Source organism: Durio zibethinus, chromosome 22 (assembly GCF_047325235.1).
Source record: "Durio zibethinus cultivar Kanyao isolate XHJ-2024 chromosome 22, ASM4732523v1, whole genome shotgun sequence".
Classification (NCBI taxonomy): domain Eukaryota; kingdom Viridiplantae; phylum Streptophyta; class Magnoliopsida; order Malvales; family Malvaceae; genus Durio; species Durio zibethinus.
Window position 1 is genome coordinate 4,835,449 of NC_143183.1, and position 144,179 is coordinate 4,979,627.

The 144,179-nt window shown below is 31.9% G+C and overlaps 7 protein-coding genes, 1 long non-coding RNA gene and 5 pseudogenes across 26 annotated transcripts in view; 5 read left to right on the forward strand and 8 right to left on the reverse strand.

Moving 5' to 3' along the window:
* The window catches only part of LOC111307810 (15-cis-phytoene desaturase, chloroplastic/chromoplastic), an 11,580-nt gene extending 4,086 nt beyond the window's left edge, over nucleotides 1–7,494 (reverse strand). The window contains exons 1-9 of one of the 7 annotated variants that reach the window (XR_016332139.1): nucleotides 6,167–6,393; nucleotides 5,753–5,914; nucleotides 5,531–5,663; nucleotides 4,705–4,793; nucleotides 4,149–4,206; nucleotides 3,679–3,834; nucleotides 2,064–2,212; nucleotides 1,185–1,304; nucleotides 24–237 (exon numbers count right to left, since the gene is read on the reverse strand). Coding sequence is in view for 5 of the 7 variants with exons in the window: in XM_089751995.1 (XP_089608121.1) it covers nucleotides 538–915; nucleotides 1,185–1,304; nucleotides 2,064–2,212; nucleotides 3,679–3,834; nucleotides 4,149–4,206; nucleotides 4,705–4,793; nucleotides 5,531–5,663; nucleotides 5,753–5,914; nucleotides 6,167–6,382 (1,461 nt within the window). In the remaining 2 variants the exon portion in view is untranslated. Of the gene's footprint in view, nucleotides 1–23; nucleotides 238–411; nucleotides 916–1,184; nucleotides 1,305–2,063; nucleotides 2,213–3,678; nucleotides 3,835–4,148; nucleotides 4,207–4,704; nucleotides 4,794–5,530; nucleotides 5,664–5,752; nucleotides 5,968–6,127; nucleotides 6,470–7,266 lie in introns of those variants that run through there. The other 6 variants (XR_016332140.1, XM_089751993.1, XM_089751992.1 and 3 more) reach the window with 6 other exon arrangements.
* A 1,384-nt stretch (nucleotides 7,495–8,878) lies between these two features.
* Nucleotides 8,879–13,462, forward strand: LOC111307811 (protein BCCIP homolog). 2 transcript variants are annotated; one of them, XM_022906067.2, is made up of 9 exons: nucleotides 8,880–9,083; nucleotides 9,542–9,693; nucleotides 9,825–9,895; nucleotides 9,984–10,208; nucleotides 11,003–11,212; nucleotides 11,322–11,387; nucleotides 11,473–11,562; nucleotides 11,663–11,719; nucleotides 12,933–13,462. In XM_022906067.2, exons 2-9 carry the CDS (start codon nucleotides 9,552–9,554, stop codon nucleotides 13,029–13,031), a joined length of 960 nt encoding a protein of 319 aa, XP_022761802.2. In that variant the 5' UTR covers nucleotides 8,880–9,083; nucleotides 9,542–9,551; the 3' UTR covers nucleotides 13,032–13,462. The 2 variants fall into 2 exon arrangements, with proteins under 2 accessions (XP_022761804.1, XP_022761802.2); XM_022906069.2 differs by lacking the exon at nucleotides 11,322–11,387 and having other exon boundaries at nucleotides 8,879–9,083.
* A 17,876-nt stretch (nucleotides 13,463–31,338) lies between these two features.
* LOC111307812 (transcription factor bHLH62-like) lies at nucleotides 31,339–34,548 on the forward strand. 2 transcript variants are annotated; one of them, XM_022906070.2, is made up of 8 exons: nucleotides 31,339–32,659; nucleotides 32,757–32,981; nucleotides 33,079–33,144; nucleotides 33,373–33,441; nucleotides 33,537–33,608; nucleotides 33,697–33,921; nucleotides 34,013–34,091; nucleotides 34,190–34,548. In XM_022906070.2, the coding sequence occupies exons 1-8, from the start codon at nucleotides 31,703–31,705 to the stop codon at nucleotides 34,225–34,227; spliced, it is 1,731 nt and encodes a 576-aa protein (XP_022761805.2). In that variant the 5' UTR covers nucleotides 31,339–31,702; the 3' UTR covers nucleotides 34,228–34,548. The 2 variants fall into 2 exon arrangements, with proteins under 2 accessions (XP_022761805.2, XP_089607491.1); XM_089751365.1 differs by lacking the exon at nucleotides 34,190–34,548 and having other exon boundaries at nucleotides 31,515–32,659; nucleotides 34,013–34,105.
* A 967-nt stretch (nucleotides 34,549–35,515) lies between these two features.
* Nucleotides 35,516–47,333, reverse strand: LOC111307813 (kinesin-like protein KIN-12B). Of its 5 annotated transcripts, XM_089751357.1 has the most exons (18): nucleotides 46,911–47,333; nucleotides 46,706–46,843; nucleotides 46,537–46,620; nucleotides 46,311–46,436; nucleotides 46,151–46,210; nucleotides 45,983–46,036; nucleotides 45,813–45,905; nucleotides 45,448–45,543; nucleotides 44,997–45,142; nucleotides 44,085–44,234; nucleotides 43,854–43,983; nucleotides 42,775–43,770; nucleotides 42,599–42,697; nucleotides 42,366–42,509; nucleotides 41,500–42,300; nucleotides 39,777–40,026; nucleotides 35,616–35,718; nucleotides 35,516–35,540 (listed from the first exon to the last, which is right to left on the reverse strand). In XM_089751357.1, the coding sequence occupies exons 1-18, from the start codon at nucleotides 47,211–47,213 to the stop codon at nucleotides 35,531–35,533; spliced, it is 3,783 nt and encodes a 1,260-aa protein (XP_089607483.1). In that variant the 5' UTR covers nucleotides 47,214–47,333; the 3' UTR covers nucleotides 35,516–35,530. The 5 variants fall into 5 exon arrangements, with proteins under 5 accessions (XP_089607483.1, XP_089607484.1, XP_089607486.1 ...); XM_089751358.1 differs by lacking the exon at nucleotides 46,151–46,210; XM_089751360.1 differs by lacking the exons at nucleotides 35,516–35,540; nucleotides 35,616–35,718 and adding an exon at nucleotides 39,024–39,159 and having other exon boundaries at nucleotides 46,911–47,332.
* A 1,964-nt stretch (nucleotides 47,334–49,297) lies between these two features.
* On the forward strand, nucleotides 49,298–49,678 carry LOC111307815 (cysteine proteinase inhibitor B pseudogene; annotated as a pseudogene).
* A 524-nt stretch (nucleotides 49,679–50,202) lies between these two features.
* LOC111307814 (putative UDP-N-acetylglucosamine--peptide N-acetylglucosaminyltransferase SEC) lies at nucleotides 50,203–64,132 on the reverse strand. Of its 3 annotated transcripts, XM_089751363.1 has the most exons (30): nucleotides 63,738–64,132; nucleotides 61,422–61,567; nucleotides 60,992–61,090; nucleotides 60,852–60,902; nucleotides 59,036–59,152; nucleotides 58,885–58,941; nucleotides 58,754–58,779; nucleotides 58,480–58,644; nucleotides 58,070–58,189; nucleotides 56,905–56,967; nucleotides 56,736–56,814; nucleotides 55,576–55,685; nucleotides 55,426–55,479; nucleotides 55,245–55,312; nucleotides 55,045–55,147; nucleotides 54,761–54,963; nucleotides 54,582–54,678; nucleotides 53,596–53,667; nucleotides 53,409–53,485; nucleotides 53,208–53,324; nucleotides 53,059–53,143; nucleotides 52,788–52,955; nucleotides 52,435–52,545; nucleotides 52,255–52,341; nucleotides 52,032–52,159; nucleotides 51,871–51,953; nucleotides 51,641–51,746; nucleotides 51,335–51,481; nucleotides 50,698–50,818; nucleotides 50,203–50,540 (listed from the first exon to the last, which is right to left on the reverse strand). In XM_089751363.1, the coding sequence occupies exons 8-30, from the start codon at nucleotides 58,480–58,482 to the stop codon at nucleotides 50,427–50,429; spliced, it is 2,316 nt and encodes a 771-aa protein (XP_089607489.1). In that variant the 5' UTR covers nucleotides 58,483–58,644; nucleotides 58,754–58,779; nucleotides 58,885–58,941; nucleotides 59,036–59,152; nucleotides 60,852–60,902; nucleotides 60,992–61,090; nucleotides 61,422–61,567; nucleotides 63,738–64,132; the 3' UTR covers nucleotides 50,203–50,426. The 3 variants fall into 3 exon arrangements, with proteins under 3 accessions (XP_089607489.1, XP_022761808.2, XP_089607488.1); XM_022906073.2 differs by lacking the exons at nucleotides 58,480–58,644; nucleotides 58,754–58,779; XM_089751362.1 differs by lacking the exons at nucleotides 58,480–58,644; nucleotides 58,754–58,779 and having other exon boundaries at nucleotides 60,992–61,167.
* A 1,044-nt stretch (nucleotides 64,133–65,176) lies between these two features.
* LOC111307817 (peptidyl-prolyl cis-trans isomerase FKBP62-like) lies at nucleotides 65,177–69,280 on the reverse strand. Of its 3 annotated transcripts, none has more exons than XM_022906082.2 (13): nucleotides 68,853–69,280; nucleotides 68,663–68,749; nucleotides 67,936–68,196; nucleotides 67,767–67,841; nucleotides 67,596–67,676; nucleotides 67,326–67,520; nucleotides 67,144–67,230; nucleotides 66,818–66,993; nucleotides 66,596–66,718; nucleotides 66,357–66,503; nucleotides 66,138–66,265; nucleotides 65,652–65,808; nucleotides 65,177–65,421 (listed from the first exon to the last, which is right to left on the reverse strand). In XM_022906082.2, exons 1-13 carry the CDS (start codon nucleotides 69,043–69,045, stop codon nucleotides 65,311–65,313), a joined length of 1,821 nt encoding a protein of 606 aa, XP_022761817.2. In that variant the 5' UTR covers nucleotides 69,046–69,280; the 3' UTR covers nucleotides 65,177–65,310. The 3 variants fall into 3 exon arrangements, 2 of the variants coding, with proteins under 2 accessions (XP_022761817.2, XP_089607490.1); XM_089751364.1 differs by lacking the exon at nucleotides 65,177–65,421 and adding an exon at nucleotides 65,953–66,041 and having other exon boundaries at nucleotides 65,671–65,808; XR_016331873.1 differs by lacking the exon at nucleotides 65,177–65,421 and adding an exon at nucleotides 65,953–66,015 and having other exon boundaries at nucleotides 65,760–65,808.
* A 1,413-nt stretch (nucleotides 69,281–70,693) lies between these two features.
* LOC111307818 (protein transport protein SEC23 E-like) lies at nucleotides 70,694–79,315 on the forward strand. Its single transcript, XM_022906083.2, has 12 exons — nucleotides 70,694–71,677; nucleotides 71,762–71,935; nucleotides 72,730–72,891; nucleotides 73,321–73,463; nucleotides 74,221–74,296; nucleotides 74,421–74,593; nucleotides 74,737–74,818; nucleotides 75,159–75,236; nucleotides 75,620–75,781; nucleotides 75,878–76,141; nucleotides 77,264–77,368; nucleotides 78,581–79,315. The coding sequence occupies exons 1-12, from the start codon at nucleotides 70,925–70,927 to the stop codon at nucleotides 78,725–78,727; spliced, it is 2,319 nt and encodes a 772-aa protein (XP_022761818.2). The 5' UTR covers nucleotides 70,694–70,924; the 3' UTR covers nucleotides 78,728–79,315.
* A 906-nt stretch (nucleotides 79,316–80,221) lies between these two features.
* Nucleotides 80,222–81,014, forward strand: LOC111307045 (uncharacterized). Its single transcript, XR_016332198.1, has 2 exons — nucleotides 80,222–80,501; nucleotides 80,568–81,014. It is a non-coding gene; the product is annotated as an uncharacterized LOC111307045 (long non-coding RNA).
* A 3,674-nt stretch (nucleotides 81,015–84,688) lies between these two features.
* LOC111307046 (pentatricopeptide repeat-containing protein At4g14190, chloroplastic-like) lies at nucleotides 84,689–85,893 on the reverse strand (annotated as a pseudogene).
* A 1,816-nt stretch (nucleotides 85,894–87,709) lies between these two features.
* LOC111307047 (tetrahydroberberine oxidase-like) lies at nucleotides 87,710–107,724 on the reverse strand (annotated as a pseudogene).
* Nucleotides 107,725–114,269: 6,545 nt separating this feature from the next.
* LOC111307267 (berberine bridge enzyme-like 8 pseudogene) lies at nucleotides 114,270–116,148 on the reverse strand (annotated as a pseudogene). The gene has a single exon (XR_016332122.1). The product of XR_016332122.1 is annotated as a berberine bridge enzyme-like 8 pseudogene (transcript).
* Nucleotides 116,149–118,856: 2,708 nt separating this feature from the next.
* LOC111307819 (tetrahydroberberine oxidase pseudogene) lies at nucleotides 118,857–120,688 on the reverse strand (annotated as a pseudogene). The gene has a single exon (XR_016332027.1). The product of XR_016332027.1 is annotated as a tetrahydroberberine oxidase pseudogene (transcript).
* Between the last annotated feature and the right edge of the window lie 23,491 nt (nucleotides 120,689–144,179).

The window sequence follows — 144,179 nt, forward strand, 5'->3', positions numbered from 1 at the left end:
ATTCAATAGGAAATAAAGTATACCTGGAGTTGCAATTACATAAGCATCTCCTTCAATTGTATTGTCATCAGTTAGAAGAAAACTCTTCACGGTCCCATCATCATTAAGCTCTATTTTCTTTATTCGTGAGTTCAGCCGGACCTCACCACCCAGTGATTCAATATGATTAACAATAGGCATGCAAAGCCTCTCTGGAGGGTTGCCATCCAAGAATGCCATCTTGGATCCATTTTTCTCCTGTGGATGGATTTCCATACTCTTAGAAAGCTAGTGTAATGTTGTAATACCCTGTTTTCCTTCCATTTTGTATGACCTTGACTCTAAGTAAATTGAGGTTAATATACCAATGAAACCTTATTTGAAATACAAATTACAAAAGCATCACTAGCTGAAGATGCTTCTAGCATATCAGAATTACAAGAAAAGATGTGATCTCAAACTAACTGTAGAACATCCAATATGTCAAAATAAAAATTACATATCTGTTACTCAATCTATATTAACCTAATTCACCAAAAGGACCTAACAGATTACCCTTTATATATCAATCTGAAGCAGAAATAAAAAGGAGAAAGGAAGATAAGGAAGGAATTTGCATTTTTTTTTTTTAATTCCTGTTTTCATTTTACTTATCAAAGGATTTAGTTCAGATTCAAATTGATAACTTATACAACAAAAGTCATTTGAAAATACATACAAATATGATGGCTGTTCACATAAATGATTTACTAATTGACGATCACTTTGAAGCCAGTAAAGGTATATATTGCCAGCAACAGTATTAAAGTCGGGAATTGAGTGTACTCCATCCCTCTGTTGCCAAGAGAGGGAGACAGAGAGGGAGAAATAAATGATCACAAATTGCCAAGGAGATAGCTCAGCCATGTACATTGCTAGTGTCCTCCAAATTTCTGGCTAAAAACCATTGGAACACCAAAAACTAGAACGTCATACTACTTTGAGAGAAAATATGGCCACAACAAAGAAGACCAAATTATGCGTTAATTGAGGTGTCCATGTTTCATATCTATAAATTCCTTTGTAATGCAAATAATGTCATTACTACTGGCATACAGCACAGGGTTTCTGTTAAGAGCTAACAGTCAAGAAAAATTCAAACACAGATCATTTTAATGATTTTGTTGCTGACCTTGTATCCAATATAATCAAGTTGGGAACCATACCTGAAGAAATCTGTTTAAAGCAATCAGTATACATTGCATTGAAAGTTCATCTGGGTTAATGAAGTTCAGTGCCTTTGACATGGCAATAAACACCTCGTTAGTCACACGATCAGGTACACCCTGAAAACAAAAATGGCAAAACCATTAGTCTTCTTTATTTTTAATTCATTTAGCAGGTATTTGCTACTTACTGCAATTAATACCAGATTCATTAATAATGACGTATGGGCAGTATATAATGAATGCAGAGGGTATTGCATTCATTAACTGATAGAGTTTGCATCACTTATAAAAGTTCACTATAATAACATAACTCTGCGCATGGCAACTTGGTTTCTAATTTTTCTTTTAGTTACACAATTCCACGAATTCAACCTCTCCCCCCTCCCTCTTCTTTTTCCATTTTCCTAGAAGCATTGGACAATACTTTTCCCAAACTAAAAATTTGCCATCTTGATGTTTCATGTTTTACTCAAAATAATTATGAAGAATCAGCACTAAAATCGACTGACAGAGTCATGCACACATATAATATTAGGGACATAGCACAAAAATAGACACCTTAGAGGCTCATAGTGACTTAAAAGTTCAAAGAAATCCAGGTGCAAGGTTTGTTGCTTATTATACTTGAGCTCTTATGCACCTTTCTTAAGCAAAGAAAGTGTCATGTATTTGCTAATGGCATAAAACTCTGTATCGGTCCCCATACATGCATGTAACCACAGGAAAGCAAATTAATTGTCATTATATGAGCAGAACTTCAAGTGGACAAGGCTCTTTTTGGAAAGTTTTTCATCAGGATGAACTAAGCTCAGCCTTTCCATTTATGTACATGCTATTAGCATCAAAAGGAGAATTTTATCAAAACTAACAGCATACCTGCTTTTTCATCCACTCTTTAACACTTAAACCATCTTGGGCCTCAACATAAGGTTGTCCACCAAGCATTGCTGGTAGGAGTCCTATTGCAAACTTCACTTTCTCTGGCCAAGTCAGCATTTCATTGTTCTTCAAAATGGCCCATATCCCTGTCAGTTTCAATTGACAAGAAACGTAAGCCAAGTGGATGCATTGAATTTTTACTTTTGTAGGCGTTAGTGCTGGCATTCAACATCTGTGGAGAAAATTCCACATAAATTTAAATGATAAGGGAAAAACGAAAGTTTCCCTTCACCCCAATGGGTCCAACAATATGAATCAGACACATCCTATTAGAGTAACGCAATTCATCACCCAATAAGACATACCTTCCTGCATACAGGCACACTAGAAGAAAAAAAATGATAACAAATTTTGTAATTTGGTCCTACATCAAAACCTTATAGAAGGAAAATCCAAGCAAACAATCTAGTGATTTGAATCAATCCAAGCAAACAATCTAGTGATTTGAATCAATCACACAAAAAAGATTAAAGAGTTGAAACAGGGAACAAGCCAACATACAAAGATATAAAGTGGTTTGGCACAATTTCTATCATGGCCACAACAAGAAGAAATTCTACCATTCAAAGATCAAGAAATTACAAGTGGTCACTCTCCCAAAACCATACATGCAACCGTCATGTGTTTTTCTTACTCACATGCTCATTGGCAGACTTAGAAACACTACCTTTCCTCAATGAAGAGCCTGGAAAGTTTATACACAAAGAGTAGTACACATGCACTAGAATCCCTCTTGACTTGAATATGCTGAAACAGATTCAATGTGTTATATGAAACTTGGACAATCAAACCACACTTATATTTTTATCATTTTAAAGAAGCTCAACACTTCATGAACAGAAGTCAATATTATGCCACAAGCTAGTGTAAAACAAAACTTAAAAGTGAAGTTCGAAAAGTAGCCCAACTCTCAAAGCTCAAAATTTCAAGAAAGCAAAAAACTAATCTTCAATTAAATGACATCTAACTTAAAACCAATTAACAATACGTGGAAAAACCAGTTTTGAATATAGGATTGGTCCTAAGAAGCCCCATCTTAAGTGATCTGGGATTACCACGAGCCAATGAGGACAACTAATGCTACAGTCTTATCGTTTCTATAAGTGAAAACAATTAAAGGGAATTGAAGGAAGGGGGGTGAGCAATTTGGGTGACTGGAATCATACCATATTTGTTAGAAAACGTAATGCCCAAAGTGTAAATTCTATAATATATTTTTATAGAGTAGATATAATGAAACTTAATTGGTAATTCACAATAAATACACAGAAATGGCAAGAACAAACACCAAAAGCAAACTGGAATACATTGACTAACTTATAAGCTAGAGTAGTGACAAAAGCGAACAAACTTATTGCAAATATTAATTAACCAGTAGAACAAAGTCTTGTTTATATCCAACCAATTAAATGGACACACACAAACAAGCAGGCGGCTTTATTTTTTATTTCAAACTTTGTTGCCTTGAACTGTTGGTAAAAGCAAAAACATATTTTCATAGATTTGTACAAACAGACAGAAATTTTAGTTACATTGTATTTAAGTTGTTTACCATTTAAAGGTGCAGGTAGAACTTCTGGAAAATCAAATCGGCTGAACTCTCCAGGTTTATTTGGCATTGCAAATATCATAGAATGCTCCTTCCATTGCAACCGATCATTGATGCCAAGTTCTCCAAACAGGTTTTGCACATTTGGGTAAGCCCCAACTTGCCAAAAAGAAAGGAAATAATAAGAATATTTTGAGCAAAGGAAAAAAAAATGTTTCAATCTATTAAGATAGTTTGGTACAATACAACAGTCAGGAGATGAAAAAGAAAACTACAGGTGGATAATATTGCCCGAAATCTCCACAAGCCTATGTATTTACAACTTTCAAGTACTAAAAGGGAGGACGATAAAATAAAAAATCAAATCAATTCACTGAATGAAATTAACAAATACAAGGCTACAACCTTCAAACATCTAAAGACGAAAACCAGGTAGGGAAGGCCTAGAAAACAAAAAATGTATCCATACTTACAGAATATATGTAGGCCTGTCTCATACCAATCTCCATCCTCATCTCTCCATGCAGCCACCTGTTAAAAATAAGACTAAACTCTAATCTCTCAAAAAAGACAAGGAAAAGGGAAAAGAACATCTTAAACCACATAGGTAAGCATGTCCTCATAAAAGCTTAAAATATTTACAAGTTGAAAGAAATTTTAATTGCTAAAAGATCAACAATTTAATTCAAACCAAAAGTTTTTTCCCTTTTTTTTTTTTTGCATGTGATTGGAGGCTCAAGAAACGCAAGTTCAAAGACATTATCTACAGAAACTCAAGTTAGTTATTAATGCAGTTGAGTTTCTCATGGTAGAGACTATTTAATTGATGTTGCATGCCATAAATTTAAAAAATAAATAAATAAATAATAACCTAAAGCTTCCTTAAACAAATCTTGCAATTAAAATTGTGTTTTCTTCATTAAAGATGAACCGAGAGATAACTCCTCATCTTCTGCACAATAAGATTTTAGAAATGATTCAATAATATAAATAAGTATAAATTTCTATGCAACAGAGTAGTGCAAAAACCTTTCCACCTAGAACATCTCTTGCTTCTAGCAACAGAGGTTTGTGACCTGCATCTGCTAAATATTTTGCAGTTGACAAACCAGCCAAACCTGCAAAAATTCAAAAGTGGCTAGTCTAGTCTAGTAGCAAAAACAAACTCAACTGATGGATCATGCATTATATCTAGAACCCTGTAATGACCTAAGGTATCATTCACAAGACTAATTCCTGAAACAAATACATTGCAAAGGCATGCAGAAAACACAGAAGGAACAAAAATTTAGTTATTACACCAATATCAACCAAAGGCCAAAAAAGGGCTACATATAAATACTAGTAATAGCTTTCAAGCATGCAGATTCTCCCTTATCCATAATACAAAAACATATTCACCCTTGAAAGCTATCGCAAATGCGATCGGTACAATGAAACGAACAAGTTGTTCACATTCAAAGAGTCTGGACTCTTATGACATAATCATTACCTATTTTACTAGCATGCAAACCATCTAATTTTCAAAAAGCACAGGGCCCTTAATTGGCACAGCCTTCTAAACAATAATAGAAAATGTCACATCAACAAAAAAACTTGAACACAAAATCACAACCCAATGACAGAGTATGGAATTCTCAACAGGAAAACGTCTTCATAAATTTAGCTAAAAACCAAGGCAGAATGAAGCCTAGGCAAAATTCAGTTTACCGGTATGAAAATTATATAAATTTAAAAAAAAAAAATTAGCTACTACAAATGGCACAAAGAAGCCACAAAAAATTCGAAAGGGATAGAAAATGGATTTTCCAATAGACAAAGAAAACACACACTAGAATTAAGAAAAAAATCACACCTGCACCAGCAATTATGACTTTCAATGGCTTAGTTGGACGGGGAGCAGAACGAAAAGAAGCAGATAAAGACGCAGCCTCCAAAAAGTTAACAGTATTCTCAAGCTCAGGTCTTGGATAATCTATACAAAGCACCTGGTCATAATAATAGAAATAGCAAAAATTATTCTTTCCACTATCACAAAAGGGTAAGATTATCCAAATATTCATCAACACCAACCAACCTGCAAAGGGCAAGCACCCTTACTTGACCCCTTTTTAAAGGGAATTCTCAAGGTATGTCCCATGGATTCACCACTTCTAAAAGCTAAGACGCTTCCCATGCTTATTGTGTTGCTTTGGCAGTTCAAATGCACAGCAGAAACACTCCCACAGAGACTCATTTTCTTCAAAACCAAAATACTACAGGTCAGATTTTTATGACCCAATTCAACTGCAGCTGTTGCAAAAAAAAAAAGCAAAAATAAGAAATGGGCAATTGTAGTTTATCAACATAAAGAAGAAAACATCAAATTATTCATAAACAAAAAGGCAAAATAAACCCCTTTGTCCCTCAACAAAGCCAAAAATAATAATAATAATAATAATAACAACAATACTTCTTTGAATAGAGAAAAAAGGGTAATGGAGAAGCTAACCGAACACCAACAAATCAACGCCAAAGAAGGGGTAGATTGAATTATTTCAAAAAAAATTGTTAAAAAAACTTGATTTGCCTTAATAATAGAAAGTGGGATATGGAAAGTGGTTTGGGACACAGGCAGAGGAAGTTGTGGAGGTGATAAGTTAACGTGTACGTATTTTTTTTTAGAGTGGATTTGGCCGAAATAGAGGGAAACACGACATAAAATCATATAAATGGACTTTTGGCAGATTGCTAGGTCAGTGGGTTGATCACTGTTAAAAGAATATTCTTTCAATGGCAATGCCTCAACTCACTCAACCAACAAACTACCAGACCAGAGCTATTGCCTCTAAGCTCTAAGCTATTGGTAATTTAGTATCTCCAAACTCTTCGCTTTAACCTTCTTTTCAATTTGCTAATTATTTTGTTTTGTACAATGCAATTTGTACCATAAATCAGTTTTATTAAATTTTTATAGGACTCAAACATGGCATGTGCTGTGGGTGACAGTATTTCATAGATTAAGGGTTAGCATAAATCGATAAAGGATGGAAATAGATCGAATTGGGTTAAACCCTACAGACCAAATTAACGGACATTTTTAATAAATTTTTAAAAATATTATAATTGCTTAATTTCAGATTCATATATTTTTAATTGCTGGTGCACTTGGAATTAAAAATGTCAGTTAATTGGGCATGTTAGGTTATTAATGTCAGATTAATAAATTTTTAGTAGAAACCATTGAAAGTCATTGAAAGTATTAATTTAGAGCATGTTTGGATAATTTTGACAAGCTTAATTTCATTACAACTGTAGCATAGAAAATTAATGTTCATCAGGGATTTCTTGTGATGAACTGATGACTTACATCAGCTAGAACAGGTATCCATTTCTGCATAAGAAAAACTAAAGTAAAGGATGAAAAATTAACCATCTTTACCAAGAGAAAAAAAATTCAGCAATAGCTCTAATCATATAGATCATATCGTCAGCTAAAAACAAAGGGAACTGAGAGGAAAAGTACATAGAAAATATAGTTTAAAAAATCTCGGAAATTCATTCTAGGGTCCCCTCTTTTTCCAGCTGTAAGTCCTCTTACCCTATACCCACCTCTACTTGATCCTCTTCCTCTTGCACCGGAGCCTCTGTTAATTGATTTGCCATCCTTCACTTCCACAAGAGAATGAAGCAACTCATCGCAAAGAATGCAACCGGTATGCAACGTAGCTCCATCTACCAAAGGAGTTGTTTTCTGGGAGTAGGACAAGGTAATTGCATTTGCTGCAGTAAAGTCTCCACTTCGGAGCACTTACCGGGTCTTAAAACAAGTGTTCCGCTGCATTCAGGACAAGCACAGACTCATTACATCACTTTTATACTGGGCACGAAAGCCAAGAAACGTCCCGTTGAACTCATGGACCTGTGTGCTACCCTTACTTGTCACATCTAGAAAACGGCATTCACGAGAACACATCAATGGAAAAATTTTACTTAGATTTTATAAGTGAATTTCGTAAAATGTTTTTATTAAAAATAAATAAATAAAAAAAATTTATAAAAAATTTAAATTAATAAATTAATAATATATAAAAAATTATTAAAAAAATTATTTATAATTTAAATTTGATTAATATTTATTTAACAATAAAATTATATTAATATTTTTTATTAAAAATATATATTTAATAAATATATTAAAAAATTTTTAAAATTTATATAATTAATTTATGTGATGAAATTTTTTAATTTTAATATTAATTTTTAATTTTTATTTCTAATATAAAATTTCATAAATTTCATCTGTATTTTTTTCCGCGAAAATATCCAAACCCAAAACATGAAAATGCTACGCGGTAAATACTAAAACGAAATTGATATAATAAAAAAGAAAGAGAAGAGAGATTCAGCATTCTTTCAAACACGTAAACGTGCTACGCATACAATTTAGAGTAATTTAGTGACTACAGAAGTTGTTGCTTCAAAAAATGTTATGCTGCACTAAATTCGACACCAACTAAGAGGTACAAAATTTTCCAAAAGGATTACTGTTTATCCAATACAGAAGCCATTACAAAAGGCATTTTAAGAAAAAAGAAAAAAAAAAAAAAAACTTACACAAAAAATTAAGCATTGAAATTTTGAATTGGTGTAATTCAAAATCAAGCCAATGCCAACATTTTCCTCATGGGTTTTCTAATTTATTTATAATTTGATTGAAAGGGTTAATAAAGTACAAAACTTTGCATTAACTTGGGCAAAGTTCAATTTTGCAATGCCAATAAAACTACAAGGACTTCTGAAAATAAGAGAGAGTTTAAGCATATTTGGCCATGAGAGAGTACGGAAGCAATGGAGAGAGCTATGCTAGGCTTCTCCGCCATCTCCAAAAACAGTAACAAAATCAACTTAAAAATAAAGACAAATTTTTTAAATCAATTTTATGTTTTTAGCAAAAAAAAAAAAAAGAAATTGAAAATTTTAAAGGCATTGTTTTTTTGTTTGTTTACCATGAGAATTTTAGGAGGAGACATTTGGGTTTTATAATTTCGAGTTCTTCCTTCTTTCTTGAATTTTTTACTCTGGCAATAAAACGACATAGTTTTCAGTTTAAAGACGGTCTCCCTTTCTCCATTTCCACCTCTTCCTAGAATGCCCAGGATCAAGCTGATAAAAGGACTAAAATACCCTCAAATCGATTAAAATTCCAACTTTTTAATTAAAGCAAGCACTCGCATAGCGGGTCGTGGCGTTCCTCATGTCTGTCGAGAGTCTCCCCATTCTATTGCTTTTGCCACGGCGCCGCTAGTTGTACAATCTGCACGAACAAAACACAAGGACGGCGACGACGACGAAGAAGAAACAAGCTACAGCCCTTTTTCCTTTTAAAACTGCTCTAAAAAACCAAACTTCGCTCTCATTTACCAAAGGTATGTATAAATACCAACCCCTTTTTTGTTTTCTTTCTTCGTTTTGATTTCATTATGGCCTTTTCCATTTTATTCATGTTTTATTTTTTATATTTGAATTTATTTTTATTCATCTGACTTTAAGTTTAATTTCAATGCTGAAAGTAAAGAACTTAGCTTGGCACTGTTTCTATATTTTATTTGTCTTTGAATATTAGTATTTTCTATTTAAAATTATATTTGTAGAATGTTTATGCTTGGTTTAAGCTTTAAAGTAAGTAAAGTAGATAGATTTTTAATTCTGTGTTTAATCCAATGTCAATGCATTTTTATAATCTGGGGAAAAAAAAGATTTAAAAAAAATATACGTTGTAAAAATGGAATAAAATGATTTTACTTGGTTAGGAATTAGGGCCTTTGGTCCTGCAGATTTTTGTGAAACTTTACTAACCCTTGATCTGCTGCCAATGTTATGCTAGATTAAACAAGATGCCACGGAAACCAACCAGGCATCATAGACTGTTGCCAGTTCAGCCTTTGACTTTCTCGCCATTTGCTCGTTCTGTTGCTCGAGTTGCCACTGCTTACCTGGTTAAGCATTACTTGCGTGATGCCCCACTGAAATCGGCAGGTTTTTTTAGCTGAATTGATTTTTTCTATCATGTTTAAAGAGAAAACCATTCTCTTTTTTATGCTTGTTATCTGCTTGACTTGTCTTGGTATTTTGGAGTTTACCTTATTGTTTTCTGACCTGAATTGTAGGTGATGAATTTAAGGAGAAGTTAGAAAAGGTAGACAGACAATCTGAGTCATCTGAGGATGAAGAATTTGATGTAAGAACTTAATTGTGGTAACATTGATTATACAGTGAAATATTTATAAAAAAAAGGGGTCTTAGTTAATTGTCCCTTTTCCTTGAAGGGAGTTGTCCAAGCAGATTTTGCCTTCTTTGATCCAAAACCTGATGACTTCCATGGTGTGAAGACCTTGCTACAATCCTACCTTGATAACAAGCAATGGGATTTGAGTGGTTTTGTAGACTTGATATTGGGACAAACCACTGTTGGAACTGTAGTTAAATTAGAAGATGATGAAGACAATGCTGTTTTTTCTGTAATTACTGCCCTTAACTTGGGGAGATATAAGGTAAGAAAGTTATTCTTTTGATGTGAATGATTTTCTTCCTACATGATTGCAGTGGCTAGCTTGCTTGTTATTAGATTAGGCCCCAAAATTTTAGGATGTAGACTTTCAGCTTTTGATTAAAATATGAATGGCAGTTAACTGTTCTCTGTTGAACTGTTTCCTATTGGCTGGATTATCTACTGACCTAACTTGAAATTGATTTACTAAAAGGTAATCCTTACTATTGATCTGCTAAATTGTACCATTCTGGTTTTGCCATACTTGGAATAGATTAATTGATTCAATAGTCTCCCTATACCTGATTGTATAGAATTTGAGCTCAAATCCCTTTTAGAGAATGCTAGGCCAAGTTAAATGACAACTACTGTACAATGCGATAGATTAGATGAGAAACAAACTTTTTGGGTACAGGGGAGGCCACAACTTAGGGATAGAAAAAGGAGTTGCAAGTACTGGGATTTGAACCCCAAACCTGCTAGAAGCCATCTCTTAAGGGTGATTGCATGAACCAACTAGCCTAAGTCCAGGGTTAAATAAACAACAAAAATCTTTTCATATGAGTCTTTCTTGTTACGGAACAATTTATATGAATAAAGTTCCCCAAACCTGAAGCCAACTTGGTCATGACATTAAGTTTTATCTCTGGTTAATAGTTGCCTCAATACCTTTTAAATATTTTGAACCATGGGTGCTTTTGATAATTGTATCTATTGAGGTGTTATTTCTTGTGTGAACATGTGAAATTCTTGTATATCAAATAGGGTGGCTAAAATGTTGTGAATGTTGTTATCTAGGATCACAAGTGTATTGCAGAGCTCAAGGAGTTCCTTCTTAACATAAGCCATGAGAAAGATAAAATAGGAAACTTGAGATCACTTTTGGGAGATAAAGCACAGAATGTGGGTCTCCTGGTTTCCCAACGTGTGGTGAATCTTCCTCCTGAACTCTTGCCACATCTTTATGATGCACTGTTTGATGAAGTCTCATGGGCTACAGAAGATGAGGTTAGATGTTTAGTAATATGTTTTACTTAATAAAAATACATCTTCTTCAGTTAATAAAAACACCTATCATTGGAATTAAACTTACACATTCTTGTTTCACTTTTTGAAGCCCGCAGAGGATATGCGTAAGTCCTTCCACTTCAAGTTTTACATAGTAGTAAGCAAAATTTACAAGGTATAAGATCTTCCATGTGCTGATTTTACTTTTTATATCAGCATTCTGATGAATTTTTTCCCTGACTTTGGATGCAAATCTACAGCGCAAGAATGCAAATCAGAAAAGGCCTTCAACCACTGACAAAGATGAGGCTCTAATATATATTAAGCCCGAAGAGGAGATTTTACATAAGGTATTGATGCCTTGATGCATGTAATGTGCAATATTTTATGTGTCTATTGGTATGGTTTTGTTTTTACAAATTCATGATTTCCTTTTAAAACATGTTTCAGCTGAGCATGTGGTCCTTCCTTTTTCCTTTGCAAACTCAGCAGGTTGCAACTCATGAGGTTAGTAGGACTCAAATTCAAACTTACTATCATTGATCCATTTTAGTTCATTCCCAAAAATGTTTCGCGGGTAAAATCCTTTTGGGAAATTACCTTGTGGTTTTTGAGATTTTAACACCCTTGTGGCCCACCCACTTTCTGAGATTTCAAAAGTGAGCCTTGAATATCTTGAGGTACTCTCCTCAAGTAATAAGGGGTTATATTGTTAAACTTTTAATGAAGAGAACAAATTTTCTCGATTTCTTTAGAGTTCTAAGTCTCAGTTTAAAACCTTATGGCTGTACTTGAAAAAGTTGAAACCAGAAGAGTATCACCATAATTTGCTCTTAATGGATGTAAAATACCTTTTTTTTTTAATTGTAACTCCCTTTGATTACCTATGGATGTCTTAAGTAACTATTACTTCAAAAACCTCATGGTAATCTATTCAAAAATCCGAAAAAGTTAAATTAGGTTCCATTTGGTCTTATTTTTGCTACTTGCATCTTTCTTTTTGCTTTCAGAAGCCAAAGATAAAATGCTTTTTTGGATATCAAAGCACCACAACATTTTTAGAGAACTAAAAGTAAAAAATATATAACTTTTGATTTTTTAACTCCATGGATAACCAAAGGCATGATTTTCACTTGATGGAAACTTTATTTTTGAGTAGGCATTTCTTTTCAGCTATTTACTAATTTAAATCAAGGATGATTTTGCTTTTTACTGGTTGCTTTTATAATATAACTAATTTTGAGGAAGCAAAACAGCAACAGAATACAAACAGCCAAGCAATGTTAAGACGGGGACTTAATTTGTGCTTTACCTTTTTCTCTTTCTTTAAGTGTTTGACGGTTATGATTTTGTTGCAAGACATGCATTTGAATATGACACATTGTTTCCTGAAATTCTAATTTGGAAAATCAAACTGTTAGTAACATATTATTGTTGTTCTTGCAGTCATTTTTTTCTTTTCAATGATAAAGTTCCCTGCGCAATGATTAAGGAACATTCTGGCATACATAGATTACAATTATGAATTATCTTACATTAATGTGTCTCAATTCTTTTTTTTTTTCTTCTTTTTGATTATTGAATTAAAATTGACAATCTTATTAGATAGTTCATATGAAATTGTCCTTTATCTTTCTTCTTCAAACTAATGGATATAATTAACTGTTCTTTTTTTTTTTTTTGCAAATGCTATAATTATCTTCTGACAATCTTTTTGCAGCTAAAAAATTACCAGTTAACGGGGATAGTCATGGCTGTCAAAGCGGAAAACATTTCCTCATTCCAACAGCAATTGCATACTTTAATAAATGAATCTTGAGTCTAATCGAAAGAATGCAAAAGTTTTGATACTGTAACGACTGTGTTTTTAACTTGAAAGATTTTGTCCAAAGGTTGTTGTTCTGGTAAATGTTCAAGATGCAACCTGATAATGGCTGGCCAGTTGGGGGAAGGTAGGAATCATCTGTTTCAAGAGTCCACAATTTTGTCAGGATAGCAGACATTTGAAACTGATTTAGGTTACATTTTTGTTAGAATGAAATTTTGTCCAGTCTCTTTGGCCTCATGGCAAAAGAGTTCTTAAGAGGACTAACGGTCTTGGTTTCGACTTTCAAACCAAGACTTCCTACCCTTTCCCATGGGCTATGCCTCTCATCCTATGTAATATAAAGCCGGGATAGCCTTTTCTTTTGATTCCATCTTATGGTGGTGTTATTTGATTTCATGAAAGGTGCCACTTGATATTTTTCACCTTTGTTGCTTTCTCTCATAGGGTGATGCTGCACTCAGGTTATATAGGTAGCTCGATTGTGGGAGTGGATTACTAACTTGTCAACCATGAATCATGAACATGAGTGTGATCATAATTAACAATTCGGGTATTCGTGTCTATCTTTTTTATTTTCAATATATATAAAATATTAAAATTGTTATATCATAATTTATCACACTTCAATTTTTTTTTGGTTGTGAAATTTATATATAGTTTTAGTTAAATTTAATTTTTTTTTTTTTATGTCTATTTCATATCCTCTCATCGTAGTATCAGGTTTAAAATTACCAAGTTTAATCTTAATCATAATGAACCAGTTGTTAATTGTAACCAAGCTTTCTTGTCTAGGAATACGTGACAATACCTACGCTCAGCTCTACACAAGCAATGGCTCCTCCCCTCAACCATGGCTCCATGATCTTATGATTGCTAGACCCATTTAATCTTTATTTTTTCCTTTATTAACTTACTAAATTATTGCTCTTTCGGCCTCGATGGGCAAAAAATCCATAAGAGGTTGAAGAAATTGGATGTTTGATGGAGCATGTATTTTAACACCCTTTTCATAACAGGGTGGACACTGGTTTCTTAAATACAAGAGGAAAAGCCCATGGTTTCAACCCAAGCTATCGTCACTCTCAGCTGACTCGTCATACTTTCAATTACATACTTTCTTCTTGCTTGTGAATTAGGTTACCTTGCTCCTATTAGATCCTTATGCCCACAGAAAAACACAAACATTTCTTTTTAGGTTGAAGGGTAAAAAATGTCTTTAAATTATAATTAAAAATTTTATTTAAATTTTTAAAATTTTATTATAATCAATCGAGTTTTTAATATTTTATTTTAATTTAATTGAATTTTTAATTAAACGAAATTCAATTACATGTCAAAATTGAATCTATTAATCTTAAATGTATAGTTAATTAAATCTTAAAGGGATTTCAGAGAGAGAACAAAATAGAGAAAAAAATTATTTAATTTAATTTTCGTGTATATTAATTGCATCATATGATGGATTTTTATTTGTTTTATTAATATCACATAAAATTTTATTTTAATTGATAAAAAATTAACAGTGTTAATTTTTTCATCCAAAGAAAATTTTAATTAAATGTAGATAAATATTGAAAGAATTGATTGTAATAAAAAAAAATAAAAATTTAATTAATTTTTTAATTATAAATCAAAGATTTTTATACCCTTTAATTTTTTATTTTTTTTTAACTCTATGTCAGCCCATTGTTTTCACTCTAATTATGCTCACACGCATGGGAATTCAAACACAACACCTCAATTTTTTTCTCTTTTTCAATTTACAACGTATCTTGTACTAAAAAAATAGTATTAACATACTTACCCCCAACCTGAAAATCATTTTTGCAATGCACCAAAAATGGAAAAAAAAATAATAATTTGGTGTCCCTTATCTTTGATTAGAATTAAATCACATTTCAATTTGAGTCTTTAACCAAATTTATCATCAGAACAAACTACAACTCACACAACAATTAGCATAATTCATAACTAATTTTGGTTCATTTTAAATTTTTTTTAACAATAGTAAACTACGTTAATTAACATGAAAAACTATAAGTTCTATAAGGATTGAAACTCCCTTTCTTTATTTTTTTATGTCCAATTATTTTGTTTACTTACCATAATTTCAAAATTTTCTATTTATAGAAGAGAATCAAGAGTATGCCAAGCGATAGTGAGAATATTACTTTTTTAAGATTATGAAAACTTCAATTATGTTATGCTTATTTATTGGTTAATAAAGTCAATTTTTTTAGTTGCTTAGTTAGTGTAGACACCTTAATTTGTCCGGACCCAGGCTCATTGGCCCTAGTTCAATAGGGTTTAGGCCTAAGCCCATTAAGCTTAGCTTAGATCTGGTCTAAAGGGGTCAAATTGGCCCAGTTTCCTTATTTTTATTTTTTATTAGTTTATTATTCTTAATTTTATTTTTTATTTATTTATTTTATTTTTAGGAGATAATATTTATAAAAAAAAAAAGAAGGACAAAAAATTGTAAATTCTACCATGCATAGGCACCAGTAGAATTGCAATTGGTTTCAATTTCTCTAGGATCATAGGTTTTCTGATAATGTAGGAACTCAATCAAATGAGGATTCGAAACTGATCAGAAACTCTTTTGATCTAATCCTATAAATATAGACCCTAGCTAAGTTTGAGAACACACAGGAATCAGAGAGAAAAAAAAGAAAACAAAAAGGTGAAACAAAAGCAAAAAGTATTTAGAGGTAGTATAGGATTTTTAGAAGTTTTTTTTTTTGAATTTTTGGAGTTCTTTTTCTGAAAGAATCTGGTTAAAATTTTTGGTGAATTTTAAATTTTTCGACTAGTTTTTCGGCCAAATTTAAAGTTTTTGATGATTTTTTTCAGATTCCGGTAAGAATTCAACCAAAATTTAAAATTGTTTAGAGAGAAGGAAGAGAAAAAAAAGGGAAATGAGAGAAGAAGAGAAAGGAATTCTGAAAAAAAATCGATCTTCAGCCTTATATACCTTTTCAAAACGACGTCGTTTTTGCGTTAGTAATCCCACAAGATCCATGTGTTTTGCCAAAATCCGACCCGACCTATAGCGCACTCGAACCAGCGACTTGTTTCTCCACTTAGGTTTCAGTCGAGCTGAGATCCCGAGCCACGCATCTGAGCCGTGATTTTTGGTCTTGAGCCGAGCCGTATCCCAAGCCTGAGCCGAGCCGTTTTTAGATTTTTGATTTTTTTTCTTTATTTTATTTTATTTATTTGTTTTACTTGGTTTTTTTATTTTATCAAAATAAAATAAAATAATAAAAATAAAAATTTTGAGAATAAATATTAATTATCTAATGATAAAATTTCTAAAAATTTCGAATGAAAATTTTTATAAAATTCCTAGGTAAAAAATTTTGTCTAGATTTGTCCCAAATGATAGAATAATATAGATAAAATTTTAATAACAATAATTAATATATGTTTTAAACAAAAAAAATAAAAAACATAAAAAGCATAAAAATATAAAAAATTTTTAGAATTCAATACAAATTATCCAAAGATGAAATTTTTAGAAATTTCAAATGATAAATTTTTAAGGAATCTCTAGGTGAGAAATTTTCTCTATGTGAGAAATTTTCTCTATGTGAGAAATTTTCTCTAAATTTGACCAAAATTGTGAAATAATTTAGATGAAATTTCAATAAAAATAATTATCATATTATTTTTTTCCAAGGAAAAAAGAGAAAAAAGAAATTTCTAAATAAACCCAAATTGTGAAAATTTTAGAAATTCAAAAGAAAATATATTTTTAATTTGGCCCAAATGGTGGAATAATTAGATTTATTTCTAAAATAAAAATAAAAAATAAATCATTTTTCGATGACAGAGCCTCTTCAAAAAATCAAATGGGATTCTTGAATACTCTTGAGGTGATGAAATATTTTTTAAGAGTTTTACCAGATTGATGGAGAATCTTAAAAATTATTTTCAATATTTGAAACCATTAGACTTTGAACCTTAAGATAAATTTGAAATAATATAGTACCATCCCTTGGATGGGCATGTGGGGGTGCTATAACCTTCCCCATATGTAATCGAACTACCGAATCATGTTTTAGTTAATAGACCCGAACCTATTCTTTTAGGGACCCTTAGTCAAGTTTAGGAGTTCTTTAAAAGGATAGATTCTCTAGGTGACCAATCGCACCTAGATAAAAAAGATTGGTGACGACTCCTTAAGTCAATGTCTAGCAATAGATCCTTGGATCTAGACATTATGATAATTTGGTGACTCTATTGGGGATATTAGAGAGTCAAGCCATAATTTTTAAATTTATCCTATCCTTTAAACCAATGGCTTTAAGTTATTTGTTTACTAACATTTTTCCTTTTTTGGTTTCTTATTTGATTTATAGGATTGATAATTTTGTGTTCCTTCACACACACTATCACATGCATTTGCATTACATGAGCTCTATACCCAAGCTCAATCCTTCTTAGAAGAAAGTAAAGTACCAACGCTCTCGTGAGATGATAATCTCCGTAATGGCTAGCGAAATATTCCTACTCAAATTGAATCATTTTCGTTGGTAGCCTGTAATGGGTGAGGATTAGACTGCCTTACTAGTCTGTGATGGACAATAATGTAAGGAACAATTTGAGAACCTTTTAGTGGTTAAAATTTTCTAACCTTGCATATAGTTCACCCCTAAGAAACCAACTTAAGCCCTTCCTATCAATCAATAGATACAAACCAACAGTAAGACACAAGAAGGAACAATTCGTTATCCAACCATTTTGCATGCTTGATTTTGTGTATCTATATGTCATTTCATTCTCATGTTCTAGCATTTCATTCTATGCATCATCTCTATTATCATGTTCTAGCATTATCATATCATGATCATATTTAACACTATCGTTTGCATCATTTTCATATAAGAAATATTTATCGCATATCAGTTATTGATAAATTAGATCTCACACTTACATCCATGAAAAATCAAATGCAACCAAAGTCTACATCAATCCACTATGAGTCTGCTCATCAATTGAAAATTAAGTCAGAAGAGGGTCAAAAAAATAAGAAAATTGCTTGCCTAAGGATTTTATTTCATCATTATCCGAAAGAGTTAATCTAAAGCTACATCAAAATGATCTATTCGACTTAAGCAGTATATGAGGATGCATGAATAGAATAAGACAGGAGGAATTTGAGAATAGATATGGAGACATAGCTTCACTGTTATAGGTGCAAGTGGATAATAATTTGATTAGGGCTATCATTCAGTTTTAGGATCCTTCATATAGATGTTTTGTTTTCAATGAAGCAGACATGGTGCCCACAATTAAAGAGTATATGGTCCTACTTCATTTTAATCTAGTAAACCCAGACAAGATTTACTGGGCCAACAATATGGGCTATCGTAAAAAACTAGTGCAAATCTTAGACTTAGTTTGCCTCAAGTCGATTCATATATCAAGATAAAGGGTGAAAGTAAGGCTATTCCATGAAGTTTTTTATGAGATTTCATCCAAGGGCACATAGATAATGATAAGAGATTAGCTATGGCTATAGCTTTATATGATTGGTGGTCTTTTCGAAAGTCATCAGATATGTTGATGTTGCAGTGGTTGATTTTATTGATCAGTTATCATATCAGGTCAATGCAACACCAACCATTTTGGCAGAAACCATTCGATCTTTAAATTTTTATCACAGAAACGATAAAGGTCGATTTAATGAATGTTTACAGTTGCTTTATGTATGGATCAAGAGTCACATGAAATGTAAAAAAAAAAGTTAATTTCATAAGCCATACTTTTGTTTCAGTATCCCCATCAAAAAATTTTGTTACAACACATGGGCTCAAGCAAAGTCAAAAGAAGAATGGGTTTTCTATTTTCGAGCCCTTGATAGTCAAGGGATAGTTTGGAGAGCACCTTGGATGCGTCATGATACGGTGTTATACAGTTGTGGAAATCAGCAATGGGTGTTTTTATTAGGCCTATGGGGTGCTGTTACTTATGCTCCAACTTTAGTAAGAAGATTATTCGAGTGTGAGCAATTCATTCCATAAACCTATGGACTTAACCAAGGGGAATTCTTATTCACTAATAAAGGGGCATATGGAATGGTTGAAAAGATCAAGAAAGTATGAAAGCAAACCACCAGGGTTAACCAAGGGAGGTTTACTTATGACATCACTTCAGAAAATAGTGTATGGCATGCGAGTAGGGGAAAAGACAATGTGATTCCCAGTAAACAGTTAGGGCATTCCCCAAAATGCATTCTTCAATATCCTTTGCTTAAAATGGAAATAGCTAAGAGAAAACTCCAGTTTGAGAAAGATGAGTTAGAACAAGAAAACAAAATGATTGAAGATAGAAATGGAAGAGTGTTCACGACTTTAAGAATTGAAAATCCAGAGCCTTATAAAGCAAAAAAATCAATGGAGTGCCTTATTTAATGATTTAGATATGACACATTCGTCAGTTACACCCGAGCTGCCCGATTTTTAAAAGAAAATGAATTGTTAAAAGTGATGGTTGAAGAAAAACAAAAAGTAACTACTAAGGCACATAGACATAGCCCAAATGCTACAAGAGATAGTGGATCAGCGCACAGCATAAGTAAAAGCTTTATCTGATGAATACAGGAAACAAGCTTTTTGGTCATAACATTCATTCATGCAAATTTTTGAGTCACTTGAAAAATAAATTGTGAATATTTTGATGAGAATTTTTTAGAACTCAAATGAGAATCTTTGAGTTTCAAAATAAGAATCTTTGAGGAGTGAAACCCTAAAGTTCATCGAATGTGAATCTTTGAACAAATGAAAAGTTTTGAACTTTTGGATGTGAATCTCCAAAATACAAAGCTTCAACTTTTTGGATATGAATTTCTAATGTTTTAAATGAGAACCTTTGAACTTAGATGTGAAACTCTAAGTTTTATTGCATGTGAGCCTTTGAACTCAAATGAGAAGTTTTGAAATTTTGGATGTGAATCTCCAAAATTCAAATGAAAAGCTTTAGATTTTTGGATATGAATTCTAAGTTTGCCAAATGAGAAACTTTGAAAAGGCTTGAACTTTTGGATGTGAATCTCTAAAATTCAAATAAGGATCTTTAAATATTGGATACGAGTCTTGCAAGTTGCAAATGCAAATCTCGATATATTACAAATTTGAATAAAACTGAAATTTTGAGAATCAAACAGTAAATTCTTATGAAGTTGAAAAATTCTTGCGAATCTGAACCTCTAAATGTTGAACTCAAATTGTGAATCCTTAAGTTCTCACTACAAAATCCCTTCATTCACGATCTATAACTCTTTTAGACATGATTGTTAAGGAGCAATTTATTTTTTTTTCAAAGTTTTGTTGCCTCAATTTAGAAGAACAATTTACTTTTCAAAGTCGCGGTGCGTCTGTTTAGAAAAGTAATTTACTTTTCAAAATTGTAGTGCCTCTGTTTATAGGAGCATTTATTTTTGAAGTCATGGTGCTTCTGCGTAAAGAATTTATTTATTTTTTAAAATTATTGAGCCTCTGATTAGAGAAGCCATTTATTTTTCAAAGCCATTGAACCTCTGATTAGAGGAGCCATTTATTTTCTAAAGTTTTGTTGCCTCTATTCAGAGGAGCCATTTGATTTTTAAAAGTTCATTGCCTCTATTTAAAGGAACAATTTATTTTCTCAAAGTTCGTTGCCTCTATTCAAAGAAGCCATTTATTTTTTAAAGTTTTGATTGCCTCTATTCAGGGGAGCTATTTTATTTTTCAAAGTTTTGTTGCCTTTGTTTAGAGGAGTTTTGTTTACTTTCTTTTCAAAAAAAAAAAAAGGGGCATGAATTTGTTGGGATGATTATGAGCAAGGTGTCTACGTATTTGCATAATTTCTATTTCACAAAAAATATGCAAAGAGGGATAGCTGTAGACATCCTAATTTATTCGGACCCAGGCCCATTAGACTTAGTTCAATAGTGGTTGGGCCTAAGCCCATTAGGCTTAGCTTAGATCTGGTCTAAAAGGGTCAGACTGGCCTAGTTTTCTTATTTTTATTTTTTATTGGTTTATTATTCTGAATTCTATTTTTTATTTATTTTATTTTTAAGAGATAATATTTTAAAAAAAAGGAAAAAAATTGTAAATTCTACCGTGCATAGGCACTGGTAGAATTGCAATTGGTTTCAATTTCTCTAAGATCCTAAGTTTTTTATAATGTGGGAACCCAATCAAAGGAGGATTCAAAATTGATCAGAAACTCTTTTGATCTGATCCTATAAATATAAACCCTAGTTAAGCTTGAGAACACACAGGAATCAGAGAGAAAAAAAAAACAAAGAGGAGAAACAGAAGCAAAAAATGTTTAGAGGTAGTATAGGATTTTTAAAAGTTTTTTTTTTAATTTTTGAAGTTCTTTTTCTAGAAAATTTTTGAAAATTTTCTAGAATCCGATGAAATTTTTTGACGAATTTTAAATTTTTCGACGAGTTTTTGAATTTTGAATTTTGAATTTTGAATTTTGAATTTTTTGGTGAAATTTGAAGTTTTCGACAGCTTTTTTTAGATTCTGGTAGGAATTCAACCGAAATCTAGAATTGTTTAGAGAGAATGAGGAGAAAAGAAGGGAAAAGAGAGAAGAGGAGAAAGAAATTCTGAAAAAAAAAATCAATCTTCAACCTTATATACCCTCCCCAAAACGACGTCATTTTTTACGTTAGTAAACCCACAATATCTACGCGTTTTACCAAGATCCGACCCGACCTGTAGCTCACCCGAACTAGCGACCCATTTTTTCACTTAGGTTCCAGTCGAGTCAAGTCGAGTCGAGATCCTGAGCTGCAAATCTAAGCCGTGATTTTTGGTTTTGAGTCGAGCCATATCCTAAGCCTGAGCCGAGCCATTTTCAAATTTTTGGTATTTTTTTCTTTATTTTATTTTATTTATTTGTTTTACTTGTTTTTTTTTAATTTTATCAAAATAAAATAAAATAATAAAAACAAAAATTTTGAGAATAAATATTAATTATCTAATGATAGAATTTATAAAAATTTCAAATGAAAATTTTTATAAAATTCCTATGTGAGAAATTTTGTCTAGATTTGTCCCAAATTGTGAAATAATATAGATAAAATTTCAATAACAATAATTAATATATTTTTTCAAACAAAAAAAATAAAAAACATAAAAAGCATAAAAATATAAAATTTTTTTGGAATTCAATACAAATTACCCAAAGATGAGATTTTTAAAAATTTCAAATGGTAAATTCTTAAGAAATCTCTAGGTTAGAAATTTCTTCTAAATTTGGCTCAAATTATGAAATAATTTAGATGAAATTTCAATACAAGTAATTGTATTCTTTTCCACATAAAAATTTGGATTGAAAATATTTGATAATTATCTAAGGATGAGATTCTTAGAAATTTCAAATGGTAAATTTTTAAGAAATCTCTAGGTGAGAAATTTTCTCTAAATTTGACTCAAATGGTGGAATAATTTAAATGAAATTTCAATAAAAATAATTATCATATTATTTTCTTTCCAAGGAAAAAAGAGAAAAATGAAATTTCTAAATAGACTCAAATGGTGAAAATTTTAGAAATTCAAAAGAAAAAATATTTCTAATTTGGCCCAAATTGTGGAATAATTAGATTTATTTCCAAAATAAAAATAAAAAATAAATCCTTTTTTGACGACAAAGCCTATTCAAGAAATCAAATGGCATTCTTGAATACTCTTGAGGTGAGGAAGTATTTTTAAAGAGTTCTACCAGATTGATGAAAAATCTTAAAAATTGTTTCTAATATTTGAAACCATTAGACTTCGAACCTTAGGATAAATTTGAAATAATATGGTACCATCCCTTGGATGGGCATGTGGGGGTGCTATAACCTTCTCCATATGTAACTGAATTTTCGAACCCTGTTTTGGTTAATAGACCCGAACTTATTCTTTTAGGGACCCTTAGTCAAGCTTAGGAGTTCTTTAAAAGGATAGATTCCCTAGGTGACCAATTACACCTAGATAAAAAAGATTGGTAGCGACTCATTAAGTCCATGTCTAGCAATAGATCCCTAGATCTAGATGTTATGACAGTTAGCACACATTCAACTATCATATCACTTCATCTTAAAACTGGCTCACTCTTTGTCAAAGAAAGATTCGTCCAATACCTTCAATGACATCCCATTAAGGTATATCATTTTAGAACTGAACATTTGATTTTCAACTTATCTAAAATTATTAAATGCAGCTTATATTTACTTGAAATCATTAAATATGATTCGCAGTCACTCACATGAGCTTTACTTGATCCCCCCACATAAATTTACCAGCAACTGTCAACTATTTTAATTAAGTCTTTATATTTTATTTCATATATAAAGTAAAGAAGAGGCTTAAGTATATAAGACTTAAACATTTTTCTTTTCATTATAGCTTCCTACACACGCTTTACCTTTTCTCTTTTCAAACCCTAAACACTTCACTCATTTAAGTATTAAAATGTACATATCTTAGAGAATTAACTCCAACACCCCTTGGCATGCTTTCTAGCTACAAGTTCAAATCATCTTGCCTTCAACCTTCAACCAATTTTCCTCTGGTTGAATCATCCAAAAATACCGTCTACAAATTATAACGTAAATATATAAATTTTCACTCAGTTTTCCAAAAATTATATTCTAAATAATGTAAACAAGAAATTAGCATATTCACGTATGCTACTCAAACTCAAAATTATAATTAATTTTCCTTCATTTTTAACTTTTTTTAAGGCAATAGTAAACTACGTTAATGAACATGCAAAACTATAGGTTCTATAATAAGGATTGAAACTCATTGTCTTTATTCTTTCATGCCTAATAAATTTGGTTACTTACCATAATATCAATTTTTTTTTATTTATGTAAGAGAATCAAGAGCATGCCAAACAATAGTGAGAATATTATTTACTACATTAAGATTATGAAAACTTAGAATTATTTTATATCTATTTACTTTATTAACAAAGTCAACTTTCTTGATCGCTTAATCAGTATACGTCCAACTGTCATATCACGTTACCTTAGAATTAGCTCGCTCCTCATCAAAGAAGGGCTCGCCCAACACCACCATTGACATTGCATCAAGCTATCACTTCAAAACTAAACACTTAACCTCCAGTGTGCCTGAAATCATTAAATACAATCCAAGCTTGTTAAGATCATTAAATAAGGTTCGCAATCACCCATATAAACTTTTCTTGAGCTTCATGTATACTCATCATCAAATATCAACTGTCTCAGTTAAGTTATTATTTTTCGTCTTATAAATAAGGTAAAGAAGAAGTCCATAAACATAAGACTAAAAACATTTTTCTCTTAATTGTAGCTTCTTACACATATTTTACATTTTTTCTCTTCAAATCCTAAACATTTATGTGACTTGAGTGTTGGAATGCATCCTAGAGAACCCACTCTAACACTTCTTAACCATGCTTTCTAACTACAAATCCAAATCACCTTACCTTCAACTTCAATTTGTTTTCTTCCAACTCGATCACGCAAAAATACTATCTAAAAATTATAATGTAAATATATAATTTTTCACTCATTTTTTTAAAATTATTCTAAATAATGTAAATGAAAAATTCACATATTCACCTATGCTGCTCAAACTCGAAATCTCTTCTTATTGTCCAAATAAATTAACTTATTGAACCAACTTCAAATTGGTCTATTCATAATTTTTCTTCTTATCTCAACTTTTTCTAAAGAGGCATGGAAGGGATGGGTGACTTTGGCTTTGGGATTATAATATTGAATAATTAATTAAAGTAACTACTAAAACTTAGATTATTACGCGTAAAAGAAGGGAAGCGTGCCGGTTATATGCTTCCGTGTAACTATCAGCTTTGTCTGGTCCCAATCGAATATTCTCACGCAAAGCAACTTCTTTTTACTTTAATCATCAATAAATTAATCGAATATTTTTTTAATTTAATTTATTATTATTTTCATAATAAATATAATATTAAAATTTAAATCACAATTTTACTAAATACTATTTCATAAAAATAATTAAATAAAACAAAAGAACGAAATCCTAAATTTTAATTTATTAAAACTTTCACATTTCCTCAATCCATGTCTCCATTTTATTTGAAAAATTTTTTACTACTGGAAATTTAGACAAGGAAAAGTTGTTAGCATTCCAAGGCCGAAGGTGCCAACGAATCTACAAACAAAAGGGGTTAAAGTCAAGCCCACAATCAAAATAAAAATAAAGAAAAAAACCCATAGTTATGGGGTTAATTATAGCTGCAAAAACCACGAGCAAAGTCGGTGGACGTTCAACGAGGAATGGATCAATTACAACAAGGACAGGTTCTTTTAGGTTTTTTTCTTTGTCTTGATGTTTATGGGGTATGTTCCAGCTGTTTTATATTTAGAATATCTTAACTGGATTGAAGATAGAAATAAAAAGTAACAATTATTTGTTAGTGTTTAATGACAGTGATGGTGAAGAACCAGGTTCATTGTTACAAAATGGTATGGCGTTTTGCTTTAAAAATCGAAACTCCATGTACAATAGTAGAGTTTGTGTTGAACCAACTTCTGACCTAGTTGTTGAATAACTTGCTAGAGGTTGAGAAGGATGACGCACTTGACCTACAGCACAGAAAATAAGGAAACGTAGGAGATATTATTTCAAGATACGTTTTGACGTTCAAATCAATAAAACACACGAGAGAGAAGTGAAGGAAAGCTATAGATAAGGCGTAGAGAGTAGTGCGGTGAATCCGTTATCTACTTATTCTGACTCTAATTTTTTTTATTTGAGATTTTTCAATGTCCGTAATCATCATGAGCTTCGAATATTTCAGAATTGAGTAAGTTCATATTTTGAAAGAAAGATAAATTTTTTTAATATTTATTTATTTTTTATTAATAAGATTTGAAATCGAAATTTTTTTTTAAAAAAATTTAATTTTTTATTACTCATATCAACAAACGTTGATAATTTGATTCTAATTTTTATACTATATATAATGATGTAATTAATTAAATTATCAAATGTTAAACTTATAACTAACTATGATGATTATGACTTTTAAATTTAAGATTATGATGATAATCTATAATTAATTTGTTACATGAAACAAATTACTTGATTAAGATTGAAACTTATAATTTTATAAAAAAAAAATTTGTTAATATAATTTTTAAACCTGAAATTATTAAAAAAAAAAAACCTAATATTTCTCCCAACACGCAAGTTACATAAGAATTAATTTAAGGGATAATTTAATATATAAAATATTAAATCGATGATTTCTCAATCTAAAATAGATTATAAACTTTTTTTTAGGACACTTATATAAGAATAAGAGATACTTAATAAGAGTATCAAATTTTAAGCTTTCATTTTGTACCAAAAGGAGATAGTAACAATTAGCTAAACCTAAATAATATTATTAATATCAATAATCATGTAATTTATTGGTAAAACATTAAAATTTTAAATTTAATAATCAAAATAAATTAATATTATTAATTTATTAACCACTTGCAAAGACAATTGTACATTTTGTACATATTTTTACACTGTATGCAATCAAACCACCTTATATTGCGTGATTCGATTACCTCTCTTTAATCATCTTCATGCCAAAAATAAGTAAGTAAAGATTCATGAATGTTTGGGAGCTATAAAATTTTAATTTTTGACCAAACTCCCTAGCTTTGACCTATAATTAAATACAATAAAATAACCTATTGATGTGTTTGAGCCACAATTTAAACAAGAAAAAAAATTCTAAAGGTAGGGGCCGAGCTATTATGTAGTTTCCAATTAGATATAGGCTTTTGCAAATTGCAATTTGCTCAATTCAACTTGCACATTGATGATCATGGTTAGTCAAATTAGGCACAAAGTTCCTCTTACAATGAGTGAAAACATGTTTTATAGAACATATGATGAAAGCATTTGACTCTTAATTCAAACAATGATGATTCAATTAATCTTGGTAGTCTCATTTGTTAAAACATATTGGCTCTAATTTTATTATTCATAAATTTTTTTGTAGGTAACTTTTTTTTCTTTTATAAATCTTATCTTTCTCTTCTTTAATTTCCAAACATGAAATCAACGTATTAAAATTTTAAGTTTTAACACTTACTATGAGGGTTCCTCTTCTAAAACAATATATTGTTCAAATTTATTCATGATCATTCCAAAATAATTCTTTTATCATCAATTAAATTTTATTGTTATAAAAATTTTAAAAATGATTGTCAAAATCGTATTTAATAATTATAATATTCACATTAAATCATTCTTGATATATATATATGTATAACATATTTATCACATTATAAATCCATTTTACAAAACAGAATAAACTAACAAATAAACATATAGTTGAAGAAATTACAAAACAAACACTAATGGGAATTGAAACACACCATCAACTTCCAAATCACTTTTTAAAAAAGAAAAAGAAATGAATAGGGTAAGAAGAAGCCGATTTTAATTAATTTGATCGATCAAAATCAATTGAATTTCATCAAATTGATTCAATCTGTTAAGTTTGGATGATAGTCAATTAAGCAAAGCAAGTCAATAAGCTAATTTGATTGATTTTTAATGTTTAAAATTAATAATTGAACTAATTAAATTAATTCATTCTTTTATTGAATTCATCAAATTAGCAATAGATTGTTTTAAATATAGCAATCAATTGTCCAAAGGAAATTTAGACAACAATAGACTTCTCTCACAAAAAATATTTATTTATAAATCAAATTGACGAATCTAATTGATTCGATTATTTATTATTAAAACTAAATTAATTAATTTTAATTTGTTTTAAAATTAAATAATTCAATTTTTAAGTTTTTAAGATCAAAACAAATGAACTTACCAACTGCTATAAAACAAATAATACAAGTAATCACCGTATCAACTTGCAAAAGAAGAAAACCAAGCAAGTAAAATATTTTGAATACAAAATAATCTGGCAGAGAAAATCTGACAACAAGTGTTCCAAATGGTAAATTAAAAAAAGGAAAATTTTGGGCTAAACTTAATCATTAACCCTGCCATTTATATGATTCTTTCCAAGCTTTGTTCGGTCGAGACACTTAAATAATATAAATATAAATAAATAAACAATAAAAACCTGCAACCGTTAGTTAAGCTAGTATTTTATTTTTTTTATGATAATATATTATAATTTTTAATTTTTAAGTGTCAATAAACAAAGAATTTACCTCGGGCTTCGTTCCTTTGAATTATTACGGAACAAACACGTGTTTCAAAGATAAATAAATTTTGGTCAAATAGAGGAAGGTTCATGTGAATGTGTGCATCAATGATTGAAGCTCTCGTTGGCTTAATCGATTTGCAATTTGCCAACATCCAAAGTTGAATGAGAAGAAGCTCAATTCGGAGCAAAATATTTTTGGTGTAGTCCAATTCTCCAATTTTAGGAAAAAGAAAAAACAAAACACATTTTAGTTCATATAGATAGTCAAAGTTTCTAATAATGTGATGTTAGAGTGTAATTTAATTAATTAATTAATTAGTTTATATAATTATTTTTAAAATATAATATTTAATAAATTTAAAATTAAAATTTAATATTTTTAATTTATTTTTTAATTTTCAAACTACATTCATTTTTATAAAAAAATCTAATTACATGAGACATTAAATTATTTAAGCTATAATTATGATAATTTTTTATCATATCAAGTTATATTTAGATGAATGGTGCGATATATTAAAAATATTTTTTTTAACAGTGCACTTTCATGAGCTTCATTTTTTTACTTTACATAATCTAAATTTAACTTTTGCATTTCAAAATTAGAATTTTAAATTCTAATAGATTTATGAGACATTTTACAAAGCCTTAAGTTTTTTTTTTTTTGTTTTGTTATCAGTAAGATAAGATAATATAATAAGTTAACAAATGGATGAATGTTAAAAGATAGATCTTATAATAAGATTTAAATTTTACCTAGCTAGGTTTTATGTGGTTTTAGGTTCATATAGTTATTAATAATTTTCATGCATTCATTATTAGCTTTGACCATAGTTATAAGAAAGATTAAGAAAAATTATGAGCACCCAATAGGAAATTATAGGGTAAAAATGTATTGCATTAATGTGTTTTTGTCATGTTGTTTAGATTCCTTTTATTTTGTCTGCTAATTTGGGGTTTTAAAAATGGTGTTTGGTGTTAAAAGTGGTGGTATCTCACATATAATAAATATATAATTTTTTATAATTTTATATTTAGGTTTGACCTATAGTTAATTAATTTTAAGTTAAATATGTAATATTTGAAAGAGAAGAGATTGCCTTACCAATATTAGTTAGCATATAACAAAGAAATTAAGTATGCTTTATACAAATTTCACCATAATAATGATTTATTTTGTGGGAATGGTTGGAATAAGCTAACTTTTTATATTTGTAATTAGACAGATTTGGTGAAAAATAACATAAAATTTTGATGTGATTTAATTGTAATTTTAAAATTTTAATTAGAATTAAATTTACTAATAAACATATATTTATTTAATTAAAAATTTAAAACAAAATTTATATAAACATAATCCAGTTATCAAACTTAAAAGGAAGAAAAAAAATTAATAATGGTTCATAAATAAATATATTATTTAACCTAAGTTGTAATTTGAATTTAATTCAAATCATACGATTGAGAATAAAAGATTAAGAAGATTAATAAATATATGTTGCTCATGTCATCAATTATCTATTTACCAAACTTTGGGTTTTTTTTTTTTTTTTTTAAATGACCCAACTTTGGGTCTTAAAACATTAGAATGGAGAGAATGGGTCTGGGCTTAATACAACAAAAAAATTGTAATGCTTTGTTTGATCCATTTCAGCACCTAAAATTTTAAAAATAAATATTAAATAAGTATTAAATGATAACGGATCATGGATTTCTAATTTTCTATGGTTCATAAAAAATTTTCAAAGAAAAACTGAAAAAAAAAAAAAAAAAAAAACCAAAGGAACAATTCTGGATCTGTCATAGGCTAAGTGTCCAAACCCTTTCCACATTAGACCAAATTTGAGATCCTTAACATCTCAAACTATTTATTTAAAGCAAAAATAGAAAAATAAAAAAATAAATTGTTTTTCTCTCTCTTTCTGACATTGTAATTAAATGAATCTTACCAATCTTTTTTCCTCTGTGCATTAATCATTGATCATTACCACAAACAGTTTGTACCGTTTTGTGTCCAACAAAAGATAAAAAATCCCACCTTCCTTTCTTTTTCTCGACAATTAAAGAGAAAATAAAAAAAATAATATTTGCTTTTTTTTATTACTTCTGTCTTAAATTATTTAAACGATATTAACTTTTACAGAGGTTAAAATTTTTTTTTATTTTAATATATTTAATATTAAAAATAATTTTTTTATAAAATTAAAGTTTCATGATTTTTAATATAAAAAGAAAAAATCATAAAAAATAACTTTAAAATATAAAAAAATAAAGATTTTAGATATTCAAAAAAAATAATTTTGAGATATTTCAAAAAAAAAAAAAGATAAAGAAAATGAGATAGAGAAAGTATAATTGAGAATGTTATAGTTTAAACTCTGATGGTTACAAATTTAAAACTAAAAATCAAATATCCTATCAACATATATTATAATGATGATGAAAAAATAGTGACATTTCCTTACATTAGATATATATATATATATATATATAGATATATATTTTTAATGATAAAACATTAGATAGTCTTTAATATATACAAAATAATAAGTAATCTTAAGTTTCAAGCTTACAAATAATTTTTGCAGATGATGAGGTCAAATGTATGATTTTTTCTTAATTTGAAATGGAGAGATCCAGAATTTACTTTGATGTTAAATTAAAAAATGATGTTTAGTTATAATTTTTTATATAAAAACACCTTAATTTAAAAATAAATTAAAAATAATAAATTTTTTAAATATTAACTTTTAAAAATAATTACATAAACTAAATATATTAAATTTGATGATCAAAATGCAGCATTATCTTTTAAAAACCTTTTTACATAAAATAATTACAATGTAAAAATAAAAAAAATTACAATTATTAGGATTTAATCACAGAGCTGTTGATACATTTTCTTTCAAAAGCTTTGGCACATTGAAATAAAAAATTGGATGGTTTTTTCGTTTTTTTTTTTTTTTGGCCACTCATGGTTTGACGTTGAGCGTCTGGCATTTTTATCCCTTCCTTGCACCGTCTGTTAGGCACTTTTAGGCTTAGATTTTCGTAATATTAACTTTTAAAAAAAATAATTATTTTTTTTATAAAAAGCTCAAGCAGACATTTCCTCTCTTTATCCATCTTTGCTTGCTCTTCACTCTCTCATTTCATCTCCCACTCTTTTCTTTCTTTCTTTCTTTGTTTCTTTTTGCTTTGCTTTTCTGAACTCCAACACACTCTTTCTCTTTGCTTTCATATTCCTTAATTGAGTGACATAGCATCATCATTGTTTGAGAACAACTTCTCTTTTCACTCAATTCTACTTTTAACCTTTGCTTCTTTCTAAAAGAACTTTTTTTTTTTTTGGTTTTTCCTTGGAAAAAACTTCTGGGTTTTGTTTCTTGATTCTTGATTTTCACTGTTATTATTTATCTGGGTCTTCAAAATTTTCCTATAATTTTTTTCTCATGGAAAAGGACAATGTTTTTATGGCTGAGGGACTAAACAGAACGGCAGCACAACAACCGACTTGGAATGCTTGCGGTTTTGGGATAGAAATGCAAACAAATGAGCTGAATTGTGGAACAGAGCAGGTGGGAAGTTGTTTTTTCAATCCCTGTTGGGATAATTCAATGGATCAGAGCGATCTCTTTGAATCAGCTTTGAGCTCCATAGTGTCTTCTCCAGCAGCATCCAATGCTGGAACTACTCTCCCTGGTTCCGGCGATAATGTAATGATCAGAGAATTGATTGGAAGATTAGGAAACATATGTAATTCTGGTGATATTTCACCTCAGTCTTTCATTCAACCAAATAACAACACCAACAGTGCCAACACTTCCTGTTATAATACTCCATTGAATTCACCTCCAAAGCTCAATCTTTCAATGATGGATTCACAGATCAGAGGAAATTTGAATTTACTGGGTCTTGGAAACCAGTTATCAAATCATCCAAGCCTGGCACCATTTTATGCTGACCCTGGATTTGCTGAGAGGGCTGCTAGATTTTCCTGTTTTAATAGTAGCATAAATTTTGGTGGCCTAAATGGTCAGCTTGGATTGACGGAGGCTGAATTGTCTCAAAGATTGCTTCCTACAATGGATTCTGTTAAGCTTTTGAGAGTTTCAAGTAACCAATCCATTAAGGTTACTGGATCTCCAGTAAATGTTCCAGAAAGCAACAAAAACTCATCACAGGAAGGGAATTCAGGTTCTGATAAGAAAAACAGTAGGCTGTCAGGGTCTTCCTGGCCAGATAATGCGGAATTTGGTGATTCCAAGGAAGAATCTTCAGTTTCTGAACAGATCCCAGGCGGGGATTCAAGCATGAAAGGCCAAAATGAGGCCAATGCCAGGAAAAGGAAATCAATTCCGCGGGGAAAAGCAAAAGAAATCTCAACTTCAGCGGCTGCTGATGACAAGGTAATGTAATTCTGTTTAGAAAATTATTAGAATTTACTTGAGTTGTCAAATTCTGTTGAGAAATCTATGGGAAACTAACGTTCGATATCCATTTCAGGTTGCAGCAGGGAATGATGAATCCACCGCCAAAAGAAGCAAGCAAGATGGAGCCGCTGGGAATGCAAAGGAGAAGACAGAACAAAATGGCAATGCTAAAGCAGCAAATGATGGGAATCAGAAGCAAAGTAAGGAGAGTTCCAAGCCACCAGAGCCTCCAAAGGACTATATCCATGTCAGAGCCAGAAGGGGTCAAGCAACTGATAGTCATAGTCTTGCAGAAAGAGTACGAACCTTCAAAGCAATGATCTGTAGTTATTCATTGCACGGTAATTAAGATTTGTATTCACCTGGATATCTTTTGTCATTTTGTATTGGTCCAGGTTCGAAGAGAGAAAATAAGTGAAAGGATGAAGTTTCTCCAGGATCTTGTTCCAGGTTGCAATAAGGTGAGCAAAACACTCTAAACTTTGCAGTTTGTACCGTCTAGAAAATTGTGAGAACTGAAAAAAATCAATTAGAACTCAGAGTTTAGCTCATTTGGTTCATGCAATAGATTCAAATCCCAACATCTGCAATCCTTTCTCCTATCTCTAGGCTGCGGCCTCCTTTGTACTAAAAAAATACCAATTACAATGAGCGTAGAATTATTGAATTGAGAATAATATTTGTTGCAGGTGACTGGTAAAGCAGTTATGCTTGATGAAATTATTAACTATGTGCAGTCCTTACAGCGTCAGGTCGAGGTAAACTGAAAATTTCCAATATTTCCTTTGTTCATTTAATGTTGATTTCAGTTAGAGTGCATAAGTAATTCCCTATTAAACAATATTTTCTGCAGTTTCTATCTATGAAGTTGGCTACTGTGAACCCAAGGATGGATATAAACATGGAAGCCCTTCTGTCAAAAGATGTAAGTTTATCTCCATGATATTGTTCTCTATTTATGGTAAACCATCTGAATTTTCAAGTGACAATCTTGAATCCATTGCGTGCTGCAGATGTTTCAATCTCGTGGATCTTTGCCACATGCCTTTTATTCAATGAATTCTTCTGCACCGACATTCCCTCTTGGATACCAGCCCCAGCAAGGACTCCATCTGAACAATGGCATATCCAATAATAAAGAGACTCAATTCTCAAACAATCCACTGAATGCTGTATTGCGTAAAACACGAGCCTTGCAGCTACCTCCTAATGATGGTTTTACTGATGCTAATCCTCAGGTAATCAATAAAATCACTTTTCTAGTTCGTAGTTAATTCCCATTTAATACTGTTAAAAATCTCGATTGGAAGCTGAACAAATTGTCTTCAGGTTGCGTCAATTTGGGAGGATGATCTCCAGAGCATTGTTCAAATGGGATTTGGCCAGAATCAGGCACAAAGCTATCAAGGTAACCATAATTGAACAAGACTCAGACATTACATTACTTGTTGAATTGGATCATTCCAAAAAAAATCAAATGTTTGACCCAATTTTTGTCTGGTGCAGGCTCATTAGCTGCAGGGCAAGTGAAAATTGAGCTGTAATTACAATTACACAACACTTTCTGATTCCCTTCAGGCCCTCCGGGAGAGCAAGAGAGGCCCATGTACATAGAGAGAAATTACAGCTTGTGAAATCTTTAGCCCTGAAAAGGGAGAGAACTTATCTTAGTTTAATCTCATTTCCCAAATTGTTTCCGCAACTCATTCTTTAGAGAATTCTTACTAGAATTCCTGATATGTAATATGGTAGAACTAATTGCAAAGAAGTGGTGCATAAACCACAATTTAAGATTTAGCTTCAGTGAAAGGAGTGTTGGCGAGGTTGAAAGAAGACAGGAATTTTTATTTATACTTCTGTTTCAACCGTGTCTATTGGCCTTACAAATTGAGAAAAGAAAGTTATCTTTCAATTCATTCAGAAACTTTTGGATATATATATATATATATATATATATATATTTCTTTTTCTTGTATGTGAAGTTGTCCAAATTTGAATCTTGATTACCGGAATCCAACATTCTACCAATAGCTCAGGTGACTCCTACTGTTAGGCAAATTTTTTTTTTCTTTTCCATTTGATTGCTGCCTATAACTTTGGCTAAGATCCTTCCGCTGATTTTGGTTGGTTAGAAGAATATTGATGAAAACTGAAAAGTACAGATAAATCAACAGCAAAACCAGTTGTGAGATCCCATGGATTTATCCATTTTCCTCTTCACTTCTTGGCAACCAAACAAATGCAACAGTCAAATGAAAATGATAGCATTTCCATTGCTTTCATATTTTGCTGGAAATTTTGAAGTGGGGCTGGGGGACCCCGGGATTAGAATGCAATTATGCTATGTTAAATCGCGTAAATAGTGGGAAAATAGATTCTTACTTGTAAACAGCTGTTAAAGTGGGGACAAATGGTCTCTTAAGTCCAACTGATGATTAAGAATGATTTGTGTTTTGAGCTGGAATCCAAAGTCATTTGTTGACATGCAATGTTTTTTTTTTTTTTTTTTTTTTTTTTATGAAGTTTAGAGACGACGGATGATTTATTGACTAGGTTAGTCTTAAATACATATAAAATTTTATTCTTGAAAACTTTTTAAAAATATTTTTACAAAAATATAGTTGTAAAACGAATAAAAAAACTCAACTTTCAACAACTTCTTAACTGGATTAATGAATGGAATAATTGACAGCAAATAACTACTATTACTTTTTTCTCCTTTGGTTTTTGCCTTTTTTTTTTTTTTTCAAGTGGGGAAATGAGAAGAGAATCAAAAGCCCAGGTTGGCATTGGTGAACTTCTGACTTGGCTGAGGAATCAAAAAAGTCTTTTACAATCCCATCTGCTTTAGAAAATTCTGAAAAGAAAAGGAAAATCTGTTAGGGGGATATGTGGAAGAATAAAGTAATGGAGTTCAGATGTAGAAAGATACCCTTTTGAAGACACAAAACTTTTCCATGAAAGGCTGTCCTCAAAATTCCAATCCAGAAAAGAAATCTGCTCTGCTGCCTTTTGGCCATGGTGGATTGATCTAACTGAAATTGATCAATGATTTATGTACAAATATTGGATAATATTCAATGAAAGTTAAGGATAATAAAAGAAGGCAACCAAGTACAATACACAATGATGTGTATTTATTTATCTGGTCTGAAATGGCACTTGTTTTTTAAGCCACTAATATTGAAAATATGGAAAGGACAACTAAAAGCAGACTGCCCTAGTGCATAATATTTTTGGGCAGTCAGACTATGGTACATTTATAAATTTCAAAGCTGTTCTTTTTCATGTTTTTGCTTTTTTTTTTTTTTGGATATTTCTGAAAAAAATAAGCATAATTTGGCTTGAATATAAGATTTCTATTCTCCATCTAAATTATTTCTTTTATATTTGAGATTATTTGAATTTAAATTTAATCATTAAAATTAAAAATTTAACATTCTATTAACAAATTACTATAATTGTTAGATATTTTTTACCCAAACCCTTGTAATTTAACACTAGAGTGAAAAACCAAAGTGACATTTTACTGGATAGATCTACAGATTTACTTCACATTTGCTACACGTTGCTGGTTTCAAATAGAAAACCGTTGCTCAAATTTATTATTCTGATAGGATGCATTCAGTTCATTTTGACATACAGCAAATTCGGAGGTCATTTGAAACATGTCAACGTCCTTATTAATCTCTCATGTCATGAAAAAATAAGGCATGGTTGATAGAGACGGTTCAAAAAACATCAAAAGACAGTTGGCCATCAGCCAGAAAAGCTTATTCTTACACGTTTTACATGGATCGGTTCTTTTTATCAAGTCTTTCCATAATTCCTTAACTGTCGGGTGATTTTTTTTGGTATTGGAAAATATTGTCAAGGATTGAACCCCATGCTTGATTTGATTACATGAAATCGGAGTAATTTTGAAGGCTAATGGTTTGTAAAGTCTTGTGCTCCAAGAGTTTTCAGATTATGTTCAATTTATTTTGATTGTATGACTGACATACACTCTGATCAATGGTTGAATTATTCTGTCACAGACAATTTCAAATCTATTATGATGGTCAGCTTTAACAACAAGATCTAAACAAATTTGGTGCATCTGTTTCAAGTTTTTGTTGTATTTTTACTTAATAATGGATATGGTTGATAGTTATGCTGAATTAAGGACAACTCAGTTTGATAATTGCCCTGCTTCAAAGGGATATTGCTTTGATAATTAGTCAACAAAAAAGATTTAGCACCCAGGGAAATGTTAATTATTAGATATAGTTATGCAACAACCAATGAGATTGGATACTTAGAATCAGGAAAAGCAGTTGATACCAGCCTTAATCATCAATGTCACATTGACAATGATGCCAAAGCAAATTATGTAACTAAAAAGTCCATTCGGCAGTCCCATCCAGTCATAAAACGCAGCTGTGGCGCAATCAGAATCTTCCCACCACCACGCTAACAAAGGGATTCTAAATCAATCTATCAGGAAAAGATTATTGCAGCAAATTGAATCCTGTCTTTTGAAGCAAAACTCTTCAGCAGGCAGTGAATTATGAATTCCAACTTATATTTGAAAGTAAAAAATGTGTGAAAAACATTAATGCAGACAATCACTATCTGACTTCAAATAGTTAGGTAAAATTAGTTGCATCGTTGTATTCTTTCTCTTTCTGTTTTATGCTTATTGTCCCACTGTTACAACTGCATTAAGTAACAGAACCAGATTGATAGAAACTTTAGTTTGGTTTTTGTTAATGTCATCCACTTCACTTAAAATGTGACTCAATTTGGTTCATACCCAGTTGACAGCACAAAAAAATAAATAACATCTCAATATTAACCTCTTCATTCAAATAAAATATCTACACAATTAAAATTTTATCAAAAATTAAAACGAAATGTTACCCGGACGAACTTTTAAGATTGAGCCAAATGAAATAAATATCTTTCAAAAATATAATTATATCATAGAGTCGAATAATTTAAACTTTATTTTTTTAACATAAAATCATACATTAATCATTGAATTAATTACTGAAGTGTTAAATATTAAATATTTTATCCACAAAATTATTTTAGAAAGTTCCCACCAATTAACTGAAGTAATGAGGAAGGATGAATGATTAAGGGGAGAGATTGATGGAATATGTTTATGTGGGTTTTATAATTAATGATGATTTAGAAAGGGGTGTCTATTTACCAGGCTGTCACTTATTCTTCAGTCATACTTTATCTGTTAATATTCTACACCTTCCCACTTTTCTTTTATGTCTCTTTCTTTAACCTCAGCAATTGCAATTTGCTGCTTTAACTTCGGTTGGTATATATCAAACTTTGATTGGATTGTTCATAAAAAATCAACTATATAATAAATATTTTAAAATATATGTTATTTAATTATAAAGTATTAAACTCTTAATTTCACTTATCAAAATTTAATCTCTAATCGACTCAAAGAAAAGAAAAACCTATCATTTTGCTTCACCAAACATAAAAAAACTGTTATTAACATGCAGAAACATAACTTTGGAAAGTATACTCGAGGAAGAAAACAAGCACAGAGTTAGAATCAAGATTTCAAAATCATGTGATAAACATTGATAGAAACAAGAATTCTAATTTATATTTGATCGTTTTCTTTTCTACTTCATACTGCTTTATTCTTTCTTGTGCTCAACTCACCATTTTGATTTTTTTATTTATTTTATCCATACATTTCAAGAGTTAAACTCGACACTTTTATCATAAAATCTCTAATTTTAACTGTTCAGAATATCCTTTAGTGACTCGGTTTTGATTTCCTCTGACAATAATAATAATAATATCTTTTTATACTTATCTTTTGTTCAAAGAGAACTACTGGTAGGAAATACCTGGATGTCATTTTCAAGCCTATTTATTTCTTTCAAACTTGTAGCTTTGTCCTTTCTAATTTTATAGGAAAATACTGATGATGTATGGCTAGGGTTTAGAAGTTTAGCGAGTGCGGTGTGTAAGATTATGATAAAATGAAATAAAATATTATTATAAATAAAATAAAATAAAATAAAATAAAATAATTTTATCTTATATTTGATATATACAAATATTAAAATAAAATAATTTTATTTATTAATCAAAATTATCTTTTTTTAAAATTCAATCTTATGAATTAAAATAATTATATTCACTTGCAATCTTATCATTTTTAGATACAAATCAAATATGATATAAGATATCAATTATCCTATAAATCAAACATGGTCCTACTGACCTATTTCATTACAAGTCAGAGCCAGCCCCAAGGCTTTAAAAATTGGGTCTCAAAGTGTGAGAAATGGTCCAGAGGTAGGGATAGACTGATGTCAATGGGAAGACAAGGCCACAAGCTTCCTGTTTTATGGTCTCCAGGAAATGATAGACTCCTATTGTCAGGAAGCTCTCAATGTGAACTGTCTTGTTTTTGCCTTCCAAAAATGAAAAGAAATTGCCCCCCTATCCTATTGACAACAAAACCAAACAAATAAATGATCTTAAGAGTTCAAAAACATCTGTATTCAGCTTTTCAGATCTTCCTACATGTCCATTGTATGATTAACTTTGGGGGTCCAGAACACCTACAAATGAGAGAAACTACAAGTTCAAATACAAGTTTAATAACTCTTTCTTTCTCTATCTCTGTAATGCCATGTTTTGGAATGTGGAAACGATATGGATAGCAAACATATGTGCCATGATGTTTGTTTATGTGCTTGAATGTGTACACATTGCTTGCAATCGTGTTTCAATTTTTTGCCAAGAGATATGAGAAATCCAGAATCAAAGAGGAAAATATGAGAAATCCTTGTTCTCAGAAAAAGAATATAAATCAACTCTTATGAAAAGAAAGAATCTGAATTTGATTACAAATAACATTAAGGGAACCAAGATAATGGTGCCCCAATATTGGCAACAACTGGTATACAGATGAACATAAAAACAGCTACAAACATTGGAGCTATATGACAGGAACTGTTAGTAATACATACACTATTCTGCGGTTAAACGTGATACTATATATTGCATCGATCATATCCAGAGAACCATGATGAGTTTTCTGTAAGTTTAGATAACTCACCATCCTCACCATTATAGAATGGTTCAAATTCTTTTCGCCATCGCTGAGATTCACTGGCATCATGGATCTCACCTGCATCATACTTCACAATATCAAAATTATCATAAGCAGGTCGTATTGCTTCTTTAGGTAGATGCGATTCTGCAAGCAGCTCATTAAGAGTGCCAATCTCGTGTTCATGTTTTCTTTTTAATTTATCAATCTGTTTGTGAACCCTCTCAGTTTCTTGTTCTGCTTCCATTGCTCGCTTCTGCAATTATTTGAAAACAGAAGGAAATGAGAACAATGCTAAAAGTTTCAACTCCTGTTGAAGACCACATTCACTTCGCTATTCTATAGATTCCAAGCTCATGAAAGAAGAAAATGGTAATGGAGCTTTGCTTAGTAAGACCAGCAAATGTGAACCATTCCCTACCCCATGCAAAACCAAGGGAACAATTTAATTAGAAGCCTTAAAAAGAGGTAATATGTTGATCCAACAGCCTATAATTTTGAAGCACAGAATATATTTTAAGAATTTGGCCATCTAAAGTACACACTCTTGTAAAGCATGCTAGAAAAGGATTATTTATGAGAATGGAAAACTACGAGATATCGAGGAAGAGTACTACTCCAAGAGCATTGTGTTATTTATGTATTCTCTGATTTTGAAGTAAATGTGTTTCATCTGGAAATTCCTATGTCTAACTTTAGAACCCTACCTTCACCAAGAAGAAAAAAGTTTAATTTTATGACTCAGCAGGACATGTGCTATAGTGCTCTTACCGTACAATTTGTCATAAAACCTCCATGATTTACCTACAGATGTAATAGAGCAATTGGAATGTTTGAGTCCTCTATTTTAGTGCTTTTACTGTACAATATGTGTCATAAACTTTCTATTTACCTTTTTATATATGACACTTTAATTTGTTTACCGTTCCAATAAAAGAAGCAACCAGTAACTAGATGATGACTCAAGAAGCTTCAAAAATAAGTTCTCAGAGCATTGTATATGTCGTAAATGTTAGGACACAAATCCATCTCGACTTTAAAAGCAAACTTCTTGTCATATTCGCTTTGCATTCTAAACTTAAGGTTATAGATTTGATACGAAATTCACGTCCAAAAGTTAATTGAGACTTCATGACTGGTGCTTTGTGACAAACAGCATGGTTCAAGGGCCTTTGCATAGGCAAATACTAACACTAGTATATGTTTTTATAGTTGACTAGCAGGGTTTAGAACAGAATTTTATGCATGACAAGGCAATGTATAGAGAACATATATAAATACATACATACATAATGTATAGAGAACATATATAAATACATACATACATACATACATACATACATATATACATACATACATATATATATATATATATATGTGAGACGATAGTAAGAGTGCTTATAGAAAAATGAAGGAAAACAAATAATTTTCACATAGAAACTAATCTATACACTCATCTTGTCACTTTTAACTTCTGATATTGCCCGATCAAAATTCTACTTAGAAAATCAATAAATTGAATGACAATGTTACCTACTTTACTCTTCCATCTTAAGCATTCAAAAGTAATACAACAGACTCAACAGACACTTTAACATCTAAAATTCCAATCTGATGGCTACCCCAGTTTTGGCTCAAGCTGAAAATTGAAAACTTTATATGTAATGACAATCTTAATATCAAGCAGTGAAGCTAAAGTGCATGAAAACATATCAATATGTTTGCTTACCTGTGCAGCAGCCACAGCTTCCTCTGCTTCTTTTAGCCTTACAAGCAATTCGCCCGCAGCCTGGACTGCTTCAGCAGTATCCCTCAATTGAGCTTGGAGTCCTTTATTCTCATCCCTAAGATACCGCCTCTCCTTTTCCCTCTGCACTTTCAACGCAGAAATTTCAGCAGCAAGGGCATTTATGAACTTAGATTCAGCACCCCTAACCCCTGCCTTAGCAGCTGCCTTTTTAACATCTTCTATTCCCTCTTGAATCTTCCTATGCCTTGTAAGCAATTGAATATGTTTTTCTTCAAGATCTGCATACTGTTCAAGCATTCTTGCATTTCCCTGCATAGCCATCTGCAATGCTTCCTTCAATTCTTCTGCGCATTTCTTCTCCATTATTAGTTCCTGTTTCCTTTTTTCAGCTAGTAACCTGCTAGCATCAAGTTCAGTCCTCAATTCCTCTGCAAGAAAAATCCATTTGCTTTCTGCCTCAGTCCACCGAATTCTCTCTTGTTCAAATTTCTCTTCAGCACTCTCCTCACTTGTCTCTGGTATTGCACCAAGAGGTGGAGGCACATTGGGCTCACATGAATTTGTCAACTGCAGTAGAGAATTTTGTCTTCGAGCTAATGTGGAAGAACAGTCTATATAGTACTGTAACTGGTTTCTTAAATCCTGAATTTCTTCTATCAACACTTCCCTCTCACCCAAATCATGAAAATTTCGAAAGCACTCCAGCTCATCCTGAACTTTTTTCAACTCAATCTTCGTTCTTAAAACCTCAGGATGATTCTCATATTTGTCCTTCAGAAGCTGTAGGCCATCCGTAAGATATAGAGGCATAAAAATGTTAAAAAACTTAAAGACCATGTATATACCTTGTGTTCATGTGTGAGGGAAGCTAGCTCTTCTACCATGAATTCCTCAGTAGGTAAAACACCATCCACAAGGCGAAGAATTTTATCCTCCCTTGTCTGCCTTATAATTTCATTGCATTCTCTCTCATGTTTATACTGTTGCACCTGTAAATAATAGCCAATAAATATAACATCAACAATTCACAATGGCGATGCCCACAGTTAGCTGCTGGTAAAATTACTAAGAAACCTACCAAACGGTTTAACTGCATTATCTCAGAAGCTTGCTTGGCACAGAACTCTTCAAGAGCCATTTCTCTCCTGATAGATCCAGCCAAAACCTTCTTCACTGCCTGTGCAATTCAAAGGTAAAAAAAAAGTCAACTGTGGCAGATATAAATCTGAAAAGCCAGGACTTGAGACTTCTTACCTTCGGAACTTGCTTCTTGGTTTTATCAGCAGACTCTGGCTCATCAACAGGGACCAACTGCAAGTTTGAGCTTTCCTTGTCCTCTTTGCCCTCCAGGTTTGTTCTCTGTTTACAATTACTACATAGAAACACTACAGCCTCTTCTCCTTGAATCTCATAATCTTGAGGAAAAGTTTGGACTCCAACATCAGCTTTATGAGCTGCAAGGATTGGCTTAGAATCAGCAGGTTTTAATGAAAAACGAAATGATGATCTCCTTAATGCCAAACTCTGATCAATACTCTCAAGACCACGATGGAGGCTATCTGCCAAATGTTCAGTTGATGTGAAAGATACACGCATGCCCTCTGGGCCATCATCCTTAAGATGTTTCTGCGAAGCAGCAAACATTGATGATGTCCTAAGACTCTTCCTACTCCAGTTGACTTCAGGTGAGACACTTGGTATTGGGGATTTAAGAATCACAGGGGAATCCCCATCAGTTGTTTCAACAGTTACATGGCCTGGATTCTCTTTGACACTTTCATGAGCACTAAAAATGTTTCGGGTGTTTGTATCAGGTTCAACACAATCAGCAATCATATTTTCAGAGGTTTTAGGAACTTCGGTTATTTCTTCCTCCATGTTCACATCAGTATCCTGAGCATTATGTGCTTTGGCACATTCAGATGCCTTAGGCCATGGATCACTAGCACATCCATTTTCAGAGGTGGTATTTCCTGAATCTGATCCAATTATCTCTAGGTTAGTCACTTCATTTGAACAATGATATATATCTGCTGCTTGCAGACCTACTTGAGCAGAAAAATTCGCAACAGCTTCCTCATCAATTTCCATCTCTTCGTCACCATCTTCATCAACATGAGGTAATGTCCTTGGATGATTAAGGCTAAATTTTAACAAATTCAAGCTCCTACGGGCATTCCATCCGGTTGAGTAACTTCCATTTGGATCAGTTTGGTTGTTGCCATTAGCTTTCATTCGATGGAGTTCATCCTGCATGATTCCATCCACATTTGTCATATTCACACACTTGATCGCATAACTGATGGGGGGATAAACTGATTATGAGAATATACCTTCAACTGCTGAATCACTTCACGCAGAAAATTTACATCATCCTTCATTACTTCATTAAGAACCGCCTTGTTCTTGATTGCTTTTGCACGCTGAGCAAACCGTACTGTACTGAATGTTTCACTCTTACAGCTGCATTATTGACTCATGTAAACTTCCCTTGCAAAGGAGGGGAGGAAGAGGAGGGGGAGGGAAGAAAATCTTAAATAAAATAAGGGCAGTTGTCTTGTTACCTTTGTGCTGGAGAAATTGCACAGACAATTGCTAATTTTGCATTACCACCAAGAGATTCCTGCAATAGAAATGTCAACTTGGAGTCTCTGTAGGGAATATGCCTTTGCTTTCCGGTTTGAGAAACTTCAGCAAGAATCTTTATTAAGTTCCTGAACTCCAAATATTAAATAAAATTAGCAAAACGCTAGCAGTGTGTGCCTCTCGATGCATCCATGAAAACATGATAATGCAACAAAGAAGCAAGAAAAATAATAGAATTGAATCTGAATTGGGCAACTGTCTTCTTAAATTTTGCGTATCACTTGGCCTTTTATCTTCTGTAGCTTCTTTTTCTGAAACTGTAATTTGCTAAATTATTTTCTTTTTTCAACTAAGTAGACAATCACCATTTAGACAAATTTGCTACAAGTAGTTTTCTTTAAAAGTTTGGACAAGCATTTGCTCTATTACATTAGTTCATTTTTATTGGATTTTAAAACTCCATCAAGCATCCCTTTGCCTTTCCATGTAATATTTGACACATACAGTTCCCCATATTCTGACCTAAATAGTAAAGAGGAATTCTGAATTGTGAGATTCAGAGCAACATGCTATAAGTATCCAACAATAAACGGTGATATGGTATAAAAAAAATTCAAAAACTATTGCTGATTTGTGCAATGTGCAACTGAAAACCTGCATAAGTCGAGATGACATGACATTAGGAGCTCAAAAATATTCCTTACAATATTTTGCCAACTATTTGAAATCTCAATGATTCCAAATTGCTGATGTATCACACTGTCATCAAAGTAGGAAGATCTAGCCTTTTGTACAAAAAAGCAACAACTAGAAGTTGAACCTAGAGTTTCAAATAAAAGATGCACCTAAAATAAGACATGCATATGAAAGAATAGATACAAAAAGCATACCCAAGCTGTGAGAGTGAACGATTAATATTCCCTGCCTCCTTTAAGCGCTCCCCTGCGGCACCAGTTAATTTTTGTCGCTCTGAGCCTGCTAGATCAACTAGATTTAATCGGCTTGTTTTAAAGCTACATACACCATCAGCCACACTCTGTAAGAATATAGAGTACTTCAGAATCCCTCGAGCATAATTGTGACAGAAAAACCCATCAAAATAGGAGATTTTTGCCAACTGTGGTGCAGATCATTGGATCCTTGCAACTTTATTATTTACAAAAATTAACAAATTAATAATGAAATGTGATTTAAGACAATTCCCGTTTGCATAGCTGCACAAATTAGTGATTTGAGGCCATCACTTGGTTTTGGCAAACCTGTAATTGGGATAAAAGTATACTTTGCTCAAACCTAAATGTCAGAAACAAATAAAGCACATGAAATTCAAAGCATGATTACCTTACATCGGGATTCAACAACACAAGTAAAAACACTATGTGAACGGGAACTTTCGGCATTGATACTAGTCGCACCTGTCCTTCTATTTGATAATCCCTGCATTATTTGTAAGGCTGCTTGTAAATATAATACCTTAAAAATTAGTTGATTCAACCTTAACAGTCAAGTTTCAACCACTTCTATCAAACTGGAGTAAAAGGATCAAGCTAATAGGAAATCATACAAACAAGTATTCCATTTCTAACGAGAAAACCTTGAAAATTAGCTTTCTAAACATAAAAATTGAAGATTTTTCTTCAAGACAAAGTCTACAAAGCGAGAAAACAATGAGCAGTCAAAGCATCGGCAAAGTAAAAAATACAAACCTTTATTAACAGCTGAGTCACATCGTTCATCGAACTTACATACTCCTCTGTCAAATTCTCAACATAGACCCCAGATTTTACATCTTCTCTTAGCTGGATGAAAATCATAAAATCATATAAAACTTAAAATTTTCATCCAAAAAAAGGGAGTTGATAATTATCAACTCTACCTGCAGGTTTCCTTGATTTGGATCCAACAAATCTGTGATTTGTTCATTATAGATCTGCAAAATGAAATTGAAAAGCAAGTGGGAAGGAATAAGAATAATACAACTTACAAAAGCTAAACAGTCCAATTACATCAAAGTTTAGAATCACAACAAGTCAATTAATTCTACCTCGAGAAAAGAACAGCGACATTGATAGTAGAGTTGTTTATCAGCATGCTTAATTTGTTCCTATAAAATAAAAGGTCATAGAACAAACTATTGAAAATGGTCCATTCATAATATAAACATTTTGCATATTCATTGATGAACAATAAATTGAAACTTTTACCTCATTTATACGAGCAAAGAGTTGCTCAAACACACGGGGAGTTAAGCCTTGTTGATCACTGGATAAATCTTCTTCCAACAAGGCATTGGCTGGACCCCAAATCGTATAAGTCTTTCCACTTCCAGTCTAGTGAAAATCATTTTATTCATACCCACAAATTGAAAAGTTATAAATCAATACAAAAGTAATTCAAAGAAAAAATGAAGGAAAATGAAGAAGCAAGTACCTGGCCATAAGCAAACACCGAGCTGTTAAACCCAGCAAGACAATTTTCGACAAGAGGTGCTCCTACTAGCTGGAAGATATCTAGCTGCAGTTAAGAAAGAAACAAAATTTAGGGTGTTTCAGAAAAAAATTAAACAAAGGGAAATTAATAAAAATAAGCCTATCAGTACCTGAGTTGCATCCGCGTTGGCGACTGAGTCAAACGTGAAGGTTTGCCCATTGATAGTCAAAGAATCACTTGTAATTTTCTGAACAATCGTTTCCTCCTCTTCCTCTTCTTTAATTGGTGGCCGCATCCGTACAATAACCTAAAAAAATAGAAGTTAAAAATTCAAATATAAGAAATTAAATAATTAAGAAGAAAAAAGGAAATACCTTGACACCGGAATCGGGAATTCCTGAGACAGAGCTTTCGGGGAGGGTTTCGGTATAAAGTTTGCGTTTGAGAGGGTTGGAGGAAGGCGGGCGAGGTGGCAACGGACTCTTGATCTTGGCCATTATGGCGGGGGAACGATGGGAGTTGGGATCGAGAGGCGGTGCGTTTTCTTTGGAAGATTTTGGATGTTTCCGTTTGGACTTAGAAGAGGTAGGGTTTGGGGTAGAAGGATTCTCCATCGGCTCTCTGTAGACCGTGTTTCGTGGTAACATGAAATGCTTCATGTTTTCTTTTCTGTTCATGTTTCTTTTCCTGTTTGTTGGAACAGAAAAGAAAACAGAGGGAAAAAAGAGAGAAAGTGGAGATCAGGGCAAGGAAACGAGAGAAATGGATAGAAAGAAAGAAAGAGTGAAAGCGAGAGAAATGTAGCCGTTAGAGGGAAATAAACAGAGTTTGAATTTGGGGTTTAATTATTCCATATGTCTGTCTGTTACTACTGTTTTTATTTATTTATTTTATTTGGGGGGGTTTTTAAGGAAAACAATGGATTTGAAATTATTTTTGGATCTGGATTTTTTTTTTACTGGAATAAATCTAGGTGAACCCATTGATGGGCCCACTTTTTCATTGTTCATTGGACGGTCCAGATTTTATTGGGCTCCTTTTTGTGCTTTCTTTTCCTTTAATCTAATTAGCCACTTTACTGCTTTTAAATTTGAGATTCTACCTTTTGGCCAAAAAAAAAGTTCAGATTATACCATAGTAATTTTATTCCTTTCAATTAAGCCATCATCTTATTGTTTGTTGGTTTTGGATAATTAAGGGTTTATTTAAATAACGAGTGAAATTGATTTCAATAAAATTAAAATTAAAAATAATAATAAAATTAATTACTATAATAATGAGATTGAATATTATAACGATGAAATTAAAATAAATGATAAAGTATGAATTTAAATATTAATATTATGATAACAATAAATTTAAATATATCAGTCAACTATCTAATGAATCACCGGACCTTCCCCTCTTCAACTGGAAAATGAAGGGATAGTGCAATTGGAGTTAAAACCCCTCTTAGATTCAATGGGATCTAAATGAGGCTTAAGTCAACTAATTAATGTGTCTGTTAAATTATCGTTTTGCATTAATAAATAGATAAAGAAAAAAAGTAGATGTTAATACAATTCAAATGGCAAGAAAAGGGGAAAAAAAAAGAAAACAGACAAGTTAACTTATATATGCTTATGATATTAAATTACAAAATAATAAGTGGCTCTTTGTCATCTCAAGAATTGAACATCCCACCCATCTTAGGTTTATTCTAACTCAAAACCTCATAGATAGAATCTTAAGTTAACAAGTGTTAAGGTGTTCATTGCGGACAATTCAATACAACTATATTGACACATCTCAATGTGGAGTATTGAGGTGGGAGCATACAATGGAAGTTCTCAGTGATGCATAGCCAATTGGGCTGCAAAGCCTTCTGCTGTCTGGTTATCCTACCACTAGATTGGTAATAGGAACAACCTCAACCTTTATCCAATGCCTAAGGCATAATAAAACTATTAAAACAACACGAAAAAATCATGCGACCATTCCTGCTTCCATACCATCTATTGCTTCATAGATTTTCAGACACATTTCCAACATCAAATCTTTCTCTCTGCCTATGGCTCTAATCCAGGATTTAAATTGTTGCAATAGCTTTCAAGAAATGAATGTCGTGGCTGGTCTTTGATTTCATATAAAGAATATACGCGCACATGCTTAACATTTTGAACAGGTCATGACGTGAATTCGATGCACATGCTTTAACGCTTTTAAGTTTGAACCAAAAAAACATGATCTATCGTCAAGTTAAATGCTCATCCCAAGTTCCCAAGAAAGCAGATTGACATATAAGAACATTAGTGCCAGCAAGCAGAGATGGGGAATGGAAAAGGGCACTTGTCCATCTATTCATACAGGTGTCCTTCTCCCGCTATCACAAATATCCGTAATACCATTGCAACCCAAGAAATCCTCGACAGCAATGTTACAATGGCCGAGACGATAAGAATCAACGCCACCCCCTCCCAGTCATTTCATGTCCTTTTCGAAAAACCAGAAGATGAAAAGGTACACAACAAATACCATTTAAGACGATTAGACAAAAAAAAAAGCAGAAGAATTCTGTGAAAAACGCTCAGGTATTGTTCCATAAATGGCCTCGCATGTCTTTTTCCCTTTCACAACCTTAATTTGCGCGTCGAAACACTCTCCATTCATTACCCACCACTCTTTTTTCTTTTTTCAGTTTTATTCTCTATTATATATAAAACCAAAACAACCCTTCCCCTTCTAATCATATCATTACCATCAACATAGAAGCTGCATAGAAATGACGAGAATTGAGATGATAATTCTGTCTTTGTTGTTCGTGATAACAGTGTCATTCGGGTTGGTTAATGGGTATGGAACGATTGTGGGAGGGAAAACGCAGGTAAACGACGTGAAGAATAACCAGGAGGTGCAAGAGCTTGGGAAGTTCTCGGTGGAAGAATATAACAGGAGCCAAGGGGATTTCAGAAGTAATGGAGGGACGGAGTTGGTTTTTTCTCAGGTGGTGGAGGCGCAGAAGCAGGTGGTTTCTGGGTTCAAGTACTATCTCAAGATTGAGGCCATGCAGAATGGGGCTAACAAGACGTTTGAATCGGTGGTTGTGGTGAAACCTTGGGTTCAATCCAAGGAGTTGATTAACTTTTCCCCTCCTACTCAATAAAGATAGTGGTTTTGGTTGTGTTAAATCTGTAACAATGCAGCGGTCATTCCCCAAGATTGTTTTTGTGTTTTAGGGCATTTTTGTTTTGGTTCTTATGTTTGTGGATGGGGATAAGGTCTGTTTCTTTGTTTTGACCTATGATTTTCATATATTATTGGTCTTCGAATATCTAATCTTAATTAGAATTAGAAAATTAGTCTATTTATTTAATATTATTTCATGTCATGTCAAATGCCTGTAATCTTATTTCTTTTTTGACTTTCTCTCTTCGTTCTTACCAAACGCAGTATTAAGCCAAGCCCCGAGGATTTGATATACATGAATGCTACATTTAACTCATTCATCATCTATTTCTTCATCTAATAGCAGCATTCGGACATTAGCTGTAAAATCTGAAACTTCTTGGCATGTTCATATATCTGACAATGGATTAATAATTGGCATGCAACTGAATGAAATTACAATTTGCAAAAATTAAGATGCGGGTTCTTCAAGTTAAAAGAACTTGGAATGAAAACACTAGGTAGAAGACAAGTAGCATAACCACATTCATATTTTAACATATGAACAATAAACTAGGTATCTTAATCACTGAAAAGTTAGGAGTATCCACAGCGAGTAACTGTCTGGATGAACAATATAAGTCCTAACATCTGGAGAACGTACCTTTTTAGCCTATCATAATATCAATTTACCCAAATGCTCTTAGCATTTTTATCTACAAAGCCGTCTTTAGCTGCATTGATGCCTATCTATCATAGGGAAATTCTTGGTTATTCTCTGTTACTCTAAAGGGTTGAGGTTGCTGACCTGAGCAGTACAGATTCCACATCTTAAAATACGCCCGTTCAAGGTTCCTCACCTGAATTTATGAAATAAAAGTTAAATCTTGTTAGCACTGATGAATTAACTGTTACATGATAAGTAGGAATACAGATCCAAAGTTTGTTGAGGCAAGCTTTAGATGGCATGAAAAATAGAAAGATCTTTGTAGCAAATAAGCAAAAACAAATACTCACCCAGCGTGCCGTGTCAAAAAGAGGGCAAGCCATTCGGGCTGCTTTGAGTTTATCAGAAAGATCTTGGAGCTTCGTACGATTTAGAGCAAGTGACACAGCCTTCTCTTCATATTCTTTCAGACTTTGAATATTTTGGTAAAATTTGAAACAGAAAAAGAACCATCATCAGCAAGAAAAAGAAGAAAGGAAAAGGCAATAGCGTGAAATGCTTCTCAACTCAGACAAACAAGCATATGGACTAGAGAATGCTGTTGGTGCAAAGCCAAAAAAATGCTTCCTTGCTTTCGATCCACTTTATTTTTATTTTTATCGGCATCCCATTCATTTAATGACCATAAAATGACAGTGTGCTAAGATTCATGCTACTGGTCAACCATGTTGTATTCTAGCCTGAAAAGAAGAAATTATTGGCAAGGCAGGTAAACCATGCACTCCCGTCAGCTTTTATCAATATTGAAAGACTTTCCATTATTGTAGGCGTGTTTGCTGGGGGGGGGGGGGGGTGTTGGCTATGAAGATAAAGTAAGAAACCCTCCACTATCTTCCACAAAGAAAGCGAGGGAGATAAATCAATAATAACAAAGTAAAACCTTTTCAGTTAGCCCTACTGTTTCCTCAATTAGATCATCAGTCATACCTGCTGACAATCATCTCCTCCCCAACACCAGTAGCCAGACACAATGAACCAGCAACTCTAGTTGCCATCTTTTCAAGTGGAAGGGTCACCATTGGAAGACCAGCCCATAGAACATCGGTCCCTGTTGTGTGTGCATTGCATAATGGTCTATTCAAAAACAAATAAAAGAGTATCAGTACAATGAAATGTAAGCAATAAATTTTACTGTGCCTAACCAAATCAAAGTTTAAGAGGAAATCTGAATCTACTGATCTCTCAAGTTTGAGGGAAAAAGAACGAGGTTCTAGTATTTATTTAAATATTTACGTATCCAGGAAGAGATCAGCCAAGGCACTGCGTCTTATATGTTCACTTTTCATGGCAACATCTGTAAAAATAATCTGATCCGACAGCACTCCCTGCTGAGTTGCATCTGAATCACACCAAAACCAGTTATTTTTTTAATACTAATGGTCAATAATAATTCGAGGCATATTTCACGGTTCAAAAGAGATAAAATGCACAGAATATAGATACTGCGATGCTAGAACACTTACATGTTCGGAGCCTCATCTCGCCTGCAGCTGGGAATCTAAGCAGCCAAAGGGCACTATTTGGAACACGCTTAAGAATATTGCACCTGAGTTTGATTGCAAGTAGATTTAAGTACATAGATAAAACAAGTAGTAAAACAGGATACAAATTCACGCAAATATACCATGTGGTGAAAATATCGGGATCCATCTTGTACAGCTGATTGAAACATGCCAAGATAAATTTGTCCTCAGGTAGTCCATAATCAGATCTCTTTGGCAGGCAGTTTGGATCCAAGACATCAAGATTTTTCTAGTGATAAATGCAAATGCAAAGAAGAAAATTTAGAGAATCCAGACAAAAACATTATACTAAGAACATCACAGAGACCAGGAACCAATTCTAACCTGCTTATAATCATTTACAAAGTAACAATGAGGCAGGTGTACAAGCTTCTCAGAGTAGATATGAGAAAAACGAAGAGGTGAAACGAACTGCAATACGAAGAGCAAATGACGTATAAAACACAATAGGATAAACTTGGAAGTAAAATCCAATGAATGACCTATGGACTATGGTTCTCTAACCTCATCGGTGACCAAATAGTGTATATACGATGCACCAGTAGTCCCAGGAAATCCCATGTAAGAAATCTGAATAGGAGCAGGTTGCATTGCAAATATCTCATTCCTTGCCCCCTGCAATATCAGATTTGAAATTAAACAAATAAAAAAAAAATCCTAATAAAACCAGAACAAAAATGACAAGAAGCATTTACAAGAGGTAGAACAGTATCTTCATATAAATTTGATTCACATAGGCATTCATCCACCACATCAAGTGGAACCAAATAAGAGCAAAGAAATATTAGAGATTTTATTTCTTCTCTCCATATTTTTCACTAGTTTCAATTGAATTACCATATAGCAAAAGTTGATACCTTAGTATACCCATTAAGATTGACAAGGATTTGTATTTTATCCTCATTTATCATCTTTACAATCGTGTCAGATGACATGGATGATACATCTATGAAGTGCTCTGCTTCAGACTGGATACGCAACCTCCATTCTGTCCCATCATTTGGACTCAATGCATAGCAAAATACCTGCAAACACTTAGTTCCAGCATGTAATGACAAAAAGATAGAAAATATTTGAAAAGGCAAATCAAATAATTAGGGTCATATGTGAGGAGATCATTTTTCAAACCTCAACATTTTCTCTGTTATGCATGCCAAACACTGAGCCCATGAGATGAGATAGGGGATGGTTGCCAAAATCACTACTCACATATCTGAAAAGACATAATGCCTGTTAAAGGAAATGAAAAAAAGGGAGAGAGAGAGCTCAAAACATACCCCACCCTAAGGCGTCCATTCCCTATCTCACCCTTCACAGGGAAGGGTGCAGGATAATTTAAAGGAGGAAGGGAATAACGGGATGCAATAACGGAGCAGTGTGCCGCATATTTACAGCTGTCAACAAAGATAGAAATCAATCAGAAACCAAATTTGCAAGTTTAATATTGCAATTACATCCAAAAACATCATCCAACTTGCCTGATTTCTAGTGCAAGCATTGGATCAATAGGATAGGCTATTGCATGGAAAGGCTGTACACTAGGAATAACTGACATCTGAAGGGTAAAAGAAAACTGTCAATACTACTCAACTAGGAAGGGAATTCAAAGTAAGACATCAAAGCCAAAGAAAAAGGAGTAGAGCTTATAGCAGATCATGTATGAACCTTAATCTGTCTCCTGAGTATGCCTTCAACTTCAATAAATTTATTCTCCCGATCCTCCCAGTAACAAACACACTGCCCAAGGGAATATCATATTTATTAATTGCAAACAAACAAAAAAAATAGCAACTGAGTTGGCCAAGGCAACTAATATGATATAAATCTACAGTGAAAAATACGGACTGTCAAACCTTTAATCTATTTTGTATATAACCAAGAAACAGATAAAAGTGCACATCACTGTTTTCTTTTTGTCATTTCACAGTATCCAGGTATCATTTAACCAAATACCAACAGACAAAAGAAAGCAACACAATAGAAAGAAAGTATTTTGATCATGAACTAGGATTTATTACCCACCATTTTCCACAGCAATTTTAAAACAAGACTAAATTATTACTTAAAGACTTGGGAGAGAAAAACTTGGGCGGCAGAAGGAAATACTTGCTAATCAACAAAACATATAGCTAAGCATGCTCAATAGATTATCTGCTGATTCCCAAACAAGGGCCTAGTAGATCTTCCCAATTTGTTAAAACATGCACTTAAGTTATCACTATCACTGATACATGAGATCATATAGAAGACGACCATCTGCAAAACTTGTCAATTCTTCTTAGCATATAATTTCTTTGATTCAGATGCTTCATGAAAGGCAAGGAAAAGTTTCAGCCAAGAGGCAAGATTTTTTGAAGAAAAAAGAACATTGACTCAAACCTAAGATCCCTACTTAATCTAAAGATCTTTTGAAGAAAAAATCAAGTAAATTAGTTGTACCTACATTTCAGTGACTACATTAGGTAAGCTAGATTTGAAAGATTAATCTAGGCAGGATCATGCCATTAGGGAATAAGGCATTAGTATCAATCTCTAACTTCTGGACAAGTGACTGAAGGTCTGGATCTTATCTACCTTTAAGAAGCCAAAAATCAACCTACACTTAAACTGCCGTTGCAGTCCTAATTTCATTCCATGTTGGTGGTCTATACCTGTAATGTGTGCAGAAGGTTACAGGTTGCTTCTGGAAAATCAGGGCGAAGAACCAGTGCTTGCTTGTAGCTTTTTATTGCAGCCTCAACATGTCCACTGCAAAATGTTGAAAGCACAGCACATTGACACAAGTTGAATCCCATAGAGGAGAAAATAGCTCCATCTATGTATCACATACCTGTCCTTGTAAGCAGAAGCCAAATTTGCATGAGCTTCTGCCATAGCAGGTCTAATGTTAATGGCTCGTATGTAGTCTTGAATGGCTTCATTTACTCTTCCACTCTCTTTATATGTATTCCCCCGGTTAACAAGTGCATCAGCAGCCATAGGATCAATTCTGAGAACTTCATTGTAACAAGATATAGCGTCTGAAAGATTACCCTGTAAAAGAAGAGTTAAAAAAATAACCCTGCATCAGTATTGTATATAAAAATGAGTGTGAGAAAGAGAAGATACACCTACCTGCTGTTTGTAAATGATAGCTAAATTGTTGAAAGGAGCAGAAAGTCCTGTTGTTACAGATAAAGTTGCCTTGTAGCATGAAGCAGCAGAACTCAACATATTCCTACAAAAAAGAATTATTAGCTCATGATGGAATACTACCAACACTCCTCCAATCAACCAGAATGGTTCAACAAACGCATAATCAGTGCAGTACAAACCATTCCATATATATATTCCCAAGGTTTGTAAGTGCCTGAGGATGGCTAGGTTGCAGGGCAAGACATTGCTTCATAATACAACAGAGAAACAATCAGAATGAAATGTGGAAAGGCATGATGAAGAAAACAAAAAAAAAAAGAAAACAAGGATAGCAGAACAGGATAGATAAAACAAGCCTACCCTATAGCATTGAATTGCTTCATCAACTCTTCCAGCATCTTTCAAAGCATTGCCCTGATGTTAACATGTAAAGAAAGAGTGACATCAGGAATCAGAAAGAATTAGTAAGTACTAAATGAGCAACCAATTGAAAGATATAATTGAACCAACCAAATTGTTATATGCCTCCAAGAATCCCGAGTCAAAAGCAATTGCTCTCCTGTAATTGAGAATTGCCATATCCAGGTTCCGTTGTTCATAATAAATACTAGCCAAATTGCCTGCAGAATGGTATGATTGCAAAACATCATTAGTGATAAGTCAGAGCACATTGCGTAATGACACACACTACAGCAACTTCTCAAGTCTTTATTTAGAAGACATGCCAAAGCCAGTTTTAATATGCAGGACTTAATTTGCAACTACTCAATTATGAGTAAGAGACATGTTAGCCAAAAGAAAAATTACAATAAACATAGTAAGGAGCTTGAATTGGCACTTTATCGATGAAAATTGTTAATTTAATAATTGAAAGGAGAGGTTCAATTTTACTTATATATTAGTCAGGTTTTAGGAGTTAACACTCCTTTGGTAGTTTCCATTTTGACAAAGATTAACTGTAGTCAACAAATTTTTGGTATTAAATGTCCCAAGTGCCACAATTTCCTTATTCGAGCACCCTAATCCTTCAACCAATTAAAGGGCATTTTTATAGTTAGCTTTCCAAAATATTAGGTGCCAGAGATTTGTGTCATGCAATCAACCATACACATGATCTATATGGAAAATCTAAGTCTCTTTTACAATTCCCTAAGTTTTAGCACTATTTTAATCTGTAAACAAAGCCAATTGTTCCCCTATAACAGACCTAAATAAAGCAAATTCCAACATTAACCAGTTGCTAGATATAACTCCCAAGACAGACTCATGATTTGATTTTCTACATTCAGTTCAGCCCAAACCTTGATCTTTCATTATGCTAATTCAAACATTAAACTCCAACCACTGACAAACTCTAAATAACAAATTGGCCATCTCTAAAGCCTTAAAGAAAACCTCTACAGAGCTGTCCAACATAATGCTCGCTTTAAGATGTTAACTTCAATCAGATGAATTTACTTGCCACAAAGACTTTTTACAGTGCCTAGAATTTTTAGTAATTTCATACTTTCATTTAAATTCAATGAAAGAATGGCCACCAATTAAGCACTAAAATCTCATCACCAAAAGTTAAAAAACCAATGTGTTTAGAGCGCCAGCAAAATATACAAGTGTAAACTTAACATCCAATAGTGAAGGACAGTCATTGATAAATACAAATTACAACTCACCATAGGCCATAGCATAATCCGGTCGCACCTGAAGAGCACGCTGATAGCATACAATAGCCTCTTGAGGCATTCCCAAAGCCTGGAAAAGGCAAAAGAATATGTTTTCTACAGATACCTGTCCTGGCATTGCAGCTACCCTACCTTACATGCATAATAGATTATAGCTTACCTTATAAACATTTCCAAGGTTTAGGTAGGCATCAAAAAATGTTGGTTTAAGTCTCACTGCTTCCTGGAAATTAAAAAGATTACAAAAACAATCAGTTAATAGAGCAAATAGCAAATAGAGGGATTAGATCCAACATAGAAACCAAAAAAAAAAAAAAAAAATCTACAGCTTTCAATCCAAATTGCATTTATACATGCACATCCAAAAAACTTTTTAGTAGTCGACCTATGACTCAATGTTCCATTTGGCACTTGAACAAAAAATTGAGCAATGTGGTACCTAATTCATGTTGTTTTTATTCAGTTATTTATCTGACATTTATAGACCAACCATTTGGCAACTTGCTGGTTTTTTGGAAAAACATCGGACGGTTAACTCTGGAGTCATTTTCTATTCTTTCTATTATATATATATATATATATATATATATATATATATAAAATCTCTTATGCTTATAAATAGATAACTCTATAATTTTTGGAGAATAACCAATCTCCAACGTTCAAAAAATTAGAACTGTAGCCCTCAGTTTGAACTAACAAGTTACATTACTATCTAGCTAGTAAAGTTGTGTGATTAATACCATTAACACATAGATGCAATTTGAATACAACCAAAAAAATTTTAAAAAAAGAAGAGGAAGAAAGAAGAAAACTTGATTTCCTCCTCTGTATTTATTTTATCTCTTTTTACTCACAAGTTTGTTAAGTCTATCTCTGCTGTCTTTTGTTGCAATCCTGATTATTCCATCTCTTAATTGTTCTTAAAAAACAATTTGCTTTCTTTTTTATACCCTATCTGAGCTCTTAGTTTTTTGAACCTGGATTCAGTTCCAACCTTCAAGACAGCTGGAAAAATGCTAGATCCTAGTCAAAAGGCCAATGATAACAACTCTTATTTCCAGATTTGACCTTGGTTCTGTAACTTAAAGTTGATTCTGGAAAAAAAAAAGGGCTGATATTTTTGTTTCTGGTACAAAATCTATTCTAAAGCCCAGAATATGAAGTTATGGTTCCAATCATTATCCTAAAGATATTTTTTCCCCGCATAGACACTATAACATATCAAGCCAACATGGTGAAAGTATAAAAGCTCTATTAGAATGGTTTGCGGGCTTGAAGATTGAGCCCACAGTTCATTAAAATATGAAAATTGAAAAACAAACCTTATAGTATTGAAGTGCCCTGTTAAGTTCACCAGCCTCCATGAAAAGCCCGGCAAGATTGGACCATGCAATTGCAAAATTGGGTTGTATACGGAGCGCCTCAAGATAGCAATTGTAAGCCTATAAGTAGAATTAATTAAACAATTTAAAAAAAAAAGGAACAAAAAAGTACGAACCAAACAAACATATATCATGCAGGGCACTACCCTAGCTTGTTAACATCAACACAACAAAAGTACAGTGTATGCACAAAGTATGATAAACAGATTAACACAAATAAACACGAAAGGGTGGAAATCAAAAGGACTTTAAAGTCTCCTTCATGTCAGCTAGGGTTCCAAACACCTCAATATTTCACAGGCAGACCTAAGTCACCATGATCAACAAAAAAACAGTATATGGCATCATACCATGATCTAAATCTGTCCCAAGAAAGGAAAAGAGACCAATTTCATGTAGCAAGAACTTGCATCCAAATCAGTGCAGGAGTTCGATGAGAATTACTTAGTTGGAAAAAGATGCAAATGGCACAACACTGCATTCCAATCAACATGAACAGGCATCTACAAAAAATTCTGTAGAAGACATGACTTCACTCTCCTCGGGTCAATAAGGACATCTAAATAAAATTAACAGAAGAGTTTAACAACCATGATTAAGTCAGAAGATAATTTAGTTTATTACCCAGATAGCCAACACTGAACATCAACCTACATTTGCAGTAGAGGCCAGGCAATAAACAGCTTGATCACCATAAAACAAACAGCATCAAACAAACAATAACAGGGAAAAAGATGATATGAGCTTTGCCTTACCTCTTGCACAAAACCTTGAATTTTCATTAAATTGCCAAGGTTACTGTGAGCATCAACCTGCATAAACAAGCAAAATTCCATAGCAATCTCAAAGAATCTTTCCAACCATAAATGTGGAAAGAGAAAAATGAAAAAACAAATAAGGATTTACCAAACGGGGATTTAATGCAAGCGCCTGGCGGCAACATTGGGCTGCCTCATTAAGCCTTCCTTTCCGCATGTACGCACTAGCTAAATTTGACCATGCATCAGCAAAATTTGGTCGAAGCTTCAAAATCAAAATTCAAACCGAAAGTGAATAACCCACTGAAGCTAATGAATAGCAAAAATTATCATTATGCAGTCAGGATTAACAGACAAAAAAAAAACATAACAATGGATCATTTGGCCCATGAGATTGCTGATCTTTAGTTATTCTAAAGATATTTTTAGGGCTAGAAACAAAAGGATAAGTTCAGAAACATTTGATGCATTAAGTTTGCCATGACCTGACAACTAAAATTACAGCATGCTTTCAACCAATAACAAAATTTAATCAAAAATATATGTGTAAAAGCTTACAAATCATACACAATTTTACCAGTTCAAATAAGAAAAATCAAAACACAAAGTGCCTATTCTATCAACCAGACCAACAATGAAAAGAGAAGAACAGTGCACCAATAGCTCATTACAGTAATTTTAAAATCTTATCCTCTTTGGAAGTTAAAGGTGCTCTTTCATCATATGAAGTAGTTGTTTTTTGGTCCCAGTGAAAGTGACCTTCATATTAGTAGGTCATTAGTTTAACAAATTTATCAATTTTATTAAGCAACCTAAATAGCATTTAGTATTAAATAGACCGAAAAGAAATCTTGTACATGATTGAAAGTAAAAAGGATAAAGCTAAACTCCATCATGCACCACATAGTCAATCATAGACTTATAGCCACAAATACAAAAATAAGCAAGCACAATTCGGAAGTAAATGCACATATTTAATCTGTTGCTCCGCGCCCCCCCTCCAAAAAAAAAAAAAAAAAAAAAACCCAGGGTAAATGACATGCATTTCAAATTACAATCATAAATTTATATGTAAACAAATAATGACAATCCAAAATCAAACATCTGCTTGTCCCATTGTTCAACCACAAATTGTTCCTCAAAAATCTAAAGAAAATATAAGTGCTTGCATGTATGTTTTATAGATACCACAACCAAATTTGAGTTCTGATTTGATAGTTTTAATGATATTACTTCTTAGAAACATAACTCTATCTTAATAACAATTCTTCTAAAAGTTATATCCACATCCAAAAATTTGAAATGAACTTTCATATATGTATGCAAACTTAAGATGAGATTGTCCTGGTTCCCCAAACCAAAAGATCATTGCCTAAAAATTTTTTAAAACACTGACCAAAATTGAACTTGGACACAAGAAAGGCTACCCAAGTTGGTCTCATTTTATGCCCAGCATGAAAAAGGCAGTCAGATGAATTGCCTCCCAAGCCAGCTAGCATCACAAGCTAAAGAATGGTATTTTGCAACTCTGGGCCACATAATAAATCAATAAAAGTATCTATTCACCCGCTTCCCCCAGGGATCTCCAAAATGTATGCATAAATGCAAATAAATACATGAACTGGTATATAGATTGTTTTGCCATGATGAAATCCCCAAAGAAAGTTTAAAATATTCTCTTGCTCCTGGTATAATAATATTAAGGTTCTAAAGCATACTAGTTTCTCTTACCACGATATGGTAAATTCCAGTTACCACACTATTTTGTTATCAAAGCTCAGGAAAGGATAAATCCAAAGTGCAACTAACAAAAGACAGCACCAACATTAAAATAAAAATAAATAAGAAAAAGAAATAAGATTTTTAATATTAAATTATTATTTCATGAATGCTTCAGATAAGAAAAAGAAAATGAATGCATGATGGGAGGACCAAAACAAACACATTAACCACTGTATACTAACCTCAATAGCAAACAAATAATACCGGATTGCAGTATCAATATTGCCTTTCTCCTGCAGCAGAAAACATTATTAATGCATATACCACCTGCAAAGGACAACAAATCGAAAAGCAGCTACAACCAAAGGCACTCGAACGGTACCTTCCAAGCATTGGCCATATTTCCATAGCACTCTGCAAAGTGTGGATCAATTCTAAGAGCTTCTTCGTTCTTCGCAATGCATTGATCATAATTATGCAACTGAGGTCAAACAAAGTGTCCACTGTCAGAGGCATTTAAAGCTCCTCCATAACCACATGAAGCATTTACAATTTCATCTAGAAATTAAAAAGGAAACCGTTTGTGATAAAGAAATAACATCAGAAAATTTCAGAACAAGGGTGCAGAGTTCTTTTTTTTTTTTTTTCTTTTGAAAGGACAAGGGCATAGAGTTAATAGTTACATAAATTACCAGCAAAATACAATTTAATGAATCAACCAGTAATGACAATAAATCTTATGAAGTAGTAAACTTTGTGATGATAAAAACAAACGGTATATGACAATAATCAAGCAAAACATATGAAACAACCTGATAATGAATTGCACCCAGCAGAAGAAGATTATCAGTACGATGTGGATTCCTCTCATAGACAGCACTGCTGTGTTCTAATGCATGTTTGTAGTTTCCAGCCTTGTACTTTTGATGAGCAAGTGCCATGAGCGTGTCATCATCAACTAAAACACACAAAAGTAGATGCCTTCAGCATTTATCAAAATAAAGACCTCTATGTCAATTACACTTCACCCAAAAATGGGCGGTAAAGAAAAATGAAAAGACAAACAAGTATGAAATATTAACAAGGTCTTCAGGTAGACATGAAGATCACAGTTGCGACATACTCAAGCATAATCCAATTTTGTCAAAGGGCAAGGTGCACTCCCTGCACTAGAACCCTTCCATCGCTTAAGGCACAAAGTACAAATAAAATACACTTTCCCAAGTGAAGTACAGCACTTATTTTGGAAAGATACTAATTAATAATGAAAGTGAAGGCAAAGAAGCTTCTATGTATTGTATTTAATAAGCTTAAAATTTATGAGTTCGTTAATTAAACGTTAAAGAATTCACTTTATTCCATTTCTTAATGTGTTCCAAAGATCAATATCATAAATAAACTAGAAGTCATCAACAACCAAAGATCAATGCATCCTTCACTTCAATCTCCAAGAAAAAATTGTGTATGGACTATATTACCCGATGTCATATTCTTGTAAAGAGATATACTATTATCCTTGTTTGACAATTAAAATAAATGCTGATAAGAGAAATTTAAGCCTAAAGAAACCAAAAGTAAATTTAAGCCAGGCACGCTTTCTGTCGGCATTACCTTAAAAAAAGTGCATCTATCCACAAATGGTGTGTGCCTGACAAAAAGTGCCTCATCTGAAGGGGTCAACGCACTACATGATTTGCACTGTGCCTTAGTCATAGTTGTTGATTTTGTTCCGGTACCGGTCATACCAGTCAGTACGTTCCAACTATACCAAAACACGATACACTTAAAGATAATTTTTCATACCGGATTTGATACTAGGCAATACCGATTGTTTTCATTGGTTTCAATGAATTGGCGTATTTCAACTGATACGTGAATGTAAAACATGTTTTGTAATTTTTAATTTGTCTTTTGTTGTTTGATTATTTTTAACCTAATAAAAATAAAATTAATTGATAAAATAACTCTTAAAAGTTGAGTTTCTCTATTTTTTATCATAACTAGTTTTCTTTAATGCTTTACTTTTTCAAACAAACATTCATAAGAATTTCAATTTCTTTCAAGAAAGCAATTATGCTCTCTTTCTAAAGTTTAACAATCATGAAACTAAAGTTAATTTTTTTCATCTCTTTATTTTTATCTTAATATTACATAAAAAATACTTATTTAAACATCATATGATCAGATTGAATGTTTAAAAATATAATGAAAATTTTATAATATTATTTCTTATACTTTTAAACTTATTTATTTGATTTTTGATGATATCGCATATTTATTTTGTAAATTATTAATAGGATTATAATATACAAGTTCATGTATATTTATAAATATATTTATACTAAACTGAAAAATCCAAAATAATATGTCAAAATAACTGGTACTGGCATATATCACATTTTTAAAGAAAACCGAAACATTGCCCAGGACAGTATTAACGACCTTGGCCTTAGCACCTAAGCACAATCCTTGACAACAATAGCTGAATATATATGCAACCCATTTAAATTGACATTTTTTCAGCAGTAGTAGACTGCATGTTTAACTCAGGAGGTAATTTCAAGATTAGGTCTTACAAATTTCTAATTTCAAAAGACCATACCAGCCGTAAGTGGATTCTTCAACAATTGCTATAACAGAACTTAAACAAAGTTAAATATCTACGTACATATATCTGAATGATAGATGACTGTTCACCAATCATAGAATTAAATAATTTTCAAGGAAAAGCAGACTAATTAAGACCCATAACATCTAAAATTTTAATTTTCCGATTCTCAAATTTTAAAGTTACAAGTTACAACAATTATTACTACTATTATTTTTTTATCTCCAAATACATGTTTTCCTTTCAAAAGTCAAAAGACTTAAAATTAGGTAAAAATAAAACGCCTAAAACCGGAGAATACACTCGAAATCCCTAAGCTTAACACTCTGGCTTGACAAAATTATTTTTTCTTCTTCCAGAAGCTTCTTTTAAGGGACAATTTAGCAAAGTCACAATTATGTAAATATATCAGTCTAGCTTTTTATTTAAATCTACAAGCGCAGTCAAACCCTAGAGCTGAAAAACAATTAACAAATTCCAAAATTAAAGGCATGAAAAAATTGAAAAATATAAAACAAACCTTCATGGGAATCTAAACCCTGAGAGAGCGGAAAATTAGACAAAACAGAAGAAGAAGAAGCAGCAACAGCAACGGCGCCTCCAAAATTCGAGGGTAGACTCAGTGAGACATCGTTGTATGGAACCAATTGAACCTGTTGCTGTTGTTGTTGAAGCTGTTGGTTATGATGGTACTGTTGCAACCGAGGATCAGTCTGCACGGAGAGCATTTTTTCCTGCTTGGATCTCAAGAAAACCTATTTTTTCTAGGAATGGTAAAGAATGACGGAGGAAAAATTTTTATTTTTTATTTTCTCGGGAAAACCCTGGGAGAAACCCCCGCTTTTATCTCTCTTTGCTTCTGTTAACAAAAGCGATTGGTCAGACCGTAAAACGTCAAGAAGCCATTTCATGAACGTAGAAATAGTAGATACCTTAGGGGATTTAAAGTTGAATTGTCGCTGTCCAGTTTTTTTGGGTAAAAGCACACGCGTTTTGTAAGGACACGTGTCGAAATATCGTAAACGGGAATGTAAATGCGTGTGAAGGGTTGAAAAATCTGTCGGGCAAAGGGTCCACTCCATTAGAGACTTGTATCGCGCCGGACATATCCAAATCCGCCCAATGTTCTTTTTAAGCTACTACTTTGGTTCAAATTTTATTTATTATTTTAAATATTTTAATGAATTAAAATTTTTAATATAATATTTTTTACATTTTTATCGATAATAGATTTAAATAAAACGAGATCAAAATTAAAAAAAAAAAATCATGAAAAATTACATAGTTACAATTTTTTTTTTAACAAAAAGAATATATTTTAACTCGCTTTTAGAAAAAAGCCTAACCCCTACTCACGCAAGGCTGCTGCAATTTCTACAAAACACTCTCTCACGGTACCCAATGTCAGAGAGATCTTGACTCCGTATCCTCAAGCTAGGGATTTTACACTCAAGGTGTGAAGCCATATGACACGTTATCATTAATTGTAAATTTGATAATTCTAATATTTATATAGTTATATGTTCAATTCATATAAATATGCTACAAATAAAAAAAATTTTATTTTTATCAATGTCATAAAAACTTCAAAAAATATTGCTTTCGGTAAATTTTCTAATTGTATGACCAGGTCCTCTCATTGTCGGCAACGAAGGCGATGTAGCAAATGGCAACGCTGATAGAGTTGCACGTGTGGCTAGAGGAAGCAATAAGGCGATGATAAGAGAACATTATTCAGCGAAATACTGAGGGTTGTGAAGTAGGACAAGCAGGGAGAAGATACTGAATATAGAAGCACAGCGAGAAACTCGGAAATAAACAAGAACAATTATTTAGGAATAGAGGAAATTGGGGAGAAACAGAAGAATTTAGAAAGAAAACCAAACCTAAGGAGAAAATCTCAATGTCTTTAAATATTCAACATCCAAAAGCTGAAATGAAAGTAGAATAACACAAGCATTTATAGATAAATCCAAAACCCTAATAAAATGCAAACTTTTAAATTGAACATCTTCATACAAAGTTGTTAAGATAGTTGATCTGGTTATTTTCAGCTGCAAATACAAAATGCATTTAATCACAAACTTTGAACATCACATAACCACTTGATCGGCAAGGGGATCTGACCATTTTTGCCAAATTAAGATAGTGATCATGGACAGTATCAGAAAGAGGCAAACCAGAATAACCAGCAATCTGCAAACCTGCTTAGAGTCCAAAGAGACAAGATTTCTTTATTAGATGCATTAGAAGAACAACATCATACATGACCCTTTACACTAAGTGATTAGCACTATTCGAACCTTCTATTATTCTATGGTAATATATTTTAGAAGAAACACACTCCAACTTCACTCTTCTATAACATTGAGATGGAACAAGTTAGGAGGGATGGAGGAGAAGAAAGGGGGATTTGGGGCAAATGCTATCATGCCTTGCTATCAATGGCCATGGGTGCCCGCTCCTGTTTTGCAGCCTTGGATTGCTCTAACTTGTTCATCTTTGCAAATATGTTGCCATAAAATTGTGCATCCTTCTTGTTGTACTCCCTGATTTTCTCCTTTAGGACTCGGTACTCCATTTTCACATCCCTGGTGTCAACAAAAACATAAATTAACTCCATTGCAATCACAACAATTGGATTATTAATGGAAGTATGATGCCAAAGATGCTGCAACTGGATTTCTTATCCCACATGAACTTTCCACTTTAGTTTTCTAGTCCTTATTTGTAACCTTTATTCAAACTCTGACAGTATAAAACAAGTTGCCACTACTTCCCAACTGCAGCATATTCACCTAGAACATGTGAACAAGATACGTCTCTATTGAGCCCAGACGTAAATAGAAGTTAGGATGTACCGACTATAGTAAAAATAAATCACAAAAGCAACCATATTTAGATATAGCCAAAGAAATACCTGTTATCAGGGTCAATCTCCATGGCCTTTTTGATATCCACCTCAGCCAAATCCAAATCAACAAGTTGAATATATGCTTGCGCCCTCCTATATAAGGCTTTCACATTCCTATTATCAAGTTCCAATACCTATAAAATCACACATGCCTAACTGTTAGCAAAAGTGAATCAACATTTACATCTAATCAAGACAAGCTCTATATGCCATTAACGCTACAACCTTAGTACACAGCTTCTCAGCCTCCTTGTAATCTTTGAGTTTCAATTTGCAAGCTGCATTGTTGAGATTGCAAGTTACTTTTAACAACTTAGTTTGCTGCTTCTCCTCATCACTGAAAGAAGAGTCGTACTCTATGAACTTAACAGCCTGCATAAAGGAATTGTTGTCAAATAGTCAAATCACAAGTAAAAACAGTCTCAAGAATTGTGTAAATGACAAAGTCATGTGCACAACTTTACCTTCTCATATCTTTTAGATGCTCTCTCATATTTACCAGCCTTGAATAATGCATTCCCTTCCTCTTTCTTCTTCCCAGCAGCTTCAATCTTTTCCTCTGTTTTCATGTCCCAAGATTCTTTCTCCTGTAATCAATCATTAACTTAATAAATTGTGGTCAGCACAAATCCAATATGCAACTGAAAAGCGTTCGACAGAGGAAAAAGGAGAATATATACACTAACCTTCACAAACAAGACCATCTCAACCTCATAATACACAGTTAAGTTTGCAGGAACAATAGCCAACTCCTGTTGTGATTCAGATGAACCAAATGCATATTCTGGCTGAATAGTGATAAGTGCATGTTCTCCTTTCTTCATGGTCTTCACAGCTTTATCAAGACCATCAATTACTTGTTCTGTCACAAGTGTCATCCATATTAAAAACAACTTCACGTGAACACCAAGTATGAAACTAAATACGCCTATGTCATGAGATCTTACAGAGAGGGCAAGCTAAGAAAACATATCCAGAAAGAACCAAATAAATATGGCATAACTATTATTACCTTCATCAATTTTGAACTCAAAGGGCTCTTCATCATGACCCTTCTTCACAAAGATCTTCCCATCCTCCAGCTTCCCAATTAATTTCACTAGCAAAGAGTACAAATAAGAGTTACGAATACATTGAGAAACCATTCAAACAATTGCAGATTATAATGAAATGTAAAATCCCAAGCCATCTTACCTTGAACCACTGCTCCATCATTTGGACGGTCATAACCCTCTCCCTCCTTCAAAATCTTCTTCAAGACTTTCTTGTCCTTTGTGACATCAGAAACGCTCTTCCAAGAAACCAACTCAAGAGTGATATGGAGGGTAGCATTTGGGGGAACAGGACCTTCACTGCCCACTGCCGGCCTACCATCCTCACCAAATGCATCTATATGCAAAAAGGTGTCAGTTAGATTTCAGAGCATGCCATAAACCAATAAAAGCATAAAGGAATTTAACTTACACTGTGGCTTCACTGTCAATAGGACTTTCTCCCCTTTCTTCATTGTTTTTACAGCCTTTGCCAAAGAAGGGCAGAAGTAGCCTGCATGATACAAATTTCAACGTCATATTTAAGCTTGCAGAGTTCATTCAAGATAAGTGAGAACATATAACAAAGATGAATCACACTAACCATCTCCTACAGTGAACTCCACCCCATCAGATTTTGATATCAGTGTACCATCTTCCAAACAAGCTTCATACTTAACTGTAATGAATACATATGAAAACCGCTGTAAGCACAGGATCACATAAAATTGTGAATAATTTAAGCAGCAAGAAGAAATGAACTTATAATATACCAAATACTTCATCCAAATCTTTCGGATTCTCCCATTTCTCCCCTTCAACAAGTATTTTCTTTAAGATTCCTCCATCTTTGCATATGTCTTTGACACTAGTCCAAGAAAGCAATTCCACATCAAATTGAAGTGTTGCATTAGGAGGAATAGTTGGTGGTGATCCAGATTCACCATACGCCAACTCAGGTGGAATTGTGAAAATGGCATTTTCACCCTTCTTCATTGTTTTGATACCCTCATCCCAGCCCTTGATTACTTGTCCTGATAATTAAGGAGAGAAACAAGTGAGCATATCCAGTACATGCGGTTACGGATTAGATACTCCACAGCCAAAATAAACTAAAATGTCCGTTGAAATCTCACTTCTTTTTTTTTTGGATTAACAACCTATCAATACATCAAGGAAACGCATCCGCAGCAGACAGTAATTTATTTTACAAGGTTTCAATCAAACACAACCTTCAAGTGTTAAGACACAGGAAACATCTTAAAAGTCGGAGCATATCTAAATGCATACACATCTTCAGACAGATTTCATTGGAAAAATACAATTTATGCCAGCAAATTTACTAGAAAACAAGTATTTATGAAGTATACTACATATCATCCAACTTAGATTTCATGATTAAAAAAATTCATCAAAAGGGCAATAAGAGGCCACAACCTTAGAAAATGAAGCTGAAGGTGCATTTAACTGAAAGAAAATAAAATAAATAGAATTATTTACCTAGGCCAAGCTTGAATTTAAAAGGAGTCCCCCTATCACGGCTGGAATCAAACTTGGTTCCATCAAGCAAAGTTCCAGTATAATGCACTGCAATAAATCAAAACCAACAAACCCATCAACTCAAAATGACCCAGAAAAAATGAACAAAAGAATGAACAAATCATTGAAGAAGGAGAAGAAGACCCATTACCTTCAACTTCATCACCATTGGAGGGAGTTTCCCATCCTTCGCCTTCCTTAACCAGCTTCTTCTTCAAACCATTTTTCCCAATCTCTTTCTCGTCACCAACTTTGAGGATCAGGCTAACTGGGTCTTCCTCTGGAATGTCCATCTCGTCTTCTTTCATGTCGCTTGCTGTTGGGAACTCAAAGTCGTCTTCCATTAAGGTTTTAGCGAGAGAGGAAATTTTGAGATTTTGAGGATTTCTGAGAAGACAACACTGGCAAATGCTTGAAGATCGATTGATACAAAGCGATTTGGGTGTATGGGAATTGAAAGCGGACTTTGAGACTCTAGAGAGTTCCAATAGCTAACAGACTAAAGATAGTTCCAGAATTCTCCGTCCTTTCATAAGAAAATGAGCGTTTGCCATTGTGTTTGAGATCTTCGGATTTCCTATTTTGAGCATTTCTTTTTCTTTTCCCCTTTACTGGTGACTTCACGGGTCAGATTACCCGTTTTGAATTGGGCTTGGCCTTAACATGAAATTTAAGATCCTCAAGATATTATTATATTTTATTAAAATTTACTTTTAAATTTTTAAAATTTTAATAAAATCAAAAAATAAAACAAATTACTATGTCAAGCTTGGACCGGAACCTAAATTGTTCAAGTTTGGTTCGACTAAACTCATAAACACTACTAATTAAGACTAAATAATAAAAAATAATAGTAAAAATAAAATCACATCATTAAATATTTAAAGATAGATCATTGGATTGGATTGAAACAAAATCAAACTTAAAAATCCATGTTCAGAAGGCCCATGGGTCTGGCGGATCTTGTGGACACTGGACAGGTCTAGGCACTTGCCAAATCTAGAATCTAGCCAATAATTGCATCCAGAGTAGCGTTTTACTTTGTTTAGAACAGTTAATTATCTTAGTATAAACATAATAATTATTTTTGGTAACCTAGCCGAATCTTATTATTATTATATTTACATTTATATACATATTTTGATTATTAATTTTGATTTTATTGTTATAATACCTAATTTTTTTTATTATTATTTTTTATTTTATTAAAATTAATTTAATTATTCATCTAAATAAATCATAATTTTATTCGTAAAATTTTTTATTTGATTATTTGAGTTCTTAAATTATATTTATATTAATAATTTAATTAAATCGAATTGTATCAAAGATGATTCGAACCAATTTTTCATTTAAATTTCATTTTAAATTATAATATTATGTTTAATTTTAATTAAATGTAGATTTGTAGATATATTTAAATGAAAAAAAAGGAACAAAATTTATTAAACTTAAACAACTATTCCAACCATTCAATAACAATGGTTACAATAAATGAACCTTTTTTTATGAATCATTTTGTAACTTCATTGATGCTATGTTAGATAGTTTATTTTTGCTTAAATAAACATGATTTTTTAAAGAATATCTCAAATTTTGTTTGACTTAATTATATTTTGAAAAATAAATATCTTCACATTTTAATGCATTTAAAATTTTATTTTCAAAAAATACAAATTCTCATGCATTTAAATTTTTGCTTACAAATTTTTCTTTTTTAATTCTTCTTAAGTCTTAGCTTCTTTCTTAAAAAAAACCAAAAAAAATTGTTTCAAAGTATTTAAAAGGATTGTTTATTTATTTATTTTTTAAAATTGTACATTGAATATTGGAGCACAAATTCAGATTTTTTTTTTCTTTTGGGTACTAAAATTAATTAAAAAAAAATCCTAATGCATCGGCACAATAATGGAAATGGAAAGCGCACAACGTCCCGTAATTACAGATCATCTCCTTTAAATACCCACTTTTTAGCTCAAACCCAAATCTCATATTTCTTTTCAAGAACAACTACTACTCCGTTCTCTCTTTGTTTCTCGGTGACCCCTTTCTCTCCGGATTCTCGTGGGGGTCGCCCAAAATCAGAAAAAAAAAGGAAAAAAAAACCCAAAAAAGAAAAAAAAACCAAAATTTTCATTCAATTCCTAAATTACTAATCAAATATAATCCAAAAAACCTAAAAAAGTGAAGAATTGTTTTCAATTTTTCAAATAATTTTCAACCATGTCGGAAATGGCTAACATGGATCCCGAAGGGATAGACGCAGTACGGATGACGTGGAATGTTTGGCCACGCACCAAAGTCGAAGCGAGTAAGTGTGTGATTCCGTTAGCCGCATCCATCGCTCCGATCCGTTCACACCCGGATATTCCGACCCTACCTTACGCTCCTCTACGATGCAAGACCTGTTCCGGCGCTCTCAACGCCTTTGCCCGCGTTGACTTCACCGCCAAGATCTGGATCTGCCCGTTCTGTTACCAGCGCAACCATTTTCCGCCTCACTATGCCATGATCTCCGAAACGAACCTCCCCGGCGAACTCTACCCGCAATTCACCACCGTGCAATACACACTCCAACCGAATCCCGATCCAAACAACCCTTCCAATGCTCCTCAATTGCCACCAGTGTTTGTGTTCGTGTTGGATACGTGCATGATCGAGGAAGAGCTTGGGTTTGTTAAATCGGCGATGAAGCAGGCTCTTGGATTGTTGCCAGAACACGCGCTTGTCGGGTTCGTTTCGTTTGGGACTCAGGCTCATGTCCATGAATTGGGGTTCTCGGATATGTCGAAGGTCTATGTTTTCAGGGGTAGTAAGGAGATTTCCAAGGAGCAGGTGTTGGAGCAGTTAGGCCTTGGTGCTGTTGGGCGGCGGCCAACCGCTGGGTATCCGAAAGGCCTGCAAAATGGGTACACAAATACGGGCATTAACCGCTTTCTGTTGCCTGCTTCTGATTGCGAATACACGCTCGATTCGGTGCGTTTTGATTTGTTTGTGGTGGGAATTCATTTTAAGATATATATATTTTTTAATTTAAGTGGTTGATTGATTTTAACGTAGCTGTTGGATGAGTTGCAAACGGATCAATGGCCTGTACAAGCAGGGCACAGGGCATGCAGGTGCACCGGAGTGGCCTTAAGTGTTGCAGCAGGATTGCTTGGGGCGTGCTTGCCTGGAACTGGTGCTAGGATTATTGCACTGGTTGGTGGTCCATGTACTGAAGGACCGGGCACGGTAATGCTATTAAATTCTTTGTTTAGCTTTCTGAAATTTTACTTATTCCATGGTTAAATGATTCAACAACAACTAAGTCTGATATCACATAATTCTGGGATTGGCTGTATGAAATGCCAAAAAAGAATAATGTTGGTGGTCCACGGTTAAATGATACAAACCAAATTTATATAGCTGATAGTAAGGCATTTACCATTTGTTTTCTATTGAATTATAAGGTAGTTTATATATGTTACAAATAAATAATGTCATGGTTGATATGGGTATGGTTTGTTGTAATTAGAATGACCTTTCTTTCGCTGCAATCCAAAAAGTTCTATTCGCAGGAATATATTGGTGCATTTTCCTTTTCTTTATGGTTATAACTATTTTTTTTTTTTTTAAATAATTAGAAGGTCCTGTCCCATGTTTCTCTGGGGATGCTATTTGATGAATGCGCAGGCTATCCAAACAAAAGCAAAAATGGCTTTATAGTCTGAGCGCAACAACTGGAGCCCATTGTAATATGAAACAGGGCCATGTTTGGAGGCCCGTTTTTGTTTGATTTGGCCAACTTTCATGTCACCTTTATAGTTTCATATAGCTCATCCCCTTAATGTTTACTGTTTCTTTGTGCAAGATGAGTGTCGTTCTTAAGTACCCTGTACTTTTAGGAATAATCTGTACTCAACAATGATTTAATTGAGAAAAGGGAGATTAAGTAAATAATCTTAATTTGAGAATTACTTCTTTTTTAATTTTTATTAACATATTTGGTTGTCATCGAGATGATACTGATTATATGATTTTTGCAGATTGTTTCAAAAGACTTGTCAGAACCTGTACGTTCCCATAAAGATCTTGATAAGGATGCTGCACCTTATTTTAAGAAAGCAGTTAAATTTTATGATAGTCTTGCAAAACAGCTGGTCAGCCAGGGTCATGTACTAGACCTTTTTGCATCTGCACTTGATCAGGTCTGTCTTGGCCACCTTTTAGGTTCTCTAATTATATTTAAACTCCTTTTTTGTTCATAAATCAGTCTCTATGCCAGATCTACGTTGATTGCTTCAATATGCTTAAGTTAGGAGTTATATCTCTAATGTGTCTGCTTCCTTCTTCTGTCCAAACTGTTAGAAGTTGTATCACTTCTTTTTAAAAAGGATGGCGACAAAATCTGTAGTTCTTTTTTGTTTATAAATCAGTCTTCATGCAAAACTAAGGCTTGCTTTTTGCATGCTTCTTTTTATTGGTAGCTTGTAATGTAAATGTTTAATGTTGTAAAAACTGTGGATGCTAATAGTTATTCTGTCTACCGTGGGTGCAAATCATTTATTTTAGGTGGATGCTAATAACTTCAGACATTAACAATATTCATAATGTAATGGGGTTTTGTGTGTTCTCAGGTTGGGGTTTCTGAAATGAAAGTTGCAGTAGAAAGAACAGGTGGCCTTGTTGTTCTAGCTGAAAGTTTTGGTCATTCTGTATTTAAAGACTCTTTCAAGCGTGTGTTCGAGGATGGAGAACAGTCTCTTGGCCTTTGTTTTAAGTTAGTTCTTGTTACCACACCAAAGCTTCTCATTCCTTTTCAACTTTTTAACTTACTTTTCTCTTCTCTAATCCATGGTTGTTGATAAATAACTATATAGTTGCATTCTTAAGTGGCCAATTTACATTTATGTTTGAGTTCTTGTTGTCCTTGTGTTATTTGTTTGAGTTCTAGATGTTCCAACTACCCACTTCACCTTTAACTTAGTTGTGATACCGTCCTGGACTAGGTGATGCTGCTGTTAGGAAAGTAAATTTTTGACCTAAAAGCTTGCTGACCTTGTTATTCTTCAGGAAGCGAAGCACAAATTTATCAAATTGCACAAAGTAGCATTTGTGAAAATGATTAAACACTGTTACACTCGTATTCTGTGTTGGCATTACTCTATTTTTTTTTTTGGCCAATTGGCATTACTCTATTGGCTTCATAGGTTTTTCTAAATTTTGCAAATGTAGTTGCTTGCATCATTGAAAGTAGTGTAAGTATTACCATGTGGCGGTGAGCGTGTTATCGTTCATTTCTGTTAAATTCCTGATTTTATTTATTGCTGATTGTGATAAATGAACTCTCTGCATCAAATGGGTGCCCATGATATTAATTTATTTGGTCCTGCTTTAGCTTAAGTTTTTGTATCTGTGTGTGTTATCTCTACTTATGAATCGTTATGGCATGGTTTGGAGCACCCAGGAATATCAACTATTTGAGCTATAGTATAAATTTGAAACTCATTATAAGCTCCTTGTTTTTTTCCTTCTAGTGGCATGCTTGAGATCAACTGTTCAAAAGACATCAAAATTCAGGGGGTCATTGGACCTTGCACATCTTTAGAGAAGGTTGGGCCATTTAACAATTTCATAACATTTCGCACTTTCTCTCGAAACAGACACAAAGTCTAAACAGTAGACTGAATTTACTTCTATTTATGGGGATTTGATCTGATTACTATGAGTGTTGCAGAAAGGACCTAATGTCGCTGACACCATCATTGGGGAGGGGAACACTACAGCATGGAAGATGTGTGGCCTTGACAAGAGTACGTGTTTGACGGTTTTATTTGATCTTACATCAACTGAGCGATCAAATGTTCCAGGAACCGCAAATCCACAGCTCTATTTGCAGTTTCTTACAAGGTCTGTTGCCTGAACTACTCAAAAGGGTTCTCTTTATTTTCCTTAGAATTAAATATGTTTGATTGTTTCTTTTTTACTTTGTTGGTTGAGTAATTTCATTTTGTTGGTTTAGTAATTTCATTGTCATGTTTATCTAATTGCAGTTATCAAGACCCTGAAGGTAAAACAATGCTTCGAGTTACGACTGTGACAAGACGATGGGTAGACAGTGCTGTTAGTGCAGAGGTTAGTTTAGATTCTCTCATTTTTGTACTTTTGGTTGTTAAAGCTGTCTAAATAACAGGTAAGTGTAAAATTTTCATTTCTGCCATTTCATCCCATTTTGTGTTTTGTTAGATATGTCCTGTTTGGTCATATTGAAAGGGGCTTTTTTTATGTGTGTGTGTGGGTGGGCGGGGGGTAGGGAATGTTGAATTTGGACATTGGTAGGTCAGCTGATGTGTATAAATATCACTGCCATTGTGTCTTGGTCTGGATACTGTAATAGTCATATATGATAATCATGTTTGTTGGAGAATTTGTTGGAAATAATTTATGCTAACTGTGAATAATATCTCCTTTCTAGGAATTAGTACAAAGTTTTGATCAAGAAACTGCGGCTGTTGTAATGGCAAGAATAGCTTCTCTGAAAATGGAGATAGAGGTAATTTAAAAAGTTTTCTATTCAATTGTCTACCATTTACCGTATTTCTTGTTTGAACATATCCACTGTCAACCTATAATATATTTAGTTGATACCTGCTGCTTAGTTCATTATGCTATTGTTAACGAATCATTTCCACTCTTATTCTGTTTTCATGTTATAGAATATGGATAAGAACTTTCTCTCTTAACCCTGTACCCTAGTGTTTAGCAGTTCTCTCTACTTGCTTTCCTCCTAGACATGACCTTCCCTTCTTACTATATTTTCTGTATATTTTTTGTTGGCTCTTTGCAATCATAATAAGATGTTTATATGTTGCTTCTAATCACTTGTTTATTAATTGCTTAACCCTTTCCTAATTACCTTTTTTTTCTTTAATTTAGGAGGGGTTTGATGCTACACGGTGGTTAGATCGGAATCTCATACGACTTTGTTCCAGATTTGGCGACTATCGGAAGGATGATCCATCATCATTTACATTAAACTCTTGTTTTTCTTTGTTTCCTCAGTTTATGTTTAATCTGCGGCGGTCACAATTTGTACAGGTAACTGTTTCTTTTTTCTAATTTCCTGCCTTTCTTATAATATCTAATTGACCTACGCTTATATTTGGGCTTTCTTTCTGTCCTTTTCTGTGGCAGGTTTTTAACAACAGTCCAGATGAGACTGCCTATTTTCGCATGTTATTAAACAGGGAAAACATTACGAATGCTGCTGTTATGATTCAACCATCATTAATATCATATTCATTCAACTCACTGCCCCAACCAGCATTATTGGACGTGGCTTCCATTTCAGCTGATCGTATTCTCTTGCTGGATTCATATTTCAGTATTGTTGTTTTCCATGGTATGACAATAGCGCAGTGGCGCAACATGGGTTATCAGCATCAGCCTGAACATCAGGTATTCTCATTTTGTTCGTACTACCTTAATCTAGAGCTTAATGTAAAGATTTATTTAGAAACATTACATTCATAATGTGCAAAAGTGACTTTCAATAAACATGCCCGATGTTGGGCATCCCGTTTCATTAAGATAATAACTTTGATCACTTTGGGATCAACTGAAGCTGTAGTAGTACTGATTTTGGGGCATCCTGTTTCATTAAGATAATAACTTTGATCACTTTGGGATCAACTGAAGCTGTAGTAGTACTGATTTTGAGGTCTCTTTAAGCCTGAAAGAATGCTTTATTATTCTTATTTTGATTTTACTGATTCTTGTGAGAATTTTATCCTAAACTACTGACAGAAGTAAACCCTTGGTACCACCACCGTGCAGCTCTCAAAATGAAATATGATCTGCTACCTCTCTGACTATGTAATTTAGAAGATTTTGATTTTTTTATTCTAAAATAAAGTATGCTTTCTAGGAGGAGTCTGGTGCATAGTTGTGCTTGTTGAAATGACTCCTGGCATCACATATTGAACCAGTTTATATGATTAATGAAGTGTTTTATGCATACTTTATAATGCCTCATTTTTTAGCTAAAGAATTGCTCATTTTATGTTTGTTTTTAGTTTTGTACTCTAAACTATAGGAGGGGATGCCAGTAAGATAGTGCTATTTCACTGGGCAGTGTGCTTTATATAGCCTGGTTTAATCTGTCTCCTTATTCTTCTAAAAGCCTTAGATTGACTTAAAAACTTCCATGATCATTTTTGTATTTGCTACTGACTTTCTACAACCTCATTTGGTAGCTTATAACCTATTATCTGGCTTTGAACTATTAATTTCTCCTACGAGATGTGCTTCTTCTACTTTTCCCACTTCTGTTATTTGGAAGAGTTAAAAGTTGTCTTGTAGAAGAACATGGGGGCCTTTTTCCTGGGATACGGTAATGGCATGTTTCTTTTGCAATCTCCTTTATATGTTGAGCTTCAAATTGCAATATTATATTAGATTGTTGGGAATTTGCTGGTTCTTCAATGAAGTTATAACACCACTTAAGTTCCAGTGTTTACTACCCAATTTCTATGTTTACGGTCTATTATTTTGTTGTCTAAAACTTGTTTGTTTTAACAGGCGTTTGCACAGCTTTTGCAAGCACCCCAGGCTGATTCCCAAATGATTATTCGGGAACGCTTCCCTGTCCCTAGATTGGTTGTATGTGATCAACATGGATCCCAGGTCGGTATATTTCATCAGCACTTTCTTTTTTATATTTTTTGGAAATATAAAAATGTGTCCTAGATTTACCCTTGTGAATTTTATCATTTTTAGGTATTGTATGTGCTATACGGAGTTTTGCTTCATACTGAATTATTCATGAAATTTCCAACACTATCTTTCAGAAAATTGAGTACACTTATTAAATGTGCTCAAATTGAGTACACTTTTAAGGACACCTTTTTTTTTTTTTTAATAATTGTTAAACCTAGGGTGCAAACTGGTTTGCCTTTGCTTTGAACTCTTTGTGACAAATTCTCAGAAGATAAATATTAGTTAAGGTAGCAATCACAAATTTTTTATTGTTTCATCAATTTAGCTTGATTAATCAGCATTTCTGGTTCATAGTACCTTCCAGGGGTTTAGCTTTGATAAATTTTTTCCCCGCTATGATATGATCACTATATTCTTCTGTTCATCTAGTTTTATTTTCATCTCTACCTTTCCACTTTAGTTTGATGTTGCATTTGGGTATCAGCAAATGTTTATCTTAATATTTCCTTATTCCATTATTCAAATATTTATTGTGAACTTGAACAGGTTAGCAGTAGATTAGGGAACTTACTAACTGTTTTAGTTCTTTTTTTTTGGCCTATGGATTGTGTTCATAAGTTTGGAATATCATCATGTGAATTTATTCCTAAATGTTATCAAATAATGATTTTTAAAATCAAGGCTGTCTTGAGCTATCCTTGTCCCTTAGTATGAGTTTCACCTTTTTTACATAAACTTAAGAGGCACTTGGGGAAAATCATTTACGATTTAGCAGTATTATGTGGTTGCATGTTTTTCCTATGCACTGTTTTCTAGGAATATCGGTGTTCCATGTTGTGAAGCCCTCATTCACGATGTAATGGTTGTGGTCAGCCCTTAAGTTTAATGGGTTTGGCTGAATTGAACCTTGCCGAATTCCTCGAATGCATGAAAAAAAAAAAAAAGAGTTGTCATCGTTGTGGCTTTGCCTCTTTGGATCCATGAATGACCTTCTGACTTGGTCTGCTGAGCCAAAGTTTCTAATATTCGCAGTTGAATGCCCTCCTTCCGCATCCCCTTTTTTTTATACTTCCCATAGCCAATTCAGTATTTTACCTTAGAGGCTGAACTTGGTATTCGGTACCCTTAAATTGGTTTTTTTACCATTACCAAGGGGCTTATTTTGTTATCCTTGTGCAGGCAAGATTTTTATTGGCAAAGTTGAACCCATCAGCAACATACAATAATTCCACCGATATAGCTGCTGGATCAGATGTAATCTTCACGGATGATGTAAGCTTACAAGTCTTCTTTGAGCATCTTCAGAGGTTGGCTGTGCAATCTTGATTGTAGAAAATGGTTGAAAGACATGGATTTTTAGGTATGGGAAATTCCCTCGGTGTGAGTTCTATATCCTGTCTTATGTCCTCTCTGTTCCATTCGGTTCTTTTCCTTTCTCTCCATCAATTTTACAAATGAGAGGTCGGGTATCCCCACAATATTTGAAAAGTAAGGATAGCACATATCATTTTCATTATTTTCGGGGGTGTCGGCGAGGGAGGGAGGGAGGGAGGGAGGTATTGGCTTTCCTTGAACAAAGAAGAGATGCAATGCAACAAAGAGGTTAGTTGAGTTTTTAGATTTACAGGGGGAAAGGAAGGTAGGATAAGAATGTATGTTTGAGGATCCCTGTTTCAGTAGCGGGGACAATTAGAGGAATATATTTTGATAGAATTTAAAAATTTTTTTTTTTTATCATCTTGTATTGAATCAGGTCACAGTGAATGTGTTTGTGTACTGAGTTTCAGTTCATGTATACTCGTTGGGGGGGTCAAGACTCCTATAGGTTGAGAAGTTAAATGAACATGGGTCATTTTGTTTTGTTCAAAATTCAAAGTATTCTAGTAATTTATTTGACTTGGTTTTATTTATTTATTTACTCGTGTGAGTTTGACATCCTCCGTTCCAAACTTCATTCTTCCCTTTTTCTTTCCTGGCTTGGTAAGCCAGAAGCTGATGGAATCAGGAATTTTGTTTGATCATGGTGCTTCTATTTTTATTTATTTTATTTTCCTTTAGTTCTTTTGCAAATTTTATGCAAGTTTTTATAGTTTATCATCATTTTATACCTGCTAATGGAAATGAACCTGCTTAAATAATGGCTTTCTTAACAGATTTGGTAATTTTAGATAGATCATGTTTCATATATTTTAAAAAAGATGATTTAAAATTTTAATAAAAACATTTTACAAAATTAATAAGAATTTAATAAAAATAAAAGATATGATTTAAAATTTTATTAAAAATTTTTAATAAAAATTCTATATGAATTAAAAAAAACTATTTTTGGTGATATTATAATTTTTGTGTAAAATAAATGTTTGATAATGAATTAAAGTACGAAATTGTGATTGTTAATGTAATATTTTTATGTTTTATCTTATATATTTGAATTGAAAGAATGTATAAAATTTGATAGACTGAAAAGAGAAGAAACAATGTTAGAAGGAGGGGCGAACAAAAAATGAACAAGTAATAGGAAAGATAAGAAAAAAATAATTTGGAATATGAAAAACGAAGAAAAAGCCCCACTGCCGCTAAAATTCAAAACCATCTGCTTTCTCTACGAAAATGTTATTCGAAGATTCGCAAGAACCGGACGTCTCCTCTCTCGATCAAGAACAAGCTGTTATCCAATGCTCGCAGGGCCACCGGGCCACCCTCTCCCTCCCGACGCCACAGGGCCGCTCGATCTGACTCTTACGGGGTTACCATGTCAGTTTTCTTCTTTATGAGTACTAATGGTTTCAGGAAATTAATGGGTCTTTTACTTTTTTGTAGTTGATATACTGCTTAATTCCTGCAGTTAGAAAGTATGGTTCGAATCATGAAGGTTTACTTTTGGTGGTCATTCTTCCTTGATTTTGCATCATCTTCCAACCAAGCATTCATTGAGGCTTCCAAAAGCATAATTTTTAATGCTTCCTTGATCTCTACCATCAACAGTACAGTCCAGGTTGTCTCTTCAAAGAGGACCTGCTCTAATAGAGTATGATGAGGTAACAAGCTCTGGGGAAAGTCTGATCTTTTGGCTTTCGTTACACTACTTTTCTTTAAGATGGTAAGCACCTTCTTATAATGCTCCTGTATAAATCCATGATGTGAGAACTAACTTGTCTGTTAAAAGTTGTCAGCTTGGATGCTGTTCTACCAGAGGTTGTGGACTGTCAAAGTTTCCTCATATCACCAAATATGATACCACCAGTTTCTACAATCAACATTCACTGTCATGATTTGTGCAGGATGATACATTTCGGGTCTCCAATGGTCAAGCTTGTGGCTTCAACTTGCCTTCTGGAGTTTCTTTCAGGAATATCATAACAGAAAAAAAAGAAACATGAGGAGTTACAATTCTTCATGGGTTACCTAATGTCCATAATGACTGTATTAGAAGGTTGGGTGTTTAACTATGATATTATGGTGGCAATGAACTGTTGCCTCTGCTTATCTGTAATTTTAGGGTGAGAAGAGCTGGACATGCAGGAATCAGGAGTTGCGAAAAGTAACCTGTACAGACTAATTGTGGAGGAAATGGCTGTGTATGGCAGTTTGTAGACACTCCGATTTGTCCAAAGTGTTTATTTTTATTAATTAAAAAATTAAAAATTAAAACAATTAAAAAAATGAAAAATTAAAACAATTAAAAAAAATGAAAAATTAAGTGATTGGATTTGCTTAGGGTTTTTTTTTTTTTTTTTTGGGTTATTAAGGTTGTGATAAATTTAGAATTAGAGATTGAGTTTAAAGGGAATTGAAATCCCAATTGGTTTAAGGTTCTGGAATTTGAATCTTATAAATAAAGCCTTGGATACAAAAAAAAAAAAACACAGAAACAAAAATAAAAAAATCACAAGTAGAAAGCAATCAAAAAGGTTTTTCAAAGATTTTTGGGTTTAGGGGAAAAAAAGAATTTTGCTAAAAAAATCTAAAAAATTTTCAGATTCCGACGAAAATTTTCAATTTACAATGAATTTTTTTATGCCAGTTGAATTTTTTGACCACTTTTTCGACATTAGTTGAGTTTTTCGACAAGAATTTTTAAAATCCGGTGAAGATTCCGACGAAGTTTGAATTTTTCGATGACCGTCTGATGGTATTTTCCAGAATCCGATTGATATTCAACCGGAGATTCAACCGGGTTAAAAAGAAATGAGAGGAAAGAAAGGGGGAAAGAGGGGTAGGTGAAATTTGAGGAAAAAGGTTGTGAGCTGCCTTTTATATAATGTGTCGTTTTCGCCTTAAGAAAATTTTAGGATCCATGTGTTTTTATTCGGGTAATCTGACCCGAGTATAACCCGTTTCGTCAACCCCCATCCCAACCTAGCCGAACCGAGCTCCTGAGTCGAGCTCCGAGCCGTTTTCTGTGTCTGAAGCCGTGTCGCGTTGAATTCCCAACCGAGCCGTTTCGTCTTTTTTTTTGGTATTTTTTTAATTTATTTTTATGTTTGTTTTTTTTCCTTTAGTATTTTTGCATAATTTAATTTAATAAAAATAAAAAAAATATATAAAATAAATTTTGAGAATAAATATTAATTATCCAATGATAGAATTTACAGAAATTTTAAATGATAAATTTTTATAAATTTTTTTCTAAATTTGTCCCAAATTGTAGAATAATTTAGATAAAGTTCAATAACAATAATTAATATTTATTTTCAAACAAAAAAAATATAAAATAATAAAAAATAAAATTTTGGTTGAAAATATTTGATAATTATTTAAGGATGAGATTTTTAGAAATTTTAAATGGTAAATTTTTAAGAAATCTCTAGGTGAGAAATTTTCTTTAAATTTATCCAAAATGGTAAAATAATTTAAACAAAAATTTAAGAAAAATAATTGTCATATTATTTTCTTTTCGAAAAAAATAAATAAAATTTTTTTTAAATAGGTCCAAATGGTGGATAATGCAAAAATTTTTTAAAAAATTTCTAATTTGACCCAAATGATGGAATAATTAAATATATTTTTGACAGAAAAAAGAATAAGAACTAAACATTTTTCCGACAATGAAACCACTTCAAGAAAACAAATAGGATTTTTAAATACTCTTGAGGTGAGAGAATATTTTTGAGAATTCTACAAGATTGATAGAAGAATCTTAAGAATTATTTTCAATATTTCAATATAAAAATTTGAAACCATTAGAATCAAAATCCTAGGATGAATTTAAAATAATATGGTAACATCCTTTAGATGAGCATATAGGGATACTATAACATTTCTCATGTGTAATCGAATTCTCGAATCTTATTTTGGTTAGTAAGGATGGACATGTGGGGATGCTATAACATTTCCCACATGCAATTGAATTCTCGAATTTTGTTGAATTCTCGAATTTTGTTTTGGTTAGTAGATCAAACCTATTTTTTTAGGGACTCATAATTACGCTTAGGAGCTTCTTAAGATGATAAATTTTTTAGGTGACCAATTACCTAGTTAAAAAAAAATTAATGAGGACTATTTTATTAAATCTAATTATAAATTTACGTATCTATATATAATGATACAGTTCCATGCTTAGCATCAAAATCATTCATTAGTCATAACAACCAGCTGTTCATCTAACTCGTGCATCGATAAAACTTCAGAAAATACCCGGGTGGGTGAGAACCATGTTTGATGACCTTTCCGTATCTGGTATAATTGAAAATCTTAAAAGTGATGGATGTCAACCCTGAGATGGTGCTTTTATTTCGATCTCTCCTCAACTCTGGATTGTTGAAGGCAGAGCATAGAGCCAGTCTTAATCATGTGCTCCAGGTAACATTAATTATTTTGCACTTTCTGTTCTCTTTTCTTTTGCTTATCACAATAGTTGGGTTCACTCCATGCTAGAATGAAAATGAAACAAAAGTATGTTTGTTGATAAATATAAACAACAATAATCATTATTGTCCAATACATGGTTTCAAGTATATTTCTCTTGCTGGTCGAGAGTCGATGACCATATACTATAATCATGTTCTTTTTCATGTTGTAGGCATGCAGAAAACGCAAGTACACAACAGTAAAGAACGTATCACAGACAAGCATGTTCAGAAGATTGTCTCCCGGTCTGATGATCTGGGTGAAGTTTGTGAGTCTCATTCACTTGATCATGTCGCAGTCATCTTCAGACACCAATTCTGGGAACAAAAGATTGTTTTAAGAAATAGAAATGTTTTTCCACACTTCAACATTGGAAGGTAATAGCTGAACCTTAACATGGTTGACAATCTTCATTTAATTTTTTGTTTTTTTTATCTGGACCTCTTTCTTAGGTACTAATAGCTAACATATCTAAGTGCGTCGCCTGAAGAATAAGCACAGCTATAGCAGAAAAGTTAAGGAGAAATACCAAAAAGAAACATCCTTGCTGAATTTCATCAAACATAAGACCTAATAATCACCTGTGAACTCACCATCAGAACACTACCAGTTCCAGGATATCCAGATTTGGCATCTGGTTGCTCCTTGTGAAAACAGAAAGTAAAATTGTGCAGAACTGTTTTCTCATAATCTAGTGGTTTGTATCTACGAATGTACGTCAGGAATTTACTAAATGTTGCTCATCTGTTCAATGCCATTATAATGCCAGTGCCTACTGTTCCAACATTTTGACCAGCTGTGCTTCTACCACAACTGCTTAGTAAATCTAGTAATGGAATTTAAGCTCCACTGTTTAGATTTGCATGTGCTGTTTATAGGCAGAAAAACAAAAAGAACTTTACTTGAATTTATGGTTTACTATCTATGTGCATTGGGTGCATGAAAGATGAACAATTGCCAGAGGATGTCAATTGCGTAACATGAAACTGGAACAAGAATTACTAACTGCATGGCTAAAGCAAGATGTAATTTATTAGAAAATTTTAAGACAAGCAATGAAAGAAAACACTGAAGCACATAGTAAAAGAAATAAAAGCATACCTAAAATACCAATAATGACAATGAAGATCAATTCTACTTATGCAAACTATTTTCTCTACATAAAGTGATAGATGTGATCAAGGGGACTGAATCAGATTTGTTCATTGTGAACACAGCAAGGTTTACTTTTACTTAAGATAGGAAAAATAGTGAGCATTGTAGAAACAAATAGATTCTGTCCCAGGAAGGATTCACCTTAGGTTTGGTGATTCATTGATGTCACTAATCATTGTCCACAATTCTTGCTAGTAATGAAAGGGTTTATCGGTTTTCGTTGTAGAAAGTGTGATGCTTCTGCAGCGAGGTATAACAACTATCGCCTTTCAGGTTAGCTTATCCAGACTTCGTTGGACAGTTTTGCACTATGCTACTTTGCTTTGTGTTTAATTACTAAATCAGTAAGGACGTGACGTGTCCATCTTTTCTCTTCCCTGGCTGTAAGTTCTAGGGCACCTCTTCGCAATTTCTAAGAAAATGCCCCTTTCCAAATGCAGTAAGAACCACAGGATCAGCGTTCATCTCTATGGCTCTGTAAAGAAGCCCCATCCTTCTCCAAGTCTCTAAAACTTCAGCCCCATCAAATCCAATCTTGATAGCATCAAATAAAATCCCAATAGTGACTATGTCAGGTCTTCCTCGATGGCTTGGTACTTGAGAAAGTAAAATTCTGAAATGCTTGAAAATTTTCATCTTCATATAGCTAGCAAGATAATATTTGCGATTGTTCCATTCCATGAAGCTTTTGCTTCACCCATCTCCTGAATAACAGAATTCATCCATTTTCAGCTCGAAAGACAAGCATGTGAAAGGAGGCGCAAACACCAAACAAGATCATTTCTACCAGTTCTTGAAGAAAGATCAATACCCAGATCATCTAATCTTGAAAACATGTAGTTCCTGAGCTAAACACTGGCTTATTTCCTAACTGTATCCTCCTTTAAAGTAGTCAAGTTCACAACCTTTCTATAGACCTCCATCTTATTGAGAATCCCAAAGTTTGCATAATCCTCAAGCATTGCAACTAAAGAAGAAGACTCCAAATTCATCTGTTTCGAGAGCACGTTTCGATAAACTCGTTCCATTTTTTGGAGCTATCCCCCACGCTACGAAAACGCACGGTAAGCTAGTTATAGGTAAAATGGTCAGGTGGGCACCAATCCAATTCCATTGTCTTCAAGCATGTACCTATTTCATCATAAATATTTATGGTTTCCATATGCTTTAATTAGCCCATCATGTGTCTGTTTCCGGTGCCAAACCAATTTCTTTCATCTCACTGAGAAAAACCAAAGCTTCATCAAACTTTGCATTCCCAGCATAAGAATGGATTATTGAATTGAAAATCTCTAAAGAAGGTTGAAGACCATAATCCTCCATTTCTCTTAATGCCTCGACTGCTTCATCCATCATTCCCCTCTTCAGCTAACAAAACTATAATCTTTTCATAGTTCAAACAAAGATTTAAATAGTGGTCGCAATCACGTTTTCGATCGTATTACATTTATCGCGTTTTCGACTATAACGGAGATCGTTGGTGTCATTGCGATCATCACGGTCGTGAATTTTTTTTTTTTACATAATTTATAATAAAATATAATAATTATAATTATAATTATAAAAACTCTTATTCAATGATTTTAAAAATAGTTTATGATACTCTATGTTTTTTATTTTTTTAAAAAAATTATTCATAATTTTATTTAGATTATAAAAAACATTCTTAAAATTTTCAAACATATATATTTTATTTTTTAGCTTTTAATCTTAGTAAAAATAATAGATCATAAAATACTAAATTTATTAAATAATTTAATATTTTTGATACACTAATTAATAAATTTTTTTATCACAAGTAACTTTCAAGAATTATATAATAAATACAATCTTCAATAATTACACAAAAAAAACAAGAATTAGTCTAATATCAAAAGAATTGAAAACAATATAAATATTAAAACAATAAAAAAATTAAAATTTAGATATAAAATTATAAATTAATTATAATATAATCAAAATATAATATTTAATTTTAATTATTTTCATTTAACTTATACAAAAAAATTTATCAAAAATTTTCATCTAAAATCTCTATATATATTATATTAAATTATTAATATTTTTTTAATTATAAATTTTCAAAACTTCTATCTAAAACAATTTTAAAAATTAATTACAAAATTAAATAAAAAATTCAACCCCCACCCCCACCCCCACCCAATCCCTCCCCAAGTGCCAAATGTCCCTCAATTTGTTTGATTCAAGGAGAATCATCTAGAAGCGCAGCTTGCTCTTTTCTATTCATCTTCTTCCTCGTCCAAAGGCTTTTCAGAGTTTTCTTCTTCTATTATTTTTTTTTTATCTCCCATTTTTTTTATCCCTTCATCATTATACTTATGAAATACCTTAATCGCATTTTGTCTAATAAAAATAATAGATGATGGTGTTATCATAATTTTACGATTGTTATTTCGCTTTTAAACAGTTATTTGAGTCCTTTCAAAGGGTTTATTGAATTTCAAAGAAGAAAAAGAATAATGGAATCTGGAAACTAGAAAAGATCCCATGTTCTGCTGTCTTCACTGTATTTTCCCGCGCATTTTCAAACCCAAAGTTTTCCATCCCTTTTCTCAGAGACTAAACAAAGTGTCATTTCATTCAGTTCAAACAAAGCATCATACTAAATCATTACATCCTTATAACCTCAACAGCCACATTTAGTAAAAATTTGAACTTTAAGGATCAGAAAAACAAAGAAAGAGCAAAAGAAACAGTCACCTGGAGGATTTCATTGAATCTGGAGGCATGTCTGAGAAATCTAATGACAGCCCAGAAGTTGTCTTTGGTCCAATCTCCATCATCTCGAAGTATTTGCAAAGGGCAAGAATCCTCCTCCAGCTTTTCAAGTAAGGCCTTGAGCATTGACCCATAAAAAATTAACGATTGATCAATGTGACATTGCATTACATTACATTATTGATAGAGTATTACAATTTTAAAATATAAAATTCAGATATTAAATAAAAATTTACTCATTTAGATCATTTCATTTTTAAAATTTTTTTATTTTGATCACTTGACTTTAAAAACCTTATATTTAATCATCGACCCTGATAAAATTTTTTAAAGTGAAAAGTATTACAATAAAAATAAATTAAAAACAAAGACCAAATAGCCAAAAAACAAAGACCAAATAGCCAAAAAACGAAAGTATCAATCATACAGTATCATCATAAACATTCAACTCAGCATCCCACAAATCCTAACGAACAAACTCTCAAACTTTTCTTGCAACATAATCTGTTGAAATATATATATTTTTCCTACATTGGTTACTCCATAGACCTTTTGTTTCACCCATCAAGGCAAAAATGGAGGGATGCGCTGTTCATATCTGAAGAAATTTTCTGGATCAATCATTGTCTACACGTGTCAACCTGTTAAAGTTATTCTTGAAATATTTATAACCCCAAATACTTGCTTTAGAATAACTTGTCTTGCCTTGGTTATTACTTCCAATGTCAAGATCTCTGTATTTAATATATGCCTGTCGAGGAGATTTCTAAACAAATGGAGTCATATAACTATAAAGTTTTCGAACCCAATTTATATACCTTTGAGATTTTATGTTGTCTTCTTTCCGCCAACCCACGTTATATTGGATCTTATACAAGTTGCCAGCTCTATGAGGAAATGGAGTTGCAGACTCTGAAATCTCATCCATTGACAGCTGATCTTGCCTCTTCCTCAAGAAGTTTTGACCATATGCCTTCAAATGCAGTTTCAGTAATTGGTTCTTTCACGTAGTTAGACTTTATTTTGAAATATGGACTGGTAAAAGTAGTCTGGTAATTTCTGTCGAGTAAAACTTCCAGTGATTCATTTTGGAGTTGGCCGAAGTAAAGAACAGATTCAATCCAACTCAGTTCGATGCAATCCTCTTTCACCAGCCCCAGCTCAGGAAATCTTTCTTGCATCAGTGGGATGAGCTCATCAATGCCACCAAGAAACAAGGAAACAAAGGTAGCTAGAATCGTCTTCTTCCCATCTTGACTTGAATTCAGCCTTGTTAGAGAAACTGCTGAGAAAATATCATCCAGAAAGTTGGGTGCAACGTATTGCCATTGATGAACAAGTTTGGTTGCATTTTGTTCTAATGTCTTGCCAATGGTGAATGCAGTCACAGTTTCAGGAACTGGAACCAACTTTACTTTCCATGCCAGGACAATTCCAAAACTTCCACCACCTCCTCCTCGAATGGCTCAAAACAGATCTTCTCCCATGGACTTTCTGTCAAGAATTCTCCCATTGAAATCAATGACTTGAGCATCGATTGTGTTATCTGCAGCAAGACCGTATTTTCGAAACAATGGTCCCCAACCTCCTCCACTGAAATACCCACCACCAATTCCCACAATATGGCAAGCGCCGGCTGGGAATGTAAGAGTTCTACTTTTTTCAGCAATTTTGTAGTATAGTTCACCGAGAATTGCACCAGATTGAACCCGTGCAACTTTATTTTCAACATCAACATCAACTAATCGAAAATTAACGAAAACAACAATGACTAATGGAACTTTGGAGACATAAGACAGACCTTCATAATCATGACCACCACTCCGAATTCTAATCTGCAGCCCATGTTTTCTTGAACAACGAATTGTTGCTTGAATATGAGAAGCATGCAATGGCGTTACAATGACCAAAGGTTTAGGGGTAGTTGGTGTGGAGAATCTATGATTCTCACCGGCAGACTCCAAAATATATGAATGTCGTAATTGTTTTGAGACCGCTAGACGTAAATGAGTTTTAAAATCAAAATAAATTAGGCGAGTCTCCACTAATCTTTGTTAGGGTGCGATTGACCACTCAAAAATTTATCTTTTTAATAAAACTATAAAAACGAGTTTAAAGTTTATCAAAAAGATAAATTTTGATCTACAAAAAATCAGGTTAGGTTCGGGAGTCGGTTACGTGTGAAGAATGATTAGTATCCCCACAACGCCCATAAATTGATACCATTTAATTACGCGCTATTTTTGGTGTTGGATAAAAATGGTTTCAATTTGAATTTTAACACAAATTCCCTTCATTTGGAAAAATAAAATTTTTGCTAAAGCTCTTTATTTAGGAATATTAAGAAAATTTTAAAGTTAAAGAATTATTTTAAAATTCTCCAACATTTAGACAAAATTTTAAAATAACTCTTTTCGCTTAAGATTTAATACGATAATCCTTAAAATGAAATAACAATCTTTATAGAAGATAATTGTTAGTGACTTTCCAACGTCTAGGCAGAGTACCAAGAATTATTTTCTTCGGACAGTTATTTCTATTTTATTTTATAATATCATAAATTTTTTTTAAAATGCATTATTTTTTTATTATAAAATATTTTATCATCAAATAGTAAATTAAAATTAAAGAGAGAATAATGCAGACAATTATCGATGATAACCCGCTAATGTATGTATGCTAATGAATGTCATGTAAAATGAAATACAATTTAAAAGTTGGATTCTTAAGTATAATAAGACCACCCCGACTCTCCAATATCTAGGCAGAGCTTAAGTGCGACTGTTTATATTTAAGATTCTAATTTACTATTATACTTTTTATTTATTAATCTTATTATTAATGCAAATTAAGAATTTGTGTAAAAAAACTTAATGAAGTAAAGTTTCTTAAATACCCCATCATCTAAGCGGCATTCGAAAACAAATTACTTCAAATGAGATTTTCACACGTGTCTTTAGGATTTTTAGAATATTTTGAGTAAAGGCTTGGATAGAGGTTTTAAAGGTTAGGGTTTCAAGATTTTAAAGCTTCGAATTTTAAGGTTTTGGATTTTAGGGGTTTTGAGATTTGGGGTATGGATTTAAAGGTTGGGATTTTAGGGTTTTGGATTTTAGGGGTTTGGATTTAAAGGTTTAAAGGTTTTAGGGTTTCGAATTTTATAGGGTTTGGATTTAAAGGATTTTGGATTTTAGGGGTTTTAGAATCCTAGGGTTTTGGTTTTAAAAATTAAGGTTTCGTTTTTAAGAAAATACGAACATCTCTAAAAATCTCCAACATCTAGATGAATTTTCGGAGTAAGTTCGATTTTAGTGATTTTTGAAAATTAATCAATAATTTCTCATATATTTATTTTTTATGAAAATTGATTAATAATAATTTCCCAACATCTAGGCGAAATTATTTTTACGAATATGTTTTTATTCCCTCCAACATCTAGGGAAAGAAAGTAATAAAAATTATTATTATTATTTTTTAAGCATTTTTAATACATATTTTTTAATTATTATTTTACTTATTTTCATTTTTATTATTATTAAAATAATTAACTATTTATCATAACAAATTTAAACATTTATTATGCATAAATATAAAACTTAAAATAACAAAAAAAATAATATATAAAAAAAATTAGAAAATTAAAAAAAAAAATTTTTTTTACCTGAACCGGACTGGTCAACAGTTCGATCAATGCTGGTCTGGACCGATCTGACCGGTTCAATGGTTCAATCACGGTTTGGGCGATCCAGCGGTCCGGACCGGTTTGATTGATTCATTGGCGGTTCGTCTGAATTGGTTCAAGACTAGCTAAAACGGATCGTCGGGTTGGGTCACGGGTACACGTGGATTCTCCCTGGTCCGAAACAGCATCGTTTTGGGTTTTTTTTTTATATAAAGCCAAAGTTTTTTTTAGCTCAATTTTCTCCTGTTCTTAAAAAAAATTTTCAGAGCTTTGGGGAGAGCTCGGGGATCCACCGGTGATCGACTGATGGTGTTATGCTGTCGCGTCGATCACTGTCTGAGCCATTATCGGTGGTGGTTGCCGTGGTCAAAAAATTCTGAAATCCTCCATGAAGCTCTCTTTGAAGCGATCTTTCTAGATTCGATCTCCTTTTACTGAAAATACCCTTGATCGTCGTAGATCAGAGTTCAAAGTTTTTTGTTCTTGTTTTTTTTTTTAAAAGAAAAATTGAAGCTGATGATGATTTTTTTATTTTTGCAGGTAGTCGGCGCTGGGTTCCTCGTCGCTTAGGCGAGGACTGTGTAGCTTTGTTTTTGTTTCTTCGTTTATGTGTTTGAGGACCGCTTGCTTTCTTTTAGGGACAGTTTGTTTTCTGTTTGGGTTAGAGGTAGCATTGTAAGGTGCGTGGGGTGAGAGGGTGTTTGATGTGGTTTTTTGGTAATGGTTATTGGTTTGAGTGTAGGTGACAAGGGGTTTTGGGCATTTGAGTTTGTGTTTGAGGATGTGTCCAAGATGAGAGGGTGTTTGAGGGCAATGTGTCTGGTGGGGAAAAGCTAGGTGTCGATGCCAAAGGGGTGTCCGAGAGAGAGTCTGAAAGAGAAGAGGCTAGGGTTTTAAAGAGCTTCAAATAGGGGGATAGATGGTGGTTTAGGCATGGTAGGGTGGTTGTCTGGTCTGGTGGCTAGACAGGGGCAGCAATAGCGCCGTACTAGCCCTCTGGTTTCTATCTTTTTTTTTTTATTATTATTATATTTTTTAAATATATTTTATTGTTGTTATTATTATTATTAAAATTATTAATATTAAACTGAAATGAAAATAGTAGACCCAGACAAAATCGATATCTACAACTGTCTCTCTTTTCACATTACTGAGAATTAGGAATAGGGCAAAGACAAAGACAACGATTTTGTCCGAAAGCAAATCATGAATTTTTTTTACAGGTCCAATCAAGTGATCAAGAAAACGATTGAGACGACATCATGAGTTGAAAAATAAAGAATCGATTAAGGCAACATGAAAGTCGAATAATAAAGAAAGTGATCAGGATGACACCGTGAGTCAAGGAATAACAAGATCAGGATTGAACTTGGATTGAATCACAAGTCAAAAAATGAGGAGACTAGGATTAAACCATGAGTCAAAAAAATACCGAGGATCAGGATTAAACCGCAAACCAAAGAATAAAGAGATCAAGATTAAATCATGAATTACAGAATAAAGAGATCGAGATTAAATTGTGAGTCAAAAAATATCGTTAACTTAGATCGAATCACAAGTCAGAAAATAAAGAGACCAGGATTAAACCATGAGTCAAAGGATAACAACAATAGAGATTAAACTACGATTTTGACTTAAAGAGATCGGGATTAAACTACGAATCAAAGAATGTTAACTTGGATTGAATCATAAGTAAGAAAATAAAAAGATCAGGATTAAACCACGAGTCAAAGGATAACAACAATCGAGATTAAACTACGATTTTGAATTAAAGAGATTGAGATTAAATCGTTAATCAGAGAATAAAAAAGCCAAAATTAAATCGCGAGTTAAAACATGACGGTAACTTAGATTGAATCATAAGTTAGAAAATAAAGAGACTGGGATTAAACCACGAGTCAAAGGATAATAATAGTCGAGATTAAATTGTGATTTTGAATTAAAGACATCGGGATTGAATCACGAATTAGAGATTAAAGAGATCGGGATTAAACAGCGAATCGGAGAATAATGTTAACTTGGATTGAATTATAAGTAAAAAAATAAGGAGACCGGGATTAAATTACGAGTCAGAGGATAACAACAATCGAGATTAAACTACGACTTTGAATTAAAGAGATCGGGATTGAACCGTGAATTAGAGAATAAAAAGATCAACATTTAACCACGAGTGAAAAAAAAAACGACTGGGATTAAACCACGAGTTAAGAAAACTATAGAAATGATTGGGATTAAACCATAAGTCAAAGATTAAAGATGACTGGGACTAAACCGCAAGTCAGAAAATTAATGAAATGATCGAGATTAAACCACGAGCTAAAATTAAAGATGATTGGGACTGAACCGCAAGTTAGGAAACTATATAAAATTGAGCTGTGAGTTAAAAAATAAGAGATTAGGTACTCCATAGACCAACAGTTTTGATTTTAGAGATTGTGCTAACATACCATCTTCAAGGCCATTATCTTTGTTTTGAAAAAGAAAAATATTGATTCTTCCTGATGTCTCATAAAAAAACCTTCTATGTAACTTATTAAGAGGTATGTAATGCGTGTAATGATTGTGATGAATAAAAAGACAAAAATGCCGTCAACAAATTATATCATGCATTTCCATCAAATTAATTCGACTTTTGGTTCAATTCTTTTAAACTTTAAAAGTCGCTTCTAGTAATCTCGTCCTTTTAAATCTTTCAATTTTCGACTAGAAATCTTTGTCTCATGACGGACCCATTTGGTTTTTAGTCGCTTTAAAATCTCTTTTTTTTTTTTTATTCTTTATCCCTTTTTTCTTCTTTATTTTCAGTAATCAATCGATTTCATTTCATTCTTTCTACCCTCATATTACTATTTCTGTCATCCTCATATTGCATTCTCTTTTCGAGCGATGCATTGGTCTATTATGAACTTTACCAATCAATATCTTAATTTTAAATGACAAATGCAATGATTTCAGGTTCAAAGTTGGGTGTGCAATACGATCAGTAATAGGATATTTCGGGTTTAGAAAAATAAGCCTTTTGAGACATAAAGAACAGTTAACTCAAAAGTATTTCAAGAATCAAATATCAATTCTCTAAATAATGAACATTTAGATGACCTTGGCCTACTCAGACTAGGTCTTTTCTAAAAATTCGTTACATTTACGATCTTGTCACCTGTGATTTCATATGACCAATCCTTGCCCCACATCTATGACTAATGAGAACTTGCCTTTTAAAAGTCAACTCTTTTAATTTTGGTGACAATTCATCCATTCGGTGCCACTTTTTCGTTCTTTAAAAAACTTTTTTCGAGCTCTACTTTCATTCAAGCTGCCTTTTCAGGTTTTTAGCTCAAATGACCCCTTTTGATTCAAATCGTCCTTTTTCAAATTTTTAATCTGAATCACTTCTTTTATTTTTTGTATTTTTTATTATTTTTTTAAGCAAACTATTTCTTGACAGTGTTCGAATTTACAGGATTTGACAATTCAGCATCATCTATTTCAACAAAGATCAGAACCTCACTAGAAAAGGTATTTTTTACCTCATATGGATCTTCTCAATTGGGCGTCCATTTTCTTCTATTGTCATGTTGATATGACAAAATCTTTTTCAAAACTAATTTACCCTCACGGAAGCATCGAGGTTGTATCTTTTTGTCATGTGCTCGCATGATTCTTCTTTAATACATTTATCCATAACTGAGTGCTGAGAACTTTTTCTCTTCAATAAGATTCAGTTGCTCGAAATGATCTTGAACTCATTCTGCCTTGTCCAATTTTATCTCCATCAACACTCTCAAAGAAGGAATTTTTACTTCAATCGGTAATACAGCTTTCATCTCATACACTAGTGAAAATGTGGTAGCTTCTGTGGAAGTTTGGATTGATGTTCTATAGGCAAGCAAAGCAAAATGTAACTTTTCATGCTAGTCCTTATATGTGTTAGTAATTTTTTCTAACATTCTCTTGATGTTTTTATTTGCAGCTTCCATTGCACCATTCATTTTTGGGCGATATGGTGCTGAATGATAATGTTCGATCTTGAACTGTACATAATTTTTTCATCATTTTATTATTTAAATTGCTAGCATTATCTGAGATGATTCTTTTCGAGAGCCCATACCGGTATATTATCTCTCTTTTTATAAATTTATACACCACTGATCGCGTAATACTAGCATACAAAGCTGCTTCTACCCATTTTGTAAAATAATTGATTATCACAAAGATAAATCGATGCCCATTTGAAGCTTTTGGGGTTATGGGTTTGATCACATCCATTCCTCACATGGAGAAAGGCCATAGTGGTGCCAAGACGTGCAGCGAAACTAGAGGAGAATAAATTTTATTTGCATAAATTTGGTATTTATGGCATTTTTTAGCATAATTGATACAATCATTTTCCATTGTAGGCTAGTACTAACTAGCTCTCGTGATCTGTTTGGCCATCATATACCCGTTAGCATGTGTTTCATAAATTCTTTCATGTATTTCTTCAAGTATCCTTCTCGCCTCCATAGCATCGACGCACCTTAGCAAAATTTAATCTCAACTTTTTTTATACAAGATTTCTCTATCAAGCGTAAAACCTACTGCTAATCTTTGAATAATCCTCTTATCATTTTTTGAAGCCTACTCTGGGTAGTTTTGACACTTAATATATTGTATAACGTTATAGTACCAAGGTTGTCGATCTACTTCTTCTTTCATATTTGAACAGTAGGCTGGTAAAATTTTCATTTGTACTCTAATGGGTTGAATTCCCGTACTATTATTTAACCTAAACATTACTGTCAAATTAGCCAAGGCATCAACAATCTAATTTTCTTTTTAGGGAACATGCTGAAATTAGATCTCTTTAAAATATTTCATTAAAGCCAGTTATGTGCTTTTGATATAACATTAATTTCGGGTCTCTGGTTTTTCATTCACCTTTTAGTTGATTAATTACTAAGGCTGAATCTCCATATACTTTTAGTGTTCCAATCTTCTTTTCAATGGTCATCTAGAATGTCATGACGCATGCTTCATATTCAGCAACATTGTTTGTGCAGTTGAAATCTAACCTTGTGGTACAGGGGTAGTAATTCTCTTCTGGTGATATTAGCATTGCCCTAATGCCATGCCCTATTATATTGGATGCCCCGTCAAAAAACATTTTCCATACTTATCTTACAAGCCTTTTATCTTCATCATGCAAGATTGCCATCAAATCTTCATCTGAAAACTCAAACTTCATAGGTTCATAATCTTTTGTAATTCGATCGACAAGAAAATTAGTAATTGCACTTTCTTTTATGGATTTTTGTGTCATATACATAATATCATAATCTAATAGCATGACCTTCCATCTCGCTAGCCTGTCTAATAAAGATGGTTTTTCAAAAATGTACTTGAGGAGATTCAATTTTGATATTAGCCACGTCATATGGTAGAGCTTGTATTGCCTAAGTTTATGAGTAGTCCAAGCCAGGGCACAATATATTTTTTCTATTTGGGGGCACTTGGCCTCATACTCTGTAAACTTTTTACTTAAATAGTATATAGCATGCTCTTTCTTGCTAGTTTCATCTCTTTGCCCCAATACACATCCCATCAATTTTTTTTGAATCGTTAGATATAAAATTAACGGTTTTTCTGCAACTATTGGAACCAAAACTGGTGGACTCATCAAATGCTCTTTAATCTTTTCAAATGCATTTTGACATTTTTCATCCCATTCACTAGGATTATTTTTGTGAAGCAACCTGAAGATTGGATCACATTTCGAGGTAAGTTGGGATATGAAGCGAGAAATATAATTCAATCACCCCAAAAAGCCTCTCATCTCCCTTTGTGTGTGTAATGCTGACAATTCTTGAATGGTTCAAATTTTATCAGGGTTTACTTCTATACGTTTTTCACTGACTATAAACCCTAACAATTTTTTAGATTTAATAGCAAATTTGTATTTGGTTGGATTCAACTTGAGATGGTATCTCCGTAATCTTTCAAAAAGCTTTATGAGATTAACAACATGATCTTCCCCTTCTTGAGGCTTAGCTATCGTATCATCAACATATACCTCTATCTCCTTATGTATCATATCATGAAAGAAAGTGACCATCATCTTTTGATATGTGGCACCAGCATTTTTTAGCCCAAAAAACATAATTTTATAGCAAAATGTGCTCCGCATTGTCACAAATATAGTTTTTTCCATATCTTCACGAGCCATTTTGATATGATTGTAGCCAGAGAACCTGTCTATGAATAAAAAAGTGGAGTGCTTAGCAGTGTTATCCATAAGGGTATCAATATGTGGCAATGAAAAATTATCCTTTTAGCTAGCCCAATTTAAATCTCGATAGTCCACACACATTCTAATTTTTTCATCTTTCTTGGGAATTGGGACTATATTGACTATCCATTCAGGGTACTTGGCTACTTCTAAGAAATCAGCATTAAATTACTTTTTTACTTCTTCTTTTATCTTCAGTAATATTTTCGACTTCATGCATATCAATTTCTACTGTACTAGTCGACATTTTGATTTTAAAGGCAACCTATGCTCAACCACTTTTGTGCTAAGTTCTGGCATATCCTAGTAAGACCATGCAAATATATCCATGTACTCTTGTAGCAGATTCATCAACTTTTGCTTTTCAATCGATGATAGTGAAGTATCAATCCTAACTTCTTTCTTATTATCACCATCTCATAAATTTAATAGGTCAGTTGATTCTTGGTGGGGTTTTATAATTTTTTTCTCTTGTTTCATCCATTTCAACAGATCATAAAAGTAAATTATAGTCTTCTAAATCAACATCATTATCAAGCTCGCTGATATGAGTCAAATTTTCAAAATCAAACCTAGTGTTATTACCTTGGTCATCCATAATGTTCATTATTAGAACACCTGAAAATGGGTATAATCACAAAAAAATATATATTGATCTTGGCAAGGGCAAAGAGAATGGTAATGAAAGAAAAAAAATGAAAAAAAGAGAACATGATATAAGTGAAATGCATTGCATTCATCATTTTATTAAGACAATGAAAATAAGCCCATACACTTAACCTCCGCATGTTCTTAGGCAGAAGCAATTGAAATTTTTGAGTTAAAAGGTTTAAGGACAACAAAAATGGTACACCATTCTTTAAGTCTCCTAAAAAGGAAAAAAAATCTCTTCATCTTACATGATTCCTTCATCTGCTTCCACTTGAAATTACTAGTTCTCCTTGTTCAACTTTTGTCGACCCAGGATAGACATGCCCGGCTGAACGAATGGTTTCATACAAATAAAGGAGCACCATTTTTCTAATAATCAAATTTTATCCTTTGAGGCGTGACATTCTCTTTTCTTTCTTCTCCAGCATTACATTTTTTTTAATAGTAGTAGTAAGCTTATAGCCTAACACCTATCTTTTTTTTATTTTCAATCGAGCATGGTGCTCTTACGATTCCTTGTAAAGCTTTCCCTAAGCCCTGTCCGACTCACAAACCTTTGTCAGCAATCTGTTTGATCACTATATTCATAGCTATTGACAATTAAGGGATCGGTATCCTTAACCCTTCTCTTATGTAAGTAACGTTTGCTACTTTTTAAAAGAACATTCGATCACTTCTTCTGTTGCCTCAATGTAGAGAGTAGTTAAGGTCTTTGTTACCAATAAATCCTTCTCACCATTCACACAGACTTATTTTTCTTCCATGATGAATTTTACCTTCTGATTTAAAAATAAAGGTACAACTCTGATCGTGTGAATCTAAAGTCTTTCAAGTAGACAACTATACACAGGAGTTATGTCCATTGCTTGAAATATGAGGTTAAAGGTACAAGGATTGATTTGCAATGAGATCTTTATATCATTAATTACCTCTCTTTACGTATCATCAAATGCTCTTACAATCATACGGCTATTTTACATGTGAGAGAGATCCACTGAAAACTTTGATAATGTCATCAGAGGCATAACATTAATAGACGATCCATTGTCAATCAGTATTTTGGTCATACTATGGGACTTGCATTTAATAGTAACATGTAAAGTCTTAACACTACCACGTCCTTCCAAAGGTATTTCATCATCATTAAAGGTGATGAAATTCGAGGGTATAATATTCTAACCATGTGATCTACCTTCTCAACAGAAATGTTATGCTTGACATAAGCTTGTTGAGCACTTTCAGCAAAGTGTTTCTATCCGACTCAGAATTCAATAGCAGCGACAGTAAAAAATATGAGCTGATAGTTTATTTAGCTGGTCAATCACACTATACTCACTATGTTTAATAATATTTAAAAACTCATAAGCTTCTTTTTTTGACACCGGTTTGTTAACTTGCACTTTCGAGCTTACCATCGATTGAGAATCTTGGCTTTCCCTTGTGTCTTCTTCTCCTATCTTGACTTTCTCTTTTCTAGCTCTTTTTGACATTTTAGAAGTATAAATTCGACCATTTTGGGTCATTCCTCCTATTCTCATTATGTTGGCAGTATTTTTCGTACTTAGATTATTCGAGGTCATATCAGACCCTCACATCACTATATCATAATCTTATCTCCATGGGACTGCTTTGTCAGTCTGATAAAAGAATGAACTAGAGACATAAATGGTCATTGGTGTCTTGGAAGAAGAGATGGTTTTCTCAGTTAAGGGCTCTGATTTTTCATCATAGTAGACAGAGAGAGGTTTGGGGATAACAGACTTGCCAAAATGCTTGTCACCCACTGCATTCACACTATTTCCATTACATTCATCATAGAATTTAATGATGACCTCATCCATCAAGCTCTGCAATGTTCACTTAAAGACTTCACAACTTTGGATTGAATGTCCAATTGTTTCCCCATGGTATTTGCAAAAATGGTCAGAGTTTTCATGACTTCCATTGTCATCCAATAATAATGGTTGAATCATGCTCGTCTTATACAAATAATCATACACCCATTCAAAAAGAATCTTTATTTCATCTGTGGATTTTTTGATCTTCACATATTTTTCTTTACCTACCATATTGATTTTCCCTTCGGTGTGATCCAACAAAGGGTTTTCACTGACACTTGGCTTGAATTTGGTATCAAAAGATAAAAGCCCATCATTTATCAAACCTTGCACCTTGTGTTTTAGTGCTATGCAATTTTCAGTAGAGTGTCCTGTAATCCCGTAATGATAATCACACTTGGCGTTAGGGTCATACCAATTTGGGTACGATGGTTTTAATGATTTTGCTTATGAAGGAACGATAAGATGGTTTCTCACTAACTGAAGGTACAAATTAATGTAAGACATGAGAATTGGATCAAAATGAGATCTTTCCCGATTGTTATTATTTTATGAATTCCTTTGATTGCTTTTTGGATAGGTTGGTTGGGTAAATGGTTGAGTTGGAGGTGTAGTTGGATGGTTGAGGGCTATAGCTTGGTCTAGGCAGTGGTTGTTGGGGTGCTCGATAATGGTATGATTGTTGAAAATTTTGGTTAGTGGCAGGGTAGTGGGGGGGTATGGATTATATGGGATAAAAATATGGTGCAAGGGATTTTTGTGAATGACAACATGTGTCTTCTGCTCTTTCTTCTTTAAAGTTGCTATTTTCTTTTTGGACCCTTCAATTTTACCATTTTTTATAGCGTTCTCTATCATCTCTCCTGAGATTACCATGTCAGAGAAGTTTTTTGTGGTATTCTCCACCAACCTGTCATAGTATGGGACTTTCAGTGTGTTGACAAATAACACAGTTATCTCTTTTTTAGTCAATGGTGGTTGGACCTAAGCTATTGTATCTCTCCACCGATATGCATATTCTTTGAAAGTTTTTGTTGATTTCTTCTTTATATTTTGCAATGACAACTTATCTGGGGCTATATCTAAGACATGCTTATACTGAGTAAGAAAAATTTTGGCCAAGTCTTTCCACGAGTGGATCTTGCTTCGATCATTTCACATATCATTTTGCTACTGAACTAGTCAAACTATCTTAGAAATAGTGTATCAATAGTTTGTTAATATAAGTATGACCCATCATCTTTCTATAAAACATGGTAATATGAATGGAAGAAAACTTTGTTCCATCGTATTTCTCAAAATCTAAGGTCTTGAATTTTGGTGGGATAATCAAGTTAGGCACTAGGCTCAACTCATTGGCGTCAACAACCCCATAAATGTCATTACCTTCAACTGCTTTGAACCTCTCCTCAAATTGGTCATACTTGTTTCAAATTTTTGAATTTATAATAGGTTCTGACATTTTGTGAGACTTTTTTTATTCAACAGGATCATCAAGATTTGGTACCATGATGGGATCAACTGGGATAGGTCTCGAGTTAGTATTCAAGTGGGTTAGTTGTTGACTTGCAGAATGATTGACATAAGGGTATGGCTATGTACTTGGTGGCTATATATGCATACCTTGAGAAACTTGAACCTGAGCCTGAGATGGAATGAATCTTAAAAGGTATAATGGCTCTTCTATATTAACCTCATCTCCTGTCCTTGACACGCTAGTGACTCTTTTTCCTTTCATTGAATCAAGTAACAGTTGTCTTAGTTCAACCATTTATGCTTCGATGCTTTGTTGTATTTCCATCACTCTTTCTTATATCTTCTCCTATGCCCTTTCAACCCTTTCAAATCTGGCTGTATTTTTTTCTTCCATGGCTCGAGTCTAAGAACTAGTATTATATCTATGCGAAATTGATTGATTTTGATTCTTTGACTTTGCTATCCTTGAACCTTAGTTTATTAACCATGAATTAGATCGCATGATATAATGTCGTTGACATTGTTGTTAGTATTTACATTTATCAAAATGCATTTATGAAATGAATGAAATGCAAATTAGGGTACTGTCTTGGATCAATCGAAACAAAAAGAAACTTTCATTAACCATGGGAGTCTTTATACATCATCTAATCATCATTGTATTTAAACCATAAAAATATTTGATTTGAGCATATTAATGCCTAGATTTATACAAAAAGTTCAATAATCTCTTACTATGGCTTTGGGTCGGTACAATCTTTCATTCCAGTGCTTTCACCTTCTGGATCATATTGCTTGCCTTTCGAATAGTCTTGTAGATTTGAACAGTTTCGATGTATTGTTGCCTCTCTAAACTTTTTGCTTTCCATATCTCTCGAGCATCAATGTCCATATTACAAGTGTGAGCCCAATAATCCTCTTTTTTTTGCCATTCAACTAAAATCTTACCATGTGACTTTGATTGCTTGTCAATTGAAGCTTCAAGCTCATTAATTCATGCTCTAGAGCTTTTTTCTCACTTTACAAAATGAAGTTCCTATTCTATTCCTTATTTAGTTCGGCTTTTAGCTTTTCATTTTCTCTTTGGTGCCTTGCTACCTTTTCAAAAGCTCCTGAAAGTTTTTTTTTTCATTCATGTTGTTCTTTGGTAAGTGCAGAGATCATTTCTTTGTTCTATTGAGCTCTATTCTTCCAATACTCCACCATATCTCGTAGTTCTTCCACATCCTTCTTGGATCCCTTCAAAGATCTAATGTCTAACCTTAATTTTTTATTTTTTTGAAACAGATTTTACAGATCTTCTTTTAATACTTTTTGTTCTTTGGTCAACTTTTGTACTACATCATCTCTCATCATTAAATCATATCTCAATTGGTTAACATGATCTATCATAGCCATCTTCTCTTTCTTTAACATTTTCTTTTCAATCTTAAATTCTCATTGGACGATCTCAAAAGTTGATAATGCTGGTACTAAAATAAGAGTTGGTAACTTTTCTGAAACATCGACTGGTAGAGGCCTAATTTTGTTAACCCTTTTCATCATCCACGTAAGGTAACCTTCTATAACATTATTCACAAATCTAGCTAGGCTCATTCGATTGACCTACTTTCATGCTTTGATGATTTCATGAACCCTTTTCACATAACCGAGTGTCGTATAATCAAACTCTAGTATACTGAGCCTATGAGTCATAGGGATGAACTGTCATGAATCATATTATCTTTGAATCATAAGAGGTGCATAACTCACTGCTGTTCTTATTCCTAACAAAGGTACCCATGACTCATCTCCACAATTATATAAGATGGCCATCGAAAGCATCCATGATGCCCTCTATATTACATCATCGCTAGTGAGCTTTAGAAAGAATGCCAACCACTGATCTTTTGTCTAATCTTTTCTCTATTCTTTAGTAGCAAACTCTTTGATACAGACAAAATGAACGGAGAATGGTCGAAATGATGTCTTTTCTTTCTCAAAAAAGGGTTCTGAGCCAAACAAAAAGTAATTGCGTATATCCTATAAATCGTTTTTCATTTTTCTTTCGACAAAAATTAAATGATCTAACAGTCTCTACCAAAATAATTGGTGAAGGGTTTATACCTTTATCTAATTGCTCAAAAAAGTCAACCACTAATGCTTCTATACGTCTTAACACTTTAAGAAATATCATCAATCCATACACGGCCAAAGCAAACATATTCAACCTCTAATCAGTATCAATATACTTCTTTATGTACTTGAGTAAAAAAGTTAATGGAATGGTCTCAACCCTATTCTTTTTCTTCTTGTGCTTATCTATCTCTTCAACCCCTACTTGCATGATTTTGACTAACTTCTTTTTATATCTGATAGTCTTATGCTTTTTTCAATAGATCTTATCTTGATTGGTAGACTCTATCCAAAGTAAAGAAGAATATTTTTCAATTGTGAGGGCTAAGTCTTCTTATTTGAATACAAAGCATTGATAAAATGGATCCCAAAATTATATTACGGCTCTCATTAGCTGTTCATCAACCTTCACTGACATAAGCAGTGCCACATCCCCGTATTTCTTGAAAAAGATTCCTTTTTCTCTATTTCTCATTATTTCCAAATAGCTTTCAATTTTGATATATCATTCTGACTGAGATCTATATGCATTGATTGTGGCAGCATCGATATGTGACCATCTACTAAGCAATCTTCTTTTTTCTTTTGAGTACTTTTTGAATGGCTCTTGACCTCTAAGTAGCTCTTACACACGGATGACATCCTTTAGGTTTTTTGAAAGTTTTTCTTGCTGAAGATTGGTCCAAAACTATTCCCTTTAAAAATATGGTACCTATATGATGCCTGCAACAAAATTGAAGACAATAAAAGAATTAAACAAATCAATAATGTAAATAAAAAAATAAATAAAAATGAGTAAATGAATGAACAAGTATAACATACGTCATAACAGAATACACATAGTGTTCTAATTTAGGTAATTTTCTCGTAAAAGGGACAACATGGCTCTATCCTAAAGTTGGACCTTACGGCTTATCATATGTCGGGTTAAGATTTATGTGTCTAAAGGTTTCCAAACTATTCCTCACATCATTATCCATTATAGACTAATAAGGCTCCCCGATTCTCACCCACTACAGGCTACTAACAGAAGAGGTTCAATTTGAGTGAAAGTATTTCGCTAGCAAATGTGAAGGTTATCACCTCACGAGAGCGTAGCTACTTCATTTTCTCCTAAAAGAGATAGAGCCCGGGTTTAAAGCTCATGCATGAATATGCAAAGTGTGTGCAAAATAATGTATTAATTGAAATACCATAAACACAAAATTAAAATAAAATAACAACTAACATATAATTTATCTTATTCATTAACATATATATTTTTGAAAAAAAAAAGTAATGGAGATTAAATGAAATGTCAAATAAAACTAATTAAATCCAATAATTCTTAATAACGCATAATTAAACGTTTTGGCTTGACTCTAGAATTTGGTCCACAGTGGAGTCACCAAGCTATTGTAATGATTTTGAGACCGCCAGATGTAAATGAGTTTTAAAATCAAAATAAATTAGGAGAGTCGTCACCAATCTTTGTTAGGGTGTGATTGGCCACCTAAAAGTTTATCTTTTTAATAAAACTATAAAAACTAGTTTAAAGTTTATCAAAAAGATAAATTTTGATCTACAAAAAACCAAGTTGAGTTCGAGAGTCGGTTTTCGTGTGGGGAAGGATTAGCACCCCTACAATGCCCATAAATTGGTATCATTTAATTACGCGTTATTTTCGGTGTTGGATAAAAATGGTTTTAATTTGAATTTTAACACTAATTCCCTTTATTTGGAAAAATAAAATTTTGCTAAAGCTCCTTATTTAGGAATATTGAAAAAATCTTAAAGTTAAAGAATTATTTTAAAATTCTCCAACATCTAGGCAGAATTTTAAAATAACTCTTTTCGCTTAAAATTTAACACGATAATCTTTAAAATGAAATAACAATTTTTATAGGAGATAATTATTAGTGACTCTCCAATGTCTAAGCAGAGTATTAAAAATTATTTCCTTCAGACTGTTATTTCTATTTTATTTTATAATATCATAAAATTTTTTTTAGAATGTATTATTTTTTATTATAAAATATTTTATCATCAAATAGTAAATAAAAATTAAAGAAAAAATAATACAGACAATTATCGATGATAACGCGCTAACGTATGTATGCTAATGAATGTCATGTAAAATGAAATGCAATTTAAAAGTTGGATTCTTAAGTATAATGAGACCACACCGACTCTCCAATATCTAGAAAGAGCTTAGGTGTGACTGTTTATATTTAAGATCTCAATTTACTATTATATTTTTTATTTATTAATCTTATTATTAATGGAAATTAAAAATTCATGTAAAAAAACTTAACGAAGTAAAGTTTCTTAAATACTGCATCATCTAGGTGGCATTTGGGAACATATTACTTTAAATGAGATTTTCACACGTGTCATTAGGATTTTCAGAATGTTTTGAGTAAAGGCTTAGGTAAAGGTTTTAAATGTTAGGGTTTCAAGATTTTGAAGATTCGGATTTTATGGTTTTGGATTTTAGGGGTTTTGAATTTTGGGGTTTGGATTTAAAGGTTGAGATTTTAGGGTTTTGAATTTTATGGGTTTGAGATTTTAGGGGTTTGGATTTAAGGGTTTAAAGGTTTTAAGGTTTTAGATTTTAGAGGGTTTGAATTTAAGGGATTTTGGATTTTAGGGGTTTTAGAATACTAGGGTTTAGGTTTTAAAAATTAAAGTTTCGTTTTTAAGAAAATGCGAACATCTCTAAAAATTTCCAACATCTGACGGATTTTCGGAGCAAGTTTGTTTTTAGTGATTTTTGAAAATTAATCAATAATTTCTCATATATTTATTTTTTATGAAAATTGATTAATAATAATTCTCCAACATCTAGGCATAATTATTTTTAAGAATATATTTTTATTCCCTTCAACATCTAGGCAGGAAAAGTAATAAAAATTATTATTATTATTATTATTATTATTATTATTATTATTATTATTATTATTATTATTATTATTATTATTTTAAGCATTTTTAATATATATTTTTTAATAATTATTTTACTTATTTCCATTATTATTATTGTTAAAACAATTAAATATTTATCATAACAAATTTAAACATTTATTGTGCATAAATATAAAACCTTAAAATAAAAAATATATATATATATAAAAAATTAAAAAAATTTTTTTATCAGAATCGATCGGTCAACGGTCCGATCAACGCTGGTTTGGACCGGTCTGATTGGTTCGACGGTTCAATTGCTGTTCAGATCGGTTCGATCGGTTCACTGACGGTTCATTTAAAGCGGTTCAAGGCTGGCTGAAGTGGATCATCGGTTCGTGTCACGGGCACACACGAATTCTTCTTGGTCCGAAACAGCGTCGTTTTGGATTTTCTTTTTATATATAAAGGAATTTTTTTTCTAGCTTAGTTTTCTCCTATTTCTAAAAAAAAATTTTCAGAGCTCTAGGGAGAGCTTAGGGGATCCACCGGTGACCGACTGTTGGTGTTGTGCTATCGCGTCGGCCATCATCTAGGCCACTGCTGGTGGTGGTCATCATGGTCGAAAAATTTTGAAATCCTTCAAGAAGCTCTCTTCGACGCAATCTTTTCATATCCGATCTCTTCTTCATCGAAAATGACCCCGATCGACGTAGATCGAGATTCAAAGTTTTCTGTTCTTTTTTCTTTTAAAAAAAAATTGAAGCTGATGATGATTTTTTTTTATTTTTGCAGGTAGTCAACGCTGGATGGCGAGGACTGGGTGGCTTTGTTTTTGTTTCTCTGTTTGTGTGTTTAGGGACTGTTTGCTTTCTGTTTGGGTTAAAGGTAGCATTGTAGGGTGCGTGGGGTGAGAGGGTGTTTGATGTGGTTTTCTGGTAGTGGTTATTGGTTTGAGTGTAGGTGACGAGGGGTTTTGGGCATCTGAGTTTGTGTTTGAGGATGTGTCCAAGATGAGAGGGTGTTTGAAAGCAGTGTGTCTGGTGGGGAAAAGCTAGGTGTCTGGTGCTAAAGGGGTGTCCGAGAGAGAGTCTGAAAGTGAAGAGATTAGGGGTTTTAAAGAGCTTCAAATAGGAGGATAAATTATGGTCGTAGGCGTGATAGGGTGGCTGTCTGGTCTGGTGGCTGGACAGGGGGTTGGACAGGGGCAGCAATGACGTCGTACGAGCCTTTTGATTTTTGTTTTTTTATTATTATTATTATATTTTTTAAAATATATATTATTATTATTATTAAATTTATTAATATTAAATTGAAATAAAAATAATAGATCCAAATAAAATCGGTGTCTATAATGAATACGAAGAATTATTTGGTGTGTAAATGACTTTAGAAATGGAAGATGAGTTCATGGGAGGAAGAGAAGAAAGGCAATGAAGAAAATTTTCATGTGGATTACCTAAAATTGGCCATTCTAATGAGAATAAAACGTTACAAAGAAATGGAAAGATTGAAAAATGAGAAGACTTCATTTTCGAAGGTTGATTTTGTGCCATGCATTTGAGTTTATTTGGAGTTCCATTATTTATAATGTGGCGACCAAGGATTACGTGGTACTAATTTAGAAGACGTGAAGTACTAGGATGATGTGAAAACTATCGAACACATTCAAATTACGCTTCTTTTAAATGTCTATCTGGTCAAAGATACTCTGCTCACGAGATTTGTCCTTTGTACTCCAGTTAAAGAAAATTGACCAAAATGCTAAAAATATCTCTTGAATTATTTATTTTTTAAAATAAATTTTTATAGGTTTATTATATCTAAATAAAATTTTATTTTTTTAATTTATATTTAAATAAATTCTTACTTTAAATAAAAGATTTATTTATTTTAAAAGTTTATTTAATTGTAAATTAAAGATTAAGTATTTATTTGATTATAAATTATAAATTATAAATTATAAATTATAAATTTATTTGAATGTAATAAAATATAAGTATTTATTTAAATAAAATGATAAAATTTAAAATTTTTTTATTATTTTAGCCTAAAAAAATTTCTCTGGGGTGATATGCCAAGACCATTTGGCATATTTGAAATCAAGTTTGATAAAAAGAAGTGCATGCTCCTGGTCAATGACTAATATGAATTAACTTTGTTTATTTTTATTAGAAGTGTAATCGATTAAATTTGAACTGATATAATATTAAATTTAAATTTGAGTTTGATTCGAAATTTGATTTGAATTCGATTGAGTTTATTATTTTTAACTCGAATTCGATTTGAGATAAAAATTAAATTATTCGAACTTACTTGATCAAATTTATATAGCATATAAAAACAAATTTAATTTTTATATTTAATAAAAATTTAATTATTTATGCTCGAATATGAATTTAAATTTTACATATTTTATTAATTAAAATAATAAAAATATATTAAAATATAAAAATTCGATTAAGTTCGTAAGTTACGTGAATCAAATATAAAAATACTTAAACTTAACTCTATCAATAAATCAAACTACTTAAATTCAACTTAATAATAACCTAATAAAATTTAAAACTTATTCAAATTAAATCTAAATAACTTCCAAATATTAACATATCATTTATAACTCTAATCCTTATTTTACTTTTTTCATTAAAAAAATGATGTCATCACTGTGGAAAGCCTTCCGTCTTTCAAGCAGTCCTATCAATATGATAACAAATGGAGGCTAATTGTATATCTTGCACTTTAGTTTTGTTTGTATATGGATTTTTCTAATTTTCTAGAGTTCACTTCCTTTTCAACATTTATGTTGGGAAATTTCTTGGCAATTAAGATCGTTAATTTGCTTGGTGGAGATAGAAGTATTGATGGACAAGCATCAAAATTTAAAAAAAAAAAATCAGTGGATTATTCGACGTCAAGATCAATATATAAGAAAACAAAATCACATGTAAAAAATAATATTTAACATGATTTGATTTTTTTTCACCCTACTTTCATAAAAGAGAAAAAAAAAGTTAATTATAAACATAGAATTATAAAAATACAAAATACTCAAAGCCAAACATTAAACTAGCTCGTTAGTGTTTAAACTATACTCATGAAATTATCACATATAACCTAATGTTTTTTGCACTCTTTGTGACATCCTTATAACTTTGTAATTAAAATCTTTTAAAGGAATCTTATATCTCTCTATTTCTTGCAACAGACACTCATTTTATCCAAATTATTTATTTATTTATTATTTATTATAATTTTTGTGAAAATTTTAAAAAAATAAAAATCATAAAAAAAATTTAAAATCATAAAAAATTTTGAGTATTGAATTGGTGAGAATCAATGATAATCTCAACATTCAAAAAGTCCTAATAATGAAGTCATTTGATCTTCTTAAAAAATGAATGGAATTTAATAAAAAATAGAAATGAAGGTTGAAAAGAAATCAAATCATAGACTCAAAATCAAATTAAATTTAAGAAAGTTTTTAGAGGATGTAAAGGCTTCTAAAAATCAAGGAAAATCAAGACAATTAAATCCAAAAATTAAATCAGCATTAAACTAGTTTAAAAAAATTAAAAAAAAATGAAAAGTTCAAAAAAACCAAATCAAAGTATAATGGGATCTACAATTTTCTCAATTCATTGCTTTTCCTAAAATCTTCAACAAAGAACCCTATATATGTTAGGCAAAAAACCTCATATCAATTAATCATCAAAACCAATGAAAATCTAATCAAACAATTAATCAATTATATAAGAGATAGTAATTTAACATGATTCAGCCAACTGACTTACGTCCACAGATGAAAAAAAAAAGCTACTAATTGTAGAGAATTACAATTATATAAATCATATCAACTTCACTAAATAATCAATACTCATAAGATCTTTTCAATCTACTTTAGTCCTATAGAGTATTCTTAACCTAAATAAATACATAACATGTACACTTATATACCCATACCTATGTAGATCATCTCAGTTTTCTCTAGTCCATTACAACATACACACCCATACCTATGTGAACATTCTCACTCTCCTCTAGTCCACTCACAAACATTCAAACCATTATGCTTATGTGGACTCTTTCAGTCTCTTTTAGTCCACTTAAATATACACATCCATAAGGACGTTAATCTCATGTAGTCCTATGAGGTGTCTATCCTATAAAATCCTATAACTCTCTTACATCTTTTTTATACCTAACCCTATAGAGACTTAACTTATTTATAAGCATACAAACTTGCCTATTAAGAATCTATTTTCTCTTAGAATTCTTCTTCTGCAAGTTTTATTGTTCATCACACAATATCTTACTAATCTCAAACAAATCACTTATGGGATTTAAGTCACTATTTCCAACAATCTTTACCTTAACTCAAATTCCATCAAATCATCAATCTTCATGCTAAACATGCTTGGTTCTACTTGCAATGAAAGTCTCACAATCATTTTCTCTTATGTGTTTTCACGTTTCACGCAAATCAATATTTAAAATACAAACTCGAACTTCTTCCTTGAGTTAAGCTCCTTTGGACTTACTTTTTCCTATAGCACGTACCATGCTATGATATCACTATTAGGCCAAATAGCCCCAATTCAATCACACTAGCAAAAGCGAAATCAAATAATCAATCAATCAATCATACAAGAGACAATAATTTAACATGATTCGGGCTAACCTGTCTATATCTATGGATGAGAAATAAGATCCACTAATTGTAGAGAATTACAAACATACAAATTATATCAACTTCACTCAATAATTAATACTCATAAGACCCTCTCAATCTCTTTTAATCTTATGGAATATTCTCAACCTAAACAAATACATATCCATATACACTCATGCACCCATATCTAGGCAGACCATCTCAGTCTTCTCTAGCCTACTCCAACATATACACCCATATGTATGTGAATACTTTCAGTCTCCTCCAGTTCACTCATAAACATTCATACCACCATGTCTACGTGAGCTCTCTCAGTCTTCCTTAATACACTCAAACATACACACTTGTAAAGATGTTAGTCTCTTGTAGTTTTATAAAGTGTCTGTGCCATAAAATCTTATTACTTTTTTACATTTTTTTTCATACCTAACCCTATAGAGACTTAATTTATTTATAAACATATAAATTTACCTAATAAAAATCCATTTCTTTTTAGAATTCTTTTTTGTAAGTTTTATTATTCATCAAGTATTATCTTATTAAATCTCAAATAAATTACTTATGAGATTTGAATCACTATTCTTAACACAATTCAAACACAAGAGACACGTAAAAGAAAGAGAGTCGAAAAAATGAGTTGGAACTTGCGCTCGAAGTACTTCTTGCAACAAGGCAGTAAGGGGAGCGGTGATGAAACACGAACAAAACAACAGAGAAATAAAGAAGAAAAGCCAAGGGAAAGTGGAAGAGTTTATTGCAGAAAAAACAATTCCAGCTTCCAGTTTCTTGAGCCATGTCTGTTCCTACCAGGTAAATAACACTTTCAAACCTTTGTTCTGCATCCATATTTTTTACTTGGTAAAGTGCAAAAATTGGCTTTAAAGGTGTTGAGCAATCATGACTATTGGTTGGATCGGTGATTGCATTAAAATTACATTACTTTCTGAAACCCAAAGCATGAGTCTTGGAAACATCCAATTAGCCTTTAGTTAGTATGGTGGGTGAGTGCATTAAATTGTGCTACTTTCTCTACATGAAACCCCAAGCATGAATCTGAGAAGCATTCAGTTGTTACCCTTTATATTATTATTATTATTAGTTCTGTTTTACATATGAAATAATTTAAATTACTAAAATTTGAAAATAAATAAAAATTTTCATAATGAAATCACAAGTGATGATTTTCTTAAATCACAAGTGATGATTTTCTTAAATGAAAAAAATTCTTAAGATTTTGTCTAAAGGAGTAGGAGGATTTTCAAGAATTTTTCAATAAAAGAAAATTTATTTATTTTTCAAAAGGTATTAAATAATTAATTGTAATTTTTTTTGTTATATAACATTTAATAATTAATAAATTAATAAGTAAAAATTCTCCAAAAATGAAATTTTCTTGACAATTTTTAAGTGAGGAATTTTTCTTAGATCTTACCAAAAATATTGGGAGGATTTTAGAAAATTTTCAATAAAAATTTTTTTATTTATTTTCTTATAAAATTTAATAATTAATAAATTAATAAGTTAAAATTCTTTGCAGATGAAATTAAGAGAAAATAACAATTAGTGATTTTCTTGACGATTTTTAGGTAATGAATTTTTCTTAAATTTTATAAAAAATGTTTAGAGGATTTTGGAAAATTTTCATTAAAAGAAAATTTTATTTATTTTCTCATAACATTTAATATTAATATTTAATATTGAATAAATTTATTAGTAAGAACCTCTAATAATAGAATTAAGAGAAAATCATAAGTGGTGAATTTCTTGACATTTTTTAGATGAAGGATTGTTTCTAAATTTGATCAAAATTGTTGGGAAGATTTTGAGCAATCTTCAATAAAATAAATTTTATTTATTTTCTCATTAAATTTAATAATTAATAAGTTAGTAAGGAAAAATTTTTCAAGGATGGAATTAATTAAGAGAAACACAAGTGGATTTATTTGAGAATTCCTAGGGAGAAATTTTCCTAAATCTTGTCAAGAGTGTTAAAAAGATTTTTTGAATCTTTTGATAAATGGAATTTTAATTTACTCCCTTAATAAAATACTTAATAAATGATTCAAGAATTTTTTAGGTAAAAATGATAAAGATAATTTAATTAGAACAATATATAAATTAATATAAAATTAATTAATATTAATTTTTGTTAAATGTGAGATACTAAAATTTTTCCTACACATAATTAATTCTCGAATTTAATTTTATCTGTAGATTAGAATATATTATTTTTAGAAGCCCTAAAATAATGTTACGGTAATTTTAAAGATTATAAATTCATTTAAGTGATCAATTATATTTGATTAAAAAAATTTAACATCGATTCTATACTTTTGAATCCAATGATCAAATTCAAATTCTTGAATTTTGATATTATGATAATATCGATATTTAAAACTTACAGAGCCCATTACTTAATTTGCAAAAATTCCTTCTTATATCTCTTCCCCATAAATTATATTTTCATATTTCATAAATACTTAAAGAGGCTACATTCCTCCACGTCTTCAAAGCAAATCACAATACTTTTATAGAAAAATAGCACATTCCTCATTATTTGGTTTTAAATAAAAGAATTTAAGTTAAATTCCTAAGAAATTGGTATTCCATATTCATTTTTAAAGAGGCCACATTCCTTCACGTCTTCAAAACAAATCACAATCCTTTTAGAATTGTTAAGGTTTATAAGGTTAAAAATCTTTCCTCTCTCTCTATATATGGTAGATTTTACTCATATGTGAAGAAACGCATTGAAAATAATGGGTTTGGATGTTGAACTTTTCAATGCGTTTGGATGTTGAACTTTCTGATCAAAGCAAGTCATCAAACCAATAGGAATGTTACTTGACTGTGCTTTGGATGCTCTGCTCAAACCCAATCAAGTTTTATCATGATTTTGTCTGCAGTTTTTCTACAAACCAATAGGAATGTTACTTGACTGTGCTTTGGATGCTCTGCTCAAACCCAATCAAGTTTTATCATGATTTTGTCTGCAGTTTTTCTACAGCTCTTGCCACTACTGCTTCTCGACTGGCTGGTGGGTTTGGATGTTGAACTTTCTGATCAAAGCAAGTCATCAAACCAATAGGAAAGTTACTTGACTGTGCTTTGGATGCTCTGCTCAAACCCAATCAAGTTTTATCATGATTTTGTCTGCAGTTTTTCTACAGCTCTTGCCACTACTGCTTCTCGACTGGCTGGTGGGTTTTGTGAACAGCTTTGTAATTAATGTCAGTTTACATATACCGAGAGAGCTACTAGCTAATTCCTAAGCTCTTAAAGCCGAATTGTACTGTCAGAGGAGACTATGGAATTGTGATGCTTGTTATCGTATGGAAGTTCTTTTCCGATTAAAAAAGTGAAAATCGTAGCATTGAGCATCGTATCAAAGAAGATTACCTCTCACCTAATTTGTTACTTTTTCAGGAAAGACCAACACCTTCCATATAAAATGAACTTATTTAAAAAAAAAAAAAACCTATTCCTCGGCCAAATGGTTACGGAGAAGTAATGAACAATGACCCCAAAGACGATTGAAATATGATCACGGAAGACGATTGTTTTATTGATAAAAATTTCTCTTTACAAAGAGAAACTTTTGATACAAACTAAAAAATAGCACCCCTCGGAGAAGTGAACCGACAAAAATAAAACACCACAATTACAAAGGACATTGAAAACAACATAAATGATTACCACAACTGACATTAAATATTGTCTCAAGATTTCTCTTTAAAATGCCTTCCACAACTCTTTGTTTTGTTATATATATACATTAAGACATAAGGGGAGGAATGCTTTGTTCATGTTTAAAGAAATTGTCTGGATCAATCATTGTTTTCACGAATACTAACTTGTCAAAATTATTCTTAAAATATTTGCGGCCCCAAATACTCGCTTGAGCATAACTTGTCATGTTACCTTTGCTGTTCGTTCCAATGTCATTATCTCTATAATTAATATATGCTTCTCGTGGAGATTTCGCAACGAATGAGCTCATGAAACTGTAAAATTTTCTGATCCACCTCATGTACTTTTGAGATTTTATCTGGTCTTCTTGTTGCCAGCCCACAGTATATGCAATTTTGTACATATTGCCAGCTCTGTGTGGAAATGGAGTTGCAGACTCTGGAATCTCAGCCATTTTTGCCCCATAAGCAATAAAACCCATAACAGCAGATTCTGCATCTTCTTCATAAAATTTTGACCATATCCCTTCGAATGCAGCCTCGGGTATAGGTTTTTTCACATAGTCAGATTTTGTTTTGAAGGCTGGACCATTAAGAGTAGTCTTGTAAGTCCTGTCGAGTAAAATATCCAAGGATTTGTTTTGAACTTGACCAAAATAGAGAATAGATTCAATCCAACTCATTTCAGTGCAATCTTCCTTCACCAGCCCGAGCTCGGGAAATCTCTCTTGCATCAATGGAATCAGCTTATGAACTCCACCAAGAAAAAAGGAACTGAAGGAAGCTAGGATTGTTCGTTGGCCATGTTTACTAGAATTCACCCTTCTCATTGTAACAGCAGAGAATATATCACCAGGAAGCTTGGGCGCAACGTATTGCCATCGGTGAACAAGTTTGGTTGCATTTTGTTCCAAGGTCTTGCTGATTCTGAATACCGTCACAGTTGCTGGAACAGAAACTAGCTTTACTTTCCACGCAATAACAATTCCAAAGCTACCTCCTCCACCTCCTCGAATGGCCCAAAAAAGATCTTCTCCCATTGATTTTCTGTCAAGAATTCTTCCATTAATGTCGATAAATTGAGCATCAATTATGTTATCCACAGAAAGACCGTGTTTTCGAAACAATAAACCATAACCTCCTCCGCTGAAGTACCCACCTATTCCCACAGTGTGACAAATACCAGCTGGGAAGGCAAGAGTTCTACTTTTTTGAGCAATTGCATGATAAAATTCACCAAGAATTGCACCAGATTGGACCCATGAAACTTCATTCTTTACATCAATATCGACTGATCGAAAATTAACCAAATCAACAATAACAAATGGAACTTCAGAGACATATGAAAGACCTTCAAAATCATGGCCGCCACTCCGAATTCTAAGTTGTAGGCCATGTTTTTTTGAACAAAAGATTGTTGCTTGAATATGAGAAGTATGCAATGGTGTCACAATGACCAAAGGTTTTGGGGTAGTTGGCGTGGAGAATCTAAGATTTTGAATCAAAGACTCCAAAATTGATGAATAAGTGGAATTGTTTTGCATGTAGATGACTTTAGAGATGGAAGGTATGTCTTTGGAATGAAAAGAAGAAAGGCAATGAAGAAAATTATTGTCATGGGCATTTGCTGAAATAGTCCATGACAATGAAACGAGACCAATCAAAAGAAACAGAGACATTGAAAAGTGAGAAGACTTCATTTTTGAAGCTGATTTAAGGCATGTCTGTGTATTAAGATTTCTCTTATTTATAGAAGAGAGACCAATCCTTGCATACGAATTTGAAGATGTAAATTTTCTAGGTAGGGCCGCTGCTGTTTCTTGAAAATTTTGATCAACTCGGACTTTGCGTTAAGACCATAAGCAAAGCTCCAAAATCGAACGCACTGAAATTCAATCCATGCATTTCTTTATTGTTACTTTTCGTTTAACAATATAATTAAATTAATATAAATTTTTTATTAAAAATTTTTCAATCATAATTATAATAAATTTTATTATTATTTTTAATTTTATCATAATTAATCTTATTATTCATTCAAATAAAACTTTAAAATATAATAAGGTTAAACTCATGAGATCCGTCACCAAACAGTCCAAAGGTAAAAACCCCACTTGTTCATATATATTATTATAATTTTAGAGAGATATCCTAAATCTTATATTAAAATTAATTTTAAAATATAAATATTATACAAAATTAATTCTGATATATAAGTATTTATACAATATCTTCAACTTATAAGACAATATTTGTAATAAAATCGTGAAGTTCAATAAAATTAATAGACCTTGACGCAAACCAAAACTCAATACTGATCGGAAAAGATAGGCCCGTGCACACTCACAATTGACCACGCTTGTCAGCTACATCAGCTGTGTACGAGATATAAGGGCATGAGTTTAAGGCACAAAATTGTATATCATATTATTCCTACTAATTCTCTTTCTTATCATCTTTCTCTTCCATTAACAAAATTTAAATTTTATTTTAAGTGAATTTAATCTAATTTTATATTAAATTTATTCGATTATAAGTTTATTTATTTTTTATTAATTAATTAATTTGATTAATTCATTAATTTTTATATAATAATTATAATTTTTCTTATACTAATATTATATATAATTAAAATAAGTAAATGCATCCATGAGATTTTCAATGTATCATTGAAATCCATCAAGTAATATTTAATTTAATACATACCCAAAAATACATATATAAGATCTAGCTAGCCCTTGCATAGAGTCTAGATCCACCAAATTTCATCCATCTATTTCAATTATTGGTTAATTGTTTTAAAAAAAAAAAACAATTACACTAAACCAGAGTAATAGTGACAATAAATATAATAATAAACAAATATGAATTCCATCTTAAATATTCCATAAAATATTTCTCTTGTGCTATTGAATTGTTTTTATGGGAATAAGATAGATAAGAAAACAAGGGGAAGGAAAACATGTTTTAAAAGAAATTAATGTGATAATAATGATGACAATGCTAAATAAATTTTGTGATTCACCTTAAGATTTTATTTTGACTTTCAGACAAAACGTGTTCCACGAGTTCACCTATCTAATATTTATTTATTATTATTTGCATTCCGTTTTTTTAATATAATATTTTACTTATCACTTTATCATGAAAAAGGTATGGGAACAATTTGTCCCAAGTGGGTCCAAATTTTAGCCCAAAAAAAGTAGCGGTGTGCATGATTAATCTTGCTGTTAGCATATTAAACATGATGAAATTTGCTGAAAAGATAGAGATAACGATGAATTTATTTTTTATAAACCTTTTGCAATGTGATGTTTTTTTAATAATATAATTAAGATTTTTTTTATAAATGAGTAGGGGAATTTTATTTTTTACATATTCTCTCCTCCTAACAATTTAAAAGCACATTTTTCGCATCAATTCCCTAAATTTAGGATTTTTATTCATACGATTTTTTTTTTGGGCCAACGAGCAGGCCAGCTCAGTTACAGTTTGAAGGCTTAGGCCTTTGTTATCCTAAAATATCATCTCTATAAATTTCATGATACCGATAGGAGGATTACCTAACTCTTCATAAGCCTCTTTTCCTCTGAAGGCCCAAATAGCTAAAAAATCCATACCAAAGAGGAGTTGCTTATATTGATAAATCACATGAAACAAAAGATTTATTTATTTATTTATTTTGTAATTAGAATACTTATAATTGCAATCATAATATCAAACATGCCTTAATGTTTTTTGGTCACTTAAAAATGAAGAGATTTATTGTTAATAAAAGGTGAAGATAAAAAAAACTTTATTAATTGAAATATGAGATTTAATTCAAATGATTAATCTATTTTTTTAATAGTTTTTTAAGTCTTGACTTTTTTTGTAAAAAAAAATTATTGTCTAATTTTCTTAAAGAAGAAAGCAAATTCTGGTCAATCAAAGTAATTTAAAGACAATTATGGAACTTATTATGTTACAACTAAATCAAATTTCTTTTCTTTTTCTTATTTAATTAATTATTTTGTTTTTTTTTGGTGGTTTTGATGTTCTGTTGTTTGTATTTTTGGATTCTTATGCGTTGTTTGCTCAGTCGAGCATGTGAGAGATTCTTATCTCTCTTATTGTTCCTTTTATTTTTAATTAATATGAATTGGCTTGAAACAAAAAAAAAAAAAAAAAAAACTAGTTTTGTTTGAACAGAAATGCCACGGCCGGCTCATGCCCGGGGATCCGGGAGTCTCAATCACAGTTGATGGTCAATTAATTGAACCGCTGCAGTCAGCGGACTCTCTTTGAACAATTAGGACAAGAAGAAATCAAAATACTTGACCAGAATCAGAAAGCAAATTGAGAGAGGGGCAATCAATTGGCAGAGGGAATTGATTATTTATTAATTCAAATTAAAAAGAAAATATAACATATGGAGTCATTGTATAATCTCCTTAAATATAAAAAGAAAATAGTAAATAGTATTTATTGCTCATCAATCATCATAATATTGAATGACATATGGAGTCAAATGCTGAAAGTATACGCTAGACAATAGCTGCTAATTAATAACATAAAGCGAAGCCGATTACACATCAAATTTATTAGGTTGCACATTCAACTCAAACTATTATCTCTCTTGTTTAGTTAAGAAAATCGAGGAGGAATACTTTGTTCATGCCTGAAGAAATTCTCAGGATCAATCTTCGTCTTCACATATACCAACCTGTCAAAGTTCTTCTTGAAATATTTACGACCCCAAACACTTGCTTGCACATAACTTGTTCTGCCTTCGTTATTCATTCCGATGTCAAGATCTCTGTAATTAACATACGCCTCTCGTGGAGATTTCGACACAAAAGAGCTCATGTAACTGTAAAGTTTCCGAATCCAGCTTATATACCTTTGAGAATTCATGTTCTCCTCTTCTTGCCACCCTATGTTGTAATTTAGTTTGTACAAGTTGCCGATTCTATGCGGGAAAGGAGTTGCAGTCTCTGAGATTCGATCCATTTTTCCCCCATAAGAAATAATGTTTAAAGTAGCGGATGTTGCTTCTTCCTCCAAAAGTTGGGACCATATCCCCTGCAATGCAATTTCAGGAATTGGTTTCTTCACGTAATCAGATTTTGCTTTGAAGGAAGGGCTAAGAAGAGGACTTCGGTAACTCCTGTCAAGTAAAATATCCAAGGTTTGATTTGGAAGTTGGCCCAAGAAGACAATGGATTCAATCCAACTCATTTCAATGCAATCTTCTTCAACTAGTCCGAGTTCAGGGAATCTCTTTTGCATCAATGGAATAAGCTCATTTGTACGACCAAGAAACAAGGAAATAAAGGTAGCTACAACTGTCCTATTCCCATCTTGAGTAGAATTCATCGTTGAAATCAAAACGGCAGAGTATATATCGTCTGGAAGATTGTGTGCAACGTATTGCCAACGATGAAAAAGTTGGGTTGCATTTTGTTCCAAGGTCCTGCTTACTGAGAATACAGTCACAGTTGCTGGGACAGGAACCAACTTTAGTTTCCATGAAAGAACAATTCCGAAGCTTCCACCTCCACCTCCTCGAATGGCCCAAAACAGATCTTCCCCCATTGATTTTCTGTTGAGAACTCGCCCTTTAGCGTCAACAAATTGTGCATCAATTACATTATCTGCTGCAAGACCGTATTTTCGAAACAATAAGCCGTAACCTCCTCCGCTAATGTATCCCCCAATTCCCACAGTGTGGCAAAGAGCACCTGGAAAGGCAAGAGTTCTGCTCTTTTCAGCAATTCTGTAGTATAATTCTCCGGTAATAGCACCTGATTGAACCCATGCAACTTGGTTTTCTACATCAACATCGACTGATCGAAAATTAACCAAATCAACGATGACAAATGGAACTTCAGAGACATAGGAAAGACCTTCAAAATCATGACCACCACTTCGAGTTCTAATTTGAAGCCCATGTTTTCTTGAACAATGAATTGTTGCTTGAACATGGGAAACATTCAATGGTGTTACGATAACCAAAGGTCTGGGGGTAGTTGGCGTAGAGAATCTAAGATTATGAATCGAAGACTCCAAAATAGATGAATATGATGAATTTCTTTCTGTGTAAATAACTTGAGAAATGGAAGATGAGTCCTCAGGATGAAATGAAGAAAGGCAATGAAGAAAATCTTCGTGGGTATCAGCTGAAGTTGCCCATGACAACGAGAAGAGAACAATAAAAAGAACTGGCAATATTGAGTAGTGAAGAGACTTCATTTTGAAACTGATTTTGAGCCTGATGATTTTGTGAAGAGTTCATCAAGAGTTCTCCTTATTTATAGAGTTATGGGCAATGCTTTGAGTCGCCATGTGAACAAAATTGAAGTTTCTCAGCCCGCGCGGTATAAGTTGATTCTAGAAAGTAACTGTTACTGGTCAATATATGTAGCATGTTGGTCTGCCTCATTCATTACCATACGTAATTAATTGCGTTTGAATCGCCCAAAATTTGTCTAAGAACATCTCCATTCTCTAATCGGTAATGTATCTATTTCATATAAAATATAAAAATTATTATATTACGAGCCATGTTAAACACATATTATTGTTGTCAAATAAATATTATTTTTGTCACAATTTTAAATCATATTATTTTTTAAAATCGACAGATCTAACAATTTGATTTTAAAAACTTTAGTTGCTCGTGACCGGTGCTGTCTTCGACTACTAGAGATCCAATGAACCAGTTTCCAAAATTGAACAAAATTTAATGACAGCATTGTCAATTACAATATCAGAGGATGAACAAAATTATTTTGTCATTTTGTCTCTTGCTTTCAAAGAAGGCGACTCTTTTATTCTATGCAGTATAATTGAAAAACTATATATAAATGGAAAATTATAAATCTTTGAATGATCATAGGGCAAGTGTCACGTACGTACCAATCTTTATTTATTTATTATTTCTCTTGCATACGTATGCTAAATGTTGACATGCCTTAATGCTTGGGTTTTGCGAGAGAGAAATATGAGAAGACGCTCGGAAGGAGGAAAAGAAGAACGAATTTTCTTTTCATGATCACGTGCCTTGTTAGAAGTAAAATAGAGATTAGAGGTAAGAAAATGAGAGAGATTATCATTTCTTTATTTATAATCAAAAAAATTAATTATTTAAAATTGAAAATAATAAAATAAAAAAAATCGAAAAAAAATGAGTCTTGTAAATTTACATTGTTGTTCACATAGAAGTATTTTGTTTCAGTTGTCCATATCTATGAAAAACATTATGAGATTATTTTTACAAATAAAAAACACAATCACAGTCAAACAATTTTAAACATACATGACTTAACAATTATATTCAGTATAAAAAATCAATGAATTAATAGATTAACATAAATAAAACTCAAATCCCATACCTAAAGATTTCAAAAACTCCATTTTAATATGGAGACTAGGTCATATGGGCTATTTAAAAAAAAAAAAAACTTGTAATGAAAAAATAATACAATTAGTTTTAATTTTTTACATGTCATTCACAAGTGCAGAGGAAGTGGAATTAAAATATATACCCATATAATTAATGATAACGGTGATAAATTATTGAACTTTTAATTTTAATAATTAAATTTAATAATTTCTGTCAATTTTAAATATATAATAAATAAATAAATATATGGTTAAGGATAATTATATGAAGGCAGCTTCTCATATAGTTACTGTTGCAAGCTAAAAAAATTCCAAAGATTTTGGGGTGGACGGTTGCATAATCTGGATATATTGTGGACACGTAACTGTAGAAGTCCATTCCATCTTTTGCCACAGCTGCCGCATTTTTCAAACGCCGTTAATATTGACCAAACCCTATCGCCAAAGCCAAAAAAATAAAAAAATAAAAAATTGGCCTAATTAGAACTGCTTTCATACACCCAAAATTAAAACTATGTTGTTATCATTTTTAATCTGAGAAGAAACAAATTAAGTTGGAAAAACATTATTAAAGCCCTCTAATTGGATATAATATATTATATGATATGATTTTTTTTAATCAGAAATGATAGTATAAAGGTTAAATGTTTATTTCTTATTTTAGGATTAAACCTGTTATTTTCTTTTTTTTTTTCAAATTAGGATGCAAGTTTTTCGATTTTATGTATTTTAAGAAATTTTGGTAAATAAAAATTAGTATTTACCATTAATGAGATTAAGTATTCTCACATGGGAGTAATTTTATTTTATTTATTTAATAAATTCAATCTATCAATTTAAATTTTTATTTAATAGCTTTTAATAAAAAATCAAGCCAGACCTAAACCATCTTGCTTAAGTTTTACCTTGATGTTATTTCTTTTTTTTTTTTTTAATACCTTGATGTTAATTCGTAAAATAGATAAACACATGAAGAATAGCTTCATGAATATATATATATATATATAATTGCCTAAATGGCTAAATTACTAAGATGATTGCTTGGAAGTTGGAATGAAAGAAGGTAATAGAAATTTGTCTTTCCAGGAAAAGTGGAAGGAAAATTTTCTCTGCCCTCCATGAAAATACGAACCGTGCCTATTAAAAGTCCAACATATTGTCTACAGGACTTGATGAAAATTTTCATCCACGCACGTGGTGATGTTTCTTTTGTTAAAATGTACATTATTTTTACTTATAATATTGAGCCTAAGTTTTTGATATATCTCTTGGGCTTTAAATTTATTTATGTATTTGTATATTTGTGTTGTACAACTCTAGAAATAACATTAAATTTTCCCTCCTCAAATCTATCAAAACTTTCGATGATCGCGATTTCACTTAGTTTCAAGTTAATTTGATTTATTATTGTTTGACCGTTTTCTTTTTCTCTCTTATCTTGTTCAGTGGTTGTTGCATTTTATTTTTTGTTATTTTGTGAAATTAGGTGAAACTGGTTTTTTGCCATTGATTATAATTTAAGTTTTGTGAAATTAGAGTTGTCTTTGTCCTTTTCTACTTTTATTCATTGGCTATGAGTTGATTAAATAATTTATTGGTTTTGGATTGTTTACATGAGTAATTGGCTTCTTTGTTTCATTTGTTACGGATTGATTAGTTTATTGACTTAATTGTTAGGGATTGATCAATTTATTGGCTTTGAATTATTTTTGGCTTTCTTAGAATCATTACAACCAATTACAGTGAAATTAGATGAAACAAACCATTCATTGATCTTATTTGATGTGAACTTTTTAAAAGAAAAATGACTTTAGAAATATGTTATAGTGATAAAAAATGTCCAAAAGCTCATAACGGACTGAAAAATTTTGTGTCTAAATATTACAATGGGAGATTAATAATATCAAAATTGTTATTTAGATTGCTAATACTATTGCTCCTTCATTTAGTATGAAGCTTGGGAAATTTGACACTGCTAAGAAGGTTTGGAAGTAACAACTCTATAGGTAATAATTTTTCTACTTCTACATTGTCAACTATTCCATGTACTAATTCTAAGCATTGGATCATTGATTTTGGAGCTTTTAATCATATGACTATAGATACCTAATTTTGTCTAAGCATGTTCTAGTCTGTCGTGATGTTGTTAAGATTGAGACTCAACTCATATCCAAGTTTCCTTTAGGATTCATGAGTTTTCAAAATTGAATTTTAAGTTAAAATGACCAAAATGCCTCATGGTCAAACATGGTAAAAATGATCAAATTTGATCAAATTTAGTCAAACTCAAGTCAAACCCTAGAATTCGCAATTGAATATGACTATTAAGATGTGAGATTAATAAAATTATGATTTGGATTCTTTGCAATCTTGATTGCATCTCATAAAGGTGAAATTACCAAAATACCTTTTAGGAGTATTTTCGTAATTTGGCCTTTTCAAGGTAGATTTTTTGTGACAAACTGCAGATTATTTTGATATTAATTCATGAATTTTGATACATTGAAAACTTTGATTGTACCTTAGAAAAAAGTGAAATTACTTACATATCCGTTAGGGGTATTTTAATAATTTGACTTTCTCAATGTCGATTTTTTGCGAAAGCTCTAGACATGTTTTAATATTATTTCATAAATTTTGATACATTCAAAACTTGATTATACCTAATAAGATGTGAAAATACTAAAATACCCTTTAGGAGTATTTTTGTATTGTGACTTTTTCGATGCTGATTTTTCACAAAAAGGTACAGATCATAGTTAAATATTATTTTATGAGTTTTATTCAATTAAAATCAAGAAAATAAAAATTGGATCATAAGATTCTAGAGAACATCATGGAAAATGCTTAAAACACTAATAGAGGTAAAATTATCATTTCATTTGCCATAAAGTGATTGCCACATATCTGCCAATAGAATATGCCATGAATAATGAGGACCATTAGATTTTAGAGGACACTAATCCAATGGTCCACATTATGAGCTTGCCCATCAAACTTGATAAAACAAACAAATGATTTTGCACCATAGGATAAGATCTAATCTAAGGGCCATTAGGGGCATTTTTTCTAACTTCAAGTCAAAATTGAGGTAGTGTTGGTTGGCAGAATAAAGGGGAAAAAAAAGACAAAAGTTAAAAAAAAAAAAAAAAGGTGAAAGGAGTGAGCCTTAAAAAAGGTAACTATTTTATGTTTTTGTTCATTTTTTTTCCTTAATGCTTTTCATGTATGAGGTTCTAAAAACCTTTGTTTTCTTTTTTATTTTGGGTGATTTCATGCTAAAAAAAAAAAAAGCTTTTGAAAGCATGAAGTGGGACTTTCCTTAGAGTTTTTTTTTTAATCTTGTAAATATGTCTTTGAGATATAATTTCAGTTGTGTTTGTTTTGGATTATTCAGGGGAGTTTTCAAGTTCCATTTTATACTAGCATTTGCTAGTTTGGAGAAAAAAAAAAGCAATTTTCTCTTTAGTAAACAAAAATGCTTTCAAGATATAAAGAAAGCTAAGGTGTCAAGGAGTTTAAAGTTCAAAAATGGTTTTTCATACATGATTTTAGGGTTGCGATTGGTTCTACCATTTATATAAGTTCAAAGTTTAATTTTCTTGCTATTATTTTCTAGTTTAAAATATGGGAAAGAAGTCTCCCCTCTTTTTTTTAAGAAAACTTAAAGCTTTTTAAATTTTGTTTTAAGGATGGTTTGTAAGATAAGAATAGTTAGATAGAGCATTGGGATTCAAAAATTACCTTTTTTTTGCTCTTGAGAACTTGAATCTTAAAGTAGTTTTATTATTTTCTTTTTATGGTGTGTTATTTTAATTTTAAGCATTTCAAATCCCATGCCTTTTAATTCTTATATTATTAAAATTCTCATGCATCTTACATTCTTTACCCATATATCTTAATTATTTCTATCATATTGTTATGTACTTTTTATCAATTTGTTTTTATTTGGAATGTTTCTAGTTCAATATTTGTTCATTTATGCTTAATATTACTCATGCACATTTGTAATATATTCATGTTCACTTGCATTTTACTAGTAAGCATGTTACTTTCCACATTCCTTTGCATTTTAAAAACTTCAATAAAATCTAATTTTTTTAAAGAAGTGATAAAAAACGAGCTTACTACAAAAGTTTGCCTAAATATTAAGGAAAGGTTCATAAAAATCATAAAAAACACAAAAGCAAACCCTAAACCCTAATAAAAACCTAAACCCTAGAACTAAAACCCAAAAACCCTAAACCATAAACCTAGGCCTAAACCTACTCTTAAACCTAAAACCTAAAATCTAAATCCTAACCCCAATCCTTAAAACCAATCAAACCCATAAACCCTAAAACCAACCATAAACCTTAAACCCTAAAATAAACCCTAAACCCTAAAACCAAAGCCAAAACCAAAACCCTAAACCCTAAAACCAACATCAAACCTTAAAACCAAAACCCTAAACCTAACCTTAAAGCCTAAAACCAACCTCAAACCCTAAAATCAAAATCATAAACCCTAAACCAATCTAAACCCTAAACCAAACCCTAAACCTTAAAACCAACCCCAAACACCTTAAACCCTAAAACCTAAAACCAATCTAAACCTTATAACAACCCCAAACCCCAAAACCTAAACCTTAAACCCTAAACACTAAAAGATGTCGCTTAAAGGATGTGATATTTAGGAAATTTTATTTTATTAAGTTTTTTATACGATTCTTTAACCTAAAGATAACAATAAGAAAAAATAAAAGAAAAGAAATAAAGACGAGATCTTAGAAATAAATAATAGCACTTAAACTCTGCCTAAAGGTTAGGAGATCCGGGTGGTCTCTTTATATTTAAGGACCCTAATCCTAAAATCGTATCTCATCATTATGCATAGCATCTATTTGCATCTATTCATCTTTAGATTGTTGCTTGCATTCATTTTACATGTTTATATCTTTTGATTATCACTATTGATTTTTTGTTAATTATAGTATCGTCACTTTTTTTAAAAATATTTTTTAATAGAAAATGTTATTTTAAAAGCATGGATTTTTTAAATAAAACTAAAATAACATTCCAAGTGAAATAATTCTTGGTACTTTGCCTAGATTATAGAAAGTCACTAATAATTATCATATGTAAAAAATGTTATTTTTATTTTTAAGGAATATTATGGTGAATCTTAGGTAAAAAGAGTTATCTATAAATTTTACCTAGATGTTGGAGAATTTTAAAATAATTCTTTAACTTAAAGACTTCCAATAATATTCCTAAATAGATTTTTTAATAAAATTGATTTACTTTTTCAAAAAGTGAAAAAAATTATTATGAAATTTCAAATTGAAACCATTTTATCCAATACAAAGAATACCATATGATTAATTGATACTATTTTTTAAAATGGGTTATGTGGGGTGTTAATCCTTCCTTATGCGTAACCATACTCTCGAACCCAACTCTGTTTTTAAAGATCAAAAATATCTTTTTGATAAACCTTAAATTTATTTTTTGGTTTTATTAAAATGATAAACTTTTTAGTTGGCCAATCATACCTAACAAAAAAAATTGATGGCAACTTTCTTTTCTTTTTTTCAATTTTTAAAATTTTTACGTCTTGCGATCGAGTTCACGAACTTGTATGTTGCAACAGCTTGGAGACTTTATTGGGGATATTTTTTAGATTCAAGCTAAAAGTTAATCATGCGTTATCCTAAGTTTTGGATTTAATGATTTAATTGGTATTTAATTTTAATTCCCTTCATTTTAATTTCTTTTAAAAATTGCATGTTAGTATCTTACTTTGATTTCACAATTTGCTTGTCCTTTATATTATTTTAATTAATTATACCTTCTTACACATGTTTTGTATATTCATTTGCATGCATGAGCTTTAAACCTGAGCTTTGTTCCTATTTGGAGGAAGTAAAGTAGTTACTCTTTCGTAAGGTGATAACTTCTATATTTGCTAGTGAAACACTCCCACTTATATTGGACTTTTTTCATTTGTAGTCTATAATGAGAGAGGATCAAGGTGCCTTGCTAGTTTATAATGGATGATGATGTGAAGAATAATCTATGAACCTTTAGATGTATAAATCCAAACCTAGTATGTCACAAGCCATGAGGAGCTAACTTAGGGTAGAGATATATAGCTTTTTTTAGAAAAATTACCTAAAGTTAGGATATTGTGTATATTCTACATTTGCTATGTTATTTCCATGCTTGATTATTTATTTATTTTTTAAAGATTAATGATTTATCTTATTTTTGTTGCTTTTTATTTTACTTCGTGCATCATGTAGGAATTATTTAGAGGTTAAGAGCCAATTAGAAAGTAGCCAGGGAAAATAGGGGACTACAAGAGGATAGTCATATCTCGACATTTTTACAGTCAATGTATATGGATTTGAGTCAGAGTAACATGTCAAAATTAGAGGTTATCTAGACATAGTGGGGGATGGAGAGGAAAAAATCTTTTTCTAGGAAATACAGAGATATGGCACTACACATGTTAGTCAAAAGCAATGAACAACTAATTAAAGTCGCATTTTAGTTTTGGGATTCATCTTATCAATACTTTGTATTTAACCAAAAGGATTTAACTCTCACAATTAAGGAGTATTCATTTTTACTTTGGATAGAATTTGTCAATCAAGATATGATCTATTAAAAAGACAAAAAAAAATTGGGTATAGAAAGAAGTAAGCTAGGATCATGAAATCGGGATCGAGGAAATAGATAAACATAAGAAAAAAAAGAATAGGGTCGAGTCAATTCTTTCAACATTTTTATTAAAGAACATAATGAAATATCTGAATGATGATTGTGGGAAACACATATTTGTTTTGGTAGTTTAAGGATTTTTTATATTTCCCAAGGTATTAGGGCATGTAAAAGCATTAGTGGTTGATTTCTTCAAACAATTAGACATGGACATAAATCTATCCCTACCCTCTTAGTTGAAACTATTAGATCATTAAATTATTATCAAAGGAAAGGTGAAGGTTGATTCATAAGATGCACTTAGCTACTCTATATTTGGACTCAAAGTTACTTTTGGGAAAAAAAATATCATTTTGGCTTTCTCCACCTACTTTGTTCTGATCAAGGAGTTCTTACCAAAGAATGGCGAAGAGATTGGACAAAAGGGTAATGGATGCCATTTTTTCTTAATCTAACACGTGAGGCCATAACTTGGAAAGAATTGTAGATGTTTCCCTTAGCTATATTATATAGCTATGGTGACAAACCATGGGTTTTGTTATTAGGGATATGAGGGCAGTTAGCTGTACACCTCTTATAATCCAGAGACAATACGATTTCTAACAATTTATCTCTTTGACTCATGGACATAACTTGTTCAAATTTGATTTTGGTGAACCCAATTATATGAAAAAAGTACAAAAAGTCATCAAAGCATGAAAATATATCAATCTAATGAATCTAGCTAGGTATGAGGACAATGTCACAGAAAGATACCATTTATGTAGAGCAAAAAAAAGTTAAATTAAGGTATGCCACTACCTAAAGATATTTTCAATTAATTGCCCATTCCAACATCGAAGCCAATTTGGATAGCTCTTGAGATTATCTAGCAAGAGTTTGAGGTTGAAAGAAAAAAAATAGAGAAAAAAAAGTTGGCGATGTTGAATCAAGTTAATCAGCTAAGGTACGACTTGATGATGAAAGATGATGTATTACAAAAGCTATCCAAGAAACAAAAAGGTGTTGAAAAGAGATTTGAAAGATCTCTATCAAGAAAATAAAAAAGGTTAAAATTGAATGTTAGGCCTTTGAAAAGATTTAAGAAAGAGATAATAAATTTAAGAAAAATGGTAGAATATTATAAAGGTAAAGCTTATGAAAATAAGGAAGCTATCATCACACTAACTCAATAGTAGCAGATATCAAGAAATAAATTTTCTAGAGCTTCTATGAGGATAGCTACGTGCCATGAAGAAAATGAAAGATTGAATATTGATTAAGGGAAGAGGATAGCCAGAATTTCATGATACAAAAGGAAAAAAGGTCATTCGAACAAAAGCTTCTAAGTTTATAAAGTCGATTGGTTAAGAATAAAAACTATGTGGATAAGATTTTAACCAAACAGTAAGAAAAAAGAGATGAATGAACTCTTATTTGCAATATAAAGGTGAAAGCTTGAGAGATGTTGAAGGCAAAAACCTAAGAAGATAACAGTACATAAAGCACTTGACCTTTCAGATTTACAAGGTTGTGTAGAGAGCTAATGAATGATGGAAAAAGTTGAAGCACTTGAAAAAGAGATCATATCAACATAGGATTATAACCAACATTTGTTAAACTTTTTACATGAGGCTAGAGAATCTAAGTCATTTAGTCCCACGCTAATATAACACTCATTCTCAATCTCGAATCATGAAAAGATAGAATGGAGCTAGATTTGAAAGGGTTAGAAAAAAAAAGGAAATGTAATGAAAATACAACAAAATATTGAGACACAGTTGTCAAAATTGAGGTAACTATTATCTAGCTTATCAAAGGGTAAAAGAGTTTCTAGTGCATCAAGACCAGGAGAAGAGATTACTACTAAAGAACCATTATACCCTCCAAGGTTCATCGTAATCTAGGCTCAAACTTCTTATGGCATTCATTTACAGCCATTGACTACATGACCTTACACTTATATCAATTTATCTGCTAGTCAACCTTAGATTCACATGAATGTCAACCTGAGGTCTCCCTTATTGATATCATCTTAGTATCGAATTTAGACAACCTTGCTAAATAAGAAAAGCTAGGTGACATATCTAAGTTGGTTGTGAACTCAAAAATATGAAACATGTATGACTTACTTGGAGAAAGCTTATAGTACTAAAAAGGAATGACTTCTGTGAGAATATTGACACTAATGAGCTTAGTCTAGTACTTGATTTAGTCATTTCAACAAAATTTAAAATCCAAGATTTTGAAAAATACAATGGAACATGACGTTCTTCTACTTACTTTATCATGTTTTGTCAAAAGATGAGGTCATACCCAAAATAACAAACTCTTAATATACTATTTATAAGATAGTTTAACTTGATTAGTAACAAGATGGTATGTATAATTGAATCAGAGCCAAGTCCATTCATGAAAAGACTTGGCCAAAGCTTTCATTACCCAATACAAACATGTCATTAACATGGCTCCAAATAGGCTATCGTTACAGAATATGAAAAAAATTCAATAAAAATCTTTAAAAAATATGCTTATTGACGAAAAGATGCAATGGCCTAGGTCCAATCACTACTAACTAAAAAAAAGTTACTATACTGTTTGTTAGCACATTAAAGGACTTATACTATAGCAAGCTGGTTGGAAATAGAATGAAAATTTTCTTTGACATGGTGATTTCAGAAGAAATAATAAAGAATGCCATCAAGAATGGCCTAACCATACCTTTCTTATTATCTTACCACCAACTATATTTCTTGATAGTCATATCATTACCAAGCATCCCAACAACTATTATACAAGTCGAGCTTTAGTCCTTAACCATTTAATTATACCCCTATATCACTAACTCAGCCATTAGCCCAACCAATCAATTGAATCAATAACAAAAAAATTTCATAAAACAACATTAACAATAGAGAAAAGCCTTATTTTGACCTAATCCCCTTATTTTACATAGATTTATATCCATAATTCGTGAAAAACCACCTTTTTACCCTGTCTATATGGAACCACTAAAACCACTTTGCCTGAAATGGTATAACCCTAATGCTAAGTGCAACTACCAATATGGTGTAATAGGTCACTCCATTGAGAATTATATAGTACTAAAATATAAGGCGCAAGGATTAATAAAGACAAAATTGTTGAATTTTAATACCAAGACTAAACTCAATGTCAGTGGAAATCATCTCCTTAATCATACTAATGATACCATTAATGCAATGATGGATGAGCAAGGGGTAAAGGTGAAGATAGGGGTTAGTGAAGTGAAAACTCTAATGAAAAATGTCTTTGAATGTTTGGTTGAAATAGGGATGATTCAACTTGTAATTGTTTACAACAACAATATAGAGGGTGATTAAAATTGCTAGTTTCATGGAAAGAAGGTGGGACATTCAATCTAAAATTATCGAGGGTTTCAGGAAATGTTACAGTAATTGATCGATAAAGCTATGATAGAGTTCTATGTCCAAGATAATGACTACAGTGTGAACATAACAAGTGAATTTTTTAGGATACCTTTTATTCCTAGGCCTATTACCATATTCTATGATGTTGAGCCAATGCCAATTATGGAAAGGCCAGTTCATCTCTCTTAGGTGGCATTAACTATTTATGTTCATAGTCTGTTTTCTTCTAATAGTGAAAAGTCAGTTCCATGTAATTACAATTGTGAAGTTGAAATTCAAGGGTATGATTAGGTAGCTTTGGATAATTTGAGATTTGAAAATGCCACAAGTATAACAAAAGAAGGAAGAATGACTAGGAGTGGTAATTGTTACTCTTTTAAGATGCTAAAAAAGAATAGGAAGGGAAAAGGAAAATAAGGAGAAAAGAGCATAATAAAAGAAAATCTGATCCCATTGCATTAAACCCAGAAGTATAACATAAAAAATTGATGTAAAAAAAAAACTTGTGAATTTTTTATAATTATCAAGCATAATGAGTACAATATAGTTGACTAACTATACAAATTACCTATTCACATTTCATTATTGTCACTACTATTGAATTGAAGCCATACAAGAATGCTTTGTTGAATGTGTTTAATCAGGCTTATGTTGAATATAATATTTTTGTTGAGAAAGTATATCACATGGTTGGGAATATCACAGCCCCTAATTTCATTACTTTCAATGATAATGAAAAATCTTTGAAGAGACGCGATAGCATTAAAACCCCATAGATTACTATTAAGTGCAAAACCCACACCATGGCCAAAGTATTAATTGAAAATGGGTTATCTATCAATGTCATACCTATGATTATGTTGTCAAAGCTTCTGGTGGACACATCCTACATGAGAAATAGCCATATTGTGGAAAGGACTTTTGAAAGAGCATGAAGAAAAATGATTGGTGATATAAAAATTTCATTATAGATTGGCTCATGTACTTTCAATATCTAGTTTCAAGTGATGGATATAGCGTCTTCATATAGTTGTTTACTTGAAAAATGTTAGATTCATATAGTATGAGCTCTACGTTTATCCTTACACTAGAAGGTAAATTTTATTTTTAAAGGGAAACAAGTTTTTTTAGATCGAGAGAAAGACTTACTAGTAACCAAAATCTAGACCACTCCTTATGCTGAACTGTCAAAAACCCGTTCGAATTTTATTTAAAGCTTTTAAAATAGTGAATGTTGCTTACGTCGAAGAACAATTGAGGATACTTGCCTCTCGATTGCTAAAGAATATGGATATGGAGATTAAACAAACTATTGGAAAATGTTGGTAAGTAAGACAAGGTTTGGAAAGAGTTTTATAATGAATCAAGAAGGTGCCAACCACGATTGAGAACAATGAGAGATGGGGTTTAGGTTACAAGCCTACTACTACTGATAGAAGAAGAATAATGCTAGAGAAGAGAGAAAAGAGAATGGCACGCCTCAAAGGGCATGATTTAGTTTATGATAAAATGGTATTCTGTTACTTGTATTAGACATTTCATTTCGACGAATATGTTCAATTTGGATCATCAAAGGTTAAAAAGGTGAACCAACTATAGGACTAAATGAAGCCTTCTCTCAAGTTCAAATTAATGCAAATGAAAAAATGATGAAGATAAAGAGATGTTTTTTTTTTTCCTTTTCTAAGTTAGGAGACCAAAGAATGATGTAGTTTTTTTTTTCATTATCCTTGAATTGTTTAAATTTAAAATTTTCAATTGCTTCTACCCAAAAGCATGCGGAGGTCAAATGTATAGGACTACTTTTATTATCCTAAAAAATGATGAATGCAATGCATTTCACATTTATCATCTTTTTTATTTTTCTTCTTTGTTGTTAGTAATATTTTTCTTGCCTTTGCCAAAACTAGCCTCAATTTTCTTGTAATTGTACCTATTTTTAGGTCTTTTAATAATGAGCATTATGGATGACCAAGACAATAATGCTGAATTTGATTTCAAAAATTTAATTCACATTAGCAAGCTTGATAATGATGTTGACTCAAAATACTACAATTTGCATCATGATTTGTTAAAATGGATAGAGTAGAGGTAGAAAATTATAGAAGCTAGAAAAAGTCCATAGAGTTGTTGAATTTGGAGATGGTGAGAATAAGAAAAAAGTTAGGATCGGTAGTTCACTATTGCCAATTGAAAAACATAAGTTGGTGGATTTATTGCGAGAATATGTGAATATATTTGCATAGTCCTACTAAGATATGCTTGGGCTCAGCATAGATATTGTTGAACATCGACTGCCTTTAAAGCTAGAATGCCTACCAATACAATAAAAGTTAAGATGCATAAAGCCAAAAATATTGCTAAAAATAAAATAAAAAGTGAAAAAATTTGATGTAGGTTTTCTAGAAGTAGCTAAGTACCTCAAATTGATAGCCAATATAGTCTTAATTCCCAAAAAAGATGGGAAGGTGAGGATGTGTGTAGATTATTAGGACATAAATATGGCTAGCCTAAAAGATAATTTTTTGTTTTTTTATATTGATATCCTTATAGATAATATTGCTAAGCACTTTACCTTTTCATTCATGGATGGGTTTTTGTATTATAATCAAATCAAAATGGCCTGAAAAGATATGAAAAAAATCACGTTCATGACAATGCGGGATACATTTTGCTATAAAGTCATGCCTTTTGGGCTAAAGAATGTTGGCATCATATATTAAAGAGTGATGGTCACTTTTTTCATGATATGATGCATAAAGAGATAGAGGTGTATGTTGATGATATGACATCAAAGTCTCTAAAATGATAAGATCATATTGTTAACCTTAAGAAACTCTTTGAAAGGTTATGAAAATACTAGCCCAAGTTGAATCCAGCCAAATGTACATTTGGTGTCAAATTAAAATTGCTAAAGTTTGTAGTCAATGAGAGAGGTATCAAAGTATAACTTGATAAGATTTAAACCATTTAAAATTTGTCAGCTCTGCACATGTAAAAGAAAGTAAGAGGGTTTTTGGGGTGATTAAATTATATTTCTTGTTTTATATCTTAACTCACCTTAAAATGCGACCCTATCTTTAGGTTGCTTTGTAAAAACAACTTTAACAAATGGGATAAAAAATGTTAAAATGCCTTTGAAAGGATTAATGAGTATTTAACAAACCCATCAATGTTGGTATCATTAGTTGTAGGAAGGCTATTGATTTTGTATGTAAAAAGTGTAAGAGAATTCAATTGGGTGTGCATTAGGGGTAAAAGGATAAAACTAGTAAGAAAGAATAAGCTATTTATTATTTAAGAAGTTACAGAGTATGAAACTAAGTGCTCCTAATTAGAAAAAATATGTTTTGGCCTAGTTTGAACTACTTGTAGGCCAAAGCAATACATGCTCTATCGTACAACTTGGCTTATATCGAAGTTAGATCCCTTTAAGTGCATTTTCAAGAAACCATCTTTATTAGGTAGGATAGCAAGATGACAGGTCATGCTTTTAGAAAATGATATCATGTACATGGCACAAAAAGCCATAAAAAAGTGTGATAGCCAATTTTCTTACCGACTGGGCTAGAAAAGACTATGAGCCCATGAAATTTGATTTTTCATATGAAGACTTGATAGTAATCTTGTGAGAGGATGATGAAGAGCCAATAAGAAAATTATGGAAGATGTTTTTTGATGGGGTATCTAATAAATGGGGCATGGCATTAGGGTAGTATTAATATGCCCAGAAGGAAATTACTACCTTAGCATTGTAAGGTTGGATTTTAATTGCACAAATAATGTAACTAAATATGAAATATGTGTCATGGGTTTACAAATGGCCATTGAAAAAAAGATTAATATGCTAGAAGTATATGGTGATTCAACCTTAGTAATTTACCAATTGAAAGGCGAATGGGAGACTAAGGACTTGAAATTGGTGTTATACCAAAGGCACATAGCTAACTTGATAAGGCACTTAAAAAAGGAACAGTTTTAACATGTTTCTTAAGAAAAAAATTAGATTGTTAATGCTTTGGTTACTTTGATAGCAATGTTCAAGCTAAATGCCAATATGAGAATCCAACCCATAAGAGTATAAATGCGAGATTCATTGGCCTATTGTTCAAATGAGAAAAAAGAGACAGATCGATGACCATGGTATTATGACATTGTACAATATATTAAGTGACAAAAATATCCCAAGCAGGCCTCAAAAAAATGATAAGAGAATTGTTCAAAGATTAGTAGCAAGGTTTGTGCTTAATGGAGAAATCTTTATAAAAGAGGTTGAGATTAGATATGAGGTATGTAGGTGTAGTTGAAACAAGAAAGATACTTAAAGAAGTGCATGAATGGATTTGTGGAATGCATGCCAATGGACATATGATGGTTAAACAGATTATAAGGACAGATTACTACTGGTCTATATTAGAAAATAATTGCATCAATTATGCTAGAAAGTGTCATAAGTGTCAAATTTATGCAGATAAGATTCATTTCACTCTAGTCCCACTACATGTCTTAGCACCTCTATGGCCATTTTCTATGTGGAAAATGGATGCAATTGGACTTATAACCCTAAAAGCTTTAAATAGGCATAATTTTATTTTTGTAATAATTGACTACTCCATTAAATGGGTGAAAACAACCTTTTATGCTAATATTACTCAATCGATGGTATGCAAATTTATAAAGAACAGGCTATCAAAAAGGATCATCTTTAATAATGCTAGCAACTTGAATAGAAAAATGGTGAAGGAGGTGTGTGCACAGTTAAAGATAAAGTGTTATCATTCAACTCCGTATTGTCCAAAGATAAACGGTGCAATAAAGGCTAAGAATAAGAACATCATAAGGAAATTAAACAATAGGACTGATAGGTATAGAGACTAGTATGAGACGTTACCTTTTACTTTATTTACATATAGAACATCAATTCAAACTTTCATAAGGGCCACCCTATTTTCACTTGTATATGGAATGGAGGCATTATTACCAATCGAAGTCAAAATTCCTTAAAAGTTTTGATTGAGGTAAAATTGGATGATGTGGATTAGGTTCAGGATTGCTTCGAACAACTAAACCTCATTGAAAAGGAAAGACTTTCAACACTCATCCATGGGTAGATGTACCAAAAAAGGATAATGTAGGCACATGACAAGAAGATACGACCCGAGTGCTTTAGTGAATGTGAACTAGTTCTTAAGAGGATCTTGCCAAATCAATATGACAATAAAAAAAAACGGACACCTAATTAGGAAGGTCCATACATGGTAAAGAAGGTATTCTCTAGTAGAGCTTCAATCTTTATAGAAATGAATGGTAATGAATTGCTAAATCTTGTAAATTTTGACACTATTATGAAATGTTTCGCTTAACCAAAAAAATAAAAAAATAAACATAAAATGAGAGGATTTGAATAAAAACTCAAAAAGGGTGGTTTAAATCCAAAAGATGGTTGTTTAAGTTGAAAACTTGAAAAGGCGACTTAAATTAAGGTGGAGCTAAAAGGAAGTCCTTCAAGGGAAAAATTAAAAAATAGCATAAAGTCAGGTGAATCAATGTTAGAGTTAAAGGAAATGACTTTTGGGGCAAGTTTCCGTTTATTGTAAGTTGTAAGGCAAGGATTAGTTATATGAGATCAAATACAGAAAGATCACAAATGTGAGCTTTTAAGAAAAGATGTAGTCTAAGTTGATTAGGTTCGTTCAAATGTTCATTATTTAAAGAATTGATATTTGATTCCCTAAATGTTTTTTGAATGACCTATTTTTTGTATTTTAGAAAGTTTATGCTTTTTTTTCTAAACCAAAATAACTAACCCATTGTTAATTGAATTTCATATTCAACCATGAACATGGAATTATTTCATTCGCCACTTAAAATTAGGATAATGACTGATAATGTTCATAATAGACTAATGTGTCACTTGAAAAAAAAAGGGATGTTAGGATGACAAAAAATAACAATATAAAGTTAAAAAAATAAAAAAAAATTAATTAATTGCTAGGACAAAAAAAAGTAAGAGTCATAAATGGGCTCATCAAATGTGCAAAATTCAAAAAAAGAAAATAAAGTAGCTTTTAAAGTCTGAAAGAATATAATAAATCTTGAAAATCAAATTAACATGATGTAAAGGCGTATGGCATAAATCACTAATTACATCTTCACTATTTAGATTTAGTACAATCATTGCATGCATTGAACACGTTTTTTTATGAGAAGATTTCAAATGAAACTGGGATGATTTCTTCAAAACAAAGATGATGGTTTGATTAAAAAAGTTGGCAGAAATGTGAAAGTTACCTCAAGCACATTCTTTAAATACCCTAACTATCAATTTATAGAGTTTTTGGTTCTCTTTAGTTTTGATTTACGGTTCAATCTCGGTCATTTTTATTGTGTAACTTAAGGTTTAATATCGATCTTTTTTATCTTTTAACTTGCAATTCAATCCGATTATTTTTTTTTTACTTGTGGTTCAATCCTGGTCATCTTTAGTTTCTAACTTATGGTTCAGTTTTTGTCATTTTTATTTTTTTACTTATAGTTTAGTCCCGGTCATCTTTATTTTCAAACTTAAGGTTCATCCCTAGTTGTTTTTATTTTCTAACTTACAGTTCAATCCCAGTCATTTTTAGTTTTTGACTTGCAGTTAATTCTCAATCGTTTTATTTTTTGACTTACGGTTCAATTCCAGTGATCTTTATTTTTTACTTATGGTTCAATCTTAATCTCTTTTAGTTTTTGACTTATGGTTTAATTCGAATCATCTTTATTTTTTGACTTGCAATTCAGTCTCAGTCATTTTTATTTCTTGATTTACGGTTTAGTCCCGATCATATTTACTTTTTAACTTACAATTTAGTCTCAGTTATCTTTATTTTTTGACTTGCGATTTAGTCCTTATCATTTTTATTTTCTAACTTAAGGTTTAGTCTCGATCATTTTTATTTTTTGACTTGTAATTCAATTCGATCTTTTTTATTTTCTGACTTGTAGTTTAGTCCCAATCATATTTATTTTTCAACTTGTGGTTTAGCCTCAGTCATTTTTTCAAACTTGTAATTCATCTCGATTATGTTTATTTTTTTTACTTGTGATTCAGTTTTGGTCATTTTTATTTCCAATTTGTGATTTAGTCCAAATCATTTTCAACTTCAAATGCCTTTAAAAAACAAAAAATAAAAAGCAAAAACAAAAAATAAAAAAAACAAAAACAAAAAATAAAAAAACAACAAAAACAAAAAAAAAAAACACAAAAATCTTTCAAGCTTTGGTCCTGGACAAAATTAATGTCTTCATCTTTGCATTATTTTTAATTTTTAAAAATATATAAAAATGGACAATTGTAAACATCTAATTTTTTTCGAGCATATTCTAGTAGGTCGTGATACTATTAAGATTGAGACCCAATTCATATATGAGTTTCCTTTAGGATTCACTAGTTTTTAAAATTAAAATTTGAGTTAAAATGACCCCAAAATCTCTGTGGTCAAATATGGTCAAATGTGGTCAAACTCAACCAAATTTGATTGAACTCGAGTTAACCCTTGAAATTCACAACTAAAGAGGACTATAAAGCCTTGAGATTAATAAAATTATGATTTGAATTTTTTAAAATCTTGATTACACTTTATAAGGGTGAAATTATCAAAACACTTTTTATCTTGAAACAACCTATTTAATCTGAGTCTCAAACCAAGCTCAAATCCAATCTAAGCCCAAATGTCCAATTTTCTACATTTTTTTATATCTTATTTATCTTGTTTATTTACTTTTTAGTTTTTTACTTATTTGGTTTTAAATATTTTTTCATAAATTATGTCAATAAAATTTATGGAGTAATTTAAGTACTAATCAATGATGATATCGACAATTAAGACTAAAACATGATCTCTTCAAATATTAACTAAATGTTGAAAAAAAACCAAATTAGGGAATCAAAGTCATATTTAATATGAGAAATTTTGATAGATTATGAAAATCAAGAAAAATCGAGATAATTCCAGAAGTCAAATTCCAAGTTGCTTAAGTTGATTTGTGCCTGGACCTATCATTTTCATCCATCAAGAAAAGCCAACTACAGGTAATTTTAATTTTCTTTATATGTTATTTTATTTACTTATTTGTTCCTTTATTTATTTGTCTATTATTTTTAGTATTCATATAAAAAAACATTTTGTATATAACAAAATAAAAATTTAAATAAAAGTCTTACCAGCAAATTGGAATACAATCATTTTTTTAAAAATAGGGTTTTACCAATATATTGAAAAACTTTATAATTTTATTTATTTCAAAGAATATATATATAAATGAAAAAGCTTACCAATAGATTGGAAGGCCAATATTTTTTCAAAATAAGATTTTACCTACATATTGGACAACCTTATAATTTCCTAAAAGATCAAGTTTTTGAAAAAAAAATAAAATAACATTTCCTATCTATTTGCATAAAATCTTATCAACATATTAGATGATAATTTTCAATAGAAAGTCTTATCAATAAATTAGAGGATTTTTTTTACTATAAACCTAGTTTATAGATATTTATTTTTAGAAGCAAAATTAAATTAATTCGATGATAAAACCTCTTTTAAAGCATAATAAATAGTCTCTTTGAATACTCTTAAAGTAAGAAAATATTCTTAAATTATTACCAACATATTGGAGCAATTTAAGAAAAATTTTCAATATTAATTTATTTGGTAAATTTTAAATATGTTTTAAGGCTTGAATAACTTAAAATCAAACTGGTACTATCTTTTAGATAGGTGTTATGAGGGTGCTATAATCTTTCTCACGCATAACCGTACTCTCAAACCTAAATTTTAGTTTTATGGACTAAAATCTACTATTTAAAAATACCTAAAGTTAATCTTGAGATTTCTTTTTAAATGAGACAAATTCAGTTAAGTGGTTAATCGCTCCTTAACATAAAAAAATTGGTAATGACTCTTAAAGTCTATGTCTAGCGATTGGTCCATAGATTTATATGTTATGATAATTTGGTGACTCTACTGGGGAGATTGAGATTAGGCTAGTACATAATTTCTTATTATTCAAGCTTAACCTAATAAATTTGAGATTTTTTTCTCTTGCTTGTATTTTATTTATTTATTTATTTATTCATTTTATATATTTGTCATTAATTTGCATATGCATAACATGAGCTTTACACCAAGTTTTATCCTTTAGGAAAGAGTAAAGTACCTACACTTTTGTGAGATTTTATGTCTTCGCATAGGCTAGCAAAAAACTTGCACTCAAATTCAACCATTTTTGCTTACAACCTATAATAGGCGAGGATTGGGGTGCCTCACTAATTTGTGATAGATAATGATGTAAAGAACAATTTGAAAACTTGTAGAGTTAACCCTAAACCACATATAGTGAGCCATAATAAACTTAACCCATAGGTAGAGCCATGTCTTTTCTTTTTGTAGAAATAATTCAAACTAGGTCACATACCTTTTGGGTTATGCAATAACTTATTTTGTTTTTTTTTTCTCTTTCTTTATATTGGATGTTAACTTTATTCTAAATTATTATTTCTTAAGGTTCACAATTATTTATTTATTTATTATTTGTTTGTTTGTCTATTTTCATTCATTTCATGTATCCACTCATTCATATATCATTATCATTCATTCATCATGTCATTGCATAATAGAAATCTTTTGCTTACCTTGGGAAGCAATTCATAGTATATGAGTGATCAATTAGAAACACGGATCTAGGCCTTAGAACTCAACCAAGAGGAATTGGAGCATGACTTACAAGAAATAAAAATGCAACTTACCAAACTGGTAGAAAAGGTTAAAAATCTTGAAGTGGCCTATTCTCAAGAATTTTTATCAATTTCAATATGTATGTGCATTAGACAACCACTTTGTTAGGATTAAATAGCCACTCACAATATTGATGTCAGTCTAAGTCATGCCAATGCCAATGCATTAAGTGCCCCAAGAAAAGACCAAGTCAGAGAAAAAGTGAAAGAGATACGGCCTTTTAACCTTGCCCCGACTTCGTATATTAGCTTATTCCCAAATCTCCAACTAGTTATTCCTAAACAACATTTTTTGGCATCCTAAACAAGACCTATTTCTATTCAACCTCCATAGATTAGTCCATGCTTTTCAAAACCTCGGTGCTTATAAACCCATCTAGTAGCCAAGTTTTCGGATGAATCCTTAGGCATATACACCTAATTTAACTCTACAACCTGCACCTTCAAGGTAAATAGCTACTAAACCCAAAAAATTACTGAGTAAAAAGAAAGATAGAGCCCTTATTGATCAAATCTTTGTGACTTACACTAATTTATTACCATTATTCCTCGAAAATTATTTAATCATACTAGTTCCTTTAGAGCTATTAAAATCTTCTTATCTTAAATGGTTTGATGCAGAGGCTCAATGTGATTATCATTTTGAAAATACGAGCCATTCGATAAAAAATTACCTTGCTTTCAAACATAAGGTGCAGGGTTTAATCAAAGCTAGTACATTAAGTTTTGGGGGTAAATGAGAGCCTAAGATTGTTAAGAGGTCATTGCTTAATCATAGAGATCGAAAAACTTATCCATGATAGTACCAAGATCTTGAAACTGAAGGATAGAACCATGCAATAGATTTTAGAATTTTTTTAAGGATTATTTTTAAGTGTTTTTGTTAAAACAATTTTTAATTTTTAATTAAAGATTTTTTTCTTTCTTATTATGTGATGGCACTTAATGCATGTATGCATCTTTTCATTCATATATAATTTTCCCCTTTTTTTGCATAAATTTATAATAGATATTATTCTAATTCTTAATTGTAGTAGTAAAAGTTCAAGATCCTGATCATCAAGGTAATCTACTTACCACTCATTGAGCTAGAACAACATAGTCGAATTGAAAATTTTGAGAAAGCTCAAAATAAAATGAGAGAAGATATAGTCCAGATAATGAAAATGTTGAAAATTTTAAATAAAGGGAAAAAAGTAAAAGAAGCCTTCGTATAAGCATTGCAAGGGGTATAATCACAACAAGCACCATTTTTTAGGGTATACTCTCATTTTGGAATATCTTTAGTAGCCATACAAAAACAGCTTCAAAGATATACTACTTTTGGTGGAGATAAATATGATACAACCCAAGTCCTTAACAATCCTAAAAAGTTATAAAGCTTGAAAAAGGTTTATTTGAAGCAATAGAAGATTCAAGTGCCAAAAAAAAATGGATCTTATAAAGAATAGGCTTTGAACTATCGAGGGAATAGGTTTTTATGGATCTATAAATGTATCAGAGCTTTGCTTGGTGCCTAATGTGATTGTCCCACACAAGTTCAAAGTCTTAAAACTATTTAATGACCCCATTTTACTATGTACTATAAAAAGATGGCTACCCATGCCCATGATGACAAACTCTTGATTCATGTATTCTAAGATAATCTTATGTGGTCTGCTGCTAGATGATATACTTGTTGGATAGAACTCGAATCACTTCGTGAAAAGAATTGGCTAAAGCATTCATAACTTAATACAAGTACATTATAGAGTTAGCCTTAGAGTGATTATCTTTACAAAGCATGAAGAAAAAAGATATTGAGAGCTTCAGAGAATATGCTCAAAGGTGAAAAGATGCTACTACCTAGGTTCAACCTCTTTTAATAGAAAAAAAACTATAGTCTTATTTGTTAACACTTCTAAAGTTTCATACTATGAAAGAATAATTAGAAATGCAACAAAAAATTTTATTGACATGGTTATATTAGGGGAGATAATAGAGAATGTCATAAAATGTGAAAAGCTTAAAAAAGATGATGTAAATGGCGTGAAGGATATGGGTGTATCAAGAATGGAAAGAGAAAATGTTCAAGATAAGATGTATAAAAGAAAATAGGTTAAAAATTTTACCCAACACTATTTTTATTTAATGTACCAACCCTATTACCTTATCATAAATAGCCTTTTTTAATATCTTTATTTCCACTAGCCAGCTCAATAGTCAGTTCTTCATACAAGTCCTTATCCCCAGTCTGCTGTCCGACCTTTAAGCGATTAAAAAGATCAAGAAATATTTCAAAAAAAATTTTCAATTTCAATTTTAATCTTTTATCTCTATTGGTAATGTACCAATACCTCACCTTAGTACTTTTGAAAGCAATTCTGAATCCATTAGCCAAGAGTTATGATCCAAATGGTATGTAATTATCACATTAGAGTAATTGGGCACTCGATTGAGAAATGTAGGCAGTTGAAAGAGAAGATTGAGAGTTTTTTCCATAATAGCGTAAGAGCCTTTTGAATAA

Coding starts and splice junctions, on each gene's coding strand:
- LOC111307811 (XM_022906067.2), top strand. CDS start 9,552: ATGCCACGGAAACCAACCAGGCATCATAGACTGTTGCCAGTTCAGCCT. Junction 9,896..9,983: donor CTGAGGATGAAGAATTTGAT/GTAAGAACTTAA, acceptor TTTTCCTTGAAG/GGAGTTGTCCAAGCAGATTT. Junction 11,213..11,321: donor CATGGGCTACAGAAGATGAG/GTTAGATGTTTA, acceptor CACTTTTTGAAG/CCCGCAGAGGATATGCGTAA.
- LOC111307812 (XM_022906070.2), top strand. CDS start 31,703: ATGGAAAAGGACAATGTTTTTATGGCTGAGGGACTAAACAGAACGGCA. Junction 32,660..32,756: donor CAGCGGCTGCTGATGACAAG/GTAATGTAATTC, acceptor TATCCATTTCAG/GTTGCAGCAGGGAATGATGA. Junction 33,145..33,372: donor TTGTTCCAGGTTGCAATAAG/GTGAGCAAAACA, acceptor TATTTGTTGCAG/GTGACTGGTAAAGCAGTTAT.
- LOC111307818 (XM_022906083.2), top strand. CDS start 70,925: ATGTCGGAAATGGCTAACATGGATCCCGAAGGGATAGACGCAGTACGG. Junction 71,936..72,729: donor GTACTGAAGGACCGGGCACG/GTAATGCTATTA, acceptor TGATTTTTGCAG/ATTGTTTCAAAAGACTTGTC. Junction 74,594..74,736: donor TATTTGCAGTTTCTTACAAG/GTCTGTTGCCTG, acceptor ATCTAATTGCAG/TTATCAAGACCCTGAAGGTA.
- LOC111307814 (XM_022906073.2), bottom strand. CDS start 63,945: ATGCTCTCCGTGCAGACTGATCCTCGGTTGCAACAGTACCATCATAAC. Junction 58,942..59,035: donor TTGCATTAAATCCCCGTTTG/GTAAATCCTTAT, acceptor TTGTTTATGCAG/GTTGATGCTCACAGTAACCT. Junction 52,160..52,254: donor TTGTAAATGATTATAAGCAG/GTTAGAATTGGT, acceptor ATTTATCACTAG/AAAAATCTTGATGTCTTGGA.
- LOC111307817 (XM_022906082.2), bottom strand. CDS start 69,045: ATGGAAGACGACTTTGAGTTCCCAACAGCAAGCGACATGAAAGAAGAC. Junction 67,231..67,325: donor TGATGGAGCAGTGGTTCAAG/GTAAGATGGCTT, acceptor ACTCTTTGCTAG/TGAAATTAATTGGGAAGCTG. Junction 66,266..66,356: donor CTGAGAAGCTGTGTACTAAG/GTTGTAGCGTTA, acceptor GTGATTTTATAG/GTATTGGAACTTGATAATAG.
- LOC111307813 (XM_089751357.1), bottom strand. CDS start 47,213: ATGAACAGAAAAGAAAACATGAAGCATTTCATGTTACCACGAAACACG. Junction 46,211..46,310: donor TCTTTGCTCGTATAAATGAG/GTAAAAGTTTCA, acceptor TTTATTTTATAG/GAACAAATTAAGCATGCTGA. Junction 45,143..45,447: donor TTGTTGAATCCCGATGTAAG/GTAATCATGCTT, acceptor ATATTCTTACAG/AGTGTGGCTGATGGTGTATG.